The following is a 144,179-nucleotide window of genomic DNA, read 5'->3' as shown; positions in this document are numbered from 1 at the left end:
AAAAGCATATACACACAAGTACTTTAAAAGGCCTCGACGGCCACAAGCGTCATGGTACAATGATATAAGTCCTAATCTATTTACATGGCCCCTTTGGCCTAGGTCAAAACTCAGGGTCGCCAGCGTCGGCGGTCGGCGTAGGAGGACCCACCTCCTCTTCGAACAACCTGGCCAGTGCCATGCCAGGGGCCTCAGCCGCCTCCACTAGCTTCATGACCTCCTCCTCAGCCTTCTCATCATCCTCAACCATGACGTAACCATCGCTGATGGCCTCAAGGTCAATGCCAGCATAGTGCAAGGAGACGACGGCCAAGGCACGCTTGATGCCCATATGCAGCGCCCCCCGGAGCCACTCATGCACTCGGCCACTCAACGCGATCAAGCGGCTCCCAAGGGAGCTGCCCGACTTGACCCCCCCGACCTCTAGGGCCTCATAGGGCCTCACAGGCGGTACGGGTGGTGCTCCACAGCGTGTTGTGCTCCCAGATCTTGGCCTCGAGCACCGCCTACACTACGATGGAGGCCTCAGCTGCCTAGGAGACCTCCTTCTGCAACCCTACACCAAGACAAGCAGGATGGGGTTAAGCATGAAAGAAAACAAGCCAAACAGGGGCGCAAGCCTATGAGACTCACCCTTGGCTTTCTCCCTCCAGTTTTGGACCTCGACCTAAGAGGCCTCTGTCGCCCTAGAAGCCTCCCTCTCCAGCTCTACGTCACATCGAGGAGTTAGGGGTTTAACACAAGAAAAACAAATAAACAAGGGGCGTGGCTCAATAGGACACACCCTCGGCCTTTTCCTTCCAAGCTAAGGCCTCAACCAGAGAGGCCTCGGCCACCTTGACAGCCTCCGCCAGGGCACCTTTCGTTAGCAGGTGCACGCCCTGCTCCGCCTCCAGCTGCTCGGCGATGGCCTTAGTAGAAGCTGCCTCTTGTTCAGCCTGGGACCTGAAGGTGTCCCACTCGCTGGCCACCAAGGTCAGCTCCTCCTCTAGCTCCTTGATCCACGCCACCAAAGGGGCAGCCTGCTCCTGAGCCGGGCCGCCTCGGCCTTCATGTTAGCACAGCGAAGGCGGAGGTCCTCCACCTCCATGCTCCATGCTGATAGAAGCTCATTAGCATTAGCGAGCAGGTCCTTCTGCTACTGGAGCTGGTCCTAGATGTCCCTCTCCCGCCGGAGGAACATCGACTTCTCGAGGGACCGGGCCTCGAGCTCCTGGATAGGCAGAACAAACGTCAAGCACTATGAGAAAACTCGAGAAAAAGATGACACAGCACAATAAATGAAAGTGTGTACCTGGGCAACACCGGGTAGGTTGTCAGCCACGATGGACAGCGCTGTTCGCGGCGACCGCTCCGCTAGCCGGTAAAATTGTTCGAGGGAGTCCCAGTGCCCCCCCTCATCCACATCCTCGAGGGTGAACAGAGGCTCCCCCTTAGGGTTGTCCTGGCTCCACCACAAGACACGTGGGCTATCCCACCCGCTGGGCTCAGGTCGTACCCAGACGAGGGCCAAGTTCCCCTTGCCAGAAGTTAGAGCTGGCTGCTCTGCGGTGCTAGTCGCCTCAGCATCCGCCACCTCCTTCTCTTGGGAAGTATCGTCAGAGGAGATTGAATGAACCTCCACCTCCTAGGTGCTCTCCTATGACAGTGGTGGGTCTTGGACCAGGGGCGGTATCGAAGCTTGCCCCACCTCCGACTCCGCATCCTAGGCCACCGGCTTCGCCGCGCCCAAGCCGGCCTCTGCCACCTCGCCCTCGGTGGTCCCAAGAGCTCTAGCCCCCGCCACCTCACCTCAGTGGTCCTGGGAGCCCCAGCATCCGCCACCTTGGCTTCAGAAGCCCTAGAAGCCCTGGCCTCCGCCACCTCGGCCTCGCCCTCGGTGGTCTCAGCGATTGAAGGCACCTCGGCTTCACCTGGCTCAAGGGCCCCGGCCTCATGGGGCATAGGTGCCTCCTCCCCCGCCTGCTTCGTGGCCGCCTTGGTAGCCTCTCCTTGGGCGACCGGCTCCTTCGGGTCGGCCCTAACCGACACCGCGCCACACTACATGGCGGCCTGTGCGTCCACCACCCATCGGGTGGTTGAGCTGGTGCTCACCTTGAGCACCTTAAGTGGCGCCAGGGCGGGTGCCTCCACCTGACACTTTTGGCTAAAGACAAAACACTCATGGGGTCAGCATATGACCAAAGAACAAGTGGGAGATGCGGCAAACTCCACTGACAAAACACTTACCTCGAACGGGGAAGCAATAGCTTCTGCACCGCGTCCCTCATCCTTGGCAATGGCGGTGGCGGCAGCAGTGGCACGGCCCTCGTGTCCGCTAGTACCAGCCGGCCCTTGCCAGACTCCAACGCCCCTCTACCCTCTATGGAGGTGGTTGGGTCGCCCCCACCGTCGCCCGCTCCACCTCTGCCATCGAGCCCATCGGGCTAACGGCGCGCTTCCCTAACGCCCGTGTCTTAGGCGTGTCGGCCTTGGCCCCAGGGCGGGCGATCGCTAGCCCCAAGGCGCCCTCTCCTCCTTCTCCTAGAGATGCTAGGCCACTCACTGACGCCCCGGGTGCTATCTCCCTGACATTAGGGAGATGGTCTAGGGGACCCCGCCCCACCTCGCTCTCGTCGTCATCGCTCGAAGAATCCATCGATGATGATGATGGAGATGACTCCTCCAGGAGACCATCGTGCCTCTGTTGCCGGCGATGTTTCTCTAGCTCATTGCACTCGAGGCTCTTCCTCTTGCGCCTTGCCTCCTCGGCGTCCTTTCGCTCCTTATACGCCTCGGCATGCACCCTATTCTCCGCTCGCCGCTCTGCGTCCTTAGGAACGGGTGGCGGGGAGGCTCGCACATCCCTCATCCCCTGTAGGAACGGCAAATGCAAATAAGGGAACAGATTGAAAACGTAAGGAGCAAGGAGGCCTCGGGGGCCACAGCGATGCGTGACTCACCAGAGAGATGTATCCCTGCGACAGGCACATCAGGAATGGGGTCAGATCATTGCTCCTCTGCTGCCCCTCCACCATCTCTCTCACCTGACGTAGAATCTCCTCGTCAGAAAGGGCAATGGTGGACAACCGGATGCTGTTGATCAGCTCACCCGGTGTCATCTCGAACAGGTGTTGCTGTCGAGCCATCAGCGGCAGCACCCTCCGGCGGTGGAAGGCTGCTCCAGCACCCTTAGGAGCAGCTACAGCTTGGACTGATCAGCCAACGGGGCGCCATACCTCCACCTCTTCGACTAGCTCTCCACAACCCACCTAATATAGGGGGGAAGCCCACCGTCATCATTGCAGAGGTAGAACCAGCTTTTGTACCAGCGGCGGTTGGATGACGTGAGCTGGGCCGAGATGTAGAAGGGCTATCGGTCTTGGCACACTTGGAGAGTGCAGCCACCGGCCCTCAATGCCTTCTGCGTGCCCATCGTGCCTGCCGGCTTGGTGGTGAGCCCTGCTCGAAAGAAGTGGAGCCACAAATCCCAATGGGGGGCAATGCCCAGGTACCCCTCACAGACGGCGATGAAGATGGCTGCCTACACGATGGAGTTGGGGTTGAAGTTGTGGAGCTCCACGCCATAGTAATGCGGGAGCGCCCACATGAACCAGTCCACTGGCAAGCCGAGGCCACGCTCATGGAAGGCCACGAAGCTCACGATGTAGCCATCGCGTGGCCTCGGCTCCGGCTCGTTCCCTGGAGCAATCCACTCCGGTCTGTTGGGGTCAATGACTGGGTGGAGGAGACTATCATCGACGAGCGACTATAGTGTCGCCGCGGACACGTCGGACAAACCCCAAGATCCACCTGGAGGACAACAGCGCCGCCAGCCATGGGTGCGGTGGAGAATGTGGCTACGGCAGTAAGGCGTGCTCTCGCTATCTCTCTCTCTCTCTCTCCTTTCCTCCCCCTTCTCCCTTCTTCTCCCCGGCGCTCTCTTCCTCTGTTCTTAGCAACCGCTCAAGGGCAGAAAGGGCGAACGTAGGCGAAAAAGGTAAGGAGGGGCGGGGCGCGGCTCGTCACGTATTTATGAGGGAGGAAAGAAGGCAAAATGGGTGGGTGACGAAACTGGGAAAGTTTCCCTCAGATCTAGCGCAGTTAATCCAGATCCGACCAAACCGCCCACGTATCCACCTTTTCCTTATTAACCGCGTGCACATAGTAACGTCCCATCCGTAGACGTCACGTCGCATTCGACCGTAGCGATGGTAGGCGCCATTCCATCTCCCTGAGGAACCGCCTCAAAAGGCGCACCCACCGTCATCAGCCGATGGGAAGGGAATATCCCCCACCTGATTCCTTTCAGACTAAGGAATTGGGCAACGAGCCCGTTATGGTCCAGGGGTTCGAAGGCTGGGCCCTCGAGGGTCTCGACAGCTACCCCAGGATAAACAGAGTCAGGGATGACTATGGGCGAGCCCGTACATGACCGAGGCCCAAGCAAGCAATTGCTTAGGATGCCCTAAGTCGTGCCCAAGACCGGTAGGGAGGTCTCTGAATGGGATCCCACCATAGGGAGGCACCGAGCCCCCGGGGCCAATTGAATGGCCCTAGGACCCACTAGAGAAGCCCTCAGGTACTTTTGGAGCGCGTCTCTGGACCGCTAGCCGACCCCTATCGAATGGGGCATGGGCCTCCACTCGTATTTACCTGGTAACAGCTCACCGGAGGTGTCACTGCTCGCCCACCGAGGGTAGCCTAGCATACTCCACCCCTCCTTCCAAAAGAAAAGGATGCGCAAGGGCCGCACAAAAAAGACAGGGAAACTCCTGGTTGCCCTCTTGCTCCGAGCCAAGGCTCGGGGGTTCTTCCTGCAACCAAGCCGAGGCCCAGCGACCTGAACTCACACTCGGGGGCTCGGCAAACGCGATAAAACAACCTCACTCAACATGAAAAAAGCCCCTGGATGAATAGATCCACTCCTCCAGGGCCTCGGGGGCTACACCCGGTGGGTGCGCGAAGCCTCGAGTACGAAACACCATCCTGCCAGGAGCTGTCGCGAGCCAAGTCTCGTCAAAACCTCAGGGAGAGCGCTCGCAGTCTCCCCGAGGCTCGGGGGCTACTGTCGGGTACCATAAAAAGGGGTCCCCTAAGCAAGAACCGAAAAAATCGCTTAGACCTTGTAAATATCGAAGCCAAGAGACAACCACCGGCAAACCCCCACCTTATCTGAGGCCTGGCTGGACCACCCGGCCCACCTCAAACAGTATTCGAGCTCACACGAAGCGGGCTCAGCCCAGAACGAAACCACGAGGCCTTGGATGAGGTACTAGTTTTCTGACTCGCCCGAGGCCCTGCGCCACAAGGCCTCGGACAAGGTACTGATTCTCTGACTCGCCCGAGGCCCCATGCCACGAGGCCTTGGACGAGCACCCAGTTACTAACTTGCTCGAGGCCGGCTCGACATCAACCCCGTCACCGCCGCCTTGACCGACTTCTCTGACGGGACGTCACATCCAACTAACGCGTCCAACCACTCCCGCGATGTTAGCCGAACGACGGCACAATACAGCGGAGTGGCCGACGAGATGGGAGTCACATCGATGCCATGCTGTCCGAGATAGGACGGTGCAGGGGTTACAGGCCGCTGTGCTCGGCACTATGCCCACAGCTGACACCCATGCCACACTGTGCTGCCTAACCCCTACTCCAAGGACAGCGCGGAGTGGAAAGTCAAGTTCGGGTCCCTGTAGCCTCGGAATCGACGTGCAAGACCAACTGCACCCTCCGAGCCTCGGCTATCCGCTTCTGGGCTCCTGTAGCCTGGCGACTCGCGCCCGCCGAGCCCCCCACAATGGTTCAGCCTCTACACCGACTGGGACTCGGCTCTCTACGTTGTCAGCACTCTGGGACCGGCACGTCGTCCGCAGTACGCGCCATGCCCTGTGTCAAGCTGCGGGAGCTCCCACGTCGTGCACAAGGCCTAGCTCCTGTAGCCTCAGAATCAGCGCACCCGCGCCGTCGTATCTACCTAGCCTCGGCTCTCCGCGCTGGTCAAACATATAGTGACCAGCACGCCTACAACAGAAGAAGGCGCGCATGCCACCACAGGAGCTCCCACGTCGCATAGGATCAGGCGTGACCGGCGTGTCGCTCCAGTGAGCCGAGGACAAGACCGCTCCACCGACCATGCCACCCACAGTGACGAGCTGCAGGGCTCAGACATACCGCCTCTGCTCACAAATCGCCACGTAGCAAATACATGTACCGTCCCTGTGCCTCCCTTCGACTATAAAAGGGAGTGACCAGGGCCGCTTCTAAGGAGGGGGGACTCACACGTGCAAGCAACGCACAACACTCTGTAACACACACGCTCCCTCACTGCAGGAGATCAACATCTCAAGCAACCCACGCCACTCTACGCAGAGACCTGAGACTAGCTCCCTCTCTCGCTCAGCTTGTAAGCCCCTACTACAAGCACCTCGGTGTAAGGAATACAAGATCGCTCTCTCAGACTGGACGTAGGGCACCTATTGCCTGAACCAGTATAAACCTTGTGTCTCTTTGTATCACCATCCAGGATTAGGGGTACGCAGTACACTTTCACTAGTCGGTTGAGGACCCGCCGGACCCAAAACACCGACAGTTTGCTACTTAATTGTGTTTAACCGCTGAAAACCACCGTATGATATTGTTATATTAGCGCGGGAGTGGTCTGTCGTCTGTCTTTCCTCACGATGAATCTGGCTCATCCATGTCATTGATACCTAGAGTAGCCTAGCCTACTTTCCACCCTAATTCTCCAACTCCCCTCAGCCCTGTTGGCGGTTGTTCCTACAAGAAAACCCCATCGTGAAGTGTTTAATTATTCCCACTCGCTGGTTTTCCTTAACTGAATCCCAAACCAAGTGGTCGTTTCTTCGCCTCTCTCTGTCTAAAATCCAGGATCCAGTCTATCTTGATTCGAATCCCTGTTGAGAATCTTGTGTGGATTGAAAATTTGAAACGGCACTGGATCGCCCGATCTAATCGGCCGCATACCTGATGGCCTACAACAGCTGTCCATGTGGTCCAATGCGTGCAGGCAGTCTGATGGCCATACACGTGGCAAGAGTATAACAGATCAAACTTGATGAGCAATAACAGAGTATCCAAAGCGAACACTTAATTGAGATTGTGCTTACTTCAATCAATTTTTATGATTTTCTAAGATTAGAATAGATTTTAGGATTTTTATTACACAAATAAATTTTTGAGGATAAAATGTTTGATAATTTTTCAAAAAAAGCTGTAGTCCGATTTACCTCTAAACTATGAATAAAGTCCGATCTACCCCCACAGAGTTGCGGTGCCATGTTACACAGAACAGCAGTAAAAAACAAATAGTTTTAAAAGTTGAGAGAGAGGTTGAAATCCTATTTTATAAATGAGAGGGAAAATCAGATTATGTGATATTTGAGTGGGTTTAAAAGGATTTTTTTTTCTTTCCGAGGAATATAGCCATGTAGGAATAAGCTATAGTCCATAGCCTAGAGGAATACAATATTTATCTATACCTAATATTAAAGAGCTAAAATTTCTGCCACTAATAGTTTTCTGTGCAACTTATAATCTTGAAGTAGCTCGGCTTAGCTCCGGAAAATTTCTCGTATCCAATTTTCTCCGTCAATGGAACCCTCAGCTTTTTAGTGGAAGACATTCTGTCTGCGTGTCCTTTTCTAGTTTCTTTTCGTTTTTCTTCCTTCCTGGCGTTGGGTTCTCTACTTGACTTTTTTTCACCTTTTTTATCTGCCTTTTTCTTGTAAGCAAAAATAATAAAATAACAAATATAGTATTATTGGTCTTTGAATTCTTTATCGTTCTCTAATCTAATAATTCATCCAAACTAATCTATATCTATATATTCTATATACATATAGTTCCCTGACTTTTTTTCCTTTTTTGTCTCATGTTTTTCTTATAAATAGAAAAAATAAATAATTTGTTATTGAAATCTTAATTAGGTTATCATTCAATCTAATATATATCTATATACCTAAGGATCAGTGACCCTTTTTTGTTTTCTCTTTTTTTTCTCCTCTTTTTTCTTATAAATAGAAAAATAAATAATAAATATAGTATTATAGATCTTTGAACTCTTTATTTCTTCTCTAATAAACAAATTGTTATTGAAACCTTAAACATTTTGTCATCCAATCCAATTTATATAACTATACCCACCTAATAATAAAATTAAAGAGAGAACTTATTTTCCCATCACTTCTAGAAACTCACTTGGGGCTTGAGTCCATCCTCCACATGTCAATAAACCTAATCCAAATTCGATTTGATAACCCTACCTTACCCTTATGCCTTATGTGCTCCATATGCGACCCCGACATGATCTGTGCTCATACGAGTTAGAACAACTCACGCCTAACAACAGTATAAATTATTAAAGTACGACTCCAAGATTTATCGGTTCCGTTACAACGCACCGGCATGTTTGCTAGTATACTCTTATGTGTCGACTTGAGTCTAGGAACATCCCCAAAAAAAACTTGAGTCTAGGAATGAAAACAAGCTAATATACACAAAATTAGCTATATACATTTTTTAAATGGATAATAGACATATCCATGTTGTCCTTATGAAGCTCGTTGAACTTTTTTTTCTATAAAAAAGGTAGAGTTGAACTTGGATATACATCAGCGGAAAAATAATCATAAGTGAGAATGGACGGTCCCAGCAATCATGTTAAGGTGACGTCTTAATCAACCTTTAGCTAATTTCACCTCCGACTAGAAAATGGAGTCAATAATGTTTTCGTGTCGGTTTCCACTTTCGAGGGGCCAGGTCCAAGCCTTTCAAGGGCATTTCACTGAATAGAAAGACTTAAAGGGTTAAAGGGAGAATAAGGTATATATGTGTGCACAGGAAATTAGAATTTCATCTGTACATTACAAAAAAAAATTATTTTTAAAAAGCTAAATAAACAAAGCTTCCACACATGTTTAACCCATCGATATATGGACCTCTTTTTATTTAAGTATAAAAAAATGCTCTCTTCGAAGGCCATAGCTAGCGCCTAGCGGTCTAGCGCACAGAAGAGTACATAGTAAACCACATCGGCAATATTGAAAATTAGCTTGATTTAAATTTCCGATTAAAACATTGCTGCCTCATGGTTTATATAAACTTGAGAGCAGGAGAGATGGATAAGGAAGCCGGCAAAGGACCGAGGAAGCGGAACTCTCCCCCCGAGCGCCCCCAATGGGCGACTCGAGGGCGCCTCGCCGCCGCCGCTCTAGAAGCCCCACCTTCACCTCTTCTCTGGCCGCCGCCGCAGCCCTTCGGTGTGCGGCCGCGGCGGCCCCAAAAAGGTCGCCGTCGCGCAGCCTCCTTCCTCCCCCCTCTCCCCCACCACCCTGCCCTTCCCTAAAGTAACTCCGACGGGTTGGCTGGTTGGTAGGCCGGATCTGCCTACCCCTTCGCCGGATCTACGTCGGGCGTCGCCGGATCTAGGCGCGTTGCGCCGGCCAGTGGCCTATCCTGGACGGCCTGTGTGCAGCTCTTGGAGGCTGCGGCCGGCTGGTGGCTGAGACTGCCAGTGCCTGGCGGGGTGGATCTGTGGGGTGGCAAGGCCGACTTGTGCTATCCCAGGCCTGCTGCTTCGGCCGACGGCGGCTGGCATGGGCCGGCGGCCGCCTGTCGGGCGGGCCTTGGTTGGAGGTGTCCCAAAGTCGGCCAGCGGGCATGGCCGTGGCCTACCTCCTGTTGGTGCTTTTAAATGCACATAGATAAATTTATAAGTGCACGGATACCGCTGTAGCTTTCATCCGAGAGTATTCCAAGGTATCGTATTTATCCACAGGGAAACAATAGTTAGAAAAGTTGATAGTTCACCATCATATATCTACTACCTAGTATACGGACTAAACTAAAGTGGGGGTAAGTGATGATAATGATAAGAGTTATGAATAATGACATACACATAGGAGAATTTCATGGTAAATAAATGAGTAGTCTAGCTAGATTGAGAGGACAACGGTTGAGTTCAAGGTTCCTAAATACTTCTCTATTACTTCAGTTCTATTCTAGTTTAGATTAGAGGGTATAACTAAAGCATGGGTAGATATAGCGATCACACACAATAGCACTATGGGACATCAGAACACTAGCCTCAAAAAGAGATGAGAAAGGGACTAGGAAGCTCTGACTATGGTCCTACAAACACCAACCCAAACGTGGTGGACTACGTCGGCCGTTAGGGCTGTCACCACCTGGGGCTACCACAACTATCCATAGGGTTGGGTGCCATCTCAGGTAACCTATAGACTAGACACCATGTCTAGACAATCGATTACTACCCTAGTCATGATCTATAACTAGAGCACTCGATGCAAGCGAAGATCCAATGCTAAGGTGAAAGGCATAAAAGTAAATAGAGAAGATAACTATATTAAAGCATAAGTCTCGCAAAGGTAAGATACAAAGATATACCCAACCACCGAAGATTTCTCCAGAACCTAAGCATAGCTTAACTCTCCCTAACTCTCAACTTAACTAATCTACTTCTACATGTTGAGAGCTTTGTGGAGATTTCTCTCTTGTGGTGCATCTTGATCTGAATGAAAGATGGCTCTCCTAGAGGGGGTAGAGGGCGCCTTATATAGGGGAAATGGAGTAGGGGGCAAGGCATTGCCACGTTATCGATCTGTGTCAACTTCCTCGATCACCGTTGGATAAACTGACTTAAAACTGCCATAAAATTAACAGTGTAGATCTTGAGTGGGCCGGCTGGCCTCCCCAATAGGTTGGTCAGCCTACCACTTTGGCAAGTGGGCCTCCCCTTCTTGTGGTGGGTCCTAGACTCCATCTTGAGTTGCCTTTTGCAGCTTTCGTGAGTTGAATCACTTGTTCTCGTCGATTTATTGTTTGGAGTGTATGACAGTGGTCCCAGGGCTATTTTCTAGATAAATCCTCTAGCATTCACATATTCACCAAAGCTCGTGGAATTCATTAGTTTAAACCCCTATACCTATGTTTGGTGATGGAATTAAGTACATATGTAGGATATGTTGATGGTTTATAATTGATATTAACAATCGTCAACAAGTTCTCCCAAGCTTACCCTTTGCTAGTCCCTGAGCGAAGTTAAACTTGAACAATGGATTAGGAGTTACTACAATGCTTTCATGCCTCAAAAGTACACATGCGTTCAATAAAAAATTCTCCTCTGGATTAGAATAAACTGATCTGACTTTCAAACTTACCCATATTACCTTTAACCATGGGGCTGCTTAGCACATTTGCAAAGGTAGTGAAAAAAGGAGAAGAAATAGAACTTAAAATGGTGAAAATAGTGGTGCTAACTCTCAACAAGCAATTCCCTTTGCTGGCCAAGAAATTCTTGTTGAGGAATAGTGGAAGGGGACAAGCCTGCATGCATTGTCAGTGCGTGTCAGTGAGAGAGAAATCCCTCAGCCAACAATTCCCATTTCTCAGCAAGAAATTCTTGTTGAGGAATAGTGTATGGGAGAGAGAGGGCCGTTGTGATCGGATGCGCAGGTAGTGTGATCAGACATAAGTCTGGTTAGCTTCATGACGCACTAACGAGTGGTGTAGCTTGATCAAATGCTGGCCTAGGGACACGACCGGACGCGCGCCTGATAATGTTCACCGACCGGCACTGCACACAACAAGCGAACGGACACGACAGCGAGTGCGGTTGTACATGATTGGACACGTCCGGTCGCTAAAATTCATCTCTAGAACCTCTTTGTACTCTATCGAACGCTGGCGTATGTGAGTCCTGTCATTTTCTTCGGTGAGTCCGGTCAGTTGCTGACTGTGCGCGTGCATTGGGAGTCGTTGGGCGGCAACAGCAAAATTCAAATGGCTAGTCCACGTGGCAGACATCTAGTGACCGGACACTGGCCCTATGCATTCGGTCAGTAGTAGAAGCGAGTCCGGTCACCTCAATTTTTACCCAGTGAAGGGGTAATGGCTATTTTTGTTGATGGACTATAAATAGAAGTGATGGCTGGCCTTGGACCGGTTGCTAAGCACCCTTGCGCCTATGTGGCTTGTGTAGGAGTGCTTGGATGCCCTCTAACTCACTTGTGCTTGCAATAGTGCGAATCGATTGCGAGTGAGTGATTCTAGTGCGTTGCATTGTGAGATTGCATCGAGTGGCTCTAGGTGATCGAGTTGAAAGCCAGTGGTGCTTGTTTCTCTTAGAGGTTGCCACCTCCTAGATGGCTTGGTGGCGAGTTCTCTGTCATGAAGCACGCAAGAAGATTGTGCAGTGCTCCAAAAAAGGATTTTGTGAGGGGCACCGTGCTCACCCCGTGAGAACCATGAAGAGCAATACTAGTAGAGCGTGTCATTAAGCTACCCTCACTTGTGGGTAGGTTCTTGCGGTGCCCAACATGTGGGCTTGGCGAGTGATGCCAATTAGCCACCGAACCACCAAGTGAAGGTCGACACAATGGTGACTAGCTTGGTGGCAACCAAGTAAACCTCAGGTTAAAAATCACTGTGTCATCCTTGTCTTCCCGTTGGTTTGTATTTCCCTTACACAAGCTTATATTTATATTTCATATATTGTGCTTGTGTTGTTGATCTTGTAATTAGTTTGCTTGTGTAGCTTACTAGTTACCTTCTTGCTTGTATAGCATAGAAGTAGCTCCCTTACGTGACTAATTTAGTTTGAGTAACCTTGTTAGTTACATTGCTTAGTTTGTGTAGCTAAGTGTTTTGAGCTCTCTAATTTGACTTGTGTAGCCTTGTTATTGAGCATTGCTAGTGAGCTTAGGAGCTTTGTGCTTTTGCTTACTAGAATTGTGCAGAAGCTCCCCCGTTGCTTGAAGTACTAGTTGCATAGGTTTGTGTGACCTTACTTCTAGATTTGATTAGGTGAGCTCTAACTAGCCCGTCACCTTTGTTGCTTAATCAGTGTCTTTGTAAGGTGCTAGAGAACTTAGATAGAGGGGTGTAGTCTTGGCGAGACCGTTAGTATTAATTCCGCATTTGTTTTGTTTAGCTAGTGCGTTTATTTTTAGAAATGACTATTCACCCCCCTCTAGTCTGCCATCTCGACCCTACACGTGGTATTAGAGCCTGGTCTCTCATTTGTGGTCATTACCAACCCGAGAGGATGGCGACTTATGGGCTAGATGTTGAGTGTCCACATATTTTTGATGGCACACACTTTGTATGGTGGAAAAATTGAATGACCTACAATTTTAAGTTTATTTGCCCTCAAATGTGTTGGATAGTAGATGTGAGCTTTTCTAATGCGATTGATAGAAAGAATGCAACCCAAGCGCAAAAGAAATGCCTACATCTCCATTGCCAAGATACTAACATTTTCTATCAATCTATGGAGGATAGCATATTTGGTGAGATCGTGGACATGAAGTCCGCCCATGAGATTTGGATTTATCTCAATGAGAAATATGGGGTGGTCTCCAATGATGATGATGAGACCAAAGAGGAGGCACTTGAGGATGTTGAGCATAGCCACAATTCGGTGATTGTGGAAGATTGCTCCACCTCATGGTCAAGTGATGATGAAGATGATCCTACCTCAAGCTCACTTGATAAGATTGATGATAAAGCCACAAGTGGTGCAATTGTTGATTCTACTCCATGCGCACTTGATGGTGGTGATGATGGTGCATACTCGGGCTATGAGAGTGATTTATCTACAAGATCATCCACTACATCACATTGCGTCATGTCACAAGGTGACACCGAGGTATCTAATGTAAATGTGATTGATCTTGATTCATATGAGGAGCTTCTAGATAGATTTGGTAGCATGATTAAAGCTTTAGAAAAAGAGATGGCTAAAATTGAGAAATTGAAAAATGAAAACTGTTTTCTAAAGAAAACATGTAAACACCAAAAGCATATACTTTATGTTACTACTTGTTCACATGAGGAGCTAAAATTGTCTCATGAGGAACTTAGTGTTGCTCATGATAACTTGGTACAAGACCATGCTTTTCACACTAAAGAGCTTTCAAATGAAAAATCTAAAACTAGTGAGAGCTCATCACATGGGTCAATTGAACAATCACATATTATTGTTAACCCTTGTGATGTACGCAAGAAGCTTGTATCCACCTCTTGTGATGAATTATTAGCTATGCCATATTCTTCAATTATAGATGCTTGTTCTACTTCTATGTCTTGTGAGACTAACCTTTTGAAAGAGAACAATGAGCTCAAAAGTGAAGTGAAGAATTTGAGCAACAAGTTATAGAGGTGTTACAACTCAAAAGTCACCTTTGAGCACATGTTGAAGACTCAAAGAAGCTATAGTGACAAGTGTGGCCTTGGTTTCAACAAGAAGATAACAAAGGGTGAAAGAAAAAGAGGAAGAAAGATGAAGAAGCAAGAACAAAAAAGAGGCGATCTCATTTTATGTGCTTCAAATGCCATAAAGTGGGATATCTTGCAAATGGTTGCTCCAATGAAGAAAAGCTCAAGTTGAAGAAAGAAGAAGAGAGGCTAAAGCATGTCAAGTGCTTCAAGTACCACAATTGGGGTCATATCACCTCAATGTGCCCAACCAAGCAAGTGGTGAAGCAACAAGAAGAGCCTCAACCAAAGCCACAAGTTGAGCAAGCAAAGAAGCCCCAAGTGCAAGACAAGACCAACCATGCAGATGGTGGTAATTCGGGGATAAAGAAGAAGAAGACAAGAAGAGGTGGAAAGGCAAGATAAAGAGCAATGCGTCCAAGGATGAATCAAAATGCAAAGAAAGTGAGCAAGAACAAAGAAGAAAAGGTGAAGGTAGTTGCTCACATCAAGTGCCATAGTTGTGATGAATTGGGCCACCTAGCTTTGGGTTGTCCAAATAAGCTTTAGAAGAAGGCTCAAGTAAACAAGGAGAAGCAAGGCAATGAGAAGCACCACATGAGCAAGGAAAAAAGGCTCAATCAAAGAGGAAGTGCTACTCATGCCGGGAAAGGGGACACATGAAAAATTCATGTCCCCTAGGTAACATTCCTAAGCCTGTTTCAATTGATGATGATTCTATGCTTAGGAAGGATGGCAATGGTACCACATTGGTTGCAATTGTAAAACATCCCACTATCCATACTAAGGCTTTGCCTAAGTATGTTGCACCTAACTTGAGAGGACCCAAACTTGTTTGGATACCATCAAAAAGTGGATGATTGTTTGTAGGTTCCATGGCATTGGAGGCTTGGTTCAATGGGTTTCTCATTGTTCATCATGTGTTGAATCAAGTTATGAAACTTAATGCACATCCAAACCCAATGCCAAGTGAAAATTGAGTGAAGTCCAAATATGCTAAAACATACAAGTGCAAAGATCAAGTTGATGTTGATTGGGTATATTTGATGGCTTGCAAATACATGAGTTGAAGCTTGCTAATTGGATAATCATGAACTAACCAAGGTATATTTTAGTTGATCCATCTCATTTGGGTGCATATGAGTCGATTGAATTGGATAAATATGCATATGTTGCTTGCTATGAGTGGATTGAATGAAAAAAATAATTAGTAATCAAGTTTAGATTGGATTGATTGGATATGTTCATAAGATGACTTTAAGTAAGTGTATTGAATGGATTTATGTCTTGTGAAAGTATTCAAACAAGTTAATTTCAAGTTTGATTCACATTTGGTGAAGCATGCTCAAGTGTTTAAAATCTGTCCAATATTGCAAAATCTGAGTGAGCTGTGATCTTAGCCTTGTTTGAGTGATCAATTCTATTTGGATTGGCTTGAAATTTGGTATGCATGCTCTAGACTTATGGTATAAGATTCTATATAAATTTTATGAGAATTGGATAAGAGATGCTTTCGTTTTGAAGTAGATCTTGTCAGCTATAGTGCAGCAATTTTCAGCATGTAGCAGTGGTGGAAGATTTGAAATCTGGTAACAATCTAGAAGTCAAATGAATCTCAAATCTTTACAGCTGCTAGATAACTTAGTGAAACACATCTCCACCAAATTTCATGGTATTTGGATCTTTATTGAGAATTATGGATTTATCTTTGAAAGGTACAGAATCTATCAGAAAAGTGACAATTATTGGATTCGTCAAGAGTCACTTTGATTGAAAGGTCCTCAAGTTGGAAACATGTTTATATGTCTTTTTGGTGACTAAGTTTGGTTTGAGATGTGCTAGAAGCATGACAAGTGATGAGTACAAGGCCATTTTAGAGTGTACTTGGCACATATTTGATATTCAAATTGGAAATCAAGACCAAGCTCAAGATGAAGATTGAGTTTAAGTTCTAGTGATGATTAAAGATCATTTGGTAGAAAAAAAGGACTTAAACAAGTAGAAAGAAAAGGACTTAAAGAAGGAATCAAGTTTATTCATCAAATTAAGTCCATCACTTGGATCAATCAATCAAGCCATTTCAAGCGAGTGTTAAGAATGGTTCTTTGGAGAGAGGTCACTTCTCCCTAGTGTAGGGACTTGCCGCCTTTTGTAGGTAAACCAAGTGTGGTACTCGGAAGGCTGACATGGAAGTAGTGATCTAAGGGATATTTGAGATGCTCAGTTGAAGCAATCAAAAGGGTTGATCTAGAATGCAAACAATACCCAAAAGAGAGCAAATTATTGCAATTCAAGTGGTACTCTAAATAGTTCTCTCATGCAAGTATTAATCAAAAGATGAAGCAAGCCAACCACAACAAGGAATAGTGCACTTGATCATTAGTAGTTCTCATTTCATATAGGTGAAGAATGGATTTCATTAATTGATGATTGGTCTTCACCAAGCTTATAATTTGACTTCACATTGCTATTACAACATTGCTATTACAGAGCTTAATTGGAAACTAATGAATATCCTCTACTCCAACATAGCAAAGGTATCATTGTAATGTGCATGATCATTTCATACCTTACTAGTATGCGGTTAGTGCATATAGTTCATGCCTAATAGGATCATGCATTAGCCTACCCCTATTGCTTGAGTGGTTAATTGATCTAGTGGTAGTATATGAGTTTGTTCATGAGCAAGAGAACCCAAGTACTTGATCTATATTGGATTGCCAACAAGTGACAAGTACAACCTTGATAAGATAACTGCTAAATGTGTGTGAAGAAGCTTAGAAAGGGTTCAAACTGGACTTGGAAGCTTAGGCTAATCAATCTAGTTCAAGTCAAACATAGAAGCTCATGAAGATGACAAGTGTTCAAGAAATGGTTATAATTGACAAATCCTACAAGTGGTTCCATGATTGTTGCTACAAGTGGTATTTCTAGATTATCACATTGCTACAAGAAGAAATCATACAAGTGGTATCTAGTATGTCAAATGATGGTTCCACAAGTGATCCTCAACTTTAAGTGATCATCAATGAAGAAAGTTCCCTCACATACAAGAGCTCAAGTTTATCAAGTGGATGACCCATGCTATGACATAGGGGGAGGTGCCCCACCTATTGGTATCAAGGTCAAAGATCCTACATGAGGCATCTCAAGGGCTACAAGTGGTGTCATTCCAATATTTAGAAGTATCCATAAAAATGCAAGATTTAAGTATCAACCATCTACCCAATGCAATCCTTTGTATTAATAAGAAGCACATCTTTTATGGAAATTGATGACAAAGGGGGAGAAGTTGGAACAAAGATATGTAAATACATCATGGGGAGAAGTGGAAGTTAGACATGGACAAAGAGGAAGCAACATTAAAGAATGAAGAAGGATAAAAATTCTTGGACAAGAGAAGCACACAAGTAGGTGAAGCAAGCTCATGAACGTGGTTGATTGCAATTGATATGTGCATATTCATGTGCTTGCTTGCATTGCATAAGTTTTAAATTTAATATACATGTTTGTGTGGTGTATGCTAGTTATAGAATTTGATTTATGAAATGAAAACTAGCATGCATAGGATGATAGCTAGACACTTGGTTTGTTTTTTAAAGTAATGCTAGTACCTTGCTTCTAATGTTGATCTCATGAGGTATCTAATGTTTTTGTTTCCAAGTGATATCTTGCTAACCATGGTGCTAAGGATGAATTTAAAGGTGCAACTCTAATTGGTATCACGCTTCAAAGGTTTATTCTTTACACCTTAGCATCATTTAGTAGTACTTACTCTCCCACAATTCTAAATCTATGCATATGTGCAAGCTTTAAACCAAACACACTAGCACATATGTAGGGGGAGCTAATACTACCAATTCAGATTTGTGGTACTTGTCCAAAATCATTTACACATGGTAAAATTGCTTGGGCAAGCAACATGAATCAAAAAGTGCTTAACTTCCATATGTTTGTAGAGTTGTCATCAATTACCATAAAGGGGGAGATTGAAAGGTCCCTAGTTTGGTTTTGGTAATTGAGTGACAACCTAGGTGGACTAATGTGTTTAAATGTGACATATATAGGTGATTAGTCCACATGTACACTTGTGTGAGCACTACATGCCATGGAGGTGAATTGGCTTTGATATGTTGCAAAACTCACACATGTGATGAAGGAGCTCATTGCATATGAGACATGACATTGAGTCATGTGACTAAGGTGGAGAAGATCAAGACAAGACTTGGCTTGATGGACTAGTTGCAAGCGTGAAGGGCAAGTTGGAGGCTTTGGAGCGATGGACTATATGGTGGTGAAGCTTGAGCAAGACTTGGCGTCAATGGATGAAGGAAATGGAAGCAAGTGAGGTCAAGATCGATGAACCAACAAGGTCACATGACGATATGAAGTGGATCATATCATTTGTCGATCAAGGTTGGTGCATGTGTTGCATCAACATCGGAGGAGACGGAATGGAATACGCAAGGCAAAGGTATAACCTATAGGGCATTTTATTTCACTAGTCATAGGTGTGTAGAGAAGTTTATGACCAAATTTAGGATAGATGGCCATACTATCAAGAGGGGCAAACTTGCTTGCATATCGGTTATCTAGTGCCACTCGAGTGATCTAACTTCACATCATTGCTAGGATCGAGTGGTGTGGCATGTTGAGTGACTAATCATTTTAAAAATGATTGTGAAAATGCTAACACACTTGCACATGGTGGTGAACACTTAAAATGGTGAAAATAGTGGTGCTAACTCTCAACAAGCAATTCCTTTTGCTGACCAAGAAATTCTTGTTTAGGAAGAGTGGAAGGGGACAAGCCTGCATGCATTGTCAGTGCATGTCGTCAGTGAGAGGGAAATCCCTCAGCCAGCAATTCCCATTTCTCAGCAAGAAATTCTTGTTGAGGAATAGTGTACGGGAGAGACAAGGACGTAGTGATCGAACATGCAGGTAGTGTGACCGGATGCGAGTCCGGTCAACTTCATGATGCACTGACGAGTGGTGTGGCTTGATTGGACACTGGCCTAGATACAAGACTGGATGTGCACCTAACACTATTCACTGGCTAGCACTACACACAGCAGGTGAACAGACGTGGATGCGAGTCCGGTCGTACATGACCGGACACGTCCGGTAGCTCAAATTTGGCTCTGGAACCTCTCTAGACTCGATCGGACGCTGGTGTATGTGAGTCCAGTCATTTTCTTCAGTGGGTCCAGTCAGTTGCTGACTATGCACGCGCGTTGGGAGTCATTGGGCGACAACAACTAAATTCAAATAGCTAGTCCACGTGGCTGACATCTAGTGACCAAATGCTGGCCTTGTTCGTCCGTTCAGTAGTAGAGGCGAGTCTGATTGCCTGGATTTTTACCCAGTGAAGGGGTAACGACTATTTTTGTTGATGGGGCTATAAATAGAATTGGTGGCCAGCCTTGGGCTAGTTGCTGAGCACCCTTGTGCCTATGTGGCTTGTGTAGGAGTGTTTGGATGCCCTCTAACTCACTTGTGCTTGCAAGAGTGTGAATTGATTACGAGTGAGTGATTCTAGTGCGTTGCATTTGTGAGATTGCATCGAGTGGCACTAGATGATGAAGTGGAAAGCCAATGGTGCTTGTTTCTCTTAGAGGTTGTCACCTCCTAGATGGCTTGGTGGTGAGTTCTCTGTCGTGAAGCACGCAAGAAGATTGTGTAGTGCTCTGAAGAAGGATTTGTGAGGGGTACCGTGCTCACCCTATGGGAGCCACAAAGAGCAACACTACTAGAGCGTGTCATTAAGCTACCCTCACTTGTGGTAGGTTCTTGTGGTGCCCAACGTGTGGGCTTGGCGAGTGATGCCAATTAGCCGCCGAACCACCAAGTGAACGGTTGACACAACGGGGACTAGCTTGGTGGCAAAAAAGTGAACCTCGGGATAAAAATCACTGTGTCATCCTTGTCTTCCCATTGGTTTGCATTTCCCTTACACAAGCTTGTATTTATATTTCATATATTGTGCTTGTGTAGTTGCTCTTGTAATTAGTTTGCTTGTGTAGCTTGCTAGTTACCTTCTTGCTTGTATAGCATAGAAGTAGCTTCATTGCGTGAATAATTTGATTTGAGTAACCTTGTTAGTTACATTGCTTAGTTTGTGTAGCTAAGTGTTTTGAGCTCTCTAATTTGGCTTGTGTGGCCTTGTTATTGAGCATTGCTAGTGAGCTTAGGAGCTTTGTGCTTTTGCTTAGTAGAATTGTGTAGAAGCTCCCCCGTTGCTTGAAGTACTAGTTTCATAAGTTTGTGTGATCTTGCTTCTAGATTTGATTAGGTGAGGTCTAGCTAGCCCAGCACCTTTGTTGCTTAATTAGTGTCTTTCTAAGGTGCTAGAGAACTTAGATAGAGGGGTGTAGTCTTGGCTAGACCGTTAGTATTAATTTCACATTTGTTTCATTTAGCCGGTGCGTTTATTTTTAGAAAGGACTATTCACCCCCTCTAGTATGCCATTTCGACCCTACACCTTCTTCTTGAAGCTTTCCTTAATTGCATCTTGAGTTGTTCAAGAGCATCTTGCCTCTTGAAAGGATCAAGATGCCCAAGAGGGGGATAAATTGGGCTAATTCTAAATTTCTTTGCAATAATTAAATTCTATGGTTAGCCCAATTAACCCCTTGTGCCTAGAAAGTGTATCTAATTGTTCTACCACACAAAAGACTTGCAACCTAAGTTCCAATCCTACTCTAGTATGGCAATTCTATGAAAGTAAAGACAAGAATTGAATTGCTCAAAGTAAATAGAGAAGGAGGAACGCGGCGATGTTTTGCCGAGGTATCAGAGAGTCACCACTCCCCACTAGTCCTCATTGGAGCACCCGCACAAGGGTGTAGCTCCCCCTTGATCCATGCAAGGATCAAGTGCTCTCTATGGGTTGATTCTTTGACACTCTGTCATGGTGAATCACCCACAACCGCTCACAACTTGAGTTGGGTCATCCACAAGCTCTCCGGATGATCACCAAGCTCTCAATCACCATCAAGCCATCTAGGTGATGGCGATCACCAAGAGTAACAAGCACGAACTCTCAGTTGACCACGACAAGCCTAATGAGAAGCTACATGCACACTTTGCTACTCTTGATCTTCACTAATGAGGGCTCTCTTTGGGATTCGCACCTCACTAGGACCTTGCTCTTCTTGGGACTCTCTAAGGTGTTTCTTAGCTGTTGGAATGAGCAAAAGTACCCCCACACACGAGCAAAGGTTATATTTATAACACCGGCTGAAAAATGAACCATTATGTGCCTCTGCGGGGTGACCGGACGCTCCGGTCATGTTGACCGGACGCACCGGTCAGTACACCCTGAACTCCAGTGGTTAAGTGGCTAGCGTCCGGTCAGCACTGATGGGACGCGTCTGGTCATGTTTTCCCCTCATTAGAACCTTACTAATGTCGACCAGACTCTGGACCCCCAGTGTCTGGTCACTTGCTGAGCAGTGTTCAATCAGTAGCCGAAACCTGATCAGCATCCGGTCAGCATTGACCGGACGCGTCCGATTAGGATTCTTCCTCTCTGGGATCTTACTGGAGTCGACCGGACACTGGCCCTCAGCATCTAGTGACTTGACCTCACAGTGTCCGGTCACTTCTAGATGCTTTCACCTTGGTCAAATGAACTAACCCGACCCTGAGCTAGCGTCCGGTCAGTATTTGACCCTCCATTCACTTCCAACTCTCGATCATATGTGAATGAAGTTTGCTCCATTGGATCAAAGGGCTGTTATGGAGCTACCTAGTGCTAGTTTTAACAAGTGTGCACCACACCTAAACCACTAGACTCACCTAGGTCAAGCTACCCGTTCATACCCCCTTAATAGTATGGCCAAAGGAAAAACAAAGTCCTAAACTACTCTAAGTGTCTCTCCAACTCCAATCGACACTTAGAACTAGTCCATCCTTAACCTTGGCGTCCATCCTTTGAAAACCAAAATGATTTCCATCGTAGGGGCATGACAACCATGATTGCCCAATCGATCTCCATTACCGTGACCTAAATTAATTGTTTCTGCAAAACACACGTTAGTCACAGTAATCACGTATTGTCATTAATCACCGAAACCCAACTAGGGGCCTTGATGCTTTCAATCTCCCTCTTTTTGGTGATTGATGACAATACTACCTCGAGTATGTGAAAGGGATGAGGTTTTTAACATGCTTGGTTCATATAAGCTTTTGGCAATATGAATAAGAGTATTAGACAAGCTTATATAACCCAAGCCAACATGATGTACTCAAAAGATATGAAATAGGCATGAGTACAAGTAATGAAGCTCATTTGCATGGAAGTAAAACGCAGAAGCAAAGACAAATGAGCATAGCACAAGTGATATGACATATAAAGAATTCAAAGTAGAGAGCACACATGTCATATATCACGATCACGTAGATATCACTATCACATAAATATAGTAGTAAACATGAATGCATAATGTATCACACACACAAATGCATAATAGTGTATCTCACATATAAAAACTCCAAATGTAATAGATAAGCTAATATAATAACTAAGCACCCCTAGATATGTAGCTCCCCCTAAGCCTAACATACTCGAACCCTCTCCCCCTTTGGTGTCAAACACCAAAAACTAAGGGTCAGTCGGCGGGGCTGTAGCAAACGAGCTAGGCACTGAGGTACGAGGAGCGAGGTGGAACTAGGTGCCATCATCATCTAACCCTGAGCTCTAAGCTATCTGACCCTCTATAGCTGGTAGTGATGCTGAAGCAGTCTAGGTCAGATTAGGAACTGGTGTTGCTATAGGCTGGGCTGGTATAACTAAAGCAGCCGGCTCTGATGTTGCCACTAAGGAGGGGAGCATCTCTGTAGTCACTGTGATAGGTGCAGCCATAGAAGGACCTGGAATATGCTGGTATGGAGGAGTGGGCTGCCCTATCAACTCACTGAAGGAAGCTCCAAGACTCCTGGAGATTGAAGTGCCTAGCACTAGCAGCGATGACGTCTGTGTCGGTGTGAAGCCCATCTAAAGAGGTGTGAACTGTAGGGCTCTCACTGGCAAAGCGAACCACTAGGACACCTGCTCTGTTGGTGAAGCATACTGTGTTGGTGGCTGTCCCTAACTCTGAAGCCCACTAGGCTGTAATGCTGGAGTCATCGAAGTGGTGGCAGGCTAACCAAGTTGGGGCGAAACCTATCGCTATCACTACATGCTGCATGAATCCGAGAAGCTGCTGCTACATGAGGATCTACTGCTGATGCATGGCTTGATGCTGCTGTAGAGCCTGTGTCTACTGCTAAATAACTAGCTGCTGTCACTAGAACTCATCCTGCCTAGTCTAGAACTGAGCAAAGGTAGCAGCTGTCTCCTGAGCCTGTCGTGCCTGGTCCTGCCTCATCCGCTCAAGTATAGCAAGAAGAGCGGGGTATGTCTGTGGGGCAGGTGGCACTGAACTAGAGCTATCGGCCTTAGCATCATGTCATCATGGAGGCATCTAAGGAATGGGCTGGTAGTCATCATAAGAACTATCACTGGGCTCGCTAGTGACCAACCCCTCCTGCTGAGCAAGCTGCTCCTCCTCTATAGTCGCAATACCCCTAATAATACCATCCTACTGGGCTACAGTCTCTAGTACCTCTAGGCGACGGCGTGGCTGGCTAGGTGCCTATGGTGTACTGTGGCAGATCATCTGAGTCAGGTTATAAGCTGGAAACTCTATAGTGGCACCACTGTACTCAGCTAGCATTTTAGGCATCCTAACTGTAACGGCTCTATGGATAAGGAATGTGATCCAGTGAGCATAGGGTAGCTGCCTGTGACCTCTAAAGCCCCTAGCTATAGTGTCCTCCATCTCTAATAGAAGAAGATCTCAAATATCAAAAACTGTCTGCTGCATCAGAGAGTTGAGAAGCCATAGCTATATACGAGTCAATCCCTCTCTATATCCCATCCTTAGAAGTAATGTCCTCCTCATGATAGCCTCAATCATGTGAGCAGTGGGAGTGAGATCACTAGGGTTCCTCCGTGACCCCTCGCCAAAGGGCTCTATGAAATAGTGACGAACCAAGTCTAGTACCTCTAGGCGATGGCACGGCTGGCTAGGTGCCTATGGTGTACTGTGGCGGATCATCTGAGTCAGGTTATAAGCTGGAAACTCTATAGTGGCACCACTATACTCAGCTAGCGTTTTAGGCATCCTAACTATAATGGCTCTGTGGATAAGGAATGTGATCCAGTGAGCATAGGGTAGCTGCCTATGACCTCTAAAGCCCCTAGCTATAGTGTCCTCCATCTCTGACAAAAGAAGATCTCAAATATCAAAAATTGTCTGCTGCATCAGAGAGTTGAGAAGCCATAGCTATATATGAGTCAATCCCTCTCTATATCCCATCCTTGGAAGTAATGTCCTCCTCATGATAGCCTCAATCATGTGAGAAGTGGGAGTGAGATCACTAGGGTTCCTCCGCGACCCCTCGTCAAAGGGCTCTATGAAACAGTGATGAACCAAGTCATAGGAGGCACCATACCACCATGAGGGCATCTGGGGGTGCAGTCTGTCCATAGCAAACCTCATGTAACCTGACAGGCTACTCCTAAAGTCTAAGTATCTACCTAACCCTACTGCTCATCAATCGATAGTCTCTGCCTCCAAATGCAAAGTGTATGAACCTATGCTGTGGGCCAATCCGTAGAGTAGCATAGAACTGTTGAACCCAAGATGGAACATATAGGCATGTCCATCCGATCAGATCTGTCAGCCCTGACAAATAGGATAGATACGGGCGAATGTGCTCTCCAGCTACTGCTACTATAGACTCTATGTTGCACACCCTCTATGATCTGAAAATTGCTCCACTGTTGAGATAGGCATTATAGAAATCCTCCTATAGGGGTGTATAGAATCCCTCTAATGCTCTCTCATCCCTCCTAGGTGGAAACCACACCTCAAAGTCCACGAACCTCAGATGCTGCACCTGCTTGGTCGTGATGGCCCTTAGATCAAGATGGGTCACTGGAGGTAGACCCTATGGTCTAGGAGGTGGACGAGAACCCCTCCACTAAGTATCTAGCCTTGGTGTAACTAGAGCATAGGTACAACCAAAGCAGCATAACTATGGCTAAGGTGCCAGCTCTGTCTCCTCGCCCTGCTTGGCCTGCTCACCCTCCTAAGTCTACTGTGTTGGCTATGGCTCCTGAGTCTGCTCCACTGCCTATGGCTGCTGCTGTGGCTCCCCCTGAGGCTGAACCTCATCAATGGCAACACACCATCCTCCAATCATGAGAGTACCAGCAGGACCACCATGAAGGCGCTCAACTCGCTCAAGTGAAGCCCTCACTTCTGGTGAAAGTTGATTAGCAATCTGGACTCCACTATGAGCACCTCCTCTCTCAGCATGCTCTACGGCCTCTGCAACTATGACGGCTATCGCTGTCTCTACATCTGGATACTTGTGCTTCCTTACTGCCAACTTCTTTATCGCCTTGCCTTTTGGTTCTGTAGGCTGGCGAGGCGGGGGCCTCAAATCCTCATCATCGGGACCATCTACGACATTCTTCGTATGAGCCATCTGATGGATCTAAGAAGAATCAACTACCGCTGACAAAGATCAACTGTCACTTTCGAGGCTTGGCCTCGTTCCGTACTCGTGAGCTTGGCCCTGAGTTGACTGACAACTGCCACTAACACCTCAATGAAACCAACTCGCTGCATGATGGAATAGATAGAATATACAAATAATTACAATATATTTAATAGATACGAAACCCTAGGAAGCAAGCAATTTAGGTACGAAATTTAAACAGAGGCTTGCTACCTGACGAATTAGCGACCCAGCGAGAAGAGGTATGAATGGGAAACCACTGGAGCAGCGAGGCTAGGGTTAGGGTTCTGGCTCGACAAGTATCGGCGATCGAGCAAAGCAATGAGAGCACTCAAGCTTGGCTACAACGAGGGTAGAGCGAGGGTGGAGTGAGGGTTATGGCACTCGGTGGCTCTCCAGTAATGGATGGCAGTGCTAGGGCACGACAGCATGGGCTTGCTGCTGGCGCTAGCGTGGGAAGGTGGCGCAGGGATGTGGCTATGGCGGCATGGGGAGCGGCGTAGCATGGCGGCGTAGCATGACGGTGCTAGGGCGTAGGGCGGCGCTACGGTGGCGTGCGGTGGTGCTAGATGGTGTGGTGGCGTGGGGAGCTACTGTGGCAGCATGGCGGCACGGTGGCGTGGGAGGGCGCTGTGGCGGGATGGGGGTGTGGAGAGGTGTTGCGGTAGCGGTGGTTGTGTGGGAGGCGGCTAGGGAACGACTTGGTGGCGCGGATGTGGGACAAGGGACATAGTGATGCTCGACATATAAAGGGGTCCCCTATGGGATGAAATAGGAAATAGAAAAAGAGTCCTAAAACCACATGCTTTCTACTGACCAAACGCTCACCCAGCGTTCGATCGATTCGAGAGAGGTCCAAATCCTCTAGAATCATGACCGGATGCATCCGGTGGACACCGACCGGACGTAGCCAGAGTCCGGTCAATACAACCTTCGTCTTCTCCACACGATCGGACGTTGAAATCCTTCTGACCGGACGCTGAAATGCAGAGTCTGGTCACTCCTTCGTAGCAAGTTCACCTCCTGTGAACTGACTGGACGCTGGACTCCAGAGTCTGGTACAGCGTCCGGTCACTCTTTCTTCAGCAAATCTTCAAAGTCCTTCATGCTGCTTGTTCCCAATCAAGTCCCAACTTGAATAAGATCCAAATAAACACCAATTGGGACTGACGTGAGTGACCTCTCTCAAACCCTCATGTTTTTCAAAAATATTTTGCCTTAGGCTATAGTTCTTTTTAAGAAAATAGGCAATAAGAGGGCAATTTGAAGACAAACGACAAAACAACATTCGTGCATATGCAATACAATACTTGTAAGTAAATCTAGTTGCTTGTCAAGTTTGATCCAAGGTTAAGCTTCTTCACATGCTTTTCGACGGTTATCTTAACCATGTTAGACAAGCCCTATATGCATTACAAAACATTAAACATGTTGTATATTACAATGCAATGCAAGGGACAACACAAGCTCATTTTTTAGTGAAGTTACTAAAATCAAGCACATTGAGCTCATTCCGCAATCTACTAAATGTTGCCTCATCTAGCGGTTTAGTGAAGATATCCGCCAATTGATCCTCGATCCTTACACCTTCTAGTGATATATCATTCTTTGCAACATGATCTCTAAGAAAGTGATGGTAGATATCTATGTGCTTTGTGTGAGAGTGTTGAACCGGATTATTTGCAAGTTTTACTGCACTTTCATTGTCGCACAAAAGAGGTACCTTTTCTAGAACTACTCCATAGTCTAGCAAAGTTTGTTTCATGTAGAGTATTTGTGCACAACAAGCACCCGCGGCAATGTATTCTGCTTTGGCGGTGGACAGCGCCACACTATTTTGTTTCTTGGAGGACCAAGACACAAGTGATCTACCAAGCAAATGGCACCCTCCGGATGTGCTCTTTCTATCAACTTTGCAACTGGCATAATCCGAATCAGAATAGCCAACTAATTCAAATATAACTCCTTAGGGATACCAAAGGCCAATGCTTGGTGTGTGCTTAAGATACCTAAGGATTCTTTTTACGGCAATTAAATGAGTTTTCTTAGGATTAGCTTGAAACCTAGCACACATACACACACTAAACATGATGTCTGGCCTAGATGCGGTCAAGTATAACAAGCTACCAATCATAGAGCGGTAGAGAGTTTGATCAACCGGGTTACCTCCCTCATCTAGGTCGAGATGTCCATTAGTTTGCATTGGTGTCTTGATTGGCTTACATTCATCCATCTTGAATCTCTTGAGAAGATAATTAGTATATTTCTCTTAAGAGATGAAAATCCCTTCTCTCATTTGCTTGACTTGAAAACCAAGAAAGAATGTAAGCTCTCCAATCATTGATATCTCAAACTCCTTCAACGTCAATTCACCAAACTCTTTGCAAGAATCTTCATTTGATGATCCAAAGATGATATCATCAACATACACTTGACAAATGAAGATATGCCCATCAAGCTTCTTGGTGAATAGTGTGGTGTCGACCTTCCCAATGGTGAAACCCTTCTCAATGAGGAAGTCCCGAAGGCGCTCATACCAAGCTCTTGGGGCTTGCTTAAGCCCATATAATGCCTTGGGCAACCTATAAACATGATTAGGATATCTAGGGTCTTTAAACCGGGAGGTTGATCAACATAGACTAGTTCATTAATAACGCCATTTAAAAATGCACTTTTCACATCCATTTGATAAAGTTTTATTTCATGATGTGATGCATATGCAAGGAGGATACGGATGGCTTCTAATCTTGCAACCGAGGCAAAGGTCTCTCCAAAATCCAAACCTTCAACTTGAGAGAACCCCTTTGCAACTAGTCTTGCCATGTTCCTCACAACAACACCTTGATCATCTTGCTTATTTCAGAACACCCACTTTGTTCCAATGACTCTTGCACCTTTTGGCCACTCTTCAAGAGTCCAAACTTCATTATGGGTGAAGTTGTTCAACTCTTCATGCATTGCATTTATCCAATCCGGATGTTGAAGAGCTTCTTCTACCTTAGTAGGCTCAAAGCAAGAGACAAAAGAGTGATGAGCAATAAATGAAGCAAGTTTTTGTGATCGAGTCATTACACCCTTTGATGGACTCCCTATGATGAGATCTTGTGGATGATCTTGAAGTAGAGGTGTATTTCTTCTATTGACCACTTGAGTGAGAGGTTGTGGAGCATCAACATCTTGTGCTTGTACCACCATTTGTTCATGGGAGACATGAGTGTCTTCATTTTCTACTCTCCCATCTTTATCACCATCTTATGGCACACTTGATGAAGAAATTGGATCAATCACTTGTACATCATCTTCATCATCTTTAGGCTTGATGTCTCCAATCAGAATGTTCTTCATAGCCTCCCTTAATGGTTCATCACCTACATCATCAAGATTCTCATGTGCTCCTTGGGAGCCGTTAGATTCATCAAATTCCACATCATATGTTTCTTCAACCAAGCCGGTGGCATGATTAAATACTCTATATGCTTTGGACTTTGATGAGTAACCAATAAGAAAACCAATATCACAATGTCTTTGAAACTTCCCTAGGTGTTGCTGCTTCTTGTAGATGTAGCATTTGCAACCAAACACCCTAAAGAAGGAGACGTCCGGCTTCTTCCCATTGAGCAACTCATAAGGTGTCTTGCAAGGAACTTTTGAAGAAATAGGTGGTTTGATGCATAGCATGCGGTGTTGATAGCTTCCACCCATAGAGCTTTGGGGGTGTTGTACTCATCAAGCATTGTTCTTGCAAGAGTGATCGATGTCTGGTTCTTCCTCTCAACTACACCATTTTGTTGAGGAGTATATGTTGTGGAGACCTCATGCTTGATCCCAACTTCATCACAATAGGCTTCTATGTTTGTGTTGTCAAATTCCTTCCCATTGTCACTTCTTATCTTCTTAAGCTTCACTTTAAATTCATTTTGTGCTCTCTTGGCAAACTTCTTGAAGCAAGATGCAACTTCGGATTTGTCATGAAGGAAGAATACCCATGTATACCTTGAATAGTCATCAACAATCACAAGACAATAAAGATTTCCTCCCAAACTCTTGTATGTTGTTGGTCCAAATAAATCCATATGAAGGAGTTCTAGCACCCTTGCAGTTGACATGAAAGCTTTTGTTGGATGGGTATTTGCAACTTGCTTGCCGGCTTGACATGCACTACGAAGCTTGTCCTTCTCAAACTTCACATCCTTCAACTCTCTCACCAAATCATTCTTCATTAGCTTCTTGAGTGAGCTCATCCCAACATGAGCAAGTCTTCTATGCCATAGCCACCTAAGTGTTGTTTTGGTGAATAGGCATGTCTTCAAGTTTGCATCTTTGGAGGTGAAGTCTACTAGATATAGGTTGTTGTATCTAAATCCTTTGAATATCACATGATCATCATCCTTCTTGGATACAACAACCTCCTTCTCGGTAAACAAGCATTGGAAGCCAAGATCACACAATTGTCTAATGGATAGCAAGTTGAAACTCAATGAAGCAACATATAGCACATTGGAGATGGAATGATCATTTGATATAGCCACTTTGCCCAATCCTTTGACCTTGCCGTTTGAGTTATCTCCAAATGTGATTCTTTCTTGTCCATCTACTTCTTCATCTAGTGAGCTGAACATATGAGGATCACCGGTCATATGTTGTGTGCAACCACTATTAATAACCTAATGACTTCCACCGGTCTTATAGTTCACCTACACACAAGAGATCAAGCTTTAGGAACCCAAACTTGTTGAGGGCCCTTCACCTTCGCAACAAGTGACTTTGCAACCCAAATTTTCTTAGGCCTATTCTTGTTGGGAGGACCTAAGAACATCACTTTCATCTTTCCACTAGAATCCTTTCTAAGCATGTAGTGAGCATTGAAGGCAAAAGGTCTAGCATGCTTGGGCAAGGGTTGTGGTGGTGGAGTTTGGCACTCATGAGCAAAGTGGCCTTCTTGTCCACACTCAAAACATCTCTTTGGCTTTGGCTCGGACTTATGTTGTTGTTGAGCTTGAGCCTTCTTCTCTTGATTTGCCAAGTACCCAATGCCACTTCTATTCATCTTCATGACGGTGTTCATTAGTAGCTCACTTTGAAGATGCTTGCCTCTAGTAAACTTGCTCAATCCAATCTTAAGATGCTCTTTCTCCAACTTGAGCTTCTTGTTTTCTTCCTTGAGAGCATCATTGTTTTTCTCTTCCTTAAGCTTCTTGTTCTCATCTTTGAGCTTCTCATTCTCAAGGATCAAACCATCATCAAGAACAATAGTTTCTAGCATAATAGACTTGGTGGTTTTGAGTTCTTCAAGATCTTTCTTGAGCTTTTCATTGTCATTCATGAGCTTGACAAACTCATCATAATCATTGGCCTCAACTACTTGCTTGCCCTTGCGACTAGAACTTTGCTCAATGCTCTCAATAATTAAGTCATCACATGATGTAGCTATATCAATCTTAACAACATCGTTAGTAGCATCATGTGGCTCATTGGATAAGAATTCTTGAGCAATAACAAGATTATCATGATTAACCTTAAGAGTAGTATATTCTTCTCTTAGCTTGTTGTGGCTAGTGATGATCTCATTATGTGTCCTCTCAAGTTTATGATGTTTTTCTTTAAGCTCTTTCTTAGAAGATTTGAGCTCCTTGAGTTTGGATGATATAGCATCATTTGCTTCTCTAAGCTCAACACTAGACTTTTCCGATATATCACATTTGGCCAAAAGAGAATCATTTTTAGCTTCTAGCTTTTTATTTTTAGCTCTAGTTTTTATAATGATCTTAGTGTATTGTTTTAGCAACCTAGCAAGATCATCATAAGAAGGTGATTCATCTTCATCATCATCACTATCGCTATCATCATCACTAGCATGCTCATCATCACTACTATCATCATTGTTAGATACCTTGTGGTCACCCTTGGCCATAAGGCATAGGTGTGTAGAGGATGATGGCGGTGGTGGCAATGAAGATGATGAAGAGTTGATAACAATTGCGGCCACCTTCTCATTGTCACTATCATCATCGAATGGGGCACTAGATGAATCAATGTCTGTGAGCCAATCAGCGACAATGTATGCTTTTCCACTCTTCTTCTTCTTGTGGAAGTCCCTCTTCTTGCCATCTCTCTTCTTGTATGGCTTGTTCTTCTTCTTCTCTTCTTCTTCTTCATTACTTGAGTCATCTTTCTTGCCCCTATATTTGTTCTTGAACTTGTCTTTCTTAGGCTTAGTGCATTGGTGTGCAAGATGACCAAGTTCTCCACAATTGAAGCAATCCATCTCGGAGATTGGCTTTCTTCTAGAGCTAGTGAAGAACTTCTTCTTCATGCCATTAAACTTGATGCCACTCTTGTTGAGCTTCTTTAGCATCTTGGCGGTCTTCTTCACCATGAGAGCAAGACTTTCATCATCAACTTCATCATCACTTGAGCTTTCATACTTAAGTCTTGCTTTACCCTTCTCTTTGGCTAGCTTTGAATGCTAAGTCCTTATCTTTCTTCTTGGTAGAGGATGAGCCATCTTGTGGCATGATGTGCATGTACATCTCATGAGCATTGATCTTTCCCAAGATTTGTGTTGGTGTAGCGGTGGAAAGATCACCTTGATGTAGCACAGTCACAATATGCCCATATTTATCAATGGGGAGGACACTCAAAATCTTTCTTACAACATCGGATAGTTGCATTTGAGTGAGTCCAAGCCCATTGACTTCCTCTACAAGAACATTCAAACATGAATACATCTCATTAGCACATTCTTTAGGAAGCATTTCAAAAGAGTTGAGCTTTTTCATGACAAGATGATAGCGTTCCTCATGCTCACTCTTAGTTCCCTCATGGAGCGCACAAACGTCCGACCATAGTGCATGGGCGTCTTTGTGGTTCCTTGTGATAGAACCGCCCAATTTATACAAGATCAAGTACGGCTGTCCCCGCTTAACACGTTGACACGCACATACTCTCACTTATATAAACCCGGTAGTCCGCCGAGTGTCACGCAGGACCTCGGTAAATCAACATCACAACCAAGATCGCGTGATTAAGCAAATACACATCACATACGTAGAATTGCAGCGGAAATAATATTACAAATAGGTTCATAAATAATAGTACAAGTTTGGATTTCAAAACCGATTAGTGAAAATAATATAACTTTCAAATGATTACATTAATATAAGTTCCAAATACGTTGCTAGCATAAGTGACATCCTTAGATAAAAGCATATAGATGAGAATAAATATAGAGTCACCGAGCCCACTGGTGGTTAGCCACCATCTTCAGCAGGCCAAAATCTCACCTGCAACATGGTGGGATAAACCCTGAGTACTCGAATGTACTCAGCTAGACTTACCCGTCATAAACCAGAAATAAAATTGACTCCAAGGAGTATGTAAGGCTTTATAAGTGGAGGTAGCTTGACAACATTTTGCATAAAACCGATTGACTTAGTTGTACAATTATGATTCCTTTATCAAGTTAATTATAACTATCCATCTCTAGATTAGCAACTATCATGTGCCAAACATGTGGTATATCAATTTAAAAGCATACAATAGTAACCATAGCAGGTATTGTACTTCCATATTCATCCGAACCATCATGTTCCATAACACAGTTACTACGATGTTGGGACTAGCCAAGTTTCTCACTATCCGGGAGAGACGGCGATTCGAATCGATTTCAACCAGCTGGGAATTTATTCCTAACACAAACCCAGGCATACCGCGCAGAGGCAGCCTTAGGTCACCTTTGGTACAACTTAGGTCCACATTTCGCGGGTCCGTACCGCGCCGCACAATCTGGGACACCAGATGCCAGGATGTTCAGGCCTAGCCTGCCCTTGGGCTCAGTCTGATCGCCCCCCGCAAGGAGCGCACAACAGAACGGGTCCTGGCCTGAGTTGAGCTACTTAGCTTCATGGTCAGAATGAGTTATCCGGCCAGCTAAGTGATAGGCATGTGTTCAATCTTGTCAGAAGCGCCAACAATAGTACGGTCCTTAATCGACACAGACGGAATCACATGAGTCAACCTACACATAGACTCCGCCTGGCCTCAATTTACTTTTACCCCATGGTTCTTTTCCACGATAGCAAATATAGCCAACCGTGCTCCGGTTTCCACCTATCTCTCGCAGGTGACAAAAAATCACCTGACTTCTACCGGTCTAAGCATGGCTAAGCATATGTTCGATCCTGGACCTACACAGTGTTAACGGTGTATATCTCTGGACAAGGAATTTATATGCATCAAGTGGTTCCATTCAACTCTTATAACCTAATGCATCAATCATAAGAACTTAAGTAATCATTTGTAAAATACTGGGAGACTTAGAATGCTCTGGGGCTTGCCTGGGATCCAACACAAGTCAGTTCAGTTAGCTTGCACCGACTTGGTGACATCTCCGGTCCTAGCACTTGCTTAGTCCTTCCATCTTCGAGATAGATCCACCAAACACCGTCTTCGAGTTTGACTCCACATCACATCCTTCACGTGGTTCATCTAGCGTACCTAAATGAGATGCAAGATGCATGTGTATGAATACATGGAAGTGCAATAGACAATGCATCGCATGCAGTAAGTAAGACAAGCACAAGGTTACGTTAACATGCACAAGCACTTCGCATTGCTTACTTTAAATATCGCACAATTTATCATTCCACGATAGCAAAGAAGATGACAACACCAAGCATGACACAAGTTTCCCAAGATCTCAGGTACTCTAACTCAACCATCATCAAAGGTATGAGCCACACTTAGCAATATACAAGCAAACAACTATAATTGGAATCTGTCAATTTCTGGACATGCAAACAGCAGCTACAAGATTTAGCTATAACTGGAGTTACACAAATCCAAATGACTTGCAAGAAGACATTCTGGAAAGCTTATGAAATTGTCTACATTTCATCTATAACCATCATAGCATGATTCACAAGTTAAGTAGGTCGAAATTATACATTTACCAAAACTGGTCTAAACAAGACAGAGAGCAATCAATTGTATACCCCAACTTTAAACAACTGTAACTCTTAAACTACTTGGCCAAATGACACCAAATTTTAACAGAGGATAGATACATGAATTATATACAACTTTCTTATTATCATCTAGGTGTGATTCAAATCCTAACTAGATCAACACTAGCATCTTTCAGATCTGCTCCGAATACAATCAAAACTTGATAGAAGACTTCAAAGTCATGTAACTCCTAAACTATCAGGCATATGGTCTTACAATTTGAACACAAGAAAGATTATGAAATTTTCTACAACTTTTGTATTCACTACAACCATAGCAAACATCATTTACACCACGAAAATAATTGCACAAGAAAAACTGCCAATGCAGCCCAACGGCAGTGGTACAGAAAACTGATAGGAAATTCAGAGAAGCATAACTGGAGTTCTAGACCTCCAACAAACATGAACCATAACTTTTTGGAAATCTTAGGAAGTTACCTACAACTTTCTTATTCTCATATTAAGATGATTCTACAGTTAGCAAGGTCAATCAATCCAATAATTGCATCTCTGTCCAAAACATAGACAGAAACTGACATACCACTTCAAACAGCTACAAATGGAGTTATACATGTCCAAGAAATGTGGTTCTAGACTTTTTAGAAAGCTTAGTAAATTCTAAACAACTTTGTTGTAAAAACCTACAGCTAATTCTAATACTAAGAAGGCCCCACAATAAGAACAAGGAAACCCTCTCTGGGTTTGGGCAGAAACAGCCAGAGAGATTCAAGCGAGTATAACTCAAGATCTAATTAACCAAAAATCATGATATTTAGCTTTTTGAAAAGCTTAATAAAAGTACTACAACTCATGTATTATCATAAAGTCATGATTCATAACTTAACTAAGCCAATTAATTCAAACATGCAGTCCTATTCAGAATAGGAGCAAATCAAAACAGGGCATTTGTTATTTTTATAACTCTTAAACTATCAAGCCTAAAATATTGAAATTTTTACCAGACATCAAGAATAACCTTAGTAGCACTCCAAAAAAATTTCACAATTATTTGAGCAACACCACTGCAGTTATAAAAAAAAGACAAGTAAGACTAGCATTCAAACCCTAACTGCACAAATCCATTTTTACAGCCAAAACTTTAAACTAAAACCTGACATATTATAGATCTAGTTCATAGAGAATTTCACAAGGATTCCAAAAAGTCCTCATTTGCTATTTTACGATTTTTCTATGAATTACTTTGAATTTCCAAACTTCCAGCCGATTTAAAACAAATAGATCCAAAAGGCACTATTCATATGAGTCACAGACTATGCAGTTAGGTCCCTCCCTTTCTTCAAATTCTTGCGCGAAGTCCCTGACGTGGATTGCAGCAGAGGAGGCGCGGGAGCTCGCCGTTTTCGGCCGGAGGAGGCTCGTCGGCGGCAATGGGGCTGCGGGGGAGCACCAGGGGCCTTGCGCGCATCCATGGGACAGCTCGTCTTGGCACGAGGCGACTCGTGGTGCCCGGCCACGTGCGCCGCGGCCATGCCCACAGCACCACCGGCGGCAGGGCACTCCGGCGACCACGGTGGCCAGGAAAGGGGCGCAGGAGTGGCGGCTCGAGCTGGAGGTGGTGATGACGCGCTTGGTTGGGACAGAGAAGGCCCGCAGCAGCGGCAGCGAGCTCGGCTCGGGAGCTTGGCGGCGCCGGCCATGGTGGCTCCACTCTGGTGTGGCCAGAGCGCGAGCGAGAGCCTGGGCGAGCATGAGAGGGAGCGTGGTGACGCTCGGGCACTCGAGCGTTCGCACTTGGAGGCGCAGGGAGCAGGGCGGCGCGTGGCGTGGAGGTCGGACGCGCATCGGCCATGGTGGGGCGTGCTCTGGTGCATGGCGGCCACGCGGGCAAAACGTCGAGCACGTGGTGAGCGTCGGTGAGGGCGAGGTGGGGAGCCAATTTGGGCCACTTCTATGCCGAATAAAACCTTAGGCCAAAAATGAAGTTTGTTCACCTCGGCCTGCTCTACATTTTTCATTAAGGCACTCCAGTCATTTGAGCAACATAACAGTGGGTAATTTAATCTCCAAAGTGGCATTGTCAATGCATTGACGGCGATTAACAAACTCCAAAATTGAGGGTCATAACAAGGTCAAATGAGTGCCATCCTTTTATATGATCTTCTCCATGAACTTAGCTCCAACTTTTATTTTGGGGTCAACTTGAGATGCTTAGCGAATTTTGGAGAACGCGAGACGCCAATGCCGATGTCGATGAATTTCTAGACTTAGAATATTTCTAAGTGCTGAAATCAGTAGCAGGTTCCAACTTTGAGCCACTGCTAGACTTAGTTTCGAGCTGATCCATGGTGTACTCCAAAAACAAAGTTTCTTCTACATAACATGAGCTTCAACTTTTATTTAATGCCCAACTTTAAAATAGGTGCAAAAGCTATAGTTCTACTTTGACCAAAGTAGGATCACGATAAAGCTTAAATTATCCTTCGTGATCCATTGAAGCATTTTCTTGGCATTTGCTCAACATGAACCTTTCATGACTTTTGTTGTAGAGTTCATCTAGAGTCATTTGGGCATGGTTGCAAGATCTAGTTGATGATCGAGAATTCCATTCACTTTATAAAATAATTCAAGCAAGGACATAACTCGTCATTTCATGTGACTTCTTGATTCCAAACTTCACGAAACTTTTCCATGGATCAATATAGATGGGTATTGATGTGAGACATATGAAGATATTCCCATAACACCAGCCAAGCATATAACTTGAAAAGGGCCTATATGTAAAGCAAGGGTGCAATATCCAAGTTTAGGTTGGGGCTCATTTCCATAGGTTTGACCTTGACATTTTCATCATCACTTAATATGCTATGTTTGAGCTCAAACCCATTGCTTAACTAGTGGCAAACACCTAGGGTGTTACAGCCCTCCCCCTAAAAAGAATCACGTCCCGAGATTCAGGACGAAAGACTTTTGTGGAAGAGAGACATGCTACTAGTTTCAATATCAGTGATAGCTTTAGGCTACATAGCTTCAAGCATAAGAGAGGCTAATTTGGTCAAAACACTTTCTGATGCTTGTCCTTTGTAGTAAGTTTTGTCTGAAGAATTTCCTTCGTTGGCCTTCATGAAGTATTGTTACTTTGGGAGGAATCTAAGATAGCACTGTCCTATGTACTTTGTCCTTGATGTACGAAGAGTGATACAAACGTAGACTAAATACTTGTAGCATCTACTTCCCTAGTGGATACAACACATACCATATGGACTTTGCACTAGATCATAATCTTCTGAAGGATACTCATTGCAATGGTTCCATGTGTGTAATTCTCTTTCTCTGATAACAATATTGTATGGTCTGAGTCTGCTGAGTGAGTGGTAGACGTAATAGCTGACTCTGTCGACTCAACCTTCTCGATGATCATTCCTTAGGGAGCCTTTGGATCCAAGTTGCAATAGTGATCTGGGTTGAATCTGATGCACCTCTTGGGTAAAAACACATATAAGGTACCAAAGGCATGTCAGCATTGGAGAACCATTGACGTAGAAGGATGTTAGCGAGGCTTGGAGGACAACACAAGTTGTATATAATCACAAAACTAGAGACTAGTTCACTACCAAGCAGGTTGAGTACAATTTGCCTTTGGGGTGCAGTTGCACAGCAAGTTGGGTTGACTTGCATCGTAGCGAAACCAGCTTTCTTAAACTACATTAGACGTCGAGGCTACCATTCTAAGGCCAATCAATATCTCAAAAACCATAATCCAAAAATCAGCGGTTTGACACCTTTCCAATTACTTTCGATTTGCAAGGGTATAAATTGACTCGTAGAACACCTCGATTGCTCGAACATTGCTGATAGAAGAGGCCAATAACACGGTACAAAGGGGTCTAAGGAGTCTTCTTAAGGGCATCTAAAGGATTATCTAGCAACAATTATTGACCGTGTTACATACCTTGGCATCAATTGCAAACGCAACTTTCGAAGGCGAAGGATGATCGCAGTCACAAAGAAATTGCAGATTCTGTACTCTTTGGTTTCCTGTTCATATTTCACAAACTAGTGCTCCCGTATGCACAAATTTTGGTGGGCATGTAGATCCATGGGTCTTCTAACTACTCACCAAAATTCAACTCAACCGGACACCATTTGACCATCCAAACAATTCATCTACCAAAACTGCTTTGTTCTGAAATGGCAGCAAACCGAGCCGACAAGATATCTCTCAAATCTGATGTTTTACTCAACCAATACTCAAACAAACTTGAGGCATCGATGTGTCCTAAGTGAGGAATGAGGTCACCAAAGTTTGGAGCCATTCCAACCATGTTTGAGTCACTAATCATTGGCCTAAAGATGCTCGGTTTTGTACCAAAAAATCTGGACAGATTTCTCATTCTTCTCTTTATAACCACGGTAGCTTTCTCGCCGAGGATGGAGGCTAGGATTTTCCTTACATGCCTCTTAGGAAACAACCTCAACCGTTGATTTAGACACCAACTCGATGATGCGCAAGCATTTAACTGGTGGGATGTTTTCACAGGGCACAAAGCATTATTCCACCTGTAGGGCATTCCTACATAGACAAGGAACCGTTTCTAAATATTCTCTGGCACTTGGTCCAATAGAGCCTTGAACAAATCCGTTGGTGGTACCTAGGGGCACAATGATGCTGATCGAAACTAGGGATGTGCTTTCTCTAGTTCTGCACTTAGCTAATACAACATCTTGCACTATATACGTGATTGTCCAAGATGGAATTGACTCGATAGCACATTTGGAGAAGAAGTAGCACTTGCATTGCAGGGCCAGGTTTGTTGTTTCCTTGATCAACATTGTTCTGTGAGATCTGGTCTTCATAGTTACCAAATAGTCGTTACCTAACTGAAGACTAACTTTCCTACTGGTAACAAATCAGTTGTCTCTCAACACTAAAAAGGTTCCAAATCTTCACTCTTGATAATAAAAATTGTGGTCGAAGCATACAGATGGTCGCCATTGAAGTCAGCAGAAAGGGGTCACACCAAAGAAGGTTGGTTTGTCTACGTGATCCTCATGCACCTAAAGATTGAGAACTTGGACAGGAACTCATATATACTAGGTGACCTATTATAGGACATAATATCTTGGTCCGTTTATCATCCGATTGATAACTTGTCCAACTTAAGTGTTGTGTGCATTTCTGATCCAATGGAAATGACATAAGTTGCTCATTAAATGACCGACGTCATTACAGGGATAGTCACGTCGAGTAGAGTCACTTGTCTACCACCTCTTGCAGTCTGTTAGTGACCTGTTCTTCAAAGGTTAACCGTTGGACGACACCAGAAGGAAGTCCTATTGCATCTGATTCAACATACAGATCTTCAACCATGATAAGGAGAGATAACCAAGGAAGAGCTCACGTGAGAATAACATATTGGTGTAGTTCTGTAATGGATCATGACTAGAAACCTCAATACCAGTGCGTGCCGAGCAGCACAACCTTGTGTGTGCACCCATAGGAGGCTCTTGGTTTCATCGCGGCACCGTAGATCGCTAATCGTGGCACCATTACTGAACCTACAACCCACAAGAAATCTCACATGGCACAATTTGCGAAGGAGGGATAGCAAACAAAGGTAGTCACAAGGTTAGGAGTCAACAAGCAGGGGATCCGAAGATTAACACACAGCGCAAGAGAGCATAGCCTAATTGCCAAAGGCAACTAAGCAGGAGACTCTTGCTGAATTTTCATATACGCCTTGTGTCCACCAAGTGATTACCAGATAATGATTAACCTGAGACTTGGTCTTGTCGAGCAGCAACATGAGATCAAGACTGATAAACATCCAGAGACTTGAAAGAGTTGGAGATAAAACAAACGAGATTCAAGGGACAGAGCCAAGGCACTGACTAAGGATTCAGTTGATAAAACAATGACATGATCTGCGAGAAAAAGGTTCCAAAGCAAGGTAGATAGCGATTAGCGTTGCACCAGATCATTAGTAGAAGAAGGAGCAATGAGATCTAACAAGGATTTTTGAGCAAAGTCCTCCCACACAGGAGCGGGACAACCACAAAACATGTGAGCAAAGAAGGGGGCTAAGCTTTGGTCAAAAGTCAAGCAAAGGCATGGATAAAGGTCTTTGTAGCACAACGTTCAATGGCTAGCAACCACATGTATAGGCTTAGGCTCCTAAGAGAGAACTTAATTGGAGATGACAACCATGAGATTCCCAAAACTTGGACATTGTTCTAGGATAGCGCTCTTCAACACTCATATGCTTACCGAGGACAAAAGGGTGACAACTACGGCACTACCTAAATAACGAGCATCCGCACCTACATTCTGGTCTTAAGCAAGCATTTCGAAATACTCAATCTAATTAGCTTAAGCGACTATTACTAAGCACAAAGCTCACACCTAACAAGTAGTCACCTACAACAACACCGCTACACATATCATGCAAAACATGGTGGTAAAGTATTGTTATCTTTTATTTCCTTTTTACTGAGTAGGTGGATATCTCTACAAAACAAGTTTTACTTACATTTAGCAATTTAGTTTTCAAAGGGGTGAACCTTTTGCTAACTATTAACTTGTCATCTAATTCCTTTGGAAGCAAACATACAAGGTAAAGCTAATCACACACTATCTTCAAGCATAGCTATTCAAGCGGCATGGAACAAGGCACTTTGTCTAGCTTCACACAAGGAAAAATAGTAGCATCACATTGATCACAAGTTACTTAGTATTAGAACAAGGTGAGGGAAGCATATTTATGCACAAGCACAATCATGATGCATGCTCGTCCTATTCGTCCTCACAAAATTGCCAGCCTAAGGCGGCAATCACGTTCTATGTTGGTGGCATAACACGTACTCTCTCGACATATAGCTAGTCATCAGCTATCTTCAATCTACACATTCGTGGTTAGCATACCTATAGGCAAATTCATTGCAGCCCATCCCCATAAGAGATAAATAAGCACACAATGAAAGCGGTAAACTAAGATACTCTCCATATATACATCCCCAGATATATATACTTCGATATCCATAGCTACCCGACAAATATACCCACAATTAAGTACCTTCATATATACATGTGTGTAACATGTAAATACTCCAGTAACCATAGCTAACTCTCCCCTAGACCGATAGTTGGACAGTCATGCTCTCACAACTCACACTTACCTGGGCATAGAGGCAATTGATCCATACATTACCATTCAAGTGAACGGCATCCATACAGTAGCACGCCATATGGACGACGAAAGTAAAAATTGTAAGAAGTAAACCCCCATAGTTAGTACTTAGATAGCCACCTAATAGTCTTTAACTGGGCATAAAGGAGGATGTCGCTAGCATAGTTTTGTAAATAAGTTTTGACAAATTTGCTTGTAGCTAAAGTTTTAGTTAAAATAGACTTTTTAAAACCAAAACTTGGCTTTTAAAACTATGTACCTGATAGTATTATGCTTAATCTCGCTCTGATACCAGCTGTGATAGAACCGCCCAATTTATACAAGATCAAGTATGGCTGTCCCCGCTTAACACGTTGACACGCGCATACTCTCACTTATATAAACCCGGTAGTCCACCGAGTGTCACGCAGGACCTCAGTAAATCAACATCACAACCAAGATCGCGTGATTAAGCAAATACACATCACATACGTAGAATTGCAGCGGAAATAATATTACAAATAGGTTCATAAATAATAGTACAAGTTTGGATTTCAAAACCGATTAGTGAAAATAACATAACTTTCAAATGATTACATTAATATAAGTTCCAAATACGTTGCTAGCATAAGTGACATCCTCAGATAAAAGCATATAGATGAGAATAAATATAGAGTCACCGAGCCCACCGGTGGTTAGCCACCATCTTCAGCAGGCCAAAATCTCACCTGCAACATGGTGGGATAAACCCTGAGTACTCGAATGTACTCAGCTAGACTTACCCATCATAAACCAGAAATAAAATTGACTCCAAGGAGTATGTAAGGCTTTATAAGTGGAGGTAGCTTGATAACATTTTGCATAAAACCGATTGACTTAGTTGTACAATTATGATTCCTTTATCAAGTTAATTATAACTATCCATCTCTAGATTAGCAACTATCATGTGACAAACATGTGGTATATCAATTTAAAAGCATACAGTAGTAACCATAGCAGGTATTGTAATTCCATATTCATCCGAACCATCATGTTCCATACACAGTTACTACGATGTTGGGACTAGCCAAGTTTCTCACTATCCGGGAGAGACGGCAATTCGAATCGATTTCAACTAGCTGGGAATTTATTCCTAACACAAACCCAGGCAGACCAGATCAACGGTCACCTTAGGTCACCTTTGGTACAACTCAGGTTCACATTTCGTGGGTCCATACCATGCCGCACAATCTGGGACATCAGATGCCAGGACGTTCAGGCCTAGCCTGCCCTTGGGCTCAGTCTGATCGCCCCCTGCAAGGAGCGCACAACAGAACGGGTCCCGGCCTGAGTTGAGCTACTCGGCTTCGCGGTTGGAACGAGTTATCCGGCCAGCTAAGTGATAGGCATGCGTTCAATCTTGTCAGAAGCGCCAACAATAGTATGGTCCTTAATTGACACAGACGGAATCACATGAGTCAACCTACACATAGACTCCGCCCGGCCTTGATTTACTTTTACCCCATGGTTCTTTTCCACGATAGCAAATATAGCCAACCGTGCTCCGGTTTCCACCTATCTCTCACAGGTGACAAAAAATCACCTGACTTCTACCGGTCTAAGCATGGCTAAGCATATGTTCGATCCTGGACCTACATAGTGTTAACGGTGTATATCTCTGGACAAGGGATTTATATGCATCAAGTGGTTCCATTCAACTCTTATAACCTAATGCATCAATCATAAGAACTTAAGTAATCATTTGTAAAATACTGGGAGACTTAGAATGCTCTGGGGCTTGCCTGGGATCCAACACAAGTCAGTTCAGTTAGCTTGCACTGACTTGGTGACATCTCCGGTCCTAGCACTTGCTTAGTCCTTCCATCTTCGGGATAGATCCACCAAACACCGTCTTCGGGTTTGACTCCACATCACATCCTTCATGTGGTTCATCTAGTGTACCTAAATGAGATGCAAGATGCATGTGTATGAATACATGGAAGTGCAATAGACAATGCATCGTAGGCAGTAAGTAAGACAAGCACAAGGTTACGTTAACATGCACAAGCACTTCGCATTGCTTACTTTAAATATCGCACAATTTATCATGCCACGATAGCAAAGAAGATGACAACACCAAGCATGACACAAGTTTCCCAAGATCTCAGGTACTCTAACTCAACCATCATCAAAGGTATGAGCCACACTTAGCAATATACAAGCAAACAACTATAATTGGAATCTGTCAATTTCTGGACATGCAAACAGCAGCTACAAGATTTAGCTATAACTGGAGTTACACAAATCCAAATGACTTGCAAGAAGACATTATGGAAAGCTTATGAAATTTTCTACATTTCATCTATAACCATCATAGCATGATTTACAAGTTAAGTAGGTCGAAATTATACATTTACCAAAACTGGTCTAAACAAGACAGAGAGCAATCAATTGTATACCCCAACTTTAAACAATTGTAACTCTTAAACTACTTGGCCAAATGACACGCTGGCAAAATGTCGAGCACGTGGCGAGCATCGGTGAGGGCGAGGTGGGGAGCCAATTTGGGCCACTTCTAGGCTGAATCAGACCTTGGGCCCAAAATGAAGTTTGTTCACCTCAGCTTGCTCTACATTTTTTATTAAGGCACTAAAATCATTTGAGCAACATAACAGTGGGTAATTTAATCTCCAAAGTGGCATTGTCAATGCATTGACGGCGATTAACAAACTCCAAAATTGAGGGTCATAACAAGGTCAAATGAGTGCCATCCTTTTATATGATCTTCTCCATGAACTTAGCTCCAACTTTTATTTTGGGGTCAACTTGAGATGCTTAGCGAATTTCAGAGAACGCGAGACGCCAATGCCGATGTCGATGAATTTCTACACTTAGAATATTTCTAAGTGCTGAAATCAGCAGCAGGTTCCAACTTTGAGCCACTGCTAGACTTTGTTTCAAGCCGATCCATGGTATACTCCAAAAACAAAGTTTCTTCTACATAACATGAGCTTCAACTTTTATTTAATGCCCAACTTTAAAATAGGTGCAAAAGCTATAGTTCTACTTTGACCAAAGTAGGATCACAATAAAGCTTAAATTATCCTTCGTGATCCATTGAAGCATTTTCTTGGCATTTGCTCAACATGAACCTTTCATGACTTTTGTTGTAGAGTTCATCTAGAGTCATTTGGGCATGGTTGCAAGATCTAGTTGACGATCGAGAATTCCATTCACTTTATAAAATAATTCAAGCAAGGACATAACTCGTCATTTCATGTGACTTCTTGATTCCAAACTTCACGAAACTTTTCCATGGATCAATATAGATGGTATTGATGTGAGACACATGAAGATATTCCCATAACACCAGCCAAGCATATAACTTGAAAAGGGCCTATATGTAAAGCAAGGGTGCAATATCCAAGTTTAGGTTGGGGCTCATTTCCATAGGTTTGACCTTGACATTTTCATCATCACTTAATATGCCATGTTTGAGCTCAAACCCATTGCTTAACTAGTGGCAAACACCTAGGGTGTTACATTCCTCACCTGATTGAACACATCTTTGCAAATGCCTCTAAAGATGGTGTTTCGAGCCTTTGCATTCCACTTCTCATAGTTCACCTCATCGCCTTATAGGTGAGTAGCATCCCAGGGTTTTGGGAAGCCATGTGAGGCAGCTCTAAGAATACCAACATCTAGAGCTTCTAGATATGCCTCCATGTGAATTTTCCAATAAGGAAAATCATCTCCCTCAAAGATAGGAGGAGGTCCATCCCCGTGAGACATCTTGATCTAGGCGGTTAAGACTAAATACATGAGCACGAGGCTCTAATACCAATTGAAAGGATCAAGATGCCCAAGAGGGGGGATGAATTGGGCTAATTCTAAATTTCTTTGCAATAATTAAATCTTATGGATAGCCCAATTAACCCCTTGTGCCTAGAAAGTGTATCTAATTGTTCTACCACACAAAAGACTTGCAACCTAAGTTCCAATCCTACTCTAGCATGGCAATTCTATGAAAGTAAAGACAAGAATTGAATTGCTCAAAGTAAATGCTCAAAGTAAATAGAGAAGGAGGAACACGGCAATATTTTGCCGAGGTATCGGAGAGTCGCCACTCCCCACTAGTCCTTGTTGGAGCACCCACTCAAGGGTGTAGCTCCCCCTTGATCCGCGCAAGGATCAAGTGCTCTCTATGGGTTCATTCTTTGACACTCCATTGCGGTGAATCACCAACAACCGCTCACAACTTGAGTTGGGTCATCCACAAGCTCTCCGGATGATCAACAAGCTCCCAATCACCACCAAGCCATCTAGGTGACGATGATCATCAAGAGTAACAAGCATGAACTCTCACTTGACCATGACAAGCCTAATGAGAAGGTGGATGCACACTTTGCTACTCTTGATCTTCACTAATGAGGGCTCTCTTTGGGATTCTCAAATCTCAATCACCTCACTAGGACCTTGCTCTTCTTGGCACTCTCTAAGGTGTTTCTCAGCTATTGGAATGAGCAAAAGTACCCCCACACACGAGCGGAGGTTGTATTTATAACACCGGCTAAAAAATGAATCATTATGTGCCTTTGCGGGGTGACCGGATGCTCCGATCATGTTGACCGAACGCACCGGTCAATACACCCTAAACTCTAGTGGTTAAGTGTTGACCAGACACTGACCAGCATCCAGTCAACACTGACCGGACGTGTCCGGTCACGTTTTCCCCTCACTGGAACCTTACTGATGTCGATTGGACTCTGGACCCCCAGCGTTCGGTCACTTACTGAGCAGTGTTCGGTCAGTAGCCAGAACCTAATCAGCGTCCGGTCAGCATTCACCGGACGCGTCCAATCAGGATTCTCCCTCTCTAGGATTTTACTAGAGTCGACCGGACGCTGGCCCTCAGCGTCCGGTGACTTGACCTCGTAGTGTCTGGTCACTTCCAGACGCTTTCACCTTGGTCAAATGAACTGACTGGACCCTGAGCCAGCGTCCAGTCACACTAGAGCCAGTGTTCGGTCAGTATTTGACCCTCCATTCACTTCCAACTCTCGATCATATGTGAATGAAGTTTGCTCCATTGGATCAAAGGGCTGTTATGGAGCTACCTAGTGCTAGTTTTAATAAGTGTGCACCACACCTAACTCACTATACTCACCTAGGTCAAGCTACCCATTCATAACCCCCTTAATAGTACAGCCAATGGAAAAACAAAGTCCTAAACTACTCTATGTGTCTCTCCAACTCCAATCGACACTTAGAACTAATCCATCCTTAACCTTGTCGTCCATCCTTTGAAAACCAAAACGATTTCCATCATAGGGGCATGACAACCATGATTGCCCAATCGATCTCCATTACCGTGACCTACCTTAATTGTTTCTACAAAACACATGTTAGTCACAGTAATCATGTATTGTCATTAATCACCGAAACCCAACTAGGGGCCTAGATGCTTTCACCTCTTATATCGCACTCCATTCTCATTTTTTATCATGTCATCCTTCTGTCCTTTCTTTTGTGGATCTTGACACTTTGTTTGGACCTTTTGCTCCTTTCATTCCCGTTGGTGAGAGCTCATTGTCCATTGAGCAGGACCTTTCCTTGTATTAAGGTTTTCTTTGTATCATTCAGATAGTTGCATGTTCTTTGTAACACCTCGGGTGTTAGCCTTGCATAACTTGACTTGCATAACATGAGCATGATCATCAAGCATTCATAAACAAGCATTTACAATTGAAACATTGGATTGAAACATCTGCAACATTTGCTTGTTATCGCATGTTTCTTTGAACATATGCAACTTTTCTCATTATTTCATGACTCCATGTGTCTATGCATATGATCATAAGAGTATACATGTAGATGGTTGGTATGAGTCACAAAATTATATTGGCAATACTTAGGTTAGCAAATGGAACATGGTTCATGAATGTCACTTCCCATGATCAAGCCTTAAGTCATGTTTCATGTGATTACACTAAATAGCTCTATGAGTGACTAATACATGAAATGATTGAATGACCTTGCAAATTGCTTAAACATGTTTAGAGTATCATTATGAACAACTTTGATATTCATGGTTAGGGGTAATTAGGTCATTAAGCCATGCTTTGAAGTGTATCATCATTTAAATGTGACATGTTTGACCAAATTTGAACTAGGTGTTAGAGACCTTGCATGGAGGAGATCACTAAAGCAAAGTTGTAGTATTTGCTATAAGGAATAACTTTTATTTTTGGGTCATTAACTGATTCAGCTCCTAACATGTGTGAAATTGGATCACAAAAATCAGTAAAATCAACATTTCAACACTTATGAAATTTTCCTAAGTCATATCAACTGACAGCCTGACAGGCTGATCTTTGGGACGATATTACTCGATATTAGTTGAGAACTAGAACTAGATCCTTGAACAAGAGTTGTAGCTGGTACATTAGACTTCAACTTTGATGTACAAAATTTTCGCTGAAAGTCCACGGTCATGAAGTTTTCATCGTGCCAAAATGCGTCATCAGGCTCGGCTTGATGTGCTGAATCGACTAATCGACGCCGTTTGGTGGCTGACCGGCATCAGGATAGGGCTGCCGCGTGGAGGCAGCGTTGGCCACGCGTCGCCGTTGCCCTGACCGCGTAGGCCATGACGTGCTTGAGCCCGGCGTTATCACCCTAGCTACCGCCCGCACTCAGCCATGCCTCCATTTTCGCATTTTGCCTTCTCCTTCGTCGCTGGTAGTGCCCGCAGCAGCAGCGCCGCTTGCCGCCATCGCCGTTGCCAGTCACCGGCTAGCCTAGCCACTTCTCCATCACCGCAACAGCACCATCGCCCCCCAGCACCCCACTGCTTCTCCCAGTGCCCGCTAATGGTGCTCGGTAAGCTCTAGCCCCGCACACAGCCTCATCGAAGCTCTGCCGCCACCTCCGTCACCGTGGTCAGACCCAACCCAACCATTGCAGGCCACAATAGAGCGCTAGATAGGTTCACCATAGCTCAGTTATGCTCGTCCGAGCTCTAGGTCGAGTTGTCGTAGCTTCCATCGGCGTAACACCATCGACCCACACCTCCGCCCCACCATTGACGCCGCCGTAGTCTCTAGCTCCGACGAGAGGTCCCACCAAGTAGTGCAATGTGTGCGCGAGGTCGAGTGGATCACCGTGTGAAAATGTCACTGCCGGCAGGTTCACCGTCGGCGAGCTCTGGCCGCGCCAGTAGAGTAGCGCCACCTGCTCTGTTTTTGTCTCGATGACATGTGGGGTCCTCTGTCAGCGGGTCCCACCGGTCAGCGACAGCAGTATTGAAAGCTAGTTCATTTTGAATGCAAATTTCATGTGTTTTGTGAATTTTAGATCTCCAGTTTGGTAGCTTCAAAAATTGTCCAATAAATTTGGTAGTGTTCCTTTGGAAGTGTAGTATTTAAGAAAAATATGATCTTGACACTTACAGTAGAAATTTTGGCAGATTTAAATGGAGATTTGAAATGTGTTTTTCAATGCATGCAAACTTGTTTATTTTATATCTAGAGTTCCTGTGCTCCAAAAATGATAAAATTTTTGTGGTAAGCTATTCTTAACATATAAGAGCTCTGGTAAAAATTTGAAGATCAGTGCAGGTGTAGATTTGTAGTTATAGATTTTTCTTTTATAAATAGTGAATCCTTGTATGAATTTTTATAAATTATTTATGAATCCATTATTCATGAAATTTGTTGGGGAATATCCTAGTACCATAAGGATGCTAAGAAAAATAGGAAATCTGTTGCTTAACACTTTTCACTAGGGTTTTCTATTTATGTTATTTTAAGCCTTTATGCTTTGTCTTTTTTGTATAGAGTGTTTTATTGAATAAAATGGCATGAAACTTTCACAGTAGTCCTTTGATAGCATTAGTAAGGCACTGTAAAGTTTTAAGAATTTATGATGCATATTTGATATATATTTATTATTTAACCTATGTATCAAAATAAAATAATAAAGGCATATAAAGAAATAGTTTGGGCTTCACCATTAGGTTTTCTTGAGTGTATTTGGTATGCTTAAACTGTTGGTATACTTTGTGTTGTCAAACTTTGAATGATTACATGAAGTAGAAGTATTGTTACTTTGTAATGCAAATTGGAGGGATTCCGAACAGATTCTGAAGTTTGATAAGTTGCATGTTAAAAATGATGTTTACTGTAAAAATAGTTAATAACAAAGTTGTAGGTAATTTTATAAGCTTTCTAGAAAGTCTAGGATCACTGCATTTGGATAATTAGAACTCTAGTTATGAGTAAAATAAGTAGCTGCTGTTTGTGAAATAATTGATGAGTTGTTAAAGTAGTTAATTGCTTAATCTAGAAGAGATATGCACCTACTCAGTAGAACATGATGCACTTGTTAACATATATGCATTCACGATATCTTATGCCATATTCATGCATCTAGGATCAGAGGAAGAAATAACGTTGCTGGAATTCGATGAAGCAGAGGAAGGGGACCAGCAGGAGAATCCTCAAGTCGCAGCTCTTGAAGGCGTGGAGCAGAATCCTGAAGAGCTTCCGGAGTGTCCTAATCATCGCCCCACTTCCTTTCTACGAGGCAAGCCCCAGAGCATTCTAAGTCTCCCAGTATTTTACAAATGATTACTTGAGTATTTATGATTGATGCATTAGGTTATAAGAGTTGAATGGAACCACTTGATGCATATAAATTCCTTGACCAGATATTACACCTTTAACCGGTATAGGTCCAGGATCGAATATATGCTTAGCCATGCTTAGACCGGTAGAAGTTGGGTGATGTCCTGTCACCTACGAGATATAGGTGGATACCGGAGCACGGTTGGCTATATTTGCTATTGTGGAAAAGAACCATGGGGTAAAAGAAAATCGAGACCGGGCGGGATGTCGACAGAGAAGCAACAAGACATGGAGGTCTTGGGTGTGGATCTATCCCTGTCTGTGTCGATTAAGGACCCTATCGTTGTTGGCGCTTCTGACAAGATTGAACGCATGCCTCTCACTTAGCTGGCCGGATAACTCGTTTCAACCGCGAAGCTGAGTAATTCAACTCAGGCCGGGACCTGTTCTGTTGTGCGCTCCTTTCAGGGGATGATCAGACTGAGCCCAAGGGCAGGCTAGGCCTAAACGTCCTGGCATCTGGTGTCCTAGATTATGCGGCACGGTATGGACCCGCGAAATGTGGACCTGAGTTGTACCAAAGGTGACCTAAGGCTGCCTCTACGCGGTATGCCTGGGTTTGTGTTAGGAATAAATTCCCAGCTGGTTGAAATCGATTCGAATCGCCGTCTCTCCCGGATAGTGAGAAACTTGGCTAGTCCCAACATCGTAGTAACTGTGTTATGGAACATGATGGTTCAAATGAATATGGAAGTACAATACCTGCTATGGTTACTATTGTATGCTTTTAAATGATATACCACATGTTTGGCACAGGATAGTTGCTAATCTAGAAATGGATAGCTATAACTAACTTGTTAAAGGAATCTGAATTGTACAACTAAGTTAATTACCTTTATGCAAAATGTTGTCAAGCTATCTCCACTTATACAGCCTTGCATAATCCTTGGAGTCATTTTATTTCTGGTTTATGATGGGTAAGTCTAGCTGAGTACCTTCTCGTACTCAGGGTTTTATTTCCCATTGTTGCAGATGGCACTGTGTATCACGGTTATTGCAAGAGTTGCTTCTATCCCACCGTGGATGAGGAGTAAGCCTTGGGCAGGCTTCTTTATTAATCCCTATCTTTGCTTTTGTGGACCGTGATCCTATTTGGCAATGTATCAAACTATGTTGGAAACTTTATTTTCGAACTTAATTGCTTCCGCTTTATCTATCAAACTCGGTTTGTAATAACTTTTATTCATACTCTGATGATGAAGTGTATCTATGAACTTTATGTAATATGTGGCATGTATGTTGAATCATGTATGATCTTGGTTGTTGTAAATCGTTTATCAAGACCCGTCGTGGTACTCGACGGACTACCGGGTTTATATGGGTTCAAGTATGACAGTGCGACCGCTTGCGGGCTGCCATTGTACTTGTACTCATATAAATTGGTCAGTTCTATGACAGCCTTCTCCCATCAACCCTTCTTTGATTTATGTTGATTCTTGGTTGATGAGTTGGTGTTCTTTAGGGACGCAAACTCAAGTTCCTCCTTGATTGTCTTTATCCTCTAATGGCATAGCGGAGAGTTGTTCTTCTTTGTTTGTTAGCGATATGATAGCTTTCTTGATGGTCAAGGAAGGAACATCATTAGTACGTGCATGGAAGCTTCATCTTCAATGTCTTAGGGATGTCTTCTTGTGCCCATGATTCCATGAGATACCATTGGCAGACCACCACTGATGGATGATGTCTGATGATATGAGGATGCATGCCATGATGTAGTGGCATATGTCATCCTAGTCCTTGCTGTTGACGTGCAAGTTGGTCTTTTCAAAGATGATGAAAGCAAGCATATTATGGCTAATACAAGGTGGGTTGCATCATGCTTCTCGTCAACATCCTAGCTTGAGTCTTGGGAAGGCTCAAGGCTAGGTTGTCCTTTGATGTTGCTCATAGCTTGTCATTTGTTCGTCCACTTCCTATGAGTGAGTGCTTTTATTACAGATCCATTTGATGGCACTTGTCTTCTTCCACAGCTGTAGTGGTGGTTTGGATGCTGGTTCATACCAGACCTTGAACAGGCATAGCTTATATTCATTCTTTCCTACAAAATGTTAGTTGACACATACCCAAGGGAGTATAACGAATTTGAAATATGGGTTGTTGTCCATAATTTTTTTGTTTTTCATCTATGCTAATAAAAAGTTGGTTTTAGGATTACTTTAGCATAAATTTCTCTTATCATATTTTTATAACAAATTTAATTTGTTTGCTACATTCTAGCATGGTTCAAGGCAAAAGTAACTTGCAGCAAAATACGGAGTGAATCAATTTTGATACTTACAGTTCTTCCATCCATGATGAATGAGCTATGTTTCCTTTTGCGCAAAGTTGTTGGAGTTCATCGCATGCCTTGATTCATCTCTGATGTGAATTCATCCCTTGACCTACCCAAATTGGATTTGAGAGTTTCCTACAGGGGTTAGTCCAACAAAATATCCAGTGTCTACACAAGCAATTTTTAGTTCAATAACCAAACTAGACTCCATGTCTAATTTGATTAAGGGAGGCCATTTAACCTAAGCACCATGCTTAATTTAAACACCTATGGAAGTATGTGCAGTACTTCCAAAGCAAAACTTACTATGGCAGGCAAAGGTAGCATGAAAGCACTATAGAATTTTTTATTTAATTTAGAGATGAAAGAGCATGATCATGGTGAGATTTTTTTACTAAGCAAGAGCCTTCATGTGCTCACAATTCTTTTCTTTTTAATAAGGATGCAAGTAACATGGATGTATGTAGAGAACTAAACATGTCATGGATTTGATATGAGAAAACTTAAACTAAATGGAGTGGATGAATGGATTATTCAAAGTAAACATGCAATGGAATGCAAAAATTAAAAGATAACTACTCATCTATTTTAAAGTCCATGAGCAAGACTATCTCACCTTTCTTGATCATACGTACCATGACTCAGTGGAAGTTGGGAGTAATGTAGCATCTATGTTCGTCACTTGAGATATGATTTGAATTCTTGCGACGTTGACCTTTTCTCCAATCTACAAATGGTATATATATCTATACAATACCTATGAGATGGCAGGATTCTAGTGTTGAAGGATCATGAATGTTTAGGCACCTTGGATTCTTCAACGTTTCTTCTTTTCATATGGAAACTTACCGAAAGGTCAAAATGGCATTTGTTGTCCTGTCTATTCCTATAGCACCCGGTTTTAAAGACAACTAGATACACACTATATGTAAGCCTAGGAAGTCAAATCTCACATATAGCCACAAATAAGGGTAATATCAAAAGACAATACTTATTAAATAACATATTAGTATAAGGAATATAACCTCAGAGTATAGACAGCGGAAAGACAACTCCGATCTTCAAGCGAAGACTCCAAATCCATAGAGACAACTGACTGGTTGACCACAAGCCTAACTCCTCCAGACTAGCAATCTGGTACTCATCTAGGATTTTTATCCAAAGTATAGAAAAGTAAAGCAAGCGTAAGTACATATCATACTCGGCAAAATAACATGGCGTTCAAGAGGCTCAAAAGGTTGACACTGATTTACTGCGATTAGTTTTTAATAGGTCATCTTTTTAAGCAATTGAGTAGCAACAAATTTATCATAAGCCCATAAACACATGATCAGGTAAACATGAATAATGAATAGCATAAACAATTAACCATTAGTGATCATCTCTATTTCATAAGGGTTCCAAGGCCGCTCGTGTCCGTGAGCACGGCTGTTATAATAGTTTTACACTCTGCAGAGGTAGTACACTTTCACTATGAGTTGTGATTTACCCTTTCGCCCGATGTGATCAGCCTCTTGACCCACTACCAAGGAAGGTCGACAGGGTTCACTATGAAGCCTTTCAAAGGTTCGTCTAATAAGTTAGGGCCGCTAAGGTTTCCCCATCAATAAGCATGAACCCCCTCCAAGGAGTGACTAACAGAAGTGCATACTCTTGCTAGGCCAAGATCATACTTGTCAGAGTCCCTCTTGCACCATAAAGGTAACCACTAACAAGCTAGAAAAGGTCCTCATACTGAGCTAAAGCTAGAGCCATATAGCCCTCACAGTTGTACTGTAAGTCCCGGATGATCACTTACAAATAAGTCCTTAGAGAGAGGAATCTAGAGTATTTAGAAAGTAGCTAAACACTCTAGCCCCCTATTTCCATGTTGCTAAAAAGTCATGTTTTAGTGTTTATTGCATATACCATTAGTCAAGTTACAAGATCATGGTTGTAGTTGAGCACTAGCAAAACTACCCAATGCAATAACCCAAAGGCATCAAGGTACAAGTACAAATTACTAGGAAATCCTTAGTGGTAGTCAAGGTAGACACATGTAGTATGAATTAAATGATTAAAGGTGAATAGGTATCAAGGATGGTCCCATGCTATACTTGCCTTAAACTCATATCAGATCTTCTCCTGGTCCAAATCTTCCAAGAACTACTTCTGGACTCACCACGTATAGCTCACTAACTGAACTTGATCATAGAACACCACACAAGCATCCAAACAGACATGCATAATATACATACATAGCCATATTAGAACAATACACCAACAAGTGGAAAAGGATTTGAAATAGATCTACGTATTGCTATGAAAACATAGATGCAAGAAGCACGCTAATCGGAGCTATGATTGAAAAGATACATCTACCGAAAGATTTTGCTTATAAAATAGAAAACCATAAGCTTTGTTTATTTTATTATATAAAAGCTTGTATATGATATTTCAGAGAAAATACTTAAGTTGAATTAAGTCAAACTTATTTGGTTTTAAAAATCAAAGTGGAATTTATTACATTTTATTTATAAATCTAGTGACATAATTATTATTCAAGTTGGGATTTAAATCATGAAATTCTAGAGATTTTGACATAGAAAACATTGATACTATTGCGTAGGTCACGTCGTTATGAATCCAACGCAACTTGAACGGACTATTTTGGAGTTAAAATGAATAAGTCATGATTTAAACAAGTTTTCCTTTAGTTGAATAATAGATTAAATTTACCCATGAATTTTAAATATTGAAAACATGCCTAACATTAGTATAAACACGTAGAAAACATAAATATGGTCCTAACACAATTCAAACGGGTCAAATCAAAGTTAAAATGATAAAGTTATGGCCTAAACAAGTTTGATGGCATTTTTGTAATTAAATGAACTCAAATTTAAATTTAAAACAATTAAAATATGAATTTACATGGTTTATGGACTGCATGCACTATTTCTGGAAACTACATGGTCTAAAGTGAATAAAAATAGGATTCACATATATTTATTTTGAACTGGACTGGACTGCGGGTTCTTTCTCTGGAAACCGAGGGGCTTTTTCGCTAAACGTCCGGCGGGTGACGAAGGGTTGACCTGTAGCTGCTGACTGGGTGCCACACAGCAGCCTCTGGTTGGTGCGGTGTGCCACACATGCGGTAGACTTGTTGACCTCAGCGTGGTGCACTATGTCCACAGTCCTCGGTGGACCGATTACGTAACCCCGAAGGGGTACGCGATCTTGGCCGTCCACCTCACATCCGATAGTGCTGGTGTGATGGGGGCAGTGGGCCACCGAGGAAGAAGCTCATGACAGAGGCATCATTGTCACTGATGGCCTGAGCTCATCAGTGATCACCGGTACAGTGATTCCGACCATGCCCTACCAAACCGAGGACACCTACACGCAGCACGAGGTCTCACAGACTCAATGGGGCACAAATATAGGATGGGGGAACATGTCAGAGCGATGTCCCATGGCAGCGCCATGGTCGGTAGCTTGGGAGCTCACGGTTACGGCACTCTAGTGCACCAAACGCGGCAAGGAGGGAATGAGGAGGTTTGGGAGCTCACCGTGAGTTTGGGGAAGGCGATAGATATGTCCGGGAAGGCTTCGGAGGCATGGGTCGATGGTGGCGGTGACTGGAGAGAGAAAGGGGTGCGAGTGAGGGTGAATCTGAGCCATCCGTAACCAAAACTAAGAAGTGAGGGCACCTACGGCTACGTCGGGTCATGGCAGAACTTCGAGGCGCATCGGCAACATGGATTGGGCACCAGAGCAGGTGGATTACGGGTGGCGGTGGTGAGCTTGAGCAGCGAAAGGAGAGAGGAGGGAGGGAGGGGTGTGGCTTGGGTTTTGTAGGTGGGCAAGCACTATGGTAGATGGAAGGGGAGCGGGAGGCGGTGATTTTGGACTCCTTCGTTACATGCGCGACGACGACGGCTTGCCATAGGTGGCAGTGCCATCACCGGTGGGATGATGAGGGAAAGGGAGAAGAGGCAGCTGACACGGGGGCCCCACCTATCAGCAACATAGAGAGGAGAAGGGAAGGTGTAGCTATGGGGCTTCAGCTAGCCTGCTAGGCCAGGCGACGAGCTGGGCCGTGCAGTAAGTAGACGCGCGTGTGGAGCGACATAAAGCGGGCCGCCAGTGTAGAGCAGGCCACGTGTGGAGGAAAGGAAGGAGGGGAGGCATGAGCTAGGCCACCAAGCAGGCCGAGCGCAGGAAGGGAGAGAAAGAAAAGGCCGAGCCGGTTCTAGGGCTAGGCTAAAAAGGAAGAAGAGGAGGGTTTTTTTTCAAAATCAAATTCCTTTCTATTTCTTGTTTTCAAATCCAAGCCAAATTCAAATGTAAACCAAATCAAATTCAAATATGTTTTCAAATATAATTTTCAACTCAAACATAAATGAGCAATTTTGGTAAGTTTTCAAAAATATATTTTACCATTTTTTAAAATCCTTTTATTTTCAAATTTTCTTTTCTTTTATTTCAAAGCCATTTTTAATTCCATTTGCAAAAGAAATTTAAACCATTTTGAATTTTCAATCAAAACCTCTCAACCAAATAAATCAAATGCAATAGCATGTATGCTCAACCATGTTGCTACCTTATGATGAATTTTAATTTCATGAAATTTTATTTTCCTATGTTTTCATGAGCACAAAAATTCAAAATTACCTCAATTTACACATATTTCAAAAGGAGCAAATTTTAGGGTGTTACAATTCCACAATTCAATAGAACAGGGGTAATCCTACTAAAGCTATTGATAACTAGATTAGAAGACATCAAGATCAATATCAAAATCTTTATGCCAATTGTTTCCCAGGCAACAGCGCCAAAAAGTTTGTTGGTATTTTTAAACGCACACAGATAAATCCGCAAATGCACGGATACCGCTATGGCTTTCACCCGAGAGTATTCCAAGGTATCATATTTATCCACAGGGAAACAATGGTTAAAGAAGTTGATAGTTCACCATCATGTATCTACTAACTAGTATACTGGCTAAACTAAAGTGGGGGTAAGTGATGATAATAATAAGGATTATGACTAATGACATACATATAGGAGAATTCCATGGTAAATAAATTAGTCTAGCTAGATTGAGAGGAGAACGGTTGAGTTCAAGGTTCCTAAATACTTCTCTATTACTTTAGTTCTATTCTAGTTTAGAGTAGAGGGTATAACTAAAGCATGGGTAGATATAGCGATCACACACAATAGCACTATGGGACATCGGAACACTAGCCTCAGAAAGAGATGAAAAATGGACTAGGAAGCTCCGACTATGGTCCTACAAACACCAACCCGAACATGGTGGACTACGTCGGCTATCAGGGCTATCACCACCTAGGGCTACCACAGCTATCCGTAGGGTTGGGTGCTATCTTAGGTAACCTATAGACTAGACACCATGTCTAGCCAATCGATTACTACCCTAGTCATGATCTATGACAAGAGCACTCAATGCGAGCGAAGATTCAATGCTAAGGTATGAAAATAATACTAACCATACACATGAAAGGCATAAAAGTAAATAGAGAAGATAACTATTTTAAAGCATAAGTCTTGCAAAGGTAAGATACAAAGATATACCCGACCTCCAAAGATTTCTCCAGAACCTGAGCATAGCTCAACTCTCCCTAACTCTCAACTTAACTAATCTACTTCTACATCTTGAGAGCTTTGTGGAGATTTCTATCTTGTGGTGTATCTTGATCTGAATGAGAGATGGCTCTCTTGGTGGGGGAAGAGGGCGCCTTATATAGTGGAGATGGAGTAGGCACTACTACAGATTGACTTTCACTATAGCCACTTTCACTGCCGTAGTGATAAAAGCGATGGTGTTATACTTCCACCATCAGTTGGACCGATAACGAGGCCTCCTAAGGAAGGGAATTGGTAGTTGAAACTTCTACCACCCATAGGTTAACAATAGATGCGGTAGTGGTATTTTCTTCGACGCATGAAAAGTCGAGCTGACTGGGATAGGCGTTATGGCAGCCGGCCCTACACGACCGCTTGATGTACTGATGGTTGTAAATTCAGTGTGAGTTATTTCCCCATTTTCCAACTACCCACAACACAGTTGCACCAACATTTTACTTCCACTTCTCCATCTTCAAGGTTGGCATATTGTTCATCTCACAATTTGTGTGAGCCATTGCATGCCTCGCACCGTGCCACCACCAGATCCAATGGCAAGGGTAATGCTTTTGCACTTCACTGATGGATCTTTGTTGGATTATTTTCCTCTTTAGTGATCTCATTACTAAGGAAGCTCTCATCCTACTACACACTGATGATCGTAGGCTCTTCAAAATGGAGGCAGCCCCCAACAATAGGAATGCACTAGCCATTCTCACAGAGGGTGTTGTTCTAGAGATCCTCTGTCACCTCCCCGCCCGCTCCTTGTTCTGTTGCAAATGTGTCTGTCACTCCTGGAACCGCCTCATGTCCTACAACCGTAAGGTGCTACCCTAGACTGTGGTTGGCTTCTTCTACGATAGTGAGAGAGGCGAGCGAAACTTCGCTAGCATCATCGGTGAATGCCTCAACTTGTCCTTCTTGCCCTACCCCATTGATAAAGTAGCTGCCTTAGATTGTTGCAATGGTCTCATCCTATGCTTGTGCATTGAGGCTGCTAGATCCTGCTATGTTGACTTCAATCCAGCAACCAAGAATTTGCTGGTATTACCGCCTAGCATCTATGCTATTGGTCAGGCTCGATTGGGGTTTGATCCGATAGCCTCCTTGCACTTCCATGTGATTGAGTTTATGGAGGAGGATGTCACAGAACCGACCAATTTATAAGAGCATAAGTACAAAAACAATCGCCGAAACGATCAAATTCTCGAACTTGAGCCCATATAAACCCGGTAGTCAACCAAAATCTCAAAGGATTTCGAACCAACTTGCATACAACCAAGATCACAGTAATTCAACATAACATATCGTACGTTACAACATTTCACAGACGTTCACAAATAAATTACATCATCACAGAGTCATTATTATTACAAAACAAGTCTTGTAAAACATGCGGAAGCAAATAGTTTAACTCACACACCTGAGTTCAAATACACATACTGGTTCGCTGATCATAGCCCGCAAAAGCATTCAGATAAGAGAACAGAGATCATGCCCATGATCTAGTCTTCATCACTCGTCGGGTGGAGACAATACTTACAGAATCCCTGATATAGAAGGTCATTTACAACAAGAGGGAATAAACCCTGAGTACGGGAATGTACTCAGCTAGACTTACCCATCGGAAACCAAAACAACAACACCAAGGATTATGCATAGCTTAATTTAGTGGATCTGGCTGACACTTTCTTTTTGTAGAAAAGCATAAGTAATATGATCAACTCTTATCCTGACTAGCAGTGACTTTTTAGCCATTAACCTGTCATCTATATTAGCACCTATACTAAGCAATCATTTTATTAGGGTGCAAACATTAATAACCATATTAGGTATTCATTGTGGCAACCTTATCATCATCATCCATTTAACCATATCGTTAAATTAATTGAATCTACATTGCTGCTGCTCAGTCAAGTTCTCACTATCTAGGAGAGACGGTGATTTGAATCGATTCCTATCCAACTGGAGGGGTATTCCTAAACACAAACCCTGCTTCCCCCGTCAGGGTCACAAACAAGTCACCTTTGGTACGATTCAGGAGTCGCGAGTCTGAACAGATCGGCATTCTTAGAGAACCACTCTGCCAAGGTTGTTCAGGACTCTAACCTGCCTTGAACTTATGCCAATGGCTCTCCGCACATCCTTACTACCTCTAGAATGCACGCCACTGCTCGCGTCCCTAGCCTGAGTCGAGCTACTAGGCTTCGCGGTCGAAACGACTTATCCGGCCAGCTAAGTGTTAGGCTACGTTCAACATGACATGAGGACGTACAGTGTATCGGTCCTTAAATGACTCAGACAGAGTCACTATGTCCAAACCTACACAAGACTCCACCCAGTCTTAATTCATTATTAACATGGTTCTTTTCCACGATAGCAAATATAGCCAACCGTGATTCACCTCTTCCTAAAGCTCGCAGGTGATAGGAAATCACCTGACTTCTACCGCACTAAGCATGGCTAAGCATTTAACCCGTCCTAAACTTAAATAGGATTCCAGTGCAATATCTGGACAAGGAAGGATATATAATGTAGCAATTGGTTCCAACCAATTCCTATACTTAATGCATCATCAACAATAAAATATGCTCAATGTATTTGTAAAAGCATGGGAGGCTTAATATACTCCGGGGCTTGCCTTTCAGGAACGAGGAAGGCTGGTGGTCAGGGCACTTGGGCAATTCCTCCGTGGCGACTGCTTCATCGTCTTCCTGCACTTTGGGTTTCTCCTCCTGGTTGGCTCCCTCGAACTCTAGCAACATCACTCCCTCTGGCACACCTATTGCATGAATGTGCAAGATAAATATCATGGATGCACATGAACGAATGTCAGGGATGCTCGGGGAATGCGCACGTTCGCTGTAGTTTGCATATTCCAACTTAAGCCCTATTCAAATCACTTTACTTACCAAGTTTATACAACCTAATGTATAATTGCTCATCTTCAGTTAATGACCTAGCACCAGCACCTAAGCATATTCTCAAGTTAGGTTAACCCCTAACAATCAACGGAAACATTGCATCAAGCATACACTCAAGCATTTGTATTTCAGCAAAATAAAGACTATATAGTGGTACAGTAAACTAGCCATAACTAGAGATTTATAAATCCAATTGACACGCAACAAGCCAATCTGGAAAGCCTATGAAATTGTCTACAATTCATTTTCAGACTTCAAAGCATGATTCAAACCTTTACCAGGTCGAATTCATAAATCAACAGAACTCTGTCCTCACAAGGCAGAGAGTAAGCAAAAACTGGAACCTAACTTTAAACAGCTATAGTTTCTAAACTACTGGGCCAAATGCCCTCAAATTTTGACAGGAGCTAGATACCTAAATTATCTACAACTCTTGTATTCACCACATCCACAGAAAATCAAAATATCATGGGGAACTTTCTAAAGTCCCCAGATCTATCCAGAGGGACATAATGCAAACGAATAATTAATAACTTATGATGTAAACACACAATTGGACAAAAATAACTCTACTCACATGTCACACATGTCACAAGAACACCAGAAAGTAGGGTGTTCATAACCAAAACATTTCCTCTAACACCTTTCTTAATTTATTTAATTAATTAGAGGAAATAGTAAACATATATGAAAACTACACCATTAAATCTACAAAAATTACAGTAGACACTACATGCCCTAAGTAGACTACCATAAAAATCTCACACCATTTGAGTAAGTATAACAGCCTACACAAAATTGGTAAGGTAGAATGGCTTAAAATGACATAATTAGGAAACCTTAGTGAAAAGTGTCAAGCAACATATTTCATATTTTTCCAAGCATCCTTAAGGTACTAAGATACTACCTACCAAGTTTCATGGCCATAGGATTCCTAGATAATTTACAAAAATTCACACAAGTATCCACCAATGATAAAAGGAAAATCTATAACTCAAAAACTACACATGCAATGACTCTCAAATTTTAACCAGAGCTTCTACTAAGCAATACTAGCATACCCACAAAATTTCACAATTTTTGAATCACAGAAACTCAAGATATGATTTAAACAAATTTGCATGCATTCAAAAACACTTTTCAAGTTCCTATTTAATTCATCCAAAATTTCTACATAATGTGCTCAAGACATATTTTTCTTAAATACTAGACCTCACTGAGAGTCTAACAAAATTTGAATCATAGTATTTGGATCTACACATTTGGAGTTACAAAATTTACAAAACAGCAGTCAAAACTAAAAATTTGAACTATCTTATGAATACACAGTCACTGACGTGTGGGACCCGGTTGTCAGCTAGACCCACTAGTCAGCGAGACGAAACAGGGGAGGTAGTAACAACGGCGCTGACCACAGCGAAGCTCACCGACGGCGGCTCCTCCGGCGAAATGGACGGCACCAGCGTGCTCCCCAAGGTCCCCCGCGTCGATTGACCCCCTAAGTCTAGGCCCTAGCGGCCCCTAAGCACGTCGGCCATGGCGCACGGTGGTGCGCAGCCACATTCCGGCAAGTCCGAACCGGCATGGTCGGTAACGTCTTCATAGGAGCAACTACACAAGATAGAGAAGACGAGACGAGGGCTAGGGATGGAGGAACGGTGCGGTGGTGCGCTGGCCACGGTGAGCGCCAACTCCGGCGAAGCTCATCCATGGCGGGTGGTGGTGGAAACAGCCAGAGGCCCTCACCTAAGGATGATTGGCTCAGCTGGAAGGTGGAGAAGGTCGAGAAGAACAATGCGGAGCTACGGTGAAGGTGTAGCGCGCGTTTTTGCAGCGGTGCGTGAGCTCGGCGATGGCGTAGTTGGATCGGCAATGGCGGAGTGGCTTGAGCTCGCTTGCTGCGCGGTGGATGGCGAATAAAATGAAAAATGGACTGATGATCTAGTCGGGCAGACACGTGGGGGTGTTCATGTCGTGGCCGGCCGTGCTAGGACGCCCGCGGCGCGTGGCAACGTGGTCAGCCAACCAGCGATGGGTGGTGCCATGTGGCATTTGTTTTCTGAAACGGTGATCACTATAGCTTGCCTGAAACGCTGATTCAGTGATCCATCACCCGATTGACAGGCGATGTTTGATAGGGATTAGCTCCTAAACCGTGACGTATTAGTGGAAGCAATGAACATGAAAGTTGTAGCCCTACCTTCCATCTTCAACTTCTATTCACGGATCATAGTCTAATTCCTCACGAATCAGGAGTTACATCAAGCCAAAGTTGGCTCGATCAAACTGGAAATGTACTTAGGACTTAGAAAAATTTTCAAGTGTTGAATCCACCTTCAATGCTGACTTGTGGGTCCTTTTTGAACATATTGTGCACATTTTCATGACTTGGCTTCTAAACAAAGTTTGTTCCTTATAAAATTTGCTACAACTTTGTTTTAGGTTGCTCAGACATGCAAACATCCTAAGGCACACTTTTTAAATAGTCAAACAAAAGGGTTTAGGGGTCAAAATTGGTCAAACCATGACTTGGGAACCTAATTAGTCAAAGTGATCAACATGAACAATGCCCCAAATGACATTATAGGTGTAACTAAGTTACTTAAAAGAATTTTTAGCCACACCATACATTGGTCACACAAGAATCAAGCAAGGTATGTACTGAAACAATGCAAAACACATAAATTGTTACAATTGTTTCATAGTCATGTTTCACATGTTTCATGATCTTGTTGCATAGTATTAACTAACTTTGTTTCACTAAAGTTAGTGGCACATGTTGCACTTAAGTGTTGCACACTTTTCATTTCATAAAGGAAACAACACACAAGAAACATAACGATACGTTGCAATGTTTCAAAGACATGTTTCATGTGATATAAGCTTGTGAATGAATGAATGATGCTCATGTCCATGAAATGCAAGTGCAAATGTGGAAGCTAAACACCTGGGGTGTTACAGAGGACACTGAGTGCCTAGGTGTGGATATCTACTCATCTCAAACTACAGCATGGATCTATAAGGAATCTGAATGGGGCCAAGACATTGATGATGTGATACACTCAAGATCAGCAAGTGTGTTTCTTAACGGTTGTCTGCACATTATGGGATACTCTTTGATACTTATTGTGGATATGGAGGGAAAGACATGGAGAAAAATTCCTAGGCTTCATGGTACTCTACCCTCCATCCATCAAGCTCAGGGTCACTTGTGTGTATGTACTGTTGGTGGTGTTGGTGGTCACAATATGTCCCAGCTTTTAGTCTAGATCCTTGAAGACTATGCTACTAATAAATGGACATTGAAGCATACTGTCAGCACACTAAAGGTGTTTGGAGAGACTAATATTAAATTCAGTTACGTGGATTATGATTTGGACTACACAACGATTACAGTTCACCTAGAATGGAATTTGATTTTCTTTGTTGGGTTGAAAACAAGAATCATCATGTATGACATGGACCAAAGAAAAGTTAATTTCATCCCTGCTAGTGTGGATTGTAGCTATGGTAGACATAAAGTCCTATCATGGTTCATGAGCATACCTTACTTTCTTCCTTATGTTCTCTTGTTCTTGTTCTTGTAGTCATTAGCGGAGCAGTGAATAAAGCTCCATTTGATGTATCTCTGTGTTACGACATGTTCAAATGGACCAATGTTGTTTGATTGTCTATGGCCATGTTAATTTCATCTAGGATGGATGTTGTCATTATTGCAGCTAAACTAGTGTTCCATCTTTGTTGTTTTAGCAAATTGGTTTATTTCTCTGGCGCGAACAATATGTTATGGTGGTGTTTATAGCTCCCGTCACCGTTTCATACGGTGATTAAGCATTAGTCTAAATTGCCCTACTCTAAGAGGAGGAAGGCCTGCATAACAATTAAGAAGGAAGACGCATTGTACTATAATGCACCCACATTATAGATGTGCCTCATTGTGTACTATTATAGATGAGGAAGAAAATGTGGTAGGGAATCAAATGGTCCACATAATCTTCCCTACTCTGTCGCCCGTGTGACTCACGTGGGTGGCCATGGATGTCATGGACCTTGACTGTTGCCTCCCCCTCTCATGTTGTATCATACGCTTGAGTACACGTCAATTTTAGATGAGGATGAAATGTGGCAGGGAATCAAATGTGCCACGGAATCTAAACCACATCGTGTTCACCACTCCATCGCTCGTGAATCGCGTGGGTGGCCACGGATGTCACGGACCTTAATTGTTGCCTTCGCCGCACGTGTCTTGAGGTGGGGCTATTTAAGCCAAGGTAAGAGGAGCCTATCTGCCAAACTTCAATCCTTATTCCTCCCTTGGCATCAGAAAAACCAGAGAAACCCTTGAGTTGCATGTAGTCTCCTGTTGCCATGGCCTCCTCCCTCATCCTGCATCGACTCCAGCGCCACTAGGAGAAGGCCTTCAAGATCAGCTTCTGCCAACACCTATGCGCGCCTATATGTCCACTCATTTTCTTGGTGTTAGTCGAAGTTTTGTGAAGATAGGGAAGAAAGCATGCTTCCATGGAGCTTCGTTGTGATGCTGATGCGAACTTCGTCCCAATCATAGATGTAGATGTGACGGTGCAACAAGGGAGCGCTTGAAGATGCAACAGTGCAAGGGAACACTTGTTTTCCTTCCTTCTCCTCATGCTTTCCGCTGCAACCCTTGCCTATGGCAGGAAGAAAGTGGAAGCTCTATGAGGTGGGTGTCGTGTCGGCTCTCTTCATCAGAGCAACCTACAACTATAACTCTGTCATTTCAAACTCCACTGCATGCCCCTTCTTGGGTGATGTTAGTAGAAGTTTTGCGATGTCATAGTAGAGTTTAGGTTGTTTTCTGTACTCAATAGTTCTTTGTTATTGTACACCCAGTAGTCTTGGATACATCTGTGTTATTGTACACCTTTCAATTATAACCTACTGGACTTATGAATAAAGATTTACCTTTTAACAAAATGTTGCCTCATGTGGGTGTCATACTTTTAACTGTATATCATTTCATTTTTAACATTTGCATTTTTAGACATATTATTTCTTTGCAATTTTCTTCGTCCAACTTCTAACATCATTTTGGGAGAAGCGTGCTCCACTAAGATCATGGGAGACACGGCCTCACCTTAACTCCTACTCTCACTCGGTGCAATTGTAGGAAATCCAATGGACGCCTAGCTCGCCTATATATCCTTGATAAAAGAGGGGTAGCAAGTATGATTCCTTTCTAAACAAGTTACACTTACCACCCACACACCCCATCTTCAAATCTCATCCAATGGCAGAACGACAGAAGTGCCCAAGGGAAGACTCGCCGGAGGAGAGGGTGTTTGGAGGTCCTCCCCTCCTTAATGATAGTTTGTGATGGGAGTATGGGGAAATAAGTATGGCTCTTACACTTTATCTTACACTGGTGATCCTGATGCTTCCCCATTGTATAGTGCTATCTCCATGGCACATCCGGTGCCATACTTCCCTACTGATGGGGGAGGCACACTAACATTGCCGCAACTGGTGCCCTAATTCACCCTCGAGGAGGAGGGCTAGGAGGTGCACCGGCTGCAGCTTTGCCTCGATGCCATGGATATAGCGCTTGTCGCATCAGAGCATGAAACGAGTGTGGTGGAGACTATGGCTACCGAGGCCTAGGCCTAGCTGGCTAGTAAGTCATATTGGGCATGATCTTGCTCTTTCACTTCGTGCGATGCGACATCATGTGTTTAGTTGTAGGGTTTTCTTGTCACCTTTTTTAGCTATCGAGGAGTAGCTCCAAGCAACGTAGGCTAAGGCGATGGAGTTGCATCAGGCCAATGATGACCTAGCCTAGTAGATGGTGGAGCCAATCCTCCTTCATCGTGATGCTAATGACAACACCCGTGTCGTCGCCCAGTTGTCGGTGGAAAACAGCCACTACTTCAATGCCCTCAATTAGGCAGCAGTCACCGCCGTCAGCGTGGTGGTGCCTACGGGGGCGACAATGGAGGAGTGTCTCCATGCCTTGCTGGTGTGGGTCATGGAGGTGACCATCTATGACATTCACCAAGGTGCCATGGGGGCCCTGGCCATCACCCAGCTTTGGTGTGGGGTCCTACGTGGGCTGGAGCCAGGGTTCCTGTCACAATCGTCCTTTCACGATCAAGACGACCTCGACGTCTACTTTTAGCCCATGGCCGTGGCCATGTCGGCTATGATGGATGTACCAGACATCATTCTTAATGCTCCCCATAAGTAGTTGGATTGTAATCGGCCTCTGCATCCTGTATAAAAATTGTTCAAAGTACTATTTACTTTGAGTTTGAACTTTGAACATATCTATGTTTACTGTTGCCTAGAATGTTCCATTTGTGCGCCTTTGACACGTATGACACAGCTATCATTATTAGGTGCTCACATCTTCGTAGGACCCATTCACCACTGCAAGTAGCCTTCACTGCCACCTACAGATGGTGTGGATGGTAACACTTTCATGTCAAATTCGAAGCCCGCTTGTGAGTCCCGCATGTATCATTTCAATTTCCAAGCCCATGCATGAGTCCCATGAGTCCATGCTCATGTCGTATCATACGTTGTACCATTGTATAAGTTGCTATTGTCATGCAACTCACATTCCTATTTTTATTCTAAGCATTAATTAAGGAATTATGAGTTATTGTGAGACAATTTAAAAGGACAACCATTGACCACCACCGGTAGCCTTCGCTATCGCCTACGTATGGTCTGGATGGTAACACTTTTGTCAAATTCCAAGCCCGTGCATGGACTCCCGTGCATTTTTACAATGTTGGGCACAATTTCCATTCTCGCGTCTAAAACGGTTGCTTACAAAGCATGCTCCCCACCCTGTGTCTTTCTCCTCATCCATAGCTTTTGTTCCTCATCGCCACTCCTTGCTCCCTAGTGGTGAACTACATGACTACCCCTACTCAGTGGGGTGCAAGCTGCCACTCACCATTGACAAGCAAGTACCCCACGCCAGTACGCCTCACCAGCAAGGGCCCACATAGATCCACCGGTGACTAGGCTAGTACTCATCACCGTCGTGGCTACTCTAGCTCAATCCCGCAAGATTCAAAGGCAATGGTAACGCTTTCGCACTTCCCTCCATCTTTCTTGGAGTTTTTCCCTCTTCACACATCTGAGTATGAAACAAGCTTCCGTCTATTTACTAAGGAGCTCACAATCCAATTTCCATAGGCACTCCTTCTCTAATTTAGGCGACAGTGCCACTGCTTCCATCATCAGACTCGCTCTACCGAATCCTAGTCAAGAACTCAAGATGGAGGCAGAGGCCCCCAACAAGAGGAACCAAGTGGCCATCCTCACAGACCATGTCTTTGTCCTCATCCTCCAACGCCTCACTGCCCGCACCTTGTGTAGCTGCAAGTGTGTTTATCGCTCATAGAACCTTCTCATCTTTGAATCCGAGTACCATAAGGAGCTGGCCTAGAATATCACTGGATTCTTCTATCACAGCTAGAAAGGCAAACACAACTTCACTAGCATCAACGGTGGGTACCCCTCCTTGAATTTCTTGCCCTTCAACATTTAGGATGTTGTGATCTTAGATTGCTACCACAGGCTCATTCTCTACTGGTGTGTTGGGTTTTGCTATGTTGTCTGCAATCCGATGACTAACAAATGATGGTTACTACTAGATAACAACCATTCTTTTGGTTTAGCTTGCTTGGGGTTTGATCTGATAGTCTCCTCGCACTTCCATGTGATTGAATATGGGAAGAAGAGGGCGGGTGAGTCCATAGGTGTGAGCATCTACTCATCTAAGAGTGCAGCATGGATGTTTAAGGAATCTAAATAGGGCGAGGGTGTTGTATGTATATGTGACAAGTGTATTCCTTAATGGTTCTATGCACTGGCTGGAGTTGTCCTAGATAGTTGTTGTTGATAGCAGGGAAAGGCATGGAGGAAAATTCATAGGCCACATGGTGAAGCAATCTCCATCCATGAAGCTCAGGGTCAGTTGTGTGTATGTACTACTAGTATGTTCAGGAAGTATCAACTTTCATTCTAGATCCTAGAAGACTATGGTACTGATAACTAGACACTGAAGCATATGGTGACCATGTTGGAGATATTTAGAGGGGACAATATTCAATTTGGTTATGATGTTTGCGATGCGGACTATAGAGTGATTGTAGTTCACCTAGAATGGAATTTTATTTTCCTTGTTGGTGAGGATAGAACACTAATCGCATATGACCTGAACCTCAAAAAAGTTCTTGTCCTCCCTACCCAAGTTGTGTGGTATCCTAGACCTACCTAGAGGCTATGTCCGGAGGGACCTCACTATCTTCCTTATGTTCCCTTGTTCATAGAGTTAGTAGGAGAGCAGTAAAGTAGCATATGCTGTTCTTTCTTTAGGTAGGGAGTTGTTTTCATTCTATATACAGTGCAATTTTGCCTTGGTAACTAAAGCACTTGAATGTTGAATATTATTAATGTTGCTGCTTTGTGCAAGTTATGGATTCTGAGTGCTTTTGAACGATTTTACTGCAGTGGCTAAGGAAGAAGAGGAGTTCCATGGTGCACTGGCTACCAAGCTAAAGGAAGCTTGGCCTTGCAAGCAGGAGTGTCAATCTGAAAGAGTGGAGCACATCCACCTCATTTTTGTTATGTAAGTTTGTAGGGAGCAGAACCTTTATTCTCCTATCTATGTACCACTTGTGTTAATTCTTGAGTCGACATAGTTGTTATGTTAGTGTCGCTTATTATTATAAAAAGTACTCTTCGTTGTGGACATGATGAATGGTATGTAATGATTATATCTGTATGGTGTGTTTAGTAAGTTATTATGGCCCAGATGAATTAGTAAATAAATTGTGAAAATCGGATTCAATTATGTCACCGTCGGATGTAAAGGTCGTTGGCTGTTTTTTCATCACCACTACTATTCATCTCATGCGGCAAGGGTCAATAGTGTATCACCACCGAATGGCTTTTTAGTTCTGTTGCTGGTACTTTTCCTCGGGTGGATCCATCCACAACCGTGTGGGCATAGTGCAACAGCAATGCGTTGATCCGAGATCAGGATGAGCAAGTAGACAGTTCTAGTTCTGCTATGAGCACCATGTTTGCAGTAATGAAGATGTTCTACACTCATCAGGATACTAGGGACTTCTGGCAGGAGCCCTATACTACTTGCATGGATAAGCTCATGAGGGTTGAAGCTACATAGTGTAAGCTAAAGAAGCATGTGCGTAAGCACAAAAAGACAGCAAGTGAGGCTTGATGGGAAACTGATCAAGCATACGTAGCTTTGGAAAATCTCCACACCCAAATGGAGCAAGTTGATCAATAGAGAGTTGCTACCCAAGAGGCAAGAGCGAATGATCAAGCAATGTTAGCAGGATTGTGGGAGCAGTTGGAGGCCACCCATGCCGAGGTGTTCATAGCTACGAGCCAGCGGATCCTAGCAAACAACCGTGCAGCTATGGTAGAAGCAGAATGAGACAAGACCCACGCCATGAGCATCTAGCAGGACTGTGTTGATAGAGACTTGCGCCAGCAGCTTGCATAGGCCCAGAATGTAATGGTTGATCTTTAGTATGAGGTGCATTTTCTAAACAACCAACTGCACCTGATCCTTGACGAAGAAGAAAAGAAGATCAAAAGCTTCAAGAGAGGTCTTAGCACTAAGTTGTCGAAAACTATGGCCAACTCGAGGTGCACCACATACAATGAGTTCATTAGTAATGCCTTGACTCAAGAGAACCACAACAATCTACATGCAGTAGCAAAGGGCTGCAAGAGGGCAGCTGAGGCAGGCACCTTAGGGTCTTCTTAGTCCAAAGCTCCAGTGGTAGCTAGGCCATAGTTTTGACCACCAGCGCTCAAGTTTAGGCCTCCTCCATCAAAAGCTTAGGCCAACCGACCTCAGAAGGTGTTTTGTAAGGCATTCACCATTGCCTTACCCAAGGGGAATGGAGGGCAAGGAAGCTCAGCAGGACCTAAGAGCAATCAACCATGCTTCAACTGTAATCAAGTAGGTCACTAGGCCAAGGAATGCCCCCATCCTAAGATGAACAACAATTAGAACCAGAGCAATCAGAGACAGGCAAATCCTAAAGCATGTCCTGGATACATGCATTACACCACTGTTGAAGAGGTCCCTGCAGGAGAGGTTGAAACCGCTAGTATGTTTCTTGTTAACAAACATCCCGCCATTGTTTTATTTGATTCGAGAGCTTCTCATTCATTTATGAGCCAAGCATTAGCATCTAGATATGATCAGAAAGTAATTGAGGTAAGCAAGGGTGGTTATAGTATACGTTTAGTTGGGGTTACTATCTCTACAAATAAGATGGTCAGAAATATGGTCATCTCTATACAAGAGAGGGAGTATATGATGGATCTGATAGTATTGCCTAGATTATCTATAGATGTGATCTTAGGCATGAGTTGGATGAGCGATCATGGTGTTCTCATTGACACTAGCACTCGTACAATTATGTTGAGAGAACTAAAGGGAGGTAATGCTTTTCTAGTTCCACTTTCCCAAAATTTTGAACTCCAAAACTTATCTTGTGCTATCTAAGCCACTACCCTTTGTGATATCCCAGTGGATTGTGAGTTTCCTAATGTATTCCTAGATGAGTTACTAGGTTTACCACCTAATAGGGATGTGGAATTTAAGATTGAGTTAGTGCTAGGTATGGCACCTATCTCAAGAAGACCCTATAGGTTGCTACCAAATGAGTTAGCTGAACTTAAAATTCAGTTACAGAAACCATTGGACAAAGGTCTGATTCAACCTAGTTCATCTCCATGGGGATGTCTAGCATTGTTTGTAAAGAAGAAGGACAAGTCTTTGAGAATGTGTGTAGATTATAGGCCACTTAATGTTGTGACCATCAAAAACAAGTATCCTTTACCTCGTATCATATCCTGTTTGATCAGTTGGCAAAAGTAAAGGTATTCTTCAAGATTGACTTGAGGTTAGGCTATCATCAGATAAAGATCAGGCCAGAGGATATACCTAAAATTGCTTTCTCCACTAGGTACGGCTTGTACAAGTATTTGGTCATGTCCTTCGGACTAACGAATGCTCCTACCTACTTCATGAACTTGATGAATTCCATATTCATGCTAGAGGTCAACAAGTTCGTAGTTATGTTTATCAATGATATCTTGATTTATTTGAAGAATGAGGCAAATCATGCAGAGCATCTGAGAATTGTTCTGTCCAGATTGAGGGAACATAAGTTATATGCAAAGTTTAGCAAGTGTGAATTTTGGTTGAGCAAAGTACCTTTCTTGGGTCACATCTTATCAAGAGATGGAATATCTGTAGACCCATCTAAAGTACAAGAGCTCATGGATTGGAAGGCCCCGACTTCGGTTCATGAAGTTCAAAGTTTTCTAGGGTTAGCAGGTTACTATCGTCGTTTCATTCCAAATTTCTCCAAGATAGCTAAGCCCATGCCCAGACTACTTTAGAATGATGAAAAGTTCAGTTGGACACTAGAGTGTGAAGCAGCTTTTCACACCCTAAGGACCTTGTTAACTATAGCTCCTATTTTGGCACAACCCGATATTGAAAAGCCTTTCGATGTGTTCTGTGATGCATCGGGTATAGGTTTGGGGTGTGTGCTCATGCAAGAAGGAAGAGTTATTGCCTATTCTTCTCGGTAGTTGAGAAAGCATGAAGTCAATTACCCTACGCATGATTTAGAGCTTGCAGTAGTTGTTCATGCGTTAAAGATATGGAGACATTATTTGTTGGGCAACGTATGTCACATATACACAGACCACAAAAGTCTCAAATATATCTTCACTCAACCAGAGCCAAACATGAGATGACGAAGATGGTTAGAGCTTATCAAGGACTATAATTTGGAAGTGCACAACCATCTAGGGAAAGCCAATGTTGTAGCAGATGCACTTAGTCAGAAATCTCATTGCAACACTTTGGAAGCATTGTTGGACGATGGGTTTAATTTTTTTACATCCTGTTGTGCTGCACAATATCACTGTCAGTTGTTCACTTGAGAGCAAAATCATAGAACTACAAAAGACAAATGTAGGTATATTTCACATCAAGAGAAAGATGAAAGAACAAGAAACCAAGCATTTTAGGTTAGATTAAAAAGGTGTGCTATGGTTTGAGGACCGACTTCTGGTACCAAAAGCCCATGAGCTTAGAAATCAAATTTTAGATGAAGCTCATTCGTCCAAGTTGTCTATCCATCCAGGTAGTAGCAAAATGTATCAAGATTTGAAAACCCATTTTTGGTGTACCAAGATGAAGAAAGAGATCACCGCCTATGTCGCTAGGTGCGATAATTACAGTAGAGTAAAGGCTATTCATTTGAAATCTACTGGATTACTTCAGCCATTGCCTATTCTAGATAGGAAATGGGAAGAAATAAGTATGGACTTTATTACAGGCCTTCTGGTGACACAGCAAGGTCATGATTCTATATGGGTCATTGTAGATCGTCTTACCAAGTTAGCACATTTTATACCGGTTAAAACAACAGATCGTGTAGGGAAATACACCAAACTATATGTTTCTTAGATCATGAGACTACATGGAATACCAAGGACTATAATCTCAGATCAAGGACCACAGTTTATAGCTTATTTTTGGAAGCACTTGCACCAGGCTTTGGGGACTAAACTAATCAGAAGTTCAGCATACCAACCATAGACTTCTAGACAGACCGAGAGAGTGAAATAGATCTTAGAAGATTTGTTGAGAGCCTATGTGATATCTTCTAAGGGTTCATAGAAAAAAATGGCTACCTTTAGCTGAGTTCTCCTACAACAACAGTTATCAAGCAAGCATCAAGATGGCTCCATTTGAAGCCTTGTACGGTAGGAAATGTAGAACTCCTTTGAATTGGATTGAGCCCGGTGAAAGAAGATACTTTGGCATTGACTTTGTCACTAAAGCTGAAGAGCAGGTGTGCATTATCCAATAGCATATGAAAGCAGCTCAGTCAAGATAAGAGTTATGCTGATAGAAGAAGAATACCACTGACTTTTGAAGTGGGAGACTATGTATACTTAAAGGTGTCACCCATGAAAGGAGTACAGAGATTTGGAGTGAAAAGAAAGCTTGCACCTAGATATGTAGGGCCATACAAGAAAACTGAATGGAAAGGAAATGTTGCTTACAAGTTACAACTTCCTCCAGAGATGAGTGCAATATTCGATGTCTTCCATGTTTCTCAATTGAAGAGATGTCTTTGCATAACTAAGGAAGCCATTGCACCCACCAACATTGATCTCCAATCAGATTTGAGATACGAAGAGAAACCAATCTGAGTGTTAGAAGAGATGGAAAGAGTAATATGGAGCAAGGTCATTAAGTTCTACAAGGTGGTGTGGAATAACCACAGTGAACAAGATGCCACGTGAGAACAGGAGGATTATTTACGTGAGGTTTATCCCGCCTTTTTCTAAGAATGGTAGGTCTTGCAAATCTTGGGATGAGATTTCTATAAGGGGGAGGGGTTGTAACACCGTAGGTGTTAGGCTTGCATAATTTCACTCGTATTGCATTAGCATAAGCATCAAGCATTCATATATGAGCTTTAACATGTGAAACATGCCTTGTTATTTTATGTTTCCATATGTGTATGCCTATGATCATGTGTGAATAAGTGTAAGTGGTTGATGTTGGTCACTAAAACACCTTAGCTACACTTAGGATGACTAATGGAACAATGTTCATGTAGATCACTTTATCTAATTAAGCTCCTAAGTGATGATGTGCTTGTTGACCTAGGAAGTAACTATATGTAACCAATGTATAAATGTGTGTGGAACCTTAGGAATGCCTTAAACATGTTTAGAATGTCACTAGGAACAACTTTATTATTCATGACTAAGGCTAGTTTGGTCTCTAAGTCATAGTTATAGTGTAAGTCATCATTTTCAAGTGGTATGTTTGACCTAGGTTGAACTATGTCATAGAATGTTTGCATGGCAGTGCACCCTTAAGCAAAGTTGTAGTACTTGATTAGAGAAACAACTTTTATTTTTGGGTCATGAGCTAATTTAGTGTCTAGCTTGGTCATTTTGAGCTCACAAGAATCAACATTTCACTGATTTTGGAACTTGAAAATTTTTCTAACTACTTTGATAGCGTTGATGTGCCTGACTTTGTGATGATTTAACTCCATAACTGTTGTGAATTAGGAGATGAGTTCTAAAGCAATTTTGTAGATAGTATGTAGCTCTACAATTTTTGTTTTGGCATCGAGCACAAATTCGTTTTGGTTTAGGAGATTGGAAGGCTTGAAATCACATCGTCAGGTCTGCCATCAAGCTCTGATCGACACCATGTTGCGCCATGTCTTGGCCAACCGGGCGCAGCACCTAGCTGCCGCATGGCCACTGCTAGCTGGAGTTGGGCCCTCATTGCAGCACGCTAGCACGTGATATCAGAGAGGCTGCGCTGCTCACTCCGCACTCATGCTCTCACTCCCTCTCCACTGCTCTCTCTCTCGCTCTCGTCGTGGAGAACCGAGCACCGCTGAGCCACAGTGCTGCTCCACCATCGAGTAGCACCCGCTCCACCATGCCATTAATGCCTCCTCCTTGCCAGCAGTTGCACCATGTTCTCCTCTACCTCCTCGATGTGTTAGCAATGCCAGATGAGCTACGGTGATGGCAAAATCGCTGTTCTCGTCCTTGTCGGAAAGCTTGGCTTCCATGGCCGCCTTCACGGCGAGCTCGCCGCTGCTCGGCTCTGTCGCGCATTCCTTCGCATTCTTCACATTAGAGCTTGGTCAGGGTGTAGTCTAGCTTGTATCATGACCTCACTATGAATGGTTGCCTCACTGGTGTGGAACACGACGACCAACGCCATCACGCTCTCACCGCCGCACACATGGACACCCTCGTCGGTGCTCCCACCCGAACCCTAGATAGTCTAGATAGGTCTACGTCATCACCATGGAGCTCTTGTGCTTCTCCCCTAGACTTGCCATGGCTAGAGATGGCCGACACACCTCCATGCAGCGCCGCCGTGCCGCCATGGCCGGCGACGATCATGCTCCGTTGCATCCACGCTGCCACCACGGGTATCATTCGACGCGGGATAGTGAGTAGAGCACAACGATGGGATCGGTTTCGCCGAAGAGCTCGCTGTCAGTGAGCTAGCGCTGGTCAAATGCACCCCCTATTTCGGTTAGGCTAACGTGTGGGGTCCGCTGACCCGTGGGTCCTCTCTATCAGCGAGTTCAGTTAGGGTTTTTGTTATTTATTTTCTAGATTTTTGTATTAACTTTGGAAAATAATATCTAGAGCTAGGCATGTCCAATTTTGGTGAACCAAATTTTGTTGGGTTCCTTATGAAGTGTAGTATTTTATAAAAATATGTGATGTACTATTTCTAGTACTTTTCTAGGTGAATAAAATATAGCTAGATAAGTGCTTTTTGAATGTTTACAATTTTGTAAAATGTGCAACTTGAGCTAGGAATGTGATAAAATTGTGATTCCAATTTTGCTGGTCTTGTGTTGACATGATCTAGCTAGGAAAAATAATAAGCTTGTAGTAAACTTGCTTGAAATGGGGTCTTTCTATTTTATCTATTAATAAATGGTGTTTTCTAAGGAAAAACTTTAAGGATAAAAATGAGTGACATATTGCCATACAAATTTTTGTACAGTATTATGGCACTAGTATGAAGCTAAGAAAAAATAGAATCTATTGTTTGTCACTTTTCTATAGGGTGAACTTTTTTTACTAAAATAAACCTTGCTAGCTTATCATTTTTGTAAAGGATGCTATACATGTTCAAGTGGTATGAAATTTTAAAGTAGTCTATGGGGAGCACTTGGAAGCTACTGTAATTTTATGATAATTTATTGTGCGTATTTGGTATATGTTTATTATTTCTCCTAATTATCTAATTAAATTAATAAAGACATTTAAATAAATAAATTGTAATTGACCATGATGTTTTCTATGGTGCTTGTAATACATATGAACTATTGATGTTTATAGTAAGGCTTAGAAGCAATAGGTTGTATGCAACTAATTAATTATTGCTTTATAATTCAAATAGATGGCTGCATGTATAGTTTCGGCTGAGCTGATAATTTCATGTTGATAATGGCTTTTTCTATAAAACTTGTTAATAACAAAGTTGTAGATAACTTACTGATCTACCTTGCATTAAATAGTCATAGTCATAAACCTTAGGATTTAAGAGTTTTGGTTGTTAGAAGTTTGTTGTCCGAAATATTTACTATCTGGACAGATTTAAATAACTGAATTGTTTGACCTAGATAACTATTGAATCACATTAAAGGTATTAAAATAGAGTTGTATACAATTTCATAAGCTTTCTAGAATATCCACAACCATCGTATTTTGATGTATATAACTCCAGTTATGGTTAAAACAATTTGTTGTTGTCTTGTAGTCCGGTAAATAGATTACAAAAGTGTTTACTTAAGTAGTAAAGAAGAGATATGCACCTACTCAGTAAAATAAGGTGCACTTGTTATTATTTTAATACCATGCTATTGAAAGTACTTATGAGGATGCATTCATCATGTTATATCATATTACATGTGTCATCATATATGCATTCGTGATATCTTATGTCATACTCATGCATATAGGATCGACTGAAGACATAACGCTGTTGGAGTTCAACGAAGAAGATGAAGGGGATCACCAGGAGACTCCTCAAGTCGTAGCTCCAAGATAAGTGGAGTAGACTCCCGAAGAGCTTCTTGGGTGCCCAGATCATCGACCCACCTCTTTCCTCAAAGGCAAGCCTTAGAGCATTCTATGTCTCCCATGTTTTACAAAATACTATTTGAGTCCTTTATGTTTGATGCATTAGGTTATAAGAGTTGATTGGAAACACTTGATGCATGGAACTACCTTATCCAGATACATATACCTTTAACCCTATGTAGGTCTAGGATCGAATATATGCTTAGCCATGCTTAGACCGATAGAAGTCTAGTGATTTCCTATCACCTACGGGATATAGGTGGATACCGAAGCACGGTTGGCTATATTTGCTATCGTGGAAAAGAACCATGGGGTAATGTAAATAGAGGCTGGGTGGAGTATATGTGTAGGTTGACTCATGTGATTCTGTCTATACTGATTAAGGACCATACCATTGTTGGCCCTTCTGACAAGATTGAATGCATGCTGATCACTTAGCTGGCCGGATAACTCGTTCTGACCATGAAGCCGAGTAGCTCAACTCAAGCTAGGCCCTGCTCTATTAGAGTGCACATTTCGGATGGTAGTAAGGATGTGCTGGGAGCTAGATGTGAGCCCAAGGGCAGGCTAGGCCTGAATGTCCTGGCAGCTAGTTGTCCCTAATTGTGTGGCACTGGGTGAACCCATGGAATGTGGACTTGAGTTGTACCAAAGGTGACCTAAGGTGACTGTTAATCTGGTCTACTTGGGTTTGTGTTAGTAATAAATTCCTAGCTGGTTGAAATTGATTCGAATCGTCGTCTCTTCCAGATAGTGAGAAACTTGGCTAGCTCCAACATCGTAGTAATTGTATTATAGAATGTGATGGTTCAGATAAACATGGAATTACTACACTGTCTATGGTTACTATTGTATGCTATTAAATTATATACCACATGTTTGGCACATGATAGTTGCTAATCTAGAGATGAATAGCTATAATTAACTTGATGACCAAAGTACAACTGTATAACTGAGTTAATTGCTTTTCATTCAAAATGTTATCAAGCTACCTCCACTTATAAAGCTTTGCATAATCCTTGGAGTCAATTTATTTCTGTTTTATGACGGGTAAGTCTAGCTGAGTACCTTCTTGTACTCAGGGTTTTATTCCCATTGTTGTAGATGGTACAGTTTATCACGGCTATTGCAAGAACTGCTTCTGTCCCACCATGGATGAGGAGTGAGCCTTGGATAGGCATCTTTAATAATCCTTCTTATATGCTTTTGTGGATTGTGATCATGAGTTAGCACTCTATTTGAACCAAGTTGGCAAATGCTAGTTTTGAACTTTAATTTGCTTCCGCTACTATCTATCAAACTTGGTTTGTAATATCCTTATTTCATACTCTGATGAATGAACTATATCTGTGAACTTTATGTAACATGTGACATGTATGTTGAATCATGTACGATCTTGGTTGTATGTGGATCATTTATCGAGACCCGTCATGGTACTCGATGGACTATCGGGTTTATATGGGCTCAAGTATGATAGTGCGACCACTTGCAGGCTACCATTGTACTTGTGCTCTTATAAATTGATCGGTTCTACGACAACAAATGCATGGAAAATTTCACCAAAAGGCGCTTTCCGACGCTGATTTGCATAAAGGAACAATAAAGACGCCCATCAACTCAACTCATTTAGACAAAAAACCCATCGAGGAGCGAACCATGTCTAGCCCATAGCCCACCACATGAAGGCAGTGGTGAGGGGGCTTGGTCAGAGGGCGGCCAACCCCAAGGGTCACCCAACCCCCACCGGCACCTCTTGGCCACCCCTTCGATAGGCAGTGGCATGGGAGCATTCAGAGGTGGTGGAGATAGGGACTTCGTGTCAAGAATAGCCATGACACCACCCTTGCTCCTTGTATAAATAGAGGGGCACCCCCCCTCAACAACATACACTCTACACTTGAGCATTCCTTCATATTTTTAGTAGTAGTGTCCCTCAAGGTGCTCCTACCTAGTTGTAATAGAGAAAAGAGGAATAGAGCGGAGGAGGAGCTGGGTCTGTCGGAACCTCCTCAACTTTGTACCTCTATGGAGTTGACTCGACTTGAGTAATATCCATGTTTTGTTTTGGTATTTTCAAGCTCACTATTTGACTATGTTTAGTCCTTACTTTCCTTACTTACAGGAACTCCACTCGACCGAGTGCTCTAGTCTAAGAATTCGGGCTAGACTAGTTGTTGGTGTTTTGAGTTCCACTGACTAGTAAATTTCTAATATTACATGTCTGGCTCGGATGGTGTGCTAAGAGGATATGAGGTTTATACTGGTTTGGGCAGAATGTCCCTATGTCTAGTTCGTTGCTATCACTCATGTTACTAGCACTAAAAGTTCATAGTAGGGTTTACAAACAGTTGAGAGTGGGATAGTACCCAAGTCTCTAGTGAGAGGAGCGAACGGGTGCCGAGAGCTCAGTCGCTTCTCGACTATATGATTATGTGTTCTGATCTATTTAGGGTTCGATGGGTTCTAGTCTGAATCAATGTGATGTGTTGCAATGCCCCTTATGGGATGCCCTGCTTTCCCTTTTATAGGACAAGGGAAAGCATGGATTACAGTGGAGGGAAAAGAGGAGAATGAGAAGGAGAAGAAGTCCTCCAAGATCGTTGGGTCCTTCTTTTCCTTCACATAGGTCCTGCCGACCCTATAGATGTTAACAGGGACAGCTCCATGTCATGGCCCTGTCCATCATTGGCGCCATGTGTGGGCGTCATTTCTCGGTCATGGCGCTCCACTCCATCCCGGTGGACATCGTGGTGAACTGACATGCCTGTCAGTCCTCATACGAGGGTTATGCAAAATAGCACCGGTACACCTGACGTTGTTCCTGCTATGAATCCAAATGTATGGACCATCACGGCCATGGGTTATATTAGGGCTTACCAATCACCTCCCTGGTGTCAGAGATTTTACCCAGTCCCATTCGCTTGGACCTAAAGTGGTTGGCGGTAGTATGGGTCTCCGTTGGGCGAGACGGATCCCCTAGCCTTGGGGTCGGTCGATGCAGGGTCCCCCTAGAGGCTAGATGAGGTGGAGCCCACCCCTAGAGGCCAGCCAAGGTGGAGCCCGCCTTAGATGTTGGGCAAGGCGGAGCCCGCGGCCTCGGTGTTGGGCGAGGCAAAGCCAGCCCTTAGAGGTCAGGCAAGGTGGAGCCCATGACCTTGGTGTCGAGTGAGGTGGAGCCCACCCTCAGAGGTTGGGCAAGGTGAAGCCAGCCCTTAGAGGTCGGGTGAGGCAAAGCCCATGGCCTCGGTGTTAGGCGAGGTAGAGCCCACCCTCAGAGGTCGGGCAAGGCGGAGCGCAAACCCAAGGGTCAGGTGAGGAGGAGCCTACCCCTAGAGATTGGGCAAGATGGAGCCAGCCCTTAGAGGTTAGGTGAGGTAGAGCCCACGGCCTTGGTGTCAGATGAGGCAGAGCCTGTCCTCAAAGGTCGGGTGAGGCAGTGCGCAAACCCAAGGGTCGGGCATGGCGGAGCCTACCCCTAGAGTCTGAGCGAGGTGGAGCTAGCCCTTAGAGGTTAGGCAAGGTGGAGCTCATGGCCTTGGTGTCAGGCGAGGTGGAGCACAAACCCAAGGGTCAGGCAAGGCAGAGCCTGCCCCTAGAGGTCAGGTGAGGTGGATCCCATCCTAAGAGGTTGAGCGAGGCGATGCCAGCCCTCAAAGGTTAGGCAAGGTAGATCTTGTGGCCTTGGTGTTAAGTGAGGTGGATCCAGTCCTCAGAGGTTGGGTGAGGCGAAGCCCATGGCCTCAGTGTTGGATGAGGCAGAGCCCACCCCCTAGAGGCCGGGTGAGGTAGAGCTTGCGCACCTAGGGGTTGGTTGGAGCTATAGTCACGCTCTTGACTACTCAGATGAATCAATGTTGATGGTTAAAAGCTCCTCCTCTTTGGGTACCTTAGTATTGGTCCTCGACAGTAGCCCTCGAGCCTACGGAGGAGTAGAACACTCCTTCGGAGGCATTTTTGAACGGGAGGACTCTAAAGGCCTCTGCCTTCTTTTGTTGCCCACAGTGTGACCTAGGGGCAGTGATTCCCTTTCCTTGAGCCCCCTCCCTGTCGGTGTTCATACAAGCACCGGCAAGTAAATTTATAGTAATGTGCATTAGGCCCAGATGGTGCGCTAAAGGACACAAGATTTATACTGGTTTGGGCTGAATGTCCCTACATCTAGTCTGTTGCTGCTCATGTTGTTAGCACCAAAAATGGTTCATAGTAGGGGGTACAAATGGTCGAGAGAGGGACTGGTCCCAAGTCTCTGATGGAAGGGTCGAAAGGATGTCAAGAGCCTAATAGCAGCTTGACTATGTGTGAAGTGTGTTGTTCATCAAGAGTCCATCACTTCGTTGAAGGAAGCACATCCCCTTTTATAGATGAAGGGGACGGCTTTATAAGTGAGAGGACTCGGATACGTATGCTACCTAGCCTTGTTGTTTGTGTCTACCAAGCCTTGTTGTCCATTTTGGTGGGCGCAAAAGGATGATAAGCGCCTACAATACTATTGATGCCACTGTAGAATGTTAGGATGGCTACAGAGTGCTGCCCTGCGTAGGGTACGGACTCTGGTATAGTGGTTTTGACTTATGAGCCTTGCCCAGCCTTGCCCCGCACACCTTCTGGTTCCTTCGAAATGGGGAGCCCCTGGTCGGATGGCTCTAGTCGGCCCTTAGTGCGTCGGCTGGAGAAGAGTGGTGAGTAGGCTCTCCACGAGCCTCGGTCATGGGGTCGGAGTCATGGGGGGTTGTCTGGAGGCTAAAGCGAATGCTCCGATCTGGTGGACTCGAGGGGCCATGAAGCGGGTGTCGCTCCCTTGGGACCATATCATGGTGATAGCATATCCGTCATTTGTGGAGGACGCGAGTCTTTTTCTGGACCATAGTGGTTGTCGTATGTCTACATCGGGTTCCGTGCCCAAGGGCTGAAGGCGGCGCCTACAACTCTATAGGGTGAAGAGCACGCGCACACAACACTGTTCAGGCTCTGCTATGCCTGGAAGGGTCTGAAGCACCCATCCCATCATTCCCTGGCAGTACCTTTCCTGCCGGAGCGTAGGGTATGGTCCCTGGTACAGTGGTTTTGACTTATGAGCCATGCCTTGCCTTTCTCCGCACGTCTTTTGGTTCCCTCCGAATAGGGAGCCCCCAGTCGGATGGCTCCTATCAGCCCTTAGTGCGTCGGTCGGAGAAGAACGGTGAGCAGGCTTCCTGCGAGCCCCGGTCGTGGGGTCAAAGTCGTGGGGTCAGAGCAAGAAGCAGTGTTGTGGGCGTCCCTCGGGCAAGACCAAGCCCGTCCCTCGAGGGTCGGGCAAGACGGAGTCAATCCCTAAGCTCTCGGGCGAGGCGGAGCTAGCCCTTATCCCTTGGGCGAGACTAAGCCTGGCCCTTGGGGGTCGGGCAAGGCGGAGTCTATCCCTATGCCCTCAGGCAAGGTGGAGCTGGCCCAAAGGCGTCGGGCGAGGCAGAACCAAACTCCCATCATTCGGGCAAGAAATGTAGCGGCGCTCTTTTCCTTCCAGAAGTTTTTAACATTCGATGGTTATTGGTTCCACCTCCTAGGGTACCCCAGTGTTAGGACCCCGATAGTAGCCCCTGAGCCACCAGGCGATTAGGACAGAATCGTCCGGGGTGTTTTTAATTTCGTCAGAGTTAATTTGTCAGAGGGTGCGCGCGAGCACACCCGATGGGTGTAGCCCTCGAGCCCCCAAGTGACTCAAGTAGAGTCTCCCGGGGGTAGTATCGAACCCTTCGTGGGTAAGGCTAAAGAACTTGGTTTTTTATCGATGGGATATTTTTAAGGGAAACGTGGTATTCCGTTCGTGGGAATTTTATTCAGGGCCAGCCTAGCTAGAACCCAACTATGGATTAGGGCCCTGGTGATGCTTGTGTCCTTGAGTTCTAGCTTCTCTCGGGCCTATCCTTCGTTGGGGCAGCCATTGAGTCGGTTTGGGCCGACCCCCGGTCGTTATGGGCCTAGACAGATCAAAGAAGAGATTTTCCCGGTCCACGTCCCCTCTGCGGGAAAAGAGTCAGGTTGCTTCAGGAAGGCAAACCATCTAGCATGATTTTGGTGGGAGAGGATAGGGATCACGGGCGTGTGTCCCACGACGTGACACGATGGTGCGCGTGGCAGGCCCAGAGATCAAGGCGGATGGTTGCCCTTCTCGCATCCATTGCCCCTATAAAACCATGGGGTTTGCCCCTAGGGTTCCGTATTTCACCCCCTCGCCTTTGCATCTAAAACCTCCACCGCCAATCTCCCTAGCCTCCTATGCTTGTGCTGCCGCTGTCGTCAAACTCGCTGCTGCCTTCTTCTCTGTGCTGCTCCTGTTGTCATAATGGACCTGGGGTCTAAATCCTACATCTCCCTTTGGCGCCTGGAGGGCCTCATCCACCGAGGCCTCCTTTGCCCGTTGACCGCCACCAAGGAGTGGCGACTGCCCGATGAGGAGGAGGAGCCACAACCGCCTAAACAGTATGTCGTGTCTTTTGCTCACTTCCATGAGTGGGGATTCGCCATGCCCGCCCATCCATTTTTCTGGGGATTGCTGGACTATTATCAGGTGGAACTGCAGCACCTTTCCCCTAACAGGATCCAGCACATTGCGGTGTTCGTTGCCCTATGCAAGGGGTTCTTGGGGATCGGTCCCCACTTTGACCTATGGTGGTATATCTTTGCCGTTAATCTAGTGAAGAGGCGGGTTAGGCAGCAAGAGCTACATGCGCTAGTGGGGTGCGCCAGCATCCACCTCCACAACAACGGAGGGAGGATGTACCTGCTAAAGTGTTTGTCCTCCTCCAACAAGGGGTGGCATTCGCAATGGTTTTATATCAAGAACGACACCGCCGCCCCCTTGCCAGCTTTCATCGGATGCTACATCTTGGAGGCCCTAAGGTTGTGGGGGTGGGGCATCCTAGGAAAGAGGAAGAAGCAACTCAATAGCCTTCTCGCCACCATCCAAACTCTGAAGTAGAGGGGCATGAAGGGGTCGGGGATCATCGGCGCCTACCATGCGAGGAGGGTGGTGCCCTGATGGCACGCGCACTTCCCCTGTATCAGATGGTGCCCGAGGCATCATTTGAAGGGACGGTGCTCATCGACGAGGTGCTCCCTTTCTCTGAAGTGGTGCAGTGAATCAAGGAGGTGATGGAGCCCACAAAGGACTCTATTGGCGCTATCCTTGAGTTCATGTATCCGGTGCCGGGGCATCCCCCTATGCGACCAGAACTAAGGTTTGTTGACTTCGTAAGTTTTCTTGCCTCTTTCTCCTTTCTTCTCTTGTAATTTCTGATCCCCTAATGTTAACCTTGGGATGGCGGGACTAGCTGGGGGGATTGCACTTCAAGGATAGCCCAGCTCCATTGCCGAAGGACCCAACCTAGGTGGCAGCAAACCACGCCGTGGCTGGTTGGGATAAGAAGACGCGGGAGCTTGAGAAGAAGAAGGCGATACAGAAGCAGCAAGCTCGAGATCAAGGAGAGGAGACAAGCAGTGAAGATGATGATGATGACGACGAGTCAAATGAGGAAGCAGCCGGCGTGGATTGGGGTGACCTGGCGAACGAGGACTCGTTGCCCCCATAGGGACCCTTCTCGTTCCATGTGGAGGGAAGCGAGTCTGCAGGAGTAGTGGAGTCAGGCCCGCCCCTAGGTCTAGTGGGAGCCGGTGGATCCGTCGCTACCCTTGGGGTGCTGGCGGAGGATCGGTGGATGGGAGGGGTCAGATCCGAGACCGTCCCCATGGTGCTGGTGGAGGGAGGTGGCTCCGACGCCATGCCCCGAGAGGTGATGGAGAGGAGCGACTCTGATGCTGTGCCCCATGAGACGGTGGAGGGGAGCAGCTCTAACGCTGTGCCCCGAGAGGTGATGGAGGGGAGCGGCTCTGGTGTAGCGCCCCATGAGACGGTGGAGGGGAGTGGCTTTGACGCTGCACCCCAAGAGGTTATGGAGAGTGGCTCTGGTGCCATGCCTCATGGGACAAGGGAGACGAGCCCCCTGCCTAGGAGCAGGGGGCAGGCCCGAAATGGTCCCGCACGCATGAGTTGGAGTAGGGGTTCGGGGGTTCGTCCCCAAAACATACCCGCCACCCGAAAGCGTCAGAGTATGTCATCGACTCCCCTTGTTGTTCCCTTTATTTTTTTGTTCTGATCTTATGATTTTTCCTCTTTTGCAGATTCTTACGACGGGGCCACCCTCTAGGGTCAGCGCCCAAGAATAGCCTTGCCCTTCAGGCGGGACGGCTGGTGTTGCTCGACATCGCCCCTATTTTGGCAGGAGCGTCATGGCCTTGTTGGCCGGTCCGGCGGTGCCCATGGTGGCGCCCGCGCCCTTGGTGGTTGCTAAACAGGCGACAACGTCAGGCCAGGAGCAGTCAGACGCAGCCGTGGTTGTGTTCAAGGGGGTGGCGCAGTCTATGCCTCTGGTGGCCACAAAGATGGTGCCTGATGTAGATCGGGTGGAGTTGGATGTGGCCATAGTGGCATCAGAGGGAGTGGCGTAGTCCATGCCACCGGAGGTCAAGATGGGGGAGGCCATGACCGCGTCAGGCCCGGTGGGGTCGGATGCGGCTGTGGTGGCCTCCGAGGCGGGCCAGACAGGGGAGGATATGACCAATGGATCTCTGGGCATCTTGGCAATGGTGGGAAGGACTCGCTGGCTATCGCCCCCAGCCCTGTTGTCGGGGGGTAGCCATTCCCCCATGTAGAGTGAGCCGATGCTCCATTTGATGGATGCTCGGGATCCGTCATTGGCTCTGTTCTCGCTTGATGATGTCACCGAGAGTGTGGAGCGGGAGAACCTTGACATCGGGTTCATGGCCATGATCAATGCCTTGAACTAGGCCAATGGAACCCTACACGAAATCATCATTCCTTCTAGTAGGGTATTCGCCTTGTTCTCCTCCTTTTCGTATCCTTGTGTTTCATGTTTTTGATACCGGTTTTCTTTTCAGAATCTTGCTATCCATAGCCAGAACAAATCCCAGTTTCTCCATGAGTGAAAGGCGGAATGGGACTGCCTCACCGAGGAGGCCCGGCTATGAGGAGATGTGAGCACGTAGCTTGCTGTCATCCAGCGGCTAAAGGCCGAGGCGCGTCGTGACGTAGAGGAGTTCCATGCGATGTTTGAGGATTTGTCGGCGAGGATGAAGCTAGATGAGGAGGAGATCGCTAGGCTCTGAAAGGAGCGAGATGAGTGGCTGTAGAAGAATGCCGCAGCCAGTGAGTGGGCCGATGAGCTCCTAGCAGAGCTAGAGACAGAGCGAGATCTCAAGCTTAAGGCTGAGGAGAGATCTACGGTGTTGCAGCAGAGGGCAGACCAAGTTATCTGGGAGCGCGACGAGGCGCGTGGGGCGGCCGACTCCCTCCGGGCGGATATTGGGGATGCGGTGAGCCAGAGGTTGGACATTGAGAATGTTGTTACCAGGTTGGAGAAGAAGCTTGCCGAGGTGCGAGAGGTCCTCTGAGTCAAAAGCGATGAGCACAACCTTCTGCAAACTGCCGTCGGTGTGGTTACCGATGCCTTGGAGGTGGCGTAGCTAGAAGGATCTAGCTCGCTTGTAGCTCGTGCCGTGGGAATCACAGCGTGGGTAGGCCAACTTGAGGAGGACGCCATCCATGCCAGGATCACACAAGCCTTTGCTGTCGCCCATTCTCATTATGATTAAGAGATCAACCTAAAGGTAATGAGTCATGGTTTTGCGCCTATTTATGATGACGATGAGCTAGACAAGATGGAAAAGGCAGTGGCTCCCCTCGCACGGAACCTGGCAGACTAGCTGAAACAAGAGGTTCTCCCTTCACGGAAGTAGTTAGCTTGATAAACACTTATTTGTAATATGTCAACAAGTGTCAGTATTTTTGTGTCCTGGAAATGGTTTCATAATTTTTGTTTCATTTGTTTAATCTTACCTTCTCTTTTTGCGATGAAAAGATTTTGACAATCGATCCTTCCATTTGTTAAGACCGTAGGGCCCAAAGTTTTGTGGAGGAAATTTTAAGTGTGCTGGTGAGCAAAATTACCGTAGCTGTCGGGTCGTGGGCTCACGCGGGTGACCCAGGTTCGATCCCCGGCAATGACGCCATCTTGCTAGTCTGTTCCCCCGAATCTTGTCGCTAGTCTTGATGCAAGGAGGAGAACTAATGTAATGTTTTTTTGAAAAAAGAAAGGAGGTACCCATACCTTTATTAGCCCCCGAGTGAGATCCGACCCCTTGCGGTTGCTGGGGTCAGATGTTACTGGAGACCAGAGCGAGGGAGGCAAACTTATGTTTGTATTTACTCGTACCTCTTACTTAGGACTTTGATGATCGTTGCATGACCGTGCGCTATGAGCTCGCTAATGGGGATGCTCGGACGGAATCCGATCCCGTTTGCTTCACGGCGGGATCAGCGAAGCCCTCGGGGGGCATTCCATTACTCCTTTGCCTGCCTTCCAATAGATTCCCATTCAATGGGGTTTCTATGGGCTCGGCTAGAGGCTAGATTGAACAAGAAGGTTGAGATGACCCTACTCGCCTTAATGCGGGTCAGGCAAAGGCCGTTGAGGCTCATCTATGTTTTCTCCCCTAGCTCTTGTTTGACACGAGGTGGCCCTGGACCCTTCGCTGGTCAGCCATCGAACCTCGGTCTCTTGATCTTGGATCAAGTGGCTCGAGCCCTTGAGCCCTTGAGGGTCTACTAGGGGTTGGCCATGTTTTTGTGCGCTACCCCATCCTTGGTCTTCGCGGCCGGAGGGGCTGAGTTGACGACACTTGCCTCGATGGCTCGAGTGTCGTGCTTAGTGAGCTTGCTAATGGGTATGTTCGTGTGGAATCTGGATCCATCATTCGCTGATGGGGTCAGCAGAGCCCTCATGTGGCATTCCACTACTTCTGAACCCACCTCCCGGCAGATGCCCAAGCCATTCGCTAGGCTCAGGCGGCCCGTTGGTGTAACACCCTAGGTGTTAGCCTCGCATAATTTGACTTGCATAGCATGAGCATGATCATCAAGCATTCATAAACAAGCATTTACAATTGAAACATTGGATTGAAACATATGCAACATTTGCTTGTTATTGCATGTTTCCTTGTACATATGCAAATGATCATGAGTGTAAACATGTACTTGGTGGATGTGAGTCACAAAAACATTTAACAACACATGGGTTAACAAATAGGACATTGTTCATGAAGGTCACCTTTCATGACCAAACACTTAAGTAAGATTTTATGTGTTAACCTAGATAGCACTATGTGTGAATAATACATGAAATGATTGTATGATCTTGCAATTAGCTTAAACATGTTTAGAGTATCTTTATGAACAACTTTGATATTCATGGTTCAGGGTAATTAGGTCGTTAAGCCCTAGTTTGAAGTGTATCATCATTTAAATGTGACATGTTTGACCAAGTTTGAACTAGGTGTTAGAGACCTTACATGGAGGTGGTCACTAAAGCAAAGTTGTAGTATTTGGCATGGGAACAACTTTTATTTTTAGGTCATTGACTGATTTAGCTCCTAACATGCTTAAAATTAGCTCACAAGAATCAGCAAAACCAACATTTCATCACTTAGCAAAATTCTTCTAAGTCTTATCAACTGACAGCCTGACAGGCTGACCTTTGGGATGATAGAACTCGGTTTCGGTTGGGAATTGGCACGAGATCCTTGAATATGAAATGGAGCTAGTATGTAGGGCTACGACTTTGGTGTAGATTGTATGTGCTAATTCGTCATGGTTACGAAGATCAAGCTCCACAAAAACTCGCTGTCAGGCCAAAAACGGGCACGCTGACGAACTGAATCAGCCGGCGTTAGTGGCCGACAGAAGCAGAGCTCGCACACCGCATGGAGGTCTGCAGCGGCCGCGCATCACCAGCGTCCTGCCCCGCACGGCAGAGCCAGGCCGAAGCGCACTACATCACCCCCCAGCACCGCCCGCACTAAGTCGCGCCCTCATTTCCAATTTCTGGCTTTCTCCTTCGCCTGTCTGTGCCACCGCCACAGCGTCGGGTGTCTGCCACCACCATTAACGGTCACCAGCATGCCTTGCCACTTCTCCATCACCGCAGCAGCACCACTAGCTCCCCAGCAACCCACCGCGTCCACCAGTGTCCACTAACCATGCTCGGTAAGCTCCAGCGCCGTGCACAAGCTCACCGTTGCTCCGTCGCCACACTTCGTCACCGTGGTCCGGCCGACTCTGACCACCACGTGCCACGTTAGAGCGCACAATAGGTCCACCATAGCTCGTAGATGCTCGTCTGAGCTTGTATTTGTGTCGCCAAGGTCATCACCGGCGTACCACCATCGTCCTGCCTCGATGTGCCGCCATGGCCGACGTCGTCACCCTTCGCGCCGGTCATCCGCCCACCTAGCTAGCCCAACATGTGCGCTCGATCAAGTAGGTCATGTCGTGATGATGTCACCACCGGCGAACTCGCCGGCGAACTCACCGTCGACGAGCCATGGCCGCGCAAGCTCACGCAGCGCTGCCTACTCTGTTCTTGTTTCGCTGACGTGTGGGGTCACTGACTAGTGGGTCCCGCTTGCCAGTGACATCAGGACAGAAAGCTTGCTCATTTATTTCCTATTTCATGTGTATCTTTGAAAATAGATAAGTGGAGTTGTGTAGATCCAAATCTGTTGGTTCAAATTTTGTTAGGATCTGGATGAAGTGTAGTATTTATGAAAAATATTATATTAGCAAGTTTAGTAGAAATTTTGGAGGATTTAAATGGAAATTTTTAATGTGTTTTTGAATGCATGTAAACTTGTTTATTTTATATCTATAGTTCCTGTGCACCAAAAATTATGAAATTTTTGTGGTAAGCTATTCTTGACATGTATGAGCTCTGGTAAAAATTTGAGGATTAGTACATGTATAGATTTGTAGTTATAGATTTTTCTTTTATAAATAGGTAATCCTTGTATGAATTTTTATAAATTATTTATGAATCCAATATTCATGAAATTTGTTGGAGGTCATCCTAGTACCATAAGGATGATAAGACAAATAGGAAATCTGTTGCTCGACACTTTTCACTAGGGTTTTCTATTTATGCTATTTTAAGCCTTTATGCCTTGTCTTTTTTGTATAGAATGTTTTACTAGATAAAAAGGCATGAAACTTTTACAGTAGTCTTTTGGTAGCGTTAGTAAGGCACTGTAAATTTTTAAGAATTTATGATACACATTTGGTATATGTTTATTATTTAACCTATGTATCTAAGTAAAATAATAAAGGCATTTAAAGAAATAGTTTGGGCTTCACCATTAGGTTTTCTTGAGTGTATTTGGTATGCTTAAACTGTTGGTAGACTTTGTGTTGTCAAACTTTGAATAATTACATGAAGTAGAAGTATTGTTACTTTATAATACGAATTGGAAGGATTCCGGATAGATTCTGGAGTTTGATAAGTTGCATGATAAAAATGATATTTACTGTAAAAATGGTTAATAACAAAGTTGTAGATAACTTCATCATATGTCTTGGGTTAAAATTTCAGGACCATAGGTCAAACGGTTTAGGAGTTACAGCTGTTTAAATTTAGCTTTTTCGAATTTGCTTGCTCTCTGAAAATTCTGGACAGCACTGATATGATTGTCTTTTTTGGCAATGATAAGTTGTGAATGAGCTTTTGTGAATTAAATAAGAGTTGTAGGTAATTTTATAATCTTTCCAGAAAGTCTAGGATCACTGCATTTGGATAATTAGAACTCCAGTTATGAGTAAAACCAGTAGCTGCTGTTTGTGAAATAGTAGATGCATTGTTGAAGTAATTAATTACATAATCAAGAAGAGATATGCACCTACTCAGTAAACGCGATGCACTCATTGTTACTTAAACCACATGCTGTTAAGAATATTTGCAAGAATGCATTCTTCATGTATCATCACACCACACTTGTTAACATATTTGCATTCGCAATATCTTATGCCATATTCATGCATCTAGGATCGGAGGAAGAAATAACGTTGCTGGAATTCAACAAAGTAGAGGAAGGGGACCAGCAGGAGAATCCTCAAGTCGCAGCTCTCGAAGGCGAGGAATAGAACCCTGAAGAGCTTCCGGAGTACCCTGATCACCGTCCCACATCCTTTCTGAAAGGCAAGCCCTGGAGCATTTTAAGTCTCCTAGTATTTTACAAATGATTACTTAAGTACTTATGATTGATGCATTAGGTTATAAGAGTTGAATAGAACCACTTGATGCATATGAATTCCTTGTTTAGATATTACACCTTTAACCGGTATAGGTCTAGGATCGAATATGTGCTTAGCCATGCTTAGACCGGTAGAAGATGGGTGATGTCCTGTCACCTGCGAGATATAGGTGGATACCGGAGCACGGTTGGCTATATTTGCTATCGTGGAACAGAACCATAGGGTAAAAGAAAATCGAGGCCAAGCAAAGTCTATGCGTAGGATGACTCATGTGATTCCGTCTATGCCGATCAAGGACCATACCGTTGTCGGAACTTCTGACAAGATTGAGCGCATGCCTATCACTTAGCTAGCGGGATAACTCGTTTCGACCGTGAAGCCGAGTAGCTCAACTTAGGCCGGGACCCGTTCTGTTGTGCGCTCCTTGCGGGGGGTGATTAGACTGAGCCCAAGGGCAGGCTAGGCCTGAACATCCTGGCATCTAGTGTCCTAGATTATGCGGCGCGGTATGGACCCACGAAATGTGGACCTGAGTTGTACCAAAGGTGACCTAAGGCTACCTTCGCGCGGTATGCCTGGGTTTGTGTTAGGAATAAATTCCCAGCTAGTTGAAATCGATTCGAATCATTGTCTCTCCCGAATAGTGAGAAACTTGGCTAGCTCCAACATCGTAGTAACTGTGTTATGGAACATGATGGTTCGGATGAATATGGAATTACAATACCTGCTATGGTTACTATTGCATGCTTTTAAATGGATATACCACATGTTTGGCACAGGATAGTTGCTAATCTAGAGATGGATAGTTATAATTAACTTGATAAAGGGATCATAATTGTACAACTAAGTCAATTGCTTTTATGCAAAATGTTGTCAAGCTATCTCCACTTATACAGCCTTGCATAATCCTTAGAGTCGATTTAAGTCTGGTTTATGACGGGTAAGTCTAGCTGAGTACCTTCTTGTACTCAGGGTTTTATTTCCCATTGTTGCAGATGGCACTATGTATCATGGTTATTGCAAGAGTTGCTTCTATCCCACCGTGGATGAGGAGTAAGCCTTGGGCATGCTTCTTTATTAATCCCTATCTTTGCTTTTGTGGACTGTGATCTTCCTTGGCACTGTATCAAACTATGTTGGAAACTTTACTTTCAAACTTAATTTGCTTCCGCTTTTATCTATGAAACTCGGTTTGTAATAACTTGGTTTCATACTCTGATGATGAAAATGTATCTGTGAACTTTATGTAATATGTGGCATGTATGTTGAATCATGTACGATCTTGGTTGTTGTAATCGTTTATCGAGACCCGTCGTGGTACTCGATGGACTACCGGGTTTATATGGGTTCAAGTATGACAGTGCGACCGCTTGCGGGCTGCCATTGTACTTATACTCTTATAAATTGGTCGGTTCTGTGATAGTTGGCCTCTCCTCGATGGAGATTCTATGGGTCTGGCTCAAGGTTAGAATCAAACGAGAAAGGTCGAGATGTCCCTATCCACTTCTGAATGGGGTCGGGCAAGGCCGCTGGGGCTCATTTCGGTTTTTCTCCCCTGGCTCTGTTTGACATGAGGTGGCCTCGAGCCCTTCGTGGGCTGGCCTTCGAACCCCGGTCAGGCGTCGCTCATATTGAATGAAGCGGCTACCGCTTTGTGACATGACATGAAGCGTTGGGATGCAAGAATTTGCATATGCAACGTTTGGATGTATGAATTTAACATATAGTTTAATCAAAATGAAAGCGGGGTTGGTAACGTTACCTTGGTGGTATGAGCCATGGGGAGCTCCTACCAGACGTGTTCGAGCTAGGTTTGGGTCCGATGTTTTCGACAATGCCGGTGTAACCTGCATAAGTATCGCTACTTTTGTTTTTGCGATTTGATTTTTAAGCGATCTGCCAGCTTTCCTCGCGAAGCGGGGCTTTGCAGGTGGACCCCTCCAACTCCTTTCGGGAAGGCAGGAGCCAAGGCTAGTAATGTGCAGAACTGTGAACGTTATTATGCTGGTGAACAAAAAACACCATAGCCGCCGAGGCATAGGGTCTGTTGGTCTGCCCAGTTGTATTCTTGTTTTGTTCCCATATGCCATGCTTCTGGTTTTTTAAACATAAGGAGGGGTCGGGCCAAGAGGGTGTTTTAGACAAACGGGCACCCTTAGTAGCCCCCGAGCGATGTCCGTGCCTCCACCGTTGCTGGGGTTGGAAGCTCGATAAAGAATTCAACACTCAAAGTAAATAAACAGGGGTGCTTATCTTTCAGTTGGTCGTTTGTTTGTTGTTTTGCCTAGGCTGCTCGATCGACCCAGGAGGCCCGTTGGGCTCCCCTGGAAGGAGGTTCCATCAATGGGTCCCCCTGGTCCTGCCTAGGGAAGTGGAGAGTTGCCTGCAGGTGAGCGTGCCCCGGTTCTCGTGTCCAGGGAGCATTAGTGGTGGGCCATGCCCAGGTGACGTTCTAGCTTACCAGGCGGCGTCCTGTCGATCAGAGCACGTCCTGTCGTTTCTGGCGTGTCCCCTTAGATTTCTGTCAGCATTGATTTCGCATTTGTATTGAATAGGGGAAGGCAGAGAGTTTTTCGTCCAAACCTTTCGCCTTTCCTTAGCTGCTAAGCCCCCTCTTTAAAAAGGGGGGGAAGAGTTCTCGCCCCACCTCCCCGCCGGCCTCTAAGCCGCCACCTCTTTTCCTTTCTTCTCACTGAATGCATCGGCTCCTAAGTGAGAGAGGGTAATGTTAGGGAGAGAAGAACTCACAAGTCTGCCCATGATTCCAGAGCGCGATGTCGAGCTAGAGGTTATCCAATGTAGATGAGATGGCATGGTTCGCCTATGCTGAGGAGGGGTCACCGCTGCCAAAGGAGAAAAGGCGCCGGAGGGCGACAAGCGTTGTCGATTTCGCCACCGTTGGTTGCAGCCTTCCTTCAGCGGGAGGCGCTTTCTACCCCGACGCCGTTGTTAGGGTTGTGGCTGATGACGATAGCGTAGTCCCCGAGCACCCCAGCGAAGGCGTCGTTGTCAAGGTTGCGGCCGATGATGATGGCGTAGTCCCCAGGCGTCCCGGCAGAGGCACCGTAGTTGCTGGCGTGGTGCTCATTGTTGTGAATGACGGCGCTTTCAAAGATCTAGTGAAGCGGTGGGGCATCGCTGATGGAGAGCATGGCGCGGTGGCCGCAGTAGTACTCATAGTAAATCTAAGCAGGGATTGTAACTGAATAAGTTTGGGGAAGCCCCCGAGTGAATAGTCCTTTGGATTTTAGGAGTACACTAGTCCTTTGTGTAATGAAATCACTTTGTAAGTGGTGAATTTGTGCAATAATGAACAAGTTTTCATGTTTTGTTACGGAAAATAGTAACAGTTTTTTTAGTTCCCTCTCTTTGTGAAGGGGTTTTGATGCCTTCTCATGGCCCAAGTTGCAAAAGACTAGGAATGCAGGTGAATTAGTTCTGATTATGCTGGTGAGCAAAGAGGTTGTAGCTGCTGGGGCGTGGGTCCCCCATAGTCCTACCAGTTGTACTCAGAACTTGTTCCCGAAATCTTAGTTTTTAGGACTTGTTATGAGAAGAACCAAAAAACTTAGATGAAGATTTGTAAAGACAACACAGGAAGTGTTTGCAGAATGTGCTTGTATTATTTGTATCAGCCCCCGAGTGAGGTCTAGCCCCTAGCGATTTGTAGGGGTTGGATGTCACTAAAGATCAGGGATTTGTAAGGACAAAAACTGATAAGAAAAAACATGCGCTTATTTAAGGGTAAAAATGATGTAGCTACTCAATGTTCTAGGCGTTGGTGAAGACCTTGTCGTCGATGGTTTTCAACCTGTAGGCGCCCGAGCGAAGTACTTCCGCGATGACGTATGGCCCTTCCTAGGGCGGGGAGAGCTTGTGGCGGTTCTTGTTGCTCTGTACAAGGCGGAGGACGAGGTCCCCGACATTGAAGGCTTGGTCCTGCACCCGTTGGCTGTGGTACCGTCACAACGCTTGCTGGTACTTAGCTGAACGGAGGAGAGTGATGTCGTGGGCTTCATCTAGCTGGTCCATGGCGTCTTGGTGGGATGCCTCGGCCCCCTGTTCGTCGTATGCTCTGATTATTGGTGCTCCATAGTCAAGGTCTGTTGGGAGAACAAGCTCAGAACCGTAGACCATGAAGAAGGGTGTGTAGTCGGTGGCCCAGCTAGGAGTTGTCCTTAGGCTCCAGAGCATGGCCGGAAGCTCAGCGAGCCAGCGCGCGCTGAACTTGTTCAACCGATTAAAAATCCTAGGCTTAAGGCCTTGCAGGAGCATGCTGTTTGCACGCTCGACCTGTCTATTCGTCCGGGGGTGTGCGATAGCTACCCAATCGATCCGGATGCGTTGTTCATCACAGAATCGAATGAATTTCCTACCAGTGAACTGCGTGCCATTGTCTATGATGATGGAGTTCGGTACTCCAAAATGATGGATGATGTCGAGGAAGAATAGCACAGCTTGCTCGGATTTGATCATGGAGATCGATCGGGCTTCGATCCATTTTGTAAACTTGTCTATGGTGACAAGCAGATGGGTGAAGCCCCTAGGCGCCTTTTTTAGTGGCCCAACCAGGTTGAGCCCCTAGACTGCGAAGGGCCACATGATGGGGATTATCTGGAGCGCCTAGGCTAGAAGGTGAATCTACCGAGCATAGTACTGACACCCTTCGTAGGTGCGTACAATTTGCTCGGCGTCGGTTACTGTGGTGGGCCAGTAGAAGCCCTGTCGGAATGCGTTTCCAACCAAGGTCCTTGGTGCGGCATGGTGACCACATACCCCACCGTGGATGTCACTCAATAGAAGTCTTCCTTGTTCGCTAGGGATGTAGAGCTATAGGATCCTGATGTGGCTCCATTTGTAGAGTTCGCCCTCTACAAGAATGAAGGACTTGGCACGGCGCGCGAGCCATCGGGCTTCCGTCTTGCCTGCCTGTAGTGTGTCATGGAGGTAGTTGAGGTAAAGTATTCTCCAATCATTGGGTGGGTCAGACTCTGCTGCTGGGTCCTCTTCAAGCTCCATGACCTCGAGGTTGGGCGGAGCAGTCGGCGAGTCAGCCCCTGGGGCTAGATCAGATGGGCCTTTGTTGGCCTATTCTGATCCCTTATAGCGCACCGAGGGCTTGTGTTGATCGCTGGCAAAGACACCCACTAGAACTGGCTCTTGGCCAGACGCTGCCTTTACGAGTGTGTCGACTGCTTCGTTGAGGCATCTTGGAATGTGATTGAGCTTGAGGCCGTTGAATCTGTCCTCTAGTCATCGGACTTCTTAGCAATATGCCGCCACCTTAGTGTCATGGCAGCTTGACTCCTTCATGACCTGATCGATGACTAGCTAGGAGTCGCCCCTAACGTCGAGGCATCGGATGCCTAGCTCGATGGTGATTTGTAGGCCGTTGATGAACGCTTTGTATTCTGTGATATTGTTTGATGAGGGGAAATGGAGCCAAACCATGTACCTCATGTGGACCCTGAGGGGTGATACGATGACTAGTCCTACGCCGGCGCCCTTTTCCATCAGTGATCCATCGAAGTACATTGTCCAGTACTCTTGATCGGCGACTGCCAGTGGCATCTGGACTTCGGTCCACTCTACGATGAAGTCGGCCAGTACCTAGGATTTGATCGCTGTTTGGGAGGCATAAGTAATGCCCTGATCCATCAGTTCAAGCACCCACTTTGTGGTTCTTCCTATAGCATCCTGGCTATGGACGACCTCGCCAAGGGGGAATGATGTCACAACTATCATAGGGTGTGACTTGAAGTAGTGGCGTAGCTTCCTTTCGGTGATGAGGATGGTGTAGAGGAGTTTCTAGATTTGGGAGTAGCGGGTTTTGGAGTCGGATAATACCTCACTAATGAAATATATAGGGCGCTGCACCTTGAGGGCTTGTCCCTCTTCTTCCTGCTCTACTACCAAGGCGGCACTAACTACTTGCGTGGTGGCCGCTATGTATAGGAGGAGGGATTCTGTGTTGCTTGGAGGGACCAGGACCGGGGGTTTAGTTAGAAATTGCTTAACCATGTCAAGCGCCTCCTGAGCCTCGGCTGTCCACTCAAAGCAGTCGGACTTCTTTAGGAGTCGATAAAGGGGGGAGTCCTCATTCGCCGAGGCATGAAATGAATCAGCTGAGGGCAGCAAGGCACCCTGTGATTCACTGAACCCCCTTTATGTTTTGGATCAGGCCCATCCTTGTGATGGCTGATATCTTCTCTGGGTTGGCTTTGATGTCATGCTCAGAGACAATGAAGCCAAGCAGCATGCCCCTCAAAACCCCGAAAACACATTTTTCGGGATTGAGTTTGATGCCGTTTGTCCAGAGTTTCGCAAAGGTTTGTTCAAGGTCGGCGACAAGGTGGTCAGCCCATTTGGACTTAACTACGATGTCGTCGACGTAGGCCTCAATGGTCTGCCCGATGAGGTCCCTGAAGTAGTTGAGCATACAGCGCTGGTAACTTGCCCCTACGTTCTTTAGACCGAACGGCATTGAAATATAGCAGAACGATCCGAAGGGGTGATAAAAGACATCATGAGCTGGTCGGATTCTTTCATCGTGATCTGGTCGTAGCTGGAGTATGTGTTAAGGAAGCAGAAGGTTTTGCACCCTGAGGTGGAATCGACTATTTGGTCTATTTGTGGCAAAGGAAACGGGTCCTTCGGGCACACCTTGTTGAGGCCCGTATAATCGACACACATCCTCCATTTCCCGCTCTTCTTTCGCACAAGAATGGGATTTGCTAACCACTCTGGGTGGTGTACTTCCCTAATGAACCCAGCAGCCAACAGTTTCACTATCTCTTCGCCGATGGCCCTGCGTTTTTCCTCGTTGAAGCGGCACAAGCGTTGTTTTACCGGCTTGGAGCCTAGGAGGATTTTTAGGGTATGCTCAGCGACCTCCCTCGGGATGCCTGGCATATTCGAGGGTTTCCACACAAAGATGTCTTTATTATCGTGGAGGAAGTCGATGAGTGTGCTTTCCTATTCGGAGGAGAGCACGGTTCCGATGCGGACTTTTTTGCCCTCGGAGCTACTAGGGTCCATGAGGACCTCCTTGGACCCTTCTGCTGATTTGAACAATCCAGATGACCTCTTCACATCAGGTGTTTCTTCAACGACCTCCTTCCTGAGGGTGGTGAGTTCTTTGGAGGCAACGACTGCTGAGGCATGGCCGCAGCATTCGATTTCGCACTTGTAGGCACGATGGAAGGAGGTGCCGATGGTGATGACCCCGTGGGGGCCCGGCATCTTTAGCTTGAGGTATGTATAGTTGGGGATGGCCATGAACTTCGCATAACATGGATGTCCGAGGATGGCATGGAAGGTTCCGGGGAACCCTACCACATCAAAGGTTAGGGTCTCAATCCTATAATTGGACTGATCCCTGAAAGTGATGGGCAGATCGATCTACCCTAGCAATACGGCCTGTCTGCCAGGTACAATGCCATGGAAGGGCGCTCAAATGGGGTGGAGGTTCATTCGGTCGACGCTAATCTCATCGAGTGTCTTAGCGTACATGATGTTGAGGCTGCTGCCTCCGTCCATCAGTACTTTCGTGAGTCGCTTTGGGCCGACAATTGGATTGACAACCAGTGGGTACCTTCCTGGGTGTGGGACAGTATCCGGATGGTCGGTCTGGTTGAAGGTTATGGTGGATTCTGACCACCAGAGAAAGGCAGGTGTGGCTGGTCCAGCCATATAGACCTCGTGGCGCACGACCTTCTAGCGGCGTTTGGAGTCGTAGGCCATTGATCCTTCGAAGATCATGAGGGCACCATTCGGTGTCGGGAAGGCGTCGTCCTTCTCCTCTGCATCGTCTATGGTAGGGGTAGGTTCCTTCCCCTGCTCCCCTTTGTTGAGGCCCCTAGACAAGTATTTGTGCATGAGGCCGTAATCCTTGTATAGATGTTTGGCCGGGAAAGCATGGTTTGGGCATGGCCCCTCGAGCATTTTCTCAAAGTGGTTCAAAGCGCCGTCTGTGGGCTTCTGGCCACCCTTGCAGTCGGTGGCAGCCACGAGTGACCTGTCGCACCATTGCTTCTTATTTTTTCTTTTGGTGGGACGGTTGGAGGCACCCTCGTCGGCGTCCTCGTCCTGCCTTGCCTTACCGTTGGAGCGGTCGAAGATGGCTCCAACACCTCCTCCCCTGAGGCATGGCTGGTGGCGATGTCTAGGAGCTCCTAGTGGTCCATGGGCCCCTATACCCTAGCTTGTGAACCAAAGACTCATAGGTTGTCCCAGATAGGAAGGCTCCTATCATGTCAGCATCGGCGATGTTAGGGAGCTCGTTGCACTATTGAGAGAAGCGCTGGATGTACCCGTGGAGGGTTTCATTGGCCTTCTAGCAGCAGTTCTTGAGGTCCAATGGGTTTTTGGGGCGTTTGTACGTGCCCTAGAAGTTGCCCATGAAGATCTCTGTAAGATCCGCCCAACTTTGAATGGCGTTGGACGGTAGGTGCTCCAACCATGCTCATACCGAATCGGCCAAGAATAGTGGGAGATTGCAAATAATGAAATTGTCATCACTCGCACCACTGGCTTGACATGCAAGCCGATAGTCTTCGAGCCAAAGCTCGGGGTTTGTTTCCCCAAAATATTTAGGGATGTTGGTTGGTGGTCGGTACCTTAGTGGGAATGTAGCGTTGAGGATGTGTCGGCCGAAGGCATGAGGGCCTGGCAGGCCAGGGCTAGGGCTTCGGTCCTCATCGTTGTTGTAGCGTCTGCCACGTCAAGGACGGTAGCCATGGTGGGCTGCCTCTCCTACGTCATCGTGGGCGTGCCTGCGGGCGTCGATGGTGCTGCGCACATAGCGGTCGTGGCCAAGATGTTGATGTACCAAGATGGCGAAGGGTTGCCTGCCGCCTGGCGGTGTCTGGTCAATGGACGTGTCCTTGGCGGGGCACACCAAGGGCATGCGCTGGCTGGCATCGGGCTCGTGTCATCGGGACAGCGAGCTTTCTGCCTGCTATGCCGCCGCACGCTCGAGCAACGTATGAATTTCTTGGTAGACGCGGCGATTCTCGGACGTCGCGGCCTCTAGAAGGCCGTGCAGCAAGGCCATCGCTGCGGCGATGTTTTGGCTCACCCGAGCGAAGTGAGGAAGGGTCCCATCATCAATGAGGATCCTTTGGTGTACGGTGTGGGCTGTGGCATGGGCGCGCCCACCACTTTCGCGGCGTTCGATCTCACGATTGATGTCTGCGTACTCCCGGACAAGCCCTTGTCCGGCCTCATTGATCTCTAGCTTGCGGGCCCTCAACTGCTCCATCCTTAGGTGAGATGGGGCCACTGTCTCCTCCCTGGACCTGCTGCCAGGGTTGCTTGTTGAGGTGGCCTCTTCCCCGAAGACACTTTCGACGTGCCCCTCGGGGGCCTATGCCATGAAGCATTCTCGGGAAGGGTGGTGGCTCCCCCCTGCTGGAGTCAGAGCTGGAGGACGATCCTGGCTCCTCCATGAGGAGCTAGTGGAGAGTCTCCATATCATTTTCAATTGTCCCCACAAACTCGCTGTCCGTGGGTGGCTGAACCATGCATAGTGCCAGAAGGTGGCCAACGGTCGCCGCGGCATTACGAAGATCGAACGGAAACGCTGTCGGGGTGCTCTACACAGGGCCTTCTAGAGAGAGGGTGATGCAGTGTGGGGCCTCCCTAGATAACTGGGGTCTGAGGGAGTCGTTGGGCTGGCCCTCAAGCCTCTGGTGGATGAGCTTGATGGAAGGGAGAGACTGCATGACCGTGTGGGCCAGTGCCAGCTCTCCTCCTAGTGTGACGATGAAATCTAGGTCACCAAAATGCACGTGTGCGCCCGAAACCCAGCTGATTGTGTGGGTGGCCATCTGAGGCCTGATTTGGAACGTGCAAAGGCCCCTACCTAGCGCACTAACTGTCGGTGTTTCGTACAAGCATCGACAAGTAAATTTATAGTAATGCGCATTAGGCTCGGATGGTGCGCTAAAGGACACAAGATTTATACTGGTTCGGGCTGAATGTCCCTACGTCTAGTTTGTTGCTGCTCATGTTGTTAGCACCAAAAATGGTTTGTAGTAGGGGGTACAAATGGTCCAGAGAGGGACTGGTCCCAAGTCTCTAATGGAAGGGTCAAAAGGATGTCAAGAGCCTGATAGCAGCTTGACTATGTGTGATGTGTGTTGTTCGTCAAGAGTTCATCACTTCGTTGAAGGAAGCACATCCCCTTTTATAGATGAAGGGGACGGCTTTACAAGTGAGAGGGCTCGGATGCATTCGCTACCTAGCCTTGTTGTTCATGTCTACCAAGCCTTAATGTCCATTCCGGTGGGTGTGAAAGGATGATAAGCGCCTATAATACTATCGATGCCACTGTAGAATGTCAGGATGGCTACAGAGTACTGCCCCGCATAGGGTACAGACTCTGGTACAGTGACTTTGACTTATGAGCCTTGCCTAGCCTTGCCCCGCATGCCTTCTGGTTCCTTCCGAATGGGGAGCCCCTGGTCGAATGGCTCCAGTCGGCCCTTAGTGCGCCGGTCGGAGAAGAGCAGTGAGTAGGCTCCCCATGAGCCTCGGTCATGGGGTCGAAGTCATGGGGGGGCATCCGGAGGCTAAAGCGAATGCTCTGATCTGGTGGACCCGAGGGGCCATGAAGCGGGTGCCGCTCCCTTGGGACCATATTGTGGTGATAGCATATCCGTCATTTGTGGAGGACGCGAGTCTTTTTCTGGACCATAGTGGTTGTCGTATGTCTACATCGGGTTCCATGCCCAAGGGCTGAAGGCGGTGCCTACAACTCTGTAGGGCGAAGAGCATGCGCCCACAACACTATTCAGGCTCTACTATGCCTAGAAGGGTCTAAAGCACCCATCCCATCATTCCCTGGCAGTACCTTTCCTGCCGAGGCACAGGGTATGGTCCCTGGTATAGTGGTTTTGACTTATGAGCCATGCCTTGCCTTTCTCCGCACGTCTTCTGGTTCCCTTCGAATGGGGAGACCTCGGTCGGATGGCTCCTGTCGGCCCTTAGTGCACCGGTTGGAGAAGAGCGGTGAGCAGGCTTCCCGTGAGCCCTGGTCGTGGGGTCGGAGTCATGGGGTCAGAGCAGGAAGCAGTGTTGTGTGCGTCCCTCGGGTGAGACCAAGCCTGTCCCTCGGGGGTCGGGCGAGGCAGAGTCAATCCCTAAGCTCTTGGGTGAGGTGGAGCTGGCCCTTATCCCTTGGGCGAGACTGAGCCTGGCCCTTAGGGGTCGGGCGAGGCGGAGTCTATCCCTAAGCCCTCGGGCGAGGCAGAGCTAGCCCAAAGGCATCGGGCAAGGCAAAACCAAACTCCCATCATTCGGGCAAGAAACATAGTGGCGCCCTTGTCCTTCCTAGGGTACCCTGGTGTTAGGTCCCCGACACTCCCATAGCAGGGTCCTGGTCGAGGATCGGTTCGTCTTTGCGATTGTCTTCCCTCAAGCGTTTTTTTCCAATAAAACAGAGGGGCTGAGCCATGCCATGATTTTCCTCTAAGGACAAATCATGGCACCCGGTGAGCTATTAATGGGCAAGTTTGAGTGGGGTCCCTAGCATCCCATTCATGGGGATCTGGCTTGGGCTAGTTTGGTGACTGACCCTAGATTCTAAGCAGTTAATCCATATAGTTCTTGGGTCCATTCGATCAGTCCCGAGGGCTAAGTACCTTTCTTTGAAAAAAAACATGGATCGTAACCGACCGAGACTCAAACGTGGGCTAGGATGCCCACGGCGCTCATGCGCCTGGGTACTAGCTGCTAGCAGGCCCATCCCTTTTTTCCTCTCACCCTAAAGGTGCCTAGAGCGGTTGTCGAACCCATCGATGGGCTAATCTAAGAACTCCTAGGCCTAGTCAGGCTGTAGAGGCACTTTTAGATCTATATTCCTCTTACTCGTGATGAGTCATGGCCCATCTAGAGAGGCAAAATATCCAAAGAGTTTCCTAAGGGAACGAACAGAGATTGCGTGTGCACATCCCATAGTAGGACTTTGTAGCAGATCATGGCAAGTGTAGAGATCTAGGTGGTTGGTTGGTTTCCTCATATCCATCGCCCCTATAAAACCAAAGGGTTCACCCTCAGATTCCATACCTTGCATCCTTGCCTCCATAGCCATGACCACCACCACCAATCGCTCAAATTTCCTATCGCCGCATCCCCGCCACCGTCGAGCTCACATCCACCCGCCCCCATCTCCAATGGATCCGTGGTGCTGCTCTGACATCACCTTCCAGCACATGGAGGGCCTCATCTATCGTGGTCTTCTCTATGCACAGACCGTGGTCGAGGAGTTGCTGTTGTCTGGTGAGGAGGACGTGCCATCACCGCTTGACGGCTATGTGGTGTCATTTGCCCACTTCTATGAGCATGGGTTTGCAACCCCCACCCATAGATTTCTTTGGGGGCTGTTGCACTACTACAAGATCGAAGTGCAGCATCTCAATCCCAATGGGATCTAGCACATGGTGGCATTCATCGTCCTATGCGAGGGGTTCCTGGGGATTAGCCCCCACTTCGATTTGTGGAGGTACATCTTCGCTATCACCCTCCAGAAGAAGAGGGAGAAGAGCGGCAGGCAGGAGTGGCACATGCCAATGGGGTGCACTGGCATCCAGGTCCAAAATAATCAGGTCGGTGAGTACTCGTTGATGCGCTATCAATGTCCAACAAGGGGTGGCACTCATAGTGGTTCTACCTCAAGAACGACACCACTGCCCCTCTGTCGGAGTTCACTGGGTGCCTGATCGAAGAGGCCCCGGAGTCATGGAGGAAGTGGGGCGTCCTAGAGAAGGACAAGAAGAAGATTTGGGACCACATCGCCACCATCCACATCCTCAAGGAGAACGGCTTGAAGGAGTTGGGCATCATTAGGGCCTACCACACAAGGAGGGTGGCACCATTGATGACCCGTGCGCTCCCGCTATATGCAATGGCACCCAAGGCATCGCTCGATGGAACAGTGCTCACTGAGGGGGTGCTCCAACTCCAAGATCGTGCAACGCATCAAGGAGGCAATGGAGCTCTCGCAGGATGACGCGGGAGCCCCCCTTGATTTATCTAACTAGTATCGGGACATCCTTCGATGTGGCTAGAACTAGGCCATGTTATCTTCATAAGTTTACCCTTCTCATGCCTTCTTTTCAATAGATTTCCCAACCTCTCAATACTAACTTTGAGAGGGGCAGGACCAGCTAAGAGACCTCATCTTCATGGATCACCCGGCACCGTTGCCAAGGGATTCATCCATGAGAATGGCAAATCACGCCAAGTGTGAGTGGTTGAGGAAGACAAAGGAGGACAATAAGAGGAAGAGGCAGCGGAAGCTGTAGGAGTGGGAACGGGGGGAGGACACCGACAGCGATGACGATGATGTCGATGGCAATGATGATGAGGTAGCCAATGATATCGAGTGGGACGTCCTAGAGAACGAGGATGCACTGATAGGTATTCATTCTTCCTTGCATGAGTTGGGACCCTTCCTGTTCAATGGAGGGGAGGGTATGTCTGGGGAGCCAGCGGAGGCAGGACATACCATCGGCCTCCCTCAGGAGTCAATGGGGGTGGGTGGCCCTATTGTCACACCTAAGATGTTGGTGGTGGTGGGTGGCTCCATTGTCATGCCCCAAGAGTCAAGGGGAGTGAGCCCCTCTACCTAGGAGTAGGGGGCGGGCTCAAAACAGCCTTGCCCCGATGAGGTGGAGTAGAGGTCAAGGGGTTCTCACCCCAAACACATCTATCACCCAACAGCGCTGAGGCAAGTTGCCAGTTCCTCATTTTTTCCTATTTTAGTCGAATTTCATCATGACTTATGCTTTTCGTCCCTTGCAGCGTCGGTAGGCAGCACAATCCTTTGGCGCAACTGCCGAAGAAGAGTGTCGCCCTCCAATTGAGGCAGCAACCATCGGCTAGTGTCACACTCATTTTGAGCAGGAGTGGCACCAGTGTGACCATGTCATTGACTGGTTGGACACTGCCCACAGTGGCGCCCATGCCCTTAGTGGGATGTGCGGATGCTGGGGCACAAAGGGTGCCTTTGGAGGTCATAGAGCATCCGACCATGGCCACAATACCACTACCAATGATGGGGCGGACGGGGCTATCGATCGCGCTCATGGCACCGACTGTGGTGGGCGTGACGCTACCGGTCATGACCCCTCCAACACATGTGGAGGTGGTGGTGGTTGTGGTAGAAGGGTCACGATTGGGTACAACCGTGACGACACTTGGCATGGGCCGGACGAAGGGGGATGTGGCCGAGGGGTCCCTAGGAGTCTTGGTGGTGGCAGAGAGGTCAGCGTTGCTTGGGACCGGTAGGGAGTCCTCCTTGGTGCTAACGTCAGTAGGCAGCAACTCGCCCATGTGGGGCGAGCCCCTGCTCCGGTGGACAAATCCGTAGGATCTAGCATTGACGCTCTTCACCCTCGACGCTGCCACCGACAACATGGAGTGGGAGAGCCTTGACATGGGGTTTTGTGTCTATGCTGGAAGCCTTGGACCATGCTAGGGGTGCCTTGCATGACATTGTCATTCCCTCTGGCTGGTTAGTTGCCTGATCTTGCTTCTTGCCGTTTTCTTTCTCTATATACTTTTTGTATTCTGACCATCATTTTCCTATAGTCCCTCATAGCTCACAACCAAAGGAAGTCTTAGTTCCTTTGTTAACAGAAGGAGACCTGGGACCGCCTCATCAAGGAGGCATGGCTACGTGGGGAGGTGACCACTCAACTTGTTGCCACCTAGCAAAGGGTGGCCGAGCTGACTCCCCTCACCGAGGATGCAGATAGTCTTCGGTCATGGGTGGTCGAGGCCCATCGGGATGCTAACGAGATCAAGAAGGCATTCAAGGCCCTGTTAGTGAGGTCATGGAGAGACGACAAGGAGGCCACCTAGGTCAGGAAGGAGCGAGACGAGCTACTCTAGAAGGATGCCAAGACCCACTAGCAGATCCTCTACCTTCTGACCGAGGTTGAGAAGGAAAGGGAGCTAAATCTAGGGGCCAAAGAGAAGCTCACGGCCCTAGAGAAGAGGGCGATCCTGGATGCTGCGGTGGTCGCTTGGCTACATATGGAGTGGGATGAGCTACTCCAAACCGTGGAGAGGCTCTACTCAGAACGTGGCGAGGCTCATAAGGAGCATGACCTGGCCTTCCAAGAGCATGACAAGGCCTGCCTAGAGCATGATGACGCACAGCAGAAGGTTAGTTCCCTCTAGGCCGAGCTTGGAAACATGATGACCCAGAAGCTGGAGGCCAAAAGTGTTTCTTCTAGGCTGACTATGGACCTCACCGAGGCAAGGAGGAATCTTTAGGTGGAAAGCGATGAACTCGGTATCCTGAGCGCCGCCCTCAGAGTGGTCTACGACAACCTTGAGGTGGTGTGGTCAGAGGACACCAGTTCACTCGCGGCCCGTGCCATCGAGATCACGGTGTAGGTGCACTAGCTTAAGAGGAATGCCCCTCACATCGAGGTCAATCAATCCTTCATGATTGCTTGTTCGAACTATGGGGACAGCATTGATCTAGAGACAATGAGCCATGGTTTCACACCTAGCTATGAAGTCCTTAAGCTAGAGGAGATAGAAGTGGTGGTGGCTCCCCTTTCGCAGGACCTAGCGGACAAGATTGAAGGCATAGTACTCCCCTAGAGGGGTTAGTTAGTTCAATAGGTTTATCGATCATTCTTATAATTAGTGGACAAGTGCTGACCCTTGTGTATCATTTAAACAAACTTATTATTTTGTTTCATTTGACCAAGTCTGTTCTTTTGTTTTGGTGTGAATGGATTTGTTTCCCCCTTTCTATGTGTGAAAAGGGGTTCATGCATTCTGACCCTTCGATTTGTTAAGACCATAGAGCCCAAGGTGTAGGAGGGAAACTCTGATCATGTTGGTAAGCAAGAGTGCCATAGCCACTGGGGCATAGGTTTCTCGCAGTCTGACCAGCCTTGCTTAGTCATTCATTTCCACAGACCTTGCTACTAGGTTTAACATGAGGAAGGGTGCCGGGCATGGCGACTATTTCAGAAAGGGTGTATGTATACCCTTATTAGCCCCCGAGTGAGACCTGACCCCTTGCCATTGCTAGGTCAGGTGTCACTAAAGATCAAGGAGAGGATAGAAAAACTAGTAGGAGAATGCATGTCATAGAACCGTCCAATTTATAAGAGCACAAGTACAAAAATGATCACTGAAATGATCAAATTCTCACACTTGAGCCCAAATAAACCCGGTAGTCAACTGAAACCATGAAGGATTTCAAACCAACTTGCATACAACCAAGATCACAGTAATTCAACATAACCCATCACATGTTATAACATTTCACAAACAGTTTGCAGATAGATTACAACACATCAGAGTCATAGTTATTACAAACCAAGTCTTGTAAAGTAGCGGAAGCAAATAGTTTAACTCACACACACGAGTTCAAATACAAGTACTAGCTTGCCAATCACATCCCACAAAAGCATTCGAATAAGATAAACAGAGATCATGCCCATGATCTAGTCTTCATCACCCACCGGGTGGAGACAGTACTTAGAGAAGCCCTGATAAAGAAGGTCATCTGCAATAAGAGGGAATAAACCCTGAGTACGAGGATATACTCAGCAAGACTTACCCGTTGGAAACCAAAATAATTGACACCAAGGATCATGCATAGCTTAATTTAGTGGATCTAGCTGACACTTTCTTTTTGTGGAAAAGCATAAGTAATAATGATCAACTCTTAACCTGAGCTAGCAATGACTTTTAGCCATTAACCTGTCATCTATATTAGCACCTGTACTAAGCAATCACTTGATTAAGATGCAAACATTATTAACCATAGTAGGTATAAACTGTGGCAACATTATCATCATTCTCCATTTAACCATATCGTTAAATTAAGTGAATCTATGTTGCCGCTGCTCAGTCAAGTTCTCACTATCCGGGAGAGATGGCGATTAGAATCGATTTCTATCTAGCTGGAGGGGTATTCTTAAACATAAACCTTGCTTCCCCTGTTAGGGTCACAAACAAGTCACCTTTGGTACAATTCAGGAGTTGTAGGTACGATCAGTGCCGCAAAATCAGAGAACCACTCTGCCATGAGTGCTCAGTGACTTAACCCGCCCTTGGGCTTACGCCAATGGCTCTTCGCACATCCTTACTGCCATCTAGATTATGACCAACTGCTCATGATCCTAGCATAAGTTGAGCTACTAGGCTTTGCGGTTGGAACGACTTATTCGGCCAGCTAAGTGTTAGGCTACATTCAACATGACATGAGGATGTACAGCGTATCGGTCCTTAAATGACATAGATGGAGTCACTATGTCCAAACCTACACAAAACTCCGCCCGGTCTTAATTCATTGGCAGTCGGTGCGGAGCGGGCACCAGGTCAAGCCAAGGTGTAGATACGGCCTCCTATGCCATGCTCAGCAGCTGTAGCGGTGAGCAGGTGGGGTGATTCGTCTAGTGTGTCCCCGCTCACTTGGTGGGGAGAGAGGCCGCGAGTCGGTGTCATGATGCGGAGCTCTCCGCCTATTGAATGGTGGTGGTTTCCACCAGTGCCCGAAGGTCCTAGTGGATCACCTATTCCTGGGGGTCGTTTGGCTTGGGAAGGCCACGTAGAAGCATTGCTATAGCGGTGATGTTTTGGTCAGTCCAATCAAACTATGGGGGATCGTTCCCCCGTCCATGATGTTGCACTGGACCTGGGGGCACGACCCCAGGCATTGCTCGCTGGTTTATGTGCATGGGGCGTGGTGTGGTGCGCCAAGTGCACCAGCGCAGGTGGTGACTGGTTCTGCCACTGCTGTCATAGCTCCTTGCCATGCTCTCATGTGAGTGCATGGGTTCCCGCATGAGGGTTTGGAGGGATGTGAGTCTACAAGGACTCCGCTACCACCGATGGTTATCTCGGAGCATCTGCCATAGCACACTCCTAGGACGGACAGTGGCTAGCTGCCATGTCACCGATGCTAGAGCCATCACTCTCAACATCATCATCCATGAGGTCGAGGAAATAGGTGGGAGCATAGCTTGTCATCCCCACGAATTCAGACATAAGAGGGGGCAGCGCCAGCATCCTTCGGAGCCCCCGGGCATACGCGTCCATAGGGGACGCGAGGTCGTAGGGGAACCGGTCGCATGGCAGTCATGGCAGGGACAATGAGGTCCCTCCAGATAATCGGTGGAGGATAGTAGATAGTAAGTAAATAACAGTATGTACGTTACTCACAGCGGGGTTTGAGCAGAGAATTTGCTTAGAATGAAGCATAGGCACCTCATCGTTGAAGTCGTTGGGTGTCCCGAAGCCGATGGGCATCAGGATGGTTGCCTCCTCATGGAGGTGTAGTATGCCGAGCCAGTCAGCGATGAAGTCTAGGCTTCTAAAAGAGGAAGGCCTGGGATGGCTTGAAGACAGATGGAATCTGCATCCCAACTGGTGGGAGTGTGGGAAACTCTAGTGAACCGAAGCGAGTCATATCGCTTGAGCCTGCCATGGTGAAGGTGGTGGAAAAGTGGGCCATCCGATGACCAAAAAGTGTTGAACATACAGCGTCTTCCCCACGGACAGCGCCAACTATCAGTGCAGAAAGTGACCAACACATAAATATTTGTAGTTTTGTTGTACATTGTGATCAGAGGTGGCCTAGCACTTAATGACACAGGGTTTATACTAGTTCAGGAAACATGCTCTACATCTAGTTTGAGTCAATCGGTGACTTTATTCCTAAGCCTAGGTGCTCGAAGTTCGCTATGAGGTTACAAACGAAAGGGAGAAAGATGGGGTATAAGAGGTTCGGTCGGACTCTGGTCTAAAGGGCTGAGAGTGATGGGAGCCCCACTATGTGCTAAGTGATTGAGCATGTGCTCGGTATAACCTTAGAGTGTCTAAAGTTACAAAGGGTGAATCAATACAAGTGAACTAATCTATCTGAATGAACTGAGTCTCTTTTTGGGAGAGAGCGCATCCCCTTTTATAGATGAAGGGGATGGCCTTACAAGTGAGAGGGAGAGAGTGCATATGCTACTAAGTCTAGCTGCCCATGCCAGCGGGTATAAGATGATGGTAGGCGCCTACAATACTGTTTAATATCAGATGCACGTGGGAGGTTGCGTTGTCTTCTTCTGGTATGGCAGACATCGGTGCCTGCCATACTATTGATGCCTAGAGGCATGTAGGGGATTTTACCTTGTTCGCCTAGCATGGTAAATGCTGGCGCCCACCACATTGTTGACGCCCAAAGGCATGTGGGAGGAGCCTTACCGTATTTGTCTGGTATGGGAGTTGATGGCGCCCACAACACTGTAGGGGAAAATGTCAGCACCTACAACACTGCTTTGGTTCTGTCATGCCAAGGAGGTCGTAGGGTATGATCCTTGGTATTACGGTTGACTTGAGTGCCCTACCTTACTTTCTCCGTCTATTTCTTGGTCCTTACTGAGCGGGCGACCTCGGTCGGTTGGTCCTAGTTAGCTCTGATTGCACCAGTCGGAGAGGAGATGTAAGCAGGGGTTCGGTGCATTCCCAGTCGAAGAAGCAGGTTAGAGTCAGAAGTGGTGTTTCAGCCAGGCCTTCCAGTTAGAGAGGTCGTCCAAAGGTGGGCTGGTGATGGAAGCAAGCATTGGTCCTCCTTTGTGTGGCCTTCTGGTCGGAGAGGCAGGCTAGAGTCAGAAGTGGGCATCGTTCCTCCATGGCCAGGCCTTCTGGTCAGAGACTTGGATCGCCCTTTTGGCCTATCATTTAGGTTTTTGGGCCAGCCTAGAAGTTGCGCGTCATTTGCAACATTGTCTATTGGGCCAAGCCTTTGTTGGGAAGCCGGTCCATGAGGGACCCCGAGTTTACAAACCCAACACTATAGAACTAGAATTGTGGTAGGTGGCTTGCATTTTTAGTAGGCTAGTACAACACTCATTTTGTCTCATATTTGTTTAACTGGTTTGCTAATGTTGTTGTAGAAATTTTTAATAGACTATTCACCCTCCCTCTAGCCATTAGGACCTTTCAACCGATTGAAGATCCTAGGCCTGAGGCCTTGTAGGACCATGTTGTTCATGCGCTCGACCTGTCTATTCATGCAGGGTGCACCATGGTGGCCCAATCGACGCGGATGTGGTATTCATCATAGAATCAAAGGAATTTCATTCTGGTGAACTACATGCTGTTGTCCATGATAATGGATTTTAGGACTCCAAAGCGATGGACGATGTCAAGGAAGAATAGCATGGCTTGCTCGGACCTGATCACGGAGATCGGTCAAGCCTCTACCCACTTTGTAAACTTGTCTACGGTGACAAGCAAGTGTGTATAGCCTCCGAGTGCACTCTTGAGAGGTCCAACAAGATCGAGCCCCCAGACCACAAATGGCCACATGATGGGGATCATCTAGAGTGCTTGGGCTGGTAGGTGGGTCTATCGAGCATAGTATTGACACCCTTCATAGGTGCGCACAATAGGTTCAGCATCGGCTACCACGGTTGGCCAGTAGAAGCCTTGTTAGAATGTGTTTCCAACTAGGGTTCTAGGCATGGCATGGTGACCGTAGACCCCACCGTGGATATCGCTCAGCAACTGCTTCCCTTGTTCGATGGGGATGCAGCACTATAGGAACCCAGTGTGGCTTCACCTGTAGAGCTCGCCATCAATAATGGCAAAGGACTTGGCATGACGTGCGAGCCACTGAGCCTCCATTCTGTCTATTGGCAGCACCCCATGGAGGAGGTAGTCAAGGTAAGGTGCCCTCCATTCGACCAGAGGGTCAGGCTCTATCGCTGGATCCTCATCAAGCTCCATGACTTCAGGGATAGATGGAGCCGACGGCTAGTTAGCCCCAGAGCCTAGGGTAGGCAGCCCATCACCGACTTGTTTTAGCTCCTCATGGTAAACCAAGGGTTTGTACTGATCACTGGCGAAGACGCCTATCGGCGTTGGCTCTCGGTCGGACGCCACTTTCGCCAGCGCATCGGCCGCCTCATTAAGATGCCTCGGGATGTGATTGAGCTTGAGACTATCAAACTTGTCCTCTAGCTAGTAGACCTATCTGCAATATGCAGCCATCTTGGCATTGTTGCGGCTTGATTCCTTCATCACTTGGTTGATGACCAGCTGGGAGTAGCCTAGGACGTCAAGCCGTCGGATACCCAACTCAATGGTGATGCATAGGCCATTGATGAGCACCTCATATTCGGCCACATTGTTGAAGGAGGGGAAATGGATGCAAACCATGTACCTCATGCGTACCCCAGTGCCTTTCTTCATCAGTGATCCATTGAAGTACATCGTCCAGTACTCCAGGTCGATGACTGCTAGCGGCATTTGGACCTCGGTCCACTCTATAATGAAATCAGCCAGCACTTGGGACTTGATGGTCGTCTGGGGGCATATGAAATGCCCTGTCCCATTAGCTCAAGTGCCCACTTAGCAATTCTTCCTGTGGCATCCCTGTTTTGGACGACCTCGCTGAGAGGGAAGGATGTCACGACTGTCACTAGATTTGACTCAAAGTAGTGATGCAACTTTCTTTTGGTGATGAGGATGGCGTACATGAGCTTCTGAATTTGGGGGTAGCGGATCTTGGAATCAGATAAGACCTCACTAATGTAGTATATGGGACACTGCACTTTGAGGGCGTGTCCCTCTTCTTCTCGCTCTACCACCAGGGTTGTGCTGACCACTTGCATGGTGGCCGTGATGTAGAGTAGAAGCGGTTCCCCATCGGTCAGAGGGACCAGGGTTAGGGCCTTCGTCAGAAGCTTCTTGACCATGTCAAGTGCTTCCTGGGCCTTAGGCATCCATTCAAAATGGTTGGCCTTCTTTAGGAGTCGATAGAGAGGGAGACCTCGTTCACCGAGGCGTGAGATAAAGTGGCTAAGCACGGCGAGGCACCCTATAACTCGCTATACCCCCTTTATGTTCTAAATCGGACCCATCCTTGTGATGGTCGAGATCTTCTCCTGGTTGGCTTCGATGCCATGCTCGGAGACGATAAAACCTAGTAGCATACCCCTTGGGACCTCAAAAATGCATTTATCAAGGTTGAGCTTAATGCTATTTGCTCAGAGTTTCATGAAGGTCTACTCTAGGTCAGCTATGACCTGGCCAGCTCATTTGGATTTGACTATGATGTCATCCATGTAGGCCTCAATGGTTCACCCAATGAGGTCTCTAAAACATTTGATCATACAACGCTGGTACGTAACCCCCACATTTTTTAGATCGAACGGCATCATAACATAACAGAATGATTCAAATGGGGTGATGAAAGATGTCGCGAGCTGGTCAGACTCTTTCATCACAATTTGATGGTACCTAGAGTATGCATCAAGGAAGCAAAGGGTTTCGCACCCTGAGGTTGAGTGAACTACTTGGTTCATGCATGGCAAAGGAAACGGATCCTTTGGACATGCTTTGTTGAGACCCATATAGTCGACACACATTCTCCATTTCTCACTCCTTTTTCATACCAGAATGGGATTGGCTAACCACTCGGGGTGGTATACTTCCTTGATGAACCCGGCCACCAAAAGCTTCACAATCTCTTCACCGATGGCCCTACGCTTCTCCTCGTCGAAGTGACATAGGTGCTGCTTCATCGACGTGGAGCCTGGCCTAATCTTCAAGGCAAGCTCAGCGACTTCTCTTGGAATGCCTAGCATGTTCGAGGGTTTTCACACAAAGATGTCTTTGTTGGCGTGGAGGAAGTTGACGAGCGCACTTTCCTATTCGAAGGAAAGCATGGTGCCAATGCACACCACTTTGCCCTTGGAAACACTGGGGTATATGAGGACCTCCTCGACACCCTCTTAAAAGCTCTAATTTGGTTTTGGTGAATTAATGAAACCCTAAGTGCTAACCTAGTTTATCAAAGTGATTATGAGATAGGTAGCACTACTCCAAGTGATGAAGCAATGGTGAAAATCATGATGATGGTGATGGCATGGTGATGATCAAATGCTTGGACTTGGAAAAGAAGAAAGAGAAAAACAAAAAGCTCAAGGCAAAGGTGAAACTTGATAGGAACTTTTTTGTTTTCGTGATCGAGACACTTAGTGAGTGTGATCACATTTAGGATCGATAGTCATACTATTAAGAGGGGTGAAACTTGTATCAAAATGTGATTATCAAAGTGCCACTAGATGATCTAACTCATTGCATATGCATTTAGGATCTAGTGGAGTGCTAACACCCTTGAAAACATTTGTGAAAATATGCTAACACATATGCACAAGGTGATACACTTGGTGGTTGGCACATTTGAGCAAGGGTAAAGAAGATAGAGTTGAAAAGGAGTTAGTTGCGCTAGGACCGGACATGTCCAGTATTTTATCCAGTCTTGGGGTAGTCAGACAGAAGTGACTGGACATGTCTAGAATCAGGACCGAACATGTCTAATATTTGGACCTGAGGTGAGCGACTAAGCGAGAGTGACTAGACTCTGGCTTAGTGGAGTGACCGGACGCTAACGAGTTACTATTCAGCATCAGGTCAAAGTGATATAGCCCAATGTAGGATTGCAAAGAGCAACCAGACGTATCTGGTCGCCACACCGGACGCATTCGGTGTGAACCAGCAAGTCTAGGGTTTTTAGCGCAATAATTCATCGGAAGCTCAGAGCATCCGGTCTGGTGTGATTGGACCTGTCTGGTTAGCCCAAAGTGGCTCTAGGAACTCTCAAGACTCGACCTGACGCTGCACCTCTCAGGTTCGGTCATTTTCTAACAGCACGTCCGATCACATAGTATTACAGTGTGCAGAGATAGCCATTGGGCGCCAATGGCTAAACAATTTGAAAGGGACACGTGATGGTCAGGCTATGACCGAACGCAGTGATCGGATGCGTCTAGTCACCACACCGGACATGTCCAGTGCACATGACCTGCGTGTCCGGTCGTCCCATAGTCAGCCCAATAAATGAGCCAATGGCTCTATTGTTTGGGGTGTCTATAAATATCATTTGGTCGGCTTGAGCTCACTCTCTTGGCCATTTGCATTGACATAGCAACCTTGTGAGCTTAGCCAAAGCTCTCCCACCCATCTCCATCTTTGATTCATCATCTTTGTGAGATTGGAAGAGAATCCAAGTGCATTGCTTGAGTGTTTGCATCTAGATGCACTTGGTATTCATGTTTCACTACAGGTTTGGCTTGTTACTCTTGGTGGTTGCCACCACCTAGATGGCTTGGAGCAGTGAGGATCATCGAGCGGAGGTTGGTGATTGTCTCTGGCTTCGATCGTGGTGACTGTGAGGGGTTCTTGACCTTTTCCCAACAGAGAGCCAAAAGGTACTCTAGTAAATTGCTCATGGCTTTGTGTGATCCTCATCTTGTGTTGGTTGTGCGTCACCCTATTGAGGGTTTGGCATGTGATGCCAATTAGCGCATGAACCTCCAAGTGAGTGAATCACCACAATAGGACTAGCTTGCCGGCAAGCAAGTGAACCTCGGAGGAAAAATCATTGTCTTGATTGTCTCCATGGTTCTCATTGGTATTCACTCATTGGTCACTTGCCACCATGGTATACCTCTCTACCACTCTCTTGTATTTCATTATACATTCACTTGGATAGAGCCAGTGGTAGTTAAGACTAGATAGTGTATCATTTAATTGTATTACTCTCACTAGGTTGATCACCTAGGTGTATATTAGTCACATAGCTTTGTTGTGATATATTAGAGATCATAGAAAATAGAATTGGGAAGGTGGCTTGCAACCCCAAGTATAGTGCTAGCGCAAAATTCGCTTCGCCATCTTATTGACTAATCATTTGTCTTAGTGTTGTTGTAGAAATTTTTAATAGGCTATTCACCCCCTCTATCTGTTAGAACCTTTCAAGTGGTATCGGAGCCATGGTCACCGTGATTTGAGGCTTAGCAACCATCGGTATAAAAATGGCTCAAATCAACAACACCAAGAAGGCACCCAAATTTGATGGCTCAAACTATCCCTATTGGAAGGCTAAGATGACAACATATATCAAGTCAATCAATAGGAAAGTTTGGAAGGTGGTGGAGACCAAGATTGAGATAGAGGATCCGGAGAACCCCACCACCGCCGAAGAAGTGCTTCTCCAAAACAATGACATTGCTCTTAGTGCCATTCATGATGCTATTGATGAGAGTAAATTTGAGCAAATCAAGAACAACGAGATGGCTCATGAAGCATGGAAGAAGTTGGAGGAATTATTTGAGGGCACTCAAGCCATGAAGGGTGCCAAGACATATATCCTCAAGGAGAAGTTTGCTAGTTTCAAGATGAAGGAGGATGAGAGTGTGCCAGAGATGTTCCATAGGTTACAAGTGCTTGTCAATGATCTCAAAGAACTTGGTGAGAAGGTGGAGGACAAGGACTTCTCCCATAAGTTATTGAGATACTTACCCTCAAGATTTGGCACATTGGTCACTATTCTAGTGAGGAGTGGTTTAGACACCATGACACCAAACTAGGTGTTGGGAGATATAATGATCGATGATACATATAGAGATGATGTTGAGAAGAAAGAAAAGAAGGAGAAGAAAGATAAGAAGAAGAAGAGTGTGGCATTCAAGGCCACATCATCCAAGGGCAAGGCAAAGCAAAAATCATCAAGTGAAGATGAAGACTTGAGCTTTGATGAGATGGATGATAAGAAGATGGATCTCTTTGTCAAGAGATTTGGCAAGTTCATGATGAAGAAGGGCTACCATGCTATAAGAAAGAAGTCTTCATCCAAGAACAAGGAAGAATCAAGAAGGTGCTTCAATTGCAGAAGCAAAGATCATCTTGTTGCTCAATGCCCATACAATAGCGACAATGATGACAACAAGAAGAACAAGAAGAAGGACAAGAATGAAAAGAAAGAGAAGAAAGACAAGAAGATCTTCAAGAAGAAGAAAAAGGGTGGTTCATATGTGGTCACTTGGGATAGTGATGCTTCCTCAAGTGATGATGATGATAGTGATGATGACAAGTCCACCAAGAAGAAGGCACTTGCAAGCATTGCTATCAATGAGAAGCCTTCTCTCTTCGACACTCCATCATACTTCATGGCTAAGGCCACTAATGTACAAACTTGTGATGATGGAAGCGATGAGGAACATGATAATAAAAATGAAAATGAAAGTGATAGTGATAGTGATAGTGATGATAATGAACCAACTAAGGATGGACTACTTGACATGCTAGATGATGCTAAAGAACACTTTGACATTAAGAGAAGGGAATGCAAAAGCTTGCGTAAGAAACTAAAAGCCCTTAAACAAGCCTTTGGTGAGCTCAATGCATCTCATGAGAGGCTAGAGGAAGCACATGAGAAGCTTGGAAAGGCTCACAAGAAGCTTGAAAAAGCTTATTCCACTTTGCTTGATGAGCAAAATGAGAAGAAGCATGTTGAGACATGTAATGTAGGGTTAACTTGTGACCTAATTGATGAATCATTATATAAGCCTATCATTATTGCTCCTACTAACCCTTCTTGTAGCACTTCCACTTCCACCTCATCTAATAGTGATGGTTTCACATGTAATGCCTCACTAATGGTTGAGAATGAGACCCTCAAGAAGAAGGTCAATGAGCTCACTCACACCTTGGCTAAGGCCTATGGTAGTGAGGACCGCTTGCTTATGTGCTTGGGTAGCCAAAGAGCTTCTCTCTATAAAGAGGGATTGGGCTATACCCCCAAGAAAGGCAAGGCGGTCTTTGCTCCTCACAAGACTAGTTCTATGAAGAACAATGGTTGATATTGCACTAGTTGCAAGCAAGTTGGTCATAAAGAGCATGAGTGCAAGAACAAGAGCAAAAGTGCTAATGTATCATCAATTAAGATTAATTCTTTCTATGTCCTTACTAAGGGTACAAATGGTGTGAAAGCTAAGTTCACTGGTACACCATGGATGGGCTCAAAGAAGAAAGCTATTTGGGTGCCAAAGAGCTTGGTCACTAACCTTCAAGGACCCAAGCAAGTTTGGATACTTAAAAAGAATTGATCTTCTTTTGTAGGTCAATTACAAAGCTAAAGGAAGGCATTGGGTTCTTGATAGTGGGTGCACTCAACATATGGTCGATGATGCAAGAATGTTCAACTCAATCAATACCAATGGCAATGATTGTTATGATAGTATCACATTTGGTGACAATGGCAAAGGCAAGGTCGAAGGGTTTGATAAGATTGCAATATCCAATGACATGAGCATATCCAATGTGTTGCTAGTAGAAAGCTTGAACTTCAATTTGCTATCCGTGGCTCAATTGTGTGATCTTGGATTCAAATGCATATTTGGGGTAGATGATATAGAGATCATAAGTGTAGATGGCTCTAACTTGATCTTCATAGGCTCTGGATATGAGAATCTATACTTGGTTGATTTCAATGCTAGTGAAGCTCAATTATCTACATGTTTGTTCACTAAGTCTAGCATGGGTTGGTTATGGCATAGAAGGCTTGGTCATGTTGGAATAAAACAATTGAATAGATTGGTCAAGCATGACTTGGTTAAAAGCTTAAAAGATGTAGTGTTTGAGAAAGATAAGTTTTGTAGCTCTTGTCAAGCCAGAAAACAAGTTAGAAACACCCATCCTAAGAAAAGCATGATGAGTACTAGTAAATCATTTGAATTATTGCACATGGACTTGTTTGGGACAACTCAATACACTAGCATTGGTGGTAACAAATATGGCTTTGTGATAGTGGATGAGTATACTAGATACACTAGGGTATTCTTTCTAGTGGACAAAAGTGATGTGTTTGCAACATTCAAATCATTTGTCAATGGCATTCACAATGAGTTTGAAACAACCATCAAGAGAGTTAAAAGTGACAACGGTAGTGAGTTCAAGAACACTAGAATTGATGAGTTGTGTGATGAATTTGGAATTAGACATCAATTCTCGGCTAAGTACACTCCACAATCAAATGGCCTTATTGAGAGGAAGAATAGAACACTCATTGATATGGCAAGGTCTATGTTTAGTGACTACAATGTGAGTCAATCTTTTTGGGCTAAAGTAATCAACATGGCTTGCTATTGTAGCAACCGCCTCTTTTGTCACCCAATGAAAGAGAAGACACCATATGAGTTCTTGAATGGTAGAAAGCCCAACATTGCATATTTTTGGGTCTTTGGTTGCAAATGCAATATCTTGAAGAAAGGCACTAGATTAGGCAAGTTTGATAAGAAATGTGATAAAGGATTCCTACTTGGATACTCAACTACTAGCAAAGCATATAGAGTTTGGAATTTGGATAGCGGTACTCTTGAGGAAGTTCATGATGTTGAATTTGATAAAACCAAGGGTTCACAAGAAGAGGATGAGAACTTAGAAGATGTTAGAGGCATTCAACTTTCAAATGCCATGAAGAACCTGGATGTTGGTGAATTGAGGCCTAGGCAAGTGAATGATGATGAAGATGATCAAGTGCAAGTGCTCTCTAACTCAAATGTGTAAGATGATACAAATCAAGCTAGTATAAGTGGCTCTCATGATAATGAACAAGATCAAGTGCCTAGTGCATCATCTCAACCCAATGATCAAGAAAGTGCAAGCAATCAAGTTCCAATCCTCCAACCAACCAATATTGCAAGGGATCATCCATTGGACACTATCATTGGTGATATTCAAGAGGTGTGCAAACTAGATCAAGATTGGCTTCATTTTGTGAGTATTTCTCATTTATGTCATCCATTGAACCAAAGAAGATAGATGAAGCATTGAAGGATGTTGATTGGGTGAATGTTATGCATGAAGAATTGAATAACTTCACAAGAAATCAAGTATGGGAATTTTTAGAGAGACCAAAGGGACACAATATGATTGGAACCAAATGGGTCTTTAGAAACAAGCAAGATCAAGATGGGATAGTAGTAAGGAACAAAGCAAGATTGGTAGCACAAGGATATACACAAGTTGAAGGTCTTGACTTTGGAGAAACATATGCCCTGGTTGCTAGATTGGAAGCAATTAGAATCTTATTAGCCTATGCTTGTGCCCACAACATCAAGCTCTATCAAATGGATGTCAAGAGTGCATTTCTCAATGGTTACATCAATGAAGAAGTATATGTTGAGCAACCTCCCAGATTTGAAAATGACAAGAAGCCTGACCATGTGTACAAGTTGAAGAAGGCATTGTATGGCTTGAAGCAAGCACCTAGAGCATGGTACGAGAGATTGATGGACTTTCTACTCTCTAAAGGGTTTATGATGGGCAAGGTTCACACCACTCTTTTCACCAAGAAGATTGGCAAAGACTTATTTGTGTTGCAAATCTATGTTGATGACATCATATTTGGATCAACCAATCAAGACTTTTCTGAAGAGTTTAGAAAGATGATGGCTAATGAGTTTGAAATGTCCATGATTGGAGAGTTAAGTTACTGCATTGGTCTTCAAATCAAGCAATTGAAGAATGGTATATTTGTGAATCAAGACAAGTACATCAAAGACATGCTCAAGAAGTTTGGCATGAGTGATAGCAAAGCCATTAGCACACCAATGGGGACAAATGGCAACTTGGATAATGATGCAAGTGGCAATATGGTGGATCAAAAATTATATCGGTCTATGATTGGAAGCCTACTCTATGTGACCACATCGAGGCCGGATGTCATGTTTAGTGTATGCATGTGTACAAGATTTCAAGCCTCACCAAGAGAAAGTCATTTGAAGGCTACAAAGAGAATATTAAGGTACTTGAAGCATACACAAAATGTTGGTTTGTAGTATCCCAAAAGAGCAAAGTTTGAGCTAGTTGGTTACTCTGACTTAGATTATGCGGGATGCAAGGTTGAAAGGAAGAGCACCTCAGGCACATGTCAATTGTTGGATAGATCACTTATTTCATGTTCATCAAAGAAGCAAAATAGTATTGCATTATCAACCGCCGAAGCCAAATACATATCCGTCGGTAGTTGTTGTGCAAAAATACTTTGGATGAAGGTCACCTTGATTGACTTTAGAATCAAGTTCAAGAAAGTGCCATTGCTATGTGACAATGAGAGTGCAATAAAGTTAACCAACAACCCAGTTCAACATGCAAGAACAAAGCACATTGTTGTCTGCCATCATTTCATAAGAGATCACCAACAAAAAGGGGACATTTGCATTGAGAGTGTAGGCACTGAAGATCAACTTGCAGATATATTCACCAAGCCATTAGATGAGAAAAGGTTTTGCAAGCTAAGGAATGAGTTGAACATATTGGATTTCTTAAATATGAGTTGAAGCACCCCCCTACTTATATGACATGCCTCTCCTTCGAGCAATCCAAGGTAAAAGTTGATTAGCTTGGCATACATCCTTGCTAAGGACATGTTTAGTGCATCTAGTCATCTTTCAAATTTAATAGGCTCATTCATGAAAATAAAATGATTTTGATGTTTGTATGGTACCACTATTGCTTCTATGCTTAATTTGGTCAAGTGGTAGCATATGACATGTTTGTGGGCTTGTAAACCTACTGTTTGATCTAGAAAATGAGCTATAAGTGTTTAACTCAATATGGTACAAGATAACCCTTATTTGGAGGTGTGAAGAAGCTTGTCCTTGGATCAAACTGAGTTAAATATCTTTGGTAAGTATTCTAGATTGAACCAAATTTGGGAAAATGGTCCTCACCCCATTGATTGACATTGATAATCTTAACCTATTTAAAATTAAACCTTTGTGGTCATTGATGACAAAGGGGGAGAAATAGTGTACAAAGATAGTAAAAAGGTAACAAAGGAGGAGAAATTGACATAGGGGGAGAGATGTGACAAAGAAAGGGATCAATTAAAATTTTGAGCACACAAGTAGGGGGAGCAAGCTCATAAACTTGGTGGATGCATTTGAATGTGCATTTCATATATTTGATTGCATGGCACAAGTTTTAAATTTCAATATCAATGCTTGTGTGGTGTATGCTAGTTGTAGGTTTGAACAATGAAATGAAAAACTAGCATACATAGGTTAAGTAACTAGACTCATTGTGGCAGAACCTCCTAAGTTATAGGACCCACATGCACTTGTCACTGTCCAACGACCATTGACAACTATGCATATGTTCCTAGTAACTTGAAAAGTCTGTCAGGTGTCCTCAGGGAACCCCGAATCATCCATGATTTCCGAGCAGGATCACATTACAGAGTCATTGCAGTATTACAATATTTATTCAAATATATACATTAGAGTAAAATAGCGGAAGTCTTACGATAACATAGTTTACAAACCAGTTGTTTCAAATCTTACAAACTAAGTTTGATAATTATTACAAACCATAGTAGTAGTGGAGTGGCATAATTAACATAAACATAACACACAAAATAAGCATCCTGCCCAAGGATCACACATTCACTTATCGTCATCGACCTGAACAACGGGCATGCAGCAAGGTCCAAAACAGACCTACTCATGAGGCTCACCTGCAACAAGGGTCAACGATTCATCACATGATAAGTAAGTGGCAAAACAAATTTCATAATTTTTGAATAATTAATTGAGCCTAGAAAAATCATGGAAATCCATTTATTAATTAATTAAGCAATTTTCATCACATTCAAAAAGTACTGTAAATCAATATTTCATATTTTTCCTAAATCGTATTCATCACAGGGAGGTGACACAAAAATTTTCATAATTTTTGGAGCTCTAAATAAATCTACACAAAAATAACAAAAACAGACACTATTCATTCAATTCTGAAAATAGAAAAATCTAATTTGAACGTTGTGTCACTGACATCGGGTCCCACCTGTCATCCCTAACCTCACGCGTTTGACCACGCCGGTGACGGCGCTGACCGACGTAAACTCACCGACGATGAGTCCAACGGCGACGGCCAAGGTACCAAAATGATCACCATGACTAGGCGCATCGATCGACGTCCCTATTTGTACTGATTGCGGCCCTATACTAGCTCAACATCGGCCATGGTGGACGCGGCGTCTCAGCGACACTACGCCGGTGAAACAAGGTCGGTAGTAGTCAAACTAAGCACTTAGAAAGGATCAGCATCTCACCCCGAACGTGTTGAAGCAAAGAACGAGGCCGGAGAAGCTACGGTAACGTGGGTCGACAGTGACAGCGGTCACGGCGGAGCAGACTTCGTCGACGATGGTGTTTCGGTGACTGTAGTGGGCAAAACAACCAAGCAAGAATGGATTAAGCACCACAGCATCTAGATGAAGCTGTAGGGACAACAAGCAAGGGCAACGGCTCACCGAATGACGCTGGCCGCAGTAAAATGGAATCTCGGGTGAGGTTGCCGGCCGTGAGGAAGAAGGGTTGCTAGCGGCGGTTCCCGGTGGAACCAGATGACCCAAACTAGCTGGATGGATGTGCAAGGAGGAGACGAAGCTAGGACACTGCTTTACTGAGGCTGGTTTGCGTTGAGGAGGCGAGGTGAGCTCGACGGAGCTAAGACGACAGCATCAGGAAACAGAGGAGAGAAAGAAAAGCCGACGACGGCGTCGGAGCTTTATAGCGCGGCCAAGAGAGCGAGGGAATGACACGCAGTGACCATGTCGTGCCAGTGCGAAGCCGAGGGCGGCCACGGGCGCGTCTGGAAGACTGGAGAAAGGATGCCGGTGGTGGGGCGGTGGTCGTGGTACTGTTCACCAGAATTACAGAATTGCCATTCGTTTTCAAATTCAAATTACTCCCAAATTTGTATAACAACTCAAAAATCTCCAAAAATAAAAGTTGCTCAAAATCCAAAGTTCTACAACTTTGCTTTTATAACCACCCCCAAATTTGGTCTACATTTTGAACTGACATTTTGAAATCAAATAGGGGACATTTAACGAATTATGCCTTTTCAAATTACTTCAAAATTTACATAACAACTATGAAAACTCCAAAAACAAACTTTGCATAACTTGACAAGCTCTACACTTTTGCTTTAAGGCTCAACCTCAAATTATGCTTAGATTTTGAAATGAGTTTTCAGGGTATAATTTAAATACTGAAAATCAGGGTTTTCTTGAAAAATCAAATTCAAACCAAACTTTGAACTTGATCCAAACATTACAATTCAACACATACCACATAAAGGTAAACTTGTTTTAGTGTATGCATTTAAAAATTTTCACTAAACACCAAATGCTTTGCAATACACATGATGACATGGCAGGTTTTAGTATTTAAACACCCGAGGTGTTACAATCCTTCCCCCTAAAAGAAATCTCGTCCCGAGATTCAAAGCCATAGGGTAAGTAATGGAAAAGGAAATGTGTCGCGAGAACACATACAAAATCTGTCCATAAAACAGCTGAGGTCCCTTTACAAAATATAACTTGTAACAACCGAGCTCAACTAACATTACTCTATATTGACGCAAGAAACTCTGGAAACTTTTCTAGCAAGTAATCTTCGGATTCCCAAGTAGCTTCTTCTTCGGAATGTTGATTCCATTGTATCTTGTAGAACTTGATTGTCCTCCTCTGAGTAACACAGTCTTTCTGATCCAGAACTCGGATAGGATATTCAGAATAGGTCAAATCAGGTTCAAGTTCCATTCCTTCAACCTCAACATTCTACTCAGGCACTTAGAGACACTTCTTTAATTGAGAAACATGAAACACATCATGCACAGCTAAAAGATGTTCGGGTAGCTTCAAGCGATAAGCCACTTTTCCATACCTCTCTAAAATTTGAAATGGCCCAATATAATGAGGTGCTAACTTGCCTTTAACACCAAAATGAGTAACCCCCTTCATCGGTGATACCTTCAGATATACAAAATCTACTTTGTTAAACACCAATGGTCTACGTCGTTTATCTGCATAACTCTTTTATCGAGACTGAGCTATCTTTAAATTACTTTGTATTTGCCTAACCTTGTCTTCTGTTTCTTTCACAAGGTCAACTCCAATGAATCTTCTTTCTCTAGGCTCAGACCAACTCAGTGATGTTCTGCACCTACGACCATAGAGTGCTTCAAATGGAGCCATTCTAATGCTCTCTTGATAACTATTGTTGTATGAGAATTCAGCCAAAGGCAGACATTCATCCCACTTCTTGGAATAGTTAAGAACATGACATCTTAACATATCTTCAAGTACTTGATTGACCCTTTTAGTCTGACCATCAGTCTGGGGATGATAAGTTGTACGATACAGGAGTTTGGTACCTAACAAAGTATGCAAGTGTTTCCAAAAGTTGGAGACAAACTATGTGCCCCGATCTGACACTATGGTCTTTGGTACCCCATGTAAACTCATAATTCTGTCTAGATACATCTTGGCATATCGGATAGTGGGATATGTACTCTGAACCGGAAGAAAATGTGCTGACTTGGTTAGTTGATCTATAATAACCCATATTGAGTCAAAACCTTTTGATGTCTTGGGTAGACCAACAATAAAATCCATACTAATATCCTCCCACTTCCAAGCTAGAATAGGTATTGGCTGTAACTCTCCAGCAGACCTCAAATGTATAGCTTTCACCTTTTGACAAGTATCACACTCGGCTATATACCGGAAAATTTCTATCTTCATTTTGGTCCACCAAAACCTTTGTTTCAAGTCATGGTACATCTTATTACTTCCCAGATGAATAGATAACCTAGTAGCATGTGCTTCTTCAAGAATTGACTATCGCAACTCTAGAACCTTGGGTACCACTAAGCGATTCTTAAACCATAGCACACCTTCATCATCTATGCTGAAGCATTCCGCCTTTCCATTCCTGACTCTTTCCTTTATATGGGCTATACCCTTGTTTTCTTTCTGAGCAGCAATAATCTGGTCTTGAATAGTGGCTTCAACAGTTATATTGGTCAAACTACCTTGTTGAATTACCCCTAAACTCAACTTTTCCATCTCTTGACAAAAAGTCAAACCCATTGTTCTTACTGTCACATAATTGCAATGGCTCTTTCGACTAAGGGCATCTGCAACTACATTTGCTTTGTAGGATGATAATGTACTTCCAAGTCATAATCCTTCATCAATTATAACCATCTTCTTTGTCGTATGTTCAAATCCGATTGAGTAAAGATATACTTTAAACTCTTGTGATCTATGTAAATATGGCACGTATTACCAAGCAGATAATGCCGCCAAATCTTCAAAGCATGGACAACTGCTGCTAACTCCAGATCATGAGTAGGGTAGTGTTCTTCATGTTGCTTAAGTTGCCTAGATACATAGGCAATGACTCGACCTTCTTGCATCAACACACATCCAATACCAATACCTGAAGCATCACAATAAACATCAAACGACTTCTCAATATCAGGTTGGGCTAATATTGGTGCAGTGGTTAACAGTCTCTTCAAGGTCTGGAAAGCCTCTTCACAATCAGATGACTAGACAAACTTGACTTGGTTCTTCAACAATTTAGTTATGGACTTTGATACTTTAGAGAAATCTGGAAGAAACCGATGGTAATACCCCGTCAATCCTAGAAAACTCCGAACTTGATGAACTGTGGTTGGCGGTTTCCAATCAAGCACATCCTTCACTTTGCTTAGATCAACAGCAACTCCTTTAGCTAATAAGACATGTCCAAGAAACTATACTTCCTTGAGCCAGAAGTCACGCTTACTGAACTTGGCATATAGTTGATGTTCTCTTAAGCGGGTCAGGACAATTCTGAGATGTTCCGCATTTTCCTTCTTGTTCTTAGAATAAACTAGGATGTCGTCAATAAACACCACTACAAACTTGTCTAGCTCAGGCATGAACACTGAATTCATCAGATACATGAAATGAGCTGGGGCATTTGTTAAACCAAAAGATATTACCAAATATTCATATAATCCATATCTCGTGGTAAATGCCGTTTTGGGAATATCTTCGGGCTTAATCTTGATTTGGTGGTAGCCTGACCTTAAATCAATCTTGGAGAAACTTTGGCTCTGGCTAGTTGATCAAAAAGCAAGTCTATCCGAGGTAAGGGATACTTATTCTTAATGGTCACTTCATTCAACGGACGATAGTCAACACATAACCTCAGGGTCTCATCTTTCTTTTTCACGAAAATTGCAGGGCATCCCTAAGGTGATGAACTAGGTTGAATAAATCCTTTCTCAATCAACTCTTGTAACTGAGTCTTCAACTCGGCTAATTCCTTGGGAGGCATCCTATAAGCTCTCCGAGAGATCGGAGCTATTCCAGGCTTTAACTCTATGTTAAACTGAACATCCCTATCTAGTGGTAAACTGGGTAAATCCTCAGGAAGAACATCAGGGAATTCACAAACTACTGGGATATCTCTAATCTCCTTTACAAAAGTTGCACAAACTCTTTCCACTGTTCTCCTTAAGGTTGGAAGTTGGATAAGAAGCTGAGAATGACTATCAGGTAAACTCACCCTTAATGTCCTATTCAAAACATCTTAAACAACCTTATGCTGATACATCCAATTCATTCCTAAGATCACATCTATATCTTGATCCTTGAGAATAATCATGGTAGTAGAAAAAATATGCCCACCTAGGTTTATGGGTACCTGGTATACCATTTCCTTAGTAACACAGATGTCCCTCGGGCAACTGTATAAAGAAACTTTCCTTTGTTTCCCCAATTGAAATTGCATGCTTTATGACAAAGGTTCTATTGATGAATAAATGAGATGCACCAGAATCAAAAAGCATAACAGTAGGGTGATTGGCGACAGGAAACATACCCATCATCACTGGCTCCCCTTCCGGAATTCTCTAGCTTGGATATAGAACACCCGTCCTATCTTCCTTTCATCTTTGCCCTTCTAAGCATTCTGATTGTGGTTCCTGTTCTATGCTTGACCCTGTTGTTGATTGGCAGGGGCCTTCTGATAATTTTGATTAGCCTGCCTGGGATATGGACATTCCTTGAAGAAATGACCGGTCCTTCCACAATTGTAACATGGATAATTGTGACCCTGGGACGTTGGAGCATTGCCACCAGGAGCATTGGTCTGTTGTGCACTCGGGTAAGTAATAGCAGGATGGACATTTGACTATTGCCCGGCTTGGAATTACGGCGGACGATAAGGAGGACGATAATGGTTGACTGGATGATATATTATCTTTTGACTCTTTTGATTTCCACCAAAAGATCCAGACGGCACACTCTTCTTTTTCTTGATCTCCTTATGCTGCCGATACTTTTCCTCAGAAGCAATTATAATATTCACTGCCTCATGATAAGTAACATTGGCACATGCAGTCATCATTGTCTGTAATTTGGTATTCAGTCCTCTCATAAACCATTTCTTTTTCTTGGCATCTATATTGACATGTTCAGATACATACTATGATAGATGATTGGATCTACCCACATATTGCATAACCATTTGATCCCCTTGCCTCAAAGCAAGGAACTCATCCAACTTCAAGGCCATCACCCCTTCTAGAATGTAATGAGCTCTGAAAGCAGTATGGAACTCAACCCAAGTTATTGGAATGCCAGCTAGCTGCATAGCCACTAGATTTGCCCACCAGGTACCTGCTGCACCTCCAAGTTGTTGGGCAGCAAACATAGGTTTTTGCATCTCCATGCATGGAATAAGGTCAAATTTCTGCTCCATGGTCCGAAGCCAATCGTCAGCCTCCAATGGTTCATCTGCCTTGGTGAACACCGGTGGCCTTGTGTTTGTAAAATCAACATATGTAGCCTCCTACCTATTATGATGGCGACCATGGTTTCCTTGCACCATATTCTGATTATGCACCATATTCTGATTACTCTGAGCTATCTCTCAAAGCAATCGAGCATTTTCGGCGGTCACGTGGACTAGTGCTGCTATAGCATCAGCTAATGTCGGTGGAATTAGTGGTGGCTTAGGAACACCATCACCTTCATGCGAAGAACTAGCAATATATGAAGCACGAGTACGAGGCATCTATTCATAACAAACCAAACTTTACTCACAAGCTTTTATTGAGATAAACGAGCTTACTACAATACATTACACTAGGTTCACTTATTTAAGCACAAGCCCACACCTACACAAGACTACTAAACTTAACTAGATCTCCTATTTTACAACACTACTCTTCTCCTCGACCACGTCAAACTTCATGATCGGTATCCATGTCGGAAACATTTCTGCCTTCATCATCACTTTCATCAACCATCACTAATTCTCTGGGATCTTCTTCTTACTCCTCTTCAAGTTCATCATCATCAACAATGACGACACCAGGGTCCATTTCATCAGCTTGAGGTTCATGATTTGGATCCAGGAGGTTGCTCAGCCTATGGACTTCTTCATGCAAAGTAGTATTATGTTCTTCTAAATCTTCTACATAAAATTCTAGCTCATGCGTTCTAGCTCTAGTTACATCTTCCCTATGCCAAGCCTCATTTCTCCCTTCCACCATACGAACTAACATACGCTCATAGTTCTTATGAGCAGTGGTGCTACACTTCAATTCCTTCTTTAACTTGCCTAGCCGGATGGTATCCAAGGCTCTATCCCTAGTAGCCTATGCTAACTCGATTGAAAGCCTCTGTATCTCTGTCTGGGGATCAGGCCTAGAGCTGCTACTGCTAGCACCATCATTTCTAGGGGCAAGCTGGTGACGAGGAACTCCTTTAGGTCCAGCGGACTTACGGGGCGTTACCTTGGTGCGAGCCATACTGTAGGAAGCAAGAATAATCCAATTAAGATAACCTGATCAAAATCTAAAGAGCAGCCAGGATGGATTACATAACTCAACCCAAACTCACTACCCAACCTAGACTCAGGGTGAAGGAAGTAACAAGTGAATTAATCATGATGCATGAATCGTTCTTACGAACAAAAACATCAAAGCTATAAGGTACACAACCACAGTTATTTATATATAGGACATAATAAGATTACTACTCCACCACACAAAGCCTTTTTAATCAATTAAGGAATGGTGAGAATGAAATAAGATAAGCCAGAAGTAATTTGGACCAAATTATCAAGTTATATCTATTTGTCCCAAATCATTTTGAAGTTTTTGTAAAATAATACAACAAAGACTTTGTAACGATCGCTCTGATACCATTCTGTGGCAGAACCTCCTAAGTTATAGGACCCACATGCACTTGTCACTATCCAACGACCATTGACAACTATGCATATGTTCCTGGTAACTTAAAAAGTCTATCGGGTGTCCTTGGGGAACCCTGAATCATCCACGATTTCCGAGCAGGATCACATTACAGAGTCATTGCAGTATTACAACATTTATTCAAATATATACATCAGATTAAAATAGCAGAAGTCTTACGATAACATAGTTTATAAACCAGTTGTTTCAAACCTTACAAACTAAGTTCGATAATTATTACAAACCATAGTAGTAGTGGAGTGGCATAATTAACATAAACATAACACACAAAATAAGCATCCTGCCCAAGGATCACACATTCACTTATCGTCATCGACCTGAACAAAGGTCATGCAGCAAGGTCCAAAATAGACATGTTCATGAGGCTCACCTGCAACAAGGGTCAACGAACCCTGAGTACAAAAGTACTCAGCAAGACTTAACCAAAATAAAAATTGAGAAGACTCAGGAATGCAGGCTCAGGGATTCAAGGTATGGCTTTAGCAATAATCAAGTCCTTTTGCGTAAAAGCTCTTTAACAAAATTCTTTACTTTAACATGTAAAACTTTATAAGTACCACATATGAATTTGCCATGAATCGTAATGAGATCATGAACTTCATATCAATCTCTTTCTCAAACCTTTCTCAAGTTCCAGTTATTAACTACGATGATGAACAGAGAGTTGAGTCTCCATAACCGAGGAGCAACGACGATTCAAACCAATTATTAACCCAGCTGGGGATTCTAGACTACATGACATATTCAGGTCCCCGACTTACATATATCAACCTATCCTTGGATCTTCTAAAACAAGAACGGGTCCGCGCCACCCAAGAATACAGTACTCCACCATTCCAGCCCATGGCCACATGGGTACACACTACTCTCGCTATCTCTCCACTCTTAGTGCGCGAGTAGCCATTCTTATAATAGAATAGCCAAGTTAAGGCTTACCAGAGTATGAGGTTAGTACTACAAAGTCTCATCTCACACAGTTCAACAACGGATGGACCTTAATCGATACAGGCGGAAAGAAGCCGCTCATAAGACCTCCATGTCTTGTGGCTCTCACACACCGAGTCCACCTAGTCTAGATTTATTACTTCCATGTTCACATCTCATGATAACATAAGTAACCAAAGATCCATTTAAAATTCTCAGGTGACAGGTAATCACCCGACTAAGCATAACTTGTCATTTTTGAATTAAAACTGGAAACAAGGTAGATATGGAAAATAAGGTTGGTAATGCACTAATTAGGTTTCCACTTGACTCTTAATCACTTAATGCAGTATATAAAAGCAAAAGCGATAAAATTTGTAAAACACAAGGTAGGGTTAAATGCATCCGGGGCTTGCCTTCGTTGACGGAAAAGTTAGGTTCCTGCAACGTTCCACAAGCATCTGATCCGACCTCAACAGACGGATTAACCTCCTCCGCAACTAGATTAACTACCACGTATTCACCTTCGTTCACTACACGTGGTAACAATGCTATATTTAACATGATGCGGGATACGAAACATGATGCTCGATGATGGATGCAAAAATTAACAATTCGAATACAACTTTCCTTCGTGGTACAGTTGTAAGTCAAGCTAACTAAACCCGTCTTGTAACACATACATCAATTGCCAAGGATCATTACCAACTAATGACCCAAGGTCATCACTCAATCCAAAATTCCAAACAAAAACTAAATCATTAAAGATTACTATTTGCTTTTATGAATTAATTATTTAATTCAAAATTATGAAATAAATCAACTTATTCCAATTGAGCTCAAAATTTTTGTAAAGATTCATCACATGATAAGTAAGTGGCAAAACAAATTTCATAATTTTTGGATAATTAATTGAGCCTAGAAAAATCATGGAAATCCATTTATCAATTAATTGAGCAATTTTCCTCACATTCAAAAAGTACTATAAATCAATATTTCATATTTTTCCTAAATAGTATTCATCACAGGGAGGTCACACAAAAATTTTCATAATTTTTGGAGCTCTAAATAAATCTACACAAAAATAACAAAAATAGACACTATTCATTCAATTCTGAAAATAGAAAAATCCAATTTGAACGCTGTGTCACTGACATCGGGTCCCACTTGTCATCCCTAACCTTGCGCGTCTGACCACGCCGGTGACGGCGCTAACCGACGTAAACTCGTCGACGATGAGTCCAACGGCGACGGCTAAGGTACCAAAACGATCACCATGACTAGGCGCATCGATTGACGTCCCTATTTGTACTGATTACGGCCCTATACTAGCTCAACGTCGGCCATGGCGGACGCGACGTCTCGGCGACACTACACCGGCGAAACAAGGTCGATAGCAGTCAAACTAAGTGCTTAGAAAGGATCAGCATCTCACCCCAAACGTGTTGAAGCAAAGAACGAGGCCGGAGAAGCTACGGTGACACGGGTCGACGGTGACAGCGGTCACGGCGGAGCAGACTTCATCGACGACGGTGTTCCGGCGACTGCAGTGGGCAAAATGACCAAGCAAGAATGGATTAAGCACCACAGCATCTAGACAAAGCTGTAGGGACAACAAGCAAGGGCAACGGCTCATCGGATGACGTTGGCCGCAGTGAAACGGAATCTCGAGTGAGGTTGCCGGCCGCGAGGAAGAAGGGTTGATAGCGGCGGTTCTCGGCGGAACCAGATGACCCAAACTAGCTGGATGGATGCGCAAGGAGGAGACAGAGCTAGAACACTGCTTTGCTGAGGCTGGTTTGTGCTGAGGAGGTGAGGCGACCTCGACGGAGCAAAGACAGCGGCGTCGGGAAACAGAGGATAGAAAGGAAAGCCGACAACGGCGTCGGAGCTTTATAGCGCGGCTAAGGGGGCGAGGGAACAACACACAGTGACCATCTCATGCCAGCGTGAAGCCGAGGGCGGCCACGGGCGCGTCTGGAAGACCGGAGAAAGGACGCCGGCGGTGGGGCGGTGGTCGTGGTACTGTTCACCAGAATTACAGAATTGCCATTCATTTTCAAATTCAAATTACTCCCAAATTTGTATAACAACTCAAAAATCTCCAAAAATAAAAGTTGCTCAAAATCCAAAGTTCTACAACTTTGCTTTTATAACCACCCCCAAATTTGGTCTACATTTTGAAATGACATTTTGAAATCAAATAGGGGACATTTAACGAATTACGCCTTTTCAAATTACTTCAAAATTTACATAACAACTTTGAAAACTCCAAAAACAAACTTCGCATAACTTGACAAGCTCTACACTTTTTCTTTAAGGCTCAACCCCAAATTATGCTTAGATTTTGAAATGAGTTTTCAGGGTATAATTTAAATACTAAAAATCAGGGTTTTCTTGAAAATTCAAATTCAAACCAAACTTTGAACTTGATACAAACATTACAATTCAACACATACCACATAAAGGTAAACTTGTTTTAGTGTATGCATTTAAAATTTTTCACTAGACGCCAAATGCTTTGCAATGCACATGATGACATGGCAGGTTTTAGTATTTAAACACCCGAGGTGTTACACTCATGCTCATATTATGAAAACTAGACCCTTACTTCTAATGTTGATCTCATAGGGTACCCTAGTTTTTTTGTGGATGTCTAGTTACTCATGGTGCTAAGGATGTTGTATTGATGCACTTCGATTGGTATCACGCTTCAAAGGTCCATCTCTTATACCTTAGCATCATTTGGTAGACATTGACTCCTACATTTCCTATCTAAACATATGTGTAAGCTACTATCCAAACTCTTAGCATATATGTAGGGGGAGCAATTGCTACCATTCATGGTTCATGAAACTTGTCCATGTCCTTTTATACATGGTAAATATGCTTGGACAAGCAACATGGATTCAATTGAATTTTAATTCATATCTTTGTGTAAGGGCTGTCATCAATTACCAAAAAGGGAGAGATTGAAAGCTCTAGTTTGATTTTGGTGAATTGATGAAACTCTAAGTGCTAACCTAGTTCATCTAAGTGATCATGAGATTGGTAGCATTATTCTAAGTGGTGAAGCAATGGTGAAGATCATGATGATTGTGATGCCATGGTGATGATTAAATGCTTGGTGATCAAGACACTTAGTGAGTTTGATCACATTTAGGATCGATAGCCGTACTATTAAGAGGGGTGAAATTCGTATCGAAATGCGGTTGTCAAAGTGCCACTAAATGCTCTAACTCATTGCATATACATTTAGGATCAAGTGGAGTGCTCACACCCTTAAAAACATTTGTGAAAATATGCTAACACATATGCACAAGGTGATACACTTGGTGGTTGGCACATTTGAGTAAGGGTAAAGAAGATAGAGTAGAAAAGGAATTAGTCATGCTGGTCACAACTATCGCAGAACCGACCAATTTATAAGAGCACAAGTATAAAAACAATCGCCGAAACGATCAAATTTTCACACTTGAGCCCATATAAACCCGGTAGTCAACTAAAACTATGAAGGATTTTAAACCAACTTGCATACAACCAAGATCACAGTAATTCAACATAACACACCACATGTTACAACAGTTCACAAACAATTTATAGATAGATTACAACACATCAGAGTCATAGTTATTACAAACCGAGTCTTGTAAAGTAGTGGAAGCAAATAGTTTAACTCACACACATGAGTTCAAATACAAGTATCAGCTTGCCAATCACATCCCACAAAAGCATTTAGATAAGATAAACAGAGATTATGCCCGTGATCTAGTTTTCGTCACCCGCCGGGTGGAGACAGTACTTATAGAAGCCCTGATAAAGAAGGTCATCTACAACAAGAGGAAATAAACCCTGAGTACGAGAATGTACTCAGCTAGACTTACCCATCGGAAACAAAAAATAATTGACACCAAGGATTATGCATAGCTTAATTTAGTGGATCTGGCTAACACTTTCTTTTTGCGGAAAAGCATAAGTAATAATGATCAACTCTTAACCTGAGCTAGCAGTGACTTTTAGCCATTAACCTATCATCTATATTAGCACATGTACTAAGCAATCACTTGAGTAAGATGCAAACATTATTAACCATAGTAAAAATAAATCGTGGCAACATTATCATCATCATCCATTTAACCATATCGTTAAATTAATTAAATCTACATTGCCACTGCTTAGTCAAGTTCTCACTATCCAGGAGAGATGGTGATTCGAATCGATTCCTATCCAGCTAGAGGGGTATTCCTAACACAAACCCTGCTTCCCCCGTCAGGGTCGCAAACAAGTCATCTTTGGTACAATTCAGGAGTCGTGGGTCTGATCAATGCCGCAAAATTAGAGAACCACTCTGTCATGAGTGCTTAGTGACTTAACCCACCCTTGGGCTTATGCTAATGGCTCTCTGCACATCCTTACTGCCATCCAGATTATGACTAACTGCTCGTGTCCCTGGCCAGAATCGAGCTACTAGGCTTCACGATCGGAACGAGTTATCCGGCCAGCTAAATGTTAGGCTGCGTTCAATATGACATAAGGACGTATAGTGTATTGGTCCTTAAATAACACAGACGGAATCACTATGTCCAACCCTACACAAGACTCCGCCCAGTCTTAATTTATTATTAACATGGTTCTTTTCCACGATAGCAAATATAGCCAACCGTGATCCACCTCATCCTAAAGCTCGTAGGTGACAGGAAATCACTCGACTTCTACCGCACTAAGCATGGCTAAGCATTTAACTCATTCCTGAACTTAATTAGGATTTAAGTGCGATATCTGGACAATGATAGATATATAATGCAATAATTGGTTCCAACCAATTTCTATACTTAATGCATCATCAACAATAAAAGATACTCAAGATATTTATAAAAACATGGGAGACTTAGAATGCTCTAGGGTTTGCCTTTCAGGAAAGATGATGGGCAGTGGTCAGGGCACTTGGGCAACTCCTCCTCGGCGGCTACTTCATCGATTGCTTGAACCTCGGGCTCCTCCTGACTCACTCCCTCAAACTCCAGAAGCATCACTCTCTCCAACACACCTATTGCATGTATGCACAAGATAAATATCATCGATGCACATAAACGAAGTTAGGGATGCTCAGAGAATGCACATGCTTACTGCAGTCCGCATATTCTAACTTAAGCTCTATTCAAATCACTTTAACTTACCAAGTTTATACAACCTAATGTACAATTGCTCATCTTTAGTTAAGGACCTAGCACATGCACCTAAGCATGTTCTCAAGTTAGGCTAGCACCTAAACAATCAACAAGAACATTGCAACAAAGCATACACACAAACATTCGTATTTCAGCAAAATAGGGACTATACAGCGATGCAGTAAACTGATCATAATCGGAGATCTACAAATCAAAATGACAGACAACAAGACAATTTAGAAAGCTTATGAAATTCTCTACAATTCATTTTCAGACCTCAAGGCATGATTCTAACCTTTACCAGGTCGAATTTATAGAACCACATAATCAAGTCCAAACAAGACAGAGAGCAAGTAAAACTGTGATCCAGCTTTGAACGACTGTAACTCCTAAACTACTGGGCCAATATGCCACCAAATTTTAACAGGAGCTAGATACATAAGTTATCTATAACTTTTGTATTCACCATTTTCTAAGAAAACCAAATTATCATGGTAAACTTTGTAAAGTTCCCAAAACTATCCAGAAAGACATAATGCAAGAGAATAATTATTAACTTATGTTGCAAATATATAAATGGACAAAACCAACTTTACTAACTCATCACACATATCAAAATAACACCAGAAAGTAAAATGTTCACCACCAATTCATTTCTTTTAATGCCTTTCTTAATTTATTTAATTATTTAAGAGGAATAATAAATATATATGAAAACTACACTATTTAATCTACAAACATTATAGTAGATACTACATGCTCTAAGTAGGCAACTGTAAAAATTTCACATCATTTGAGCAAGTATAACATCCTACACAAAAATAACAAGGCATAAAGGCTTAAAATGACATAAATAGGAAACCCTAGTAAAAAGTGTCAAGCAACAGATTTTATATTTTTCTTAGCATTCTTAAGGTACTAGGACAACCTCCAATAAATTTCATGGTCATTGGATTCATAGATTAATTACTAAAATTCATACAAGGATCATCTAATGATAAAAGGAAAATCTATAACTCAAAAACTATTCATGCACTGACTCGGAAATTTTTACTTGAGCCTCTACTCATCAAGAAAAGCTCACCATATAAATTTCATAATTTTTGGAGCATAGGAACTTTAGATATAAATTAAACAAGTTTATATTCATTTAAAAACACATTTCAAGTTTCAATTTAATTGAAACTCCTACTACAAGTGCTAATACTATATTTTTCCTAAATACTACACTTCACCAAGATCCTAACAAAATTAGAATCACCAAATTTGGATCCACCAAACTCTAGATATGGATTTTACAAAACAGCATCAAAATCTGCATAAATGAGCTATCCTATTTCCTAACAGTCACTGGCAGCTGGGACCCGTAGGTCAGTTGGGCCCGCTTGACAGTGAGACGAAAACAGAGGAGGCAGCTTGCTCGACGCGGACCGATGGAGCTCGCTGACGGTGGCATCTCCGGTGATGAGGATGGCACCAGCGTGACCGCCTTGACCCCCTGCATCGATTTACTTCCTAATCCTAAGCTCTACCAGCCTCTAGGTACGTCGGCCATGGCGCATGGTGGCTCAGCCATGGCGCACGGCGGTGCACGGTCGTGTTCCGGCATTGACGGTAGCACCTTCACCCGAGCAGAGCTAGGGAAGGAGGAGAGGAGCAATGTTGTGCTGGCCACGGTGAGCTCCAACTCTAGCGGGGTAACGGTTGTAACACCCCTGGTGTTTGCCTTACATTGGTGCATCTGCATTGCATCACATAAGCACATTCATATCATTACCACATGTGCATCATTCTATGTTTCCATGTTGCAACACGGTGTTCTTTACTGCTCATGTATGTTTGTACCTTCTGTGGTGTCTGTGTGTTATGCCTAGTACCCTAGAGGGGTTGTACATGTCCCATGTACTAGGGTCCAGTGTTTCAACGGATTGTTTCGCTTGTTTCGAGTTAACATTCCATGTGTTGCAAATGCATGTTTAAATTGATTTGAGAAGCTAGAGCAATTGCATCACATGCAAATGAATGTGGTGACCCACCAAAACACCCTAGCTACATTTATAATGTCATTAGGAACAATGTTCATAAAGGTCATTAGTCCAAATTAGGTTTCTAAGCCCTAGTTGACTCATGTTGACCCTAGAACTAGTTTTGTTTGACTATTTAAAAAATGCAGCTTGGAGTGTTTGCATGGAGGAGCACCCTTAAGCAAAGTTGTAGTAAACTTGCTAAGGAACAAAAGTTGTTTTATGGTCATCTCATGAAAATGATCAGAACACCCTCAAAAGTGGCCCACATGGCAGAATTGGGGCTGTTTTAGACTTAGCAAATTTTGCTAAGTGTTAAGCTGTTTTACAGTTTCAGGGTTCATACTTTGGAACAATGTAACTCCCAATCTAGGTTGATCCAGCTCTAACTCATGTTGACAAAGTTGTAGTTCCCATGTAGCTCTACATCTTGTATTACTGAAATTGTGGCAAAGGACGAACAGATTTGGAGTTATGGATCGTTGAAAATGGACCTTTAGTCGCATTTTTGAGGTGGTATTTCAATCCTTGGCTTCAGTATTTGAAATCGAATCAGCAGGGGATGTTGTGGCCGACCGGCAACAGGCCGCTGCCGCCGCGTGGCTGCCACGCGCCATGGCCGGCCTGGCGCCGCTGCCCGCTGTCAACCGCATGGAGGCCGCGTCCGTCTGTTTTTCCTCTCGCCCTCATTCGCTTTCTCCCTCTCGTGCGCGTCTGAAGCACCGAGAGTGAAGCCGCCGCTGTCGCCATTGCTCTGCCAAGCCGTGCACCTCGCCGTCATTCTTCCACCTCCGAGCGCCTGGCAGCCCTGCATCCTCCGTCACCGGCTCCGCCGTACTCTCCTTGGCCTCGCACGACCATCCTCGGCCTTCCTTCGTCGCCGTAGCGCGCGGCCACTGCTGCCGCCGGCGAGGCTGCCATGGATGTTACTGGCTCGCGTGGCCAGCCCTCCACGCTCCACCTCGGGCCGAGCCGAGGCCGCCGGCGAGTGCGCGCGGGCCTCCCGGTGCTCCGCCTCCACTCCCCCGCCGCCGACGAGTCTCCTCCGGCCGACATCGACAAGCTCCAGTGCCTCCTCAGTTCATGTTCGCGTCAAGGACCTCCTACAGCAATTCGAAGAAGAGCAGGGGTCGTTTTGCGAAGCCGTGACTCAGTTGAATAGTGCCGTTAAGGACCTATTTGCTGGAAATCGGCTAAAACTTTGGAAATTCATAGTAAATCGTAGAAAATTCGTAAAATGGTAAATGAGGACTTTTTGGAATCCTTGTGAAATTCTCTATGCATTAGATCTATAATATGGCATGTTTTAGTTTCAATATTTTGCGATAAAAATAGATTTGTGCAGTAAGGTTGTAATGCTAGTTGAATTTGTTATTTTCCATAACTGCCGATCTAGGGCTCCAAATGAAGTGAAATTTTTGTGGCATGCTACTCATGTGATAGTGGATGTGTGGTAAAAATTTCATTAGTATTGGATGAAGTATGAGTAAGTTATTGGTTTATCTTGCTCTCACATGAATTCTTGCTTTAGCAACTTGTCTTTTTCCTAGAGGTTGCTATACATATTCAAATGGAGTGAAATTTGTATAGTAGACTATTGAGAGGATATGTGAGCCACTGTAATTTTTGTAGAATTTATTGTATACTTTTGGTATATATTCATTAAGTCACCTTGTTATCTAAAATAAATTAAGAAATGCATTAAAAGAATTTATTTGGTCATGGACACTAGGTTTTCTGGTGTTCTTTAGTCATGTGTGACATGTTGGTAAAGTTGGTTTTGCCTAATTATGTGTTTGCAACATAAGTTAATATTTATTTTCTTGCAAATATGGTTTATGGACAGATCTGGGAGCTTAGCAAAGTTCTTCATGATAATGTACTTTGTTGTGAAACTTGTTTATACAAAAGTTGTAGATAATTCATGTATCTAGCTGCTGTTAAAATTTGGTGCCATTTGGCCAAGTAGTTTAAGAGTTACAGTTGTTCAAAGTTGGGTTATACAATTGATTGCTCTCTGTTTTGTATGAATTAGTTTCTGTAAAGGTATAATTTCGACCTACTTAACTTGGGAATCATGCTGTGATGGTTATATATGAAATGTAGATAATTTCATAAGCTTTCCAAAATGTCTTCTTGCAAGTCATTTGGATTTGTGTAACTACAGTTATGCTTCTCTGAAGTTGCAATCAGTTTTATGTCCATGTCTGGATAGGTCTGAAACATCTACATGTTTGACCTGTTTAACTTTGTAATTAGCTTTTTATGTAAACATCAATCTTGTAGACAATTTCTATGGATTTTCATAAAGTCTTAGATCATCCTTGTGGGATGTTTGTAGCTTAAGTTATGTTTGAAACAAGTGACTGTTTGCTGCTGTCCAAATCTGCTTGTATCTAGAATTGTTTGCTTCTACTTGCTCTTGTTTGTATGATTACAAATGGTTATCTTGGACACCTAGAGTTAAGGTAGCATGCCTAAAATGCTTTGCTAAATTGTGAAGTACTTGATCATGTATAGCTAGCTGGTTGTATGACATGCTTATGTGTGTATAGTGTAACATATGCTTGTTTAGTATGCTTGTTGCATTCCTTCATGTGTATTCTTTATGTTCATGCATCTGCATCTATGCATCTCATCCTAGGTACGCTAGGTACAGCACGTGGACGTGGAGCGCATGATGTGGAGACAGACGATGGTGTAACGGTGGGCTGTCCAGAAGATGGAAGAACCCCTGAATGCAAGTGCTCGGACCGGAGATGTCACCATGACGGTGCAAGCTAACTAAACTGACTTGTGTCGGATCTCAGGCAAGCCCCGGAGCATATTAAGCCTCCTAATTTCTGAAATGCAGTTACAGTATTATTGTTACATATATATATTGTTGCATTAAGTTAGGTGTTGGATGCAAACAATTGCTGCATTGGTTACCCAATCCTTGTCCAGATATTGTTACCCTGAATCCTAAGTAGCTCAGGCTCGAGTAGTGCTTAGCCCTGCTTAAATGCGGTAGAAGTCGGGTGATTTCCTGTCACCTGCGAGATATAGGAATATACATGTGGCACGGTTGGCTATATTTGCTATCGTGAAAAAGAACCAGTCTTAATTTGAAATGAAGACCGGACGGAGGCTTGCCGGTTTGCAGTGACTCCGTCTGCGTCGCTTAAGGACTGATTCTTGGAGCCTTTCCTGTTCATGTTGAACGCATGCCTCTCTCTTAGTTGGCCGGGTCTGGAGACCGACCGCGAAGCCGAGTAGCTCAACTCAGGCCGGGAGTCGATAAGTATAAAGTACGCCTCGGAAGGGAGCCGTAGGCGTGAGTCCAAGGGCAGGTGATTTAAAAGTCCTGATCGTCCTGGCAGAAGGGTAATCCCTGAGAGCGATGGCGCTGATCGAACCCGCGAATTTGGTTCCTGAGTTGTACCAAAGGTAACCCACGGCTACTCTTGCTAAGTATGCCAGGGTGAGAGTTAGGAATACCCCCTCAGCTGAGTTGTAATTCGATTCGAGTCGCCGTCTCTCCCGGTTAGTGAGAACTTGACGGGCTTATCTCCAATGTAGACACACTAAATAACATAATGGTTCGGAAATGATGATATGATGATGACAGCCTTATTATACCTGCTATGGTTAATATTGATTGCTCCTAATAAGTGAGTGCTCTAGTACAGGTGCTAATCTAGTGGACAGGTAAATGATGATAAGATTGATGCTAAGTTTAAATTGGTTACTATGCTCATAAGCTCTTTTATGCAAATGTGTCAAGCTAGCCCACCTCATAAGCCTTGCATGACCCTTGGTGTCATTTGTTTTGGTTTCCGACGGGTAAGTCTGGCTGAGTACCTTCTCGTACTCAGGGTTTATCCCACCATGTTGCAGGTGAAGTTCTCGGCCTGTGAAGATGGTGGCTAACCGCCGGTGGCTCAGTGATTCTATAGTTACTTCTCATCTATATGCTTTTGTCGGATGATGTCACTTATGCTAGCAATGTATTTGGAACATATATTAATGTAACCTTTTGAAAGCTATGTTGTTTTCACTAATCAGTTTTGAAACCCAAACTTGTACTATTATTTGTAAATCCATTTGTAATATTATTTTCCGCTGCAACCCTACGTATGTGATGTGTATTTGCTTAATCACGCGATCTTGGTTGTGATGTTGATTTACCGAGGTCTTTCGGGACACTCGGCGGACTACCGGGTTTATATAAGTGAGAGTATGCACGTGTCAACGTGTTAAGCGGGGACAGACATACTTGATCTTGTATAAATTGGGCGGTTCTGTTACAGCTGGCATCAGAGCAAGATTAAGCATAATACTATCATGTACATTGTTTTAAAAACAAAGTTTTGGTTTTAAAAAGCCTATTTTAACTAAAACTTTAGCTACAGGCAAATTTGTTAAAAACTAATTTGCAAAACTATGCTAGCGACATCCTCCTTTATGCCCAGTTAAGGACTATTAGGTGGCTATCTAAGTACTAACCTGGGGGTTTTTACTTTCGTCGTCCATACGGTGTGCTATTGTATGGATGCCATTCGCTTGAATGGTAATGTATGGATCAATTGTCTCTACGCCCAGGTAAGTGTGAGTTGTGAGAGCATGACCATCCAACTGTCGGTCTAGGGGAAAGTTAGCTGTGGTTACTGGAATATTTACATGTCACACACATGTATATATGAAGGTACTTAATTGCGGGTATATTTATTGGGTAGCTATGGATATCGAAGTATATACATTTGGGGATGTATATATGCAGAGTATCTTAGTTTACTGCTTTCATTGTGTGCTTATTTATCTCTTGTGGGGATGGGTTGCAA

The sequence above is a fragment of the Miscanthus floridulus genome, chromosome 18, assembly GCF_019320115.1.
Source record: "Miscanthus floridulus cultivar M001 chromosome 18, ASM1932011v1, whole genome shotgun sequence".
NCBI classification, from domain to species: Eukaryota; Viridiplantae; Streptophyta; class Magnoliopsida; order Poales; family Poaceae; genus Miscanthus; species Miscanthus floridulus.
Note: the sequence above shows the minus strand (reverse complement) of the source record.